General features: G+C 33.3%; 14 protein-coding genes and 2 long non-coding RNA genes across 21 annotated transcripts; 7 read left to right on the top strand and 9 right to left on the bottom strand.

The window, feature by feature from the left end:
* Positions 1-2,028: 2,028 nt before the first annotated feature.
* Positions 2,029-3,090, bottom strand: LOC146902082 (Oleosin family protein). Its single transcript, XM_085738149.1, has one exon. The coding sequence runs from the start codon at positions 2,778-2,780 to the stop codon at positions 2,325-2,327; it is 456 nt and encodes a 151-aa protein (XP_085594275.1). The 5' UTR covers positions 2,781-3,090; the 3' UTR covers positions 2,029-2,324.
* Positions 3,091-5,267: 2,177 nt separating this feature from the next.
* Positions 5,268-8,910, bottom strand: LOC146902081 (BED zinc finger and hAT dimerization domain-containing protein). Of its 3 annotated transcripts, none has more exons than XM_085738146.1 (4): positions 8,682-8,910; positions 8,376-8,609; positions 6,847-7,718; positions 5,268-6,442 (listed from the first exon to the last, which is right to left on the bottom strand). In XM_085738146.1, the coding sequence occupies exons 1-4, from the start codon at positions 8,728-8,730 to the stop codon at positions 5,528-5,530; spliced, it is 2,070 nt and encodes a 689-aa protein (XP_085594272.1). In that variant the 5' UTR covers positions 8,731-8,910; the 3' UTR covers positions 5,268-5,527. The 3 variants fall into 3 exon arrangements, with proteins under 3 accessions (XP_085594272.1, XP_085594273.1, XP_085594274.1); XM_085738147.1 differs by having other exon boundaries at positions 8,376-8,606; XM_085738148.1 differs by having other exon boundaries at positions 8,376-8,525.
* A 1,701-nt stretch (positions 8,911-10,611) lies between these two features.
* LOC146902080 (Nucleic acid-binding, OB-fold-like protein) lies at positions 10,612-14,631 on the bottom strand. The gene is made up of 3 exons (XM_085738145.1): positions 14,323-14,631; positions 13,916-14,243; positions 10,612-10,931 (listed from the first exon to the last, which is right to left on the bottom strand). The coding sequence occupies exons 1-3, from the start codon at positions 14,575-14,577 to the stop codon at positions 10,849-10,851; spliced, it is 666 nt and encodes a 221-aa protein (XP_085594271.1). The 5' UTR covers positions 14,578-14,631; the 3' UTR covers positions 10,612-10,848.
* A 2,639-nt stretch (positions 14,632-17,270) lies between these two features.
* On the top strand, positions 17,271-20,995 carry LOC146902079 (phosphopantothenate--cysteine ligase 2-like). 2 transcript variants are annotated; one of them, XM_085738144.1, is made up of 10 exons: positions 17,271-17,344; positions 17,734-17,891; positions 17,984-18,107; positions 18,201-18,245; positions 18,344-18,429; positions 18,890-18,942; positions 19,093-19,152; positions 19,431-19,532; positions 19,916-20,035; positions 20,494-20,995. In XM_085738144.1, exons 2-10 carry the CDS (start codon positions 17,744-17,746, stop codon positions 20,731-20,733), a joined length of 978 nt encoding a protein of 325 aa, XP_085594270.1. In that variant the 5' UTR covers positions 17,271-17,344; positions 17,734-17,743; the 3' UTR covers positions 20,734-20,995. The 2 variants fall into 2 exon arrangements, with proteins under 2 accessions (XP_085594270.1, XP_085594269.1); XM_085738143.1 differs by having other exon boundaries at positions 17,271-17,521.
* Positions 20,996-22,021: 1,026 nt separating this feature from the next.
* LOC146902078 (peptidyl-prolyl cis-trans isomerase CYP26-2, chloroplastic-like) lies at positions 22,022-23,380 on the top strand. Its single transcript, XM_085738142.1, has 2 exons — positions 22,022-23,015; positions 23,186-23,380. Exons 1-2 carry the CDS (start codon positions 22,150-22,152, stop codon positions 23,286-23,288), a joined length of 969 nt encoding a protein of 322 aa, XP_085594268.1. The 5' UTR covers positions 22,022-22,149; the 3' UTR covers positions 23,289-23,380.
* An 84-nt stretch (positions 23,381-23,464) lies between these two features.
* LOC146902077 (C3HC zinc finger-like protein) lies at positions 23,465-28,553 on the bottom strand. The gene is made up of 8 exons (XM_085738141.1): positions 28,385-28,553; positions 28,101-28,302; positions 27,321-27,444; positions 26,910-27,241; positions 25,146-25,994; positions 24,712-24,835; positions 24,332-24,531; positions 23,465-23,760 (listed from the first exon to the last, which is right to left on the bottom strand). The coding sequence occupies exons 1-8, from the start codon at positions 28,471-28,473 to the stop codon at positions 23,659-23,661; spliced, it is 2,022 nt and encodes a 673-aa protein (XP_085594267.1). The 5' UTR covers positions 28,474-28,553; the 3' UTR covers positions 23,465-23,658.
* A 20,851-nt stretch (positions 28,554-49,404) lies between these two features.
* Positions 49,405-52,851, bottom strand: LOC146902076 (uncharacterized). 2 transcript variants are annotated; one of them, XR_015023292.1, is made up of 4 exons: positions 52,569-52,851; positions 51,140-52,314; positions 49,923-51,030; positions 49,405-49,810 (listed from the first exon to the last, which is right to left on the bottom strand). It is a non-coding gene; the product is annotated as an uncharacterized LOC146902076 (long non-coding RNA). The 2 variants fall into 2 exon arrangements; XR_015023291.1 differs by having other exon boundaries at positions 49,923-52,314.
* A 7,148-nt stretch (positions 52,852-59,999) lies between these two features.
* LOC146902075 (early nodulin-like protein 6) lies at positions 60,000-61,315 on the top strand. The gene is made up of 2 exons (XM_085733810.1): positions 60,000-60,296; positions 60,715-61,315. The coding sequence occupies exons 1-2, from the start codon at positions 60,095-60,097 to the stop codon at positions 61,056-61,058; spliced, it is 546 nt and encodes a 181-aa protein (XP_085589936.1). The 5' UTR covers positions 60,000-60,094; the 3' UTR covers positions 61,059-61,315.
* Positions 61,316-71,371: 10,056 nt separating this feature from the next.
* On the bottom strand, positions 71,372-78,642 carry LOC146902074 (DEAD-box ATP-dependent RNA helicase 27-like). 2 transcript variants are annotated; one of them, XR_015021142.1, is made up of 12 exons: positions 78,228-78,642; positions 77,566-77,751; positions 76,688-76,879; positions 75,921-76,004; positions 75,426-75,467; positions 75,127-75,198; positions 74,740-75,039; positions 73,817-73,855; positions 73,618-73,722; positions 72,956-73,024; positions 72,737-72,881; positions 71,372-71,806 (listed from the first exon to the last, which is right to left on the bottom strand). XR_015021142.1 is itself a non-coding variant. In XM_085731559.1 (12 exons), exons 1-12 carry the CDS (start codon positions 78,591-78,593, stop codon positions 71,636-71,638), a joined length of 1,752 nt encoding a protein of 583 aa, XP_085587685.1. In that variant the 5' UTR covers positions 78,594-78,642; the 3' UTR covers positions 71,372-71,635. The 2 variants fall into 2 exon arrangements, 1 of the variants encoding a protein (XP_085587685.1); XM_085731559.1 differs by having other exon boundaries at positions 72,737-72,862.
* Positions 78,643-85,071: 6,429 nt separating this feature from the next.
* LOC146902073 (kinesin-like protein KIN-8A) lies at positions 85,072-89,188 on the top strand. The gene is made up of 7 exons (XM_085732825.1): positions 85,072-85,823; positions 86,425-86,698; positions 86,906-86,956; positions 87,063-87,155; positions 87,265-87,633; positions 87,752-88,438; positions 88,528-89,188. Exons 1-7 carry the CDS (start codon positions 85,219-85,221, stop codon positions 88,558-88,560), a joined length of 2,112 nt encoding a protein of 703 aa, XP_085588951.1. The 5' UTR covers positions 85,072-85,218; the 3' UTR covers positions 88,561-89,188.
* A 4,599-nt stretch (positions 89,189-93,787) lies between these two features.
* Positions 93,788-95,361, bottom strand: LOC146902072 (MIZU-KUSSEI-like protein (Protein of unknown function, DUF617)). Its single transcript, XM_085731557.1, has one exon. It carries the CDS (start codon positions 95,148-95,150, stop codon positions 94,353-94,355), a length of 798 nt encoding a protein of 265 aa, XP_085587683.1. The 5' UTR covers positions 95,151-95,361; the 3' UTR covers positions 93,788-94,352.
* Positions 95,362-97,802: 2,441 nt separating this feature from the next.
* On the bottom strand, positions 97,803-102,011 carry NF-YB13 (nuclear factor Y, subunit B13). Its single transcript, XM_085731558.1, has 6 exons — positions 101,864-102,011; positions 101,715-101,777; positions 100,666-100,755; positions 99,885-99,979; positions 99,067-99,135; positions 97,803-98,306 (listed from the first exon to the last, which is right to left on the bottom strand). The coding sequence occupies exons 2-6, from the start codon at positions 101,767-101,769 to the stop codon at positions 98,154-98,156; spliced, it is 462 nt and encodes a 153-aa protein (XP_085587684.1). The 5' UTR covers positions 101,770-101,777; positions 101,864-102,011; the 3' UTR covers positions 97,803-98,153.
* Positions 102,012-107,687: 5,676 nt separating this feature from the next.
* Positions 107,688-118,856, top strand: TGH (SWAP (Suppressor-of-White-APricot)/surp domain-containing protein). Its single transcript, XM_085731556.1, has 16 exons — positions 107,688-107,978; positions 108,575-108,665; positions 108,760-108,854; positions 109,758-109,861; positions 110,752-110,813; positions 110,894-110,968; positions 112,623-112,774; positions 112,889-112,964; positions 113,053-113,139; positions 113,273-113,350; positions 114,702-114,849; positions 115,088-115,574; positions 116,024-116,308; positions 116,403-116,531; positions 116,642-116,857; positions 117,227-118,856. Exons 1-16 carry the CDS (start codon positions 107,844-107,846, stop codon positions 118,106-118,108), a joined length of 3,102 nt encoding a protein of 1,033 aa, XP_085587682.1. The 5' UTR covers positions 107,688-107,843; the 3' UTR covers positions 118,109-118,856.
* Positions 118,857-129,964: 11,108 nt separating this feature from the next.
* On the top strand, positions 129,965-135,413 carry LOC146902069 (putative phospholipid-transporting ATPase 9). The gene is made up of 9 exons (XM_085731555.1): positions 129,965-130,725; positions 131,143-132,494; positions 132,621-132,731; positions 132,858-133,134; positions 133,256-133,344; positions 133,434-133,542; positions 133,677-134,111; positions 134,224-134,415; positions 134,546-135,413. Exons 1-9 carry the CDS (start codon positions 130,330-130,332, stop codon positions 135,212-135,214), a joined length of 3,630 nt encoding a protein of 1,209 aa, XP_085587681.1. The 5' UTR covers positions 129,965-130,329; the 3' UTR covers positions 135,215-135,413.
* Positions 135,414-136,340: 927 nt separating this feature from the next.
* Positions 136,341-137,215, top strand: LOC146902068 (uncharacterized). The gene is made up of 2 exons (XR_015023533.1): positions 136,341-136,524; positions 136,744-137,215. It is a non-coding gene; the product is annotated as an uncharacterized LOC146902068 (long non-coding RNA).
* A 2,768-nt stretch (positions 137,216-139,983) lies between these two features.
* Positions 139,984-141,285, bottom strand: LOC146902067 (uncharacterized). Its single transcript, XM_085735188.1, has one exon. It carries the CDS (start codon positions 141,283-141,285, stop codon positions 140,293-140,295), a length of 993 nt encoding a protein of 330 aa, XP_085591314.1. The 3' UTR covers positions 139,984-140,292.
* Positions 141,286-142,303: the final 1,018 nt, after the last annotated feature.

Here is a 142,303-nt window from a genome sequence, read left to right as displayed (position 1 = left end):
TTCTCATTCTTCAGGTTTGACAAATATCACTTCTATAAAAAAAATTCACACACTTTTTCATATACTTTTTCATATACTATTGATTTTTTTTTGCACAAACTTTATTAAAATTATTCACACTCTAAATATAAAATGGAGACTCAGGATTAGGATCATTAAAATGTAAATAATGCTGAATTTTAAAGAGATCACATATATTTAATCGATGTGATTTTTATGGATGATAGAGCGTGCATACATTTTTTTTCTTCTTGAACTTTTACTAACATGGTTTTTCATTAACTTAATTTTTTTTCTATGATAATATTTATTTAATTTTGTTGGTGATATTCAAGGGGATCAAAATTCAATGCATTGTGTGTAGTGGCAATGTTACGAAATATCAATCTATGTTATTATAAAAAAAATAATATCAACCTACGTTGATTGATGTAATATGTTACGAGATAAAAAGTATTTTAATTTTTAATAACAACCATAAATTTAAACCAACTTCCTATGAATATAGAATATTTCATAAACTATAACTATTGTGAAGCCGTATAATTTTTTTAAGAAGTTAATATATATTTCTTTTGTCTATTTATTATACTTTTCTTTCTTGGTACCATGATATAAGTTCACAAATTCTTCCATAGTTAGAGATGATTAATCTCCGTGAAGAATCGGTGGGGCACAAAAGACGAGTTCTTCTCTTTCAATCGATTTTTTCCTCATACGCATGAGCCGTGAAACAAACTCATGGCCACATGTTAAAAGGGACCCAAACCTCTTACCACTTGGACTAATTCATTATTGATTTTGTTACACCTTTTATTCTTGCATTGGATATTCATGTCACCATTTATATTTATTTTTAAGATATTATTATAATTGTAAATTTAAATAAATTCAATTTAATATATTCGTACGCACAAACTTATTTCATATCTAACCCGGGCAACGCCCGGCTCTAAACTAGTTTGATATATGATACCGTCGGGATACTTTATTAAAATATTAAATTTAAAATTAAATATCTAAATGCACAATATATAAATAAGTAATTTTGATAATAAAGAAAGTGACATTTAGTTAATTATTTATATTTGAGAAAAAAAACATCATTATTTAGTCAATTACATACTCCAAAATGAAATATAAGGAAAAAAGACAGGTGAAGAGTTGATGTATGTGGACTAACTTTTTAACCACATAAATTGACTTTTCTACTTTCACTTTTGTTTATATTTCATTATGGATGGAGTATATCCTACAAAGAGAACAACATTGCCGTTAAACTATATCCCGAAAAGAACATACTCTGGAGGCTAGAGTTCGCACATTTTAAATGTGGAGAAGTGAGGTGTTTGGGGTTCAAACCTCAACCCCTACATATAATATGTAATATCCCTACCAACTGAATTAAGCTCACGGAGATACCATCAGTGTTTTTTTATATGACTATAATCTTATTCGGATGTTGTTTCACAATTTTAATAAAAAAAATATTATTTTTCAATAAAATGAAAGTCAACAAAGGATATATCATAAAATTACACACTATTTTTCAAAAAAATCTTGTATTGGATGGAATTACATTTATTTTAAATTTATGTGTCAAGAGACAAGACCCAAATGGTACATGTGTTGGGAGTCTGCGAGCATCAGACAAGTACAAGATGATGCTCTATTGTACAAAGAAAAAGACATCACATTCACACCATAAGACATGAATTAAGCATATGATTTATCTCTATTGTGAATCAAATATTAACCATAAGATGCGAGACGAATCGATCACAATTGAATCCACGTTGGTTCTAGCTATAAATGTGTGTAGAAAAAAGACAATTGAGCGAGTTCGGGTTGAGTTTTAAAGTGGTTTGCCATAGGGATTTAGACGATCATGGTTTTAACATTTGAATTGCTCTATTAATTAATAGCACAATAACATCATATTACAAACTCTACTAGAGTTTTTCTTATAATTTCTCATTTCCTTGCAATTTTAATTAACATAACTAATTATAACGAAGACAACTAGGATAGAATAACAAACCGAATATGCTAGACATTATTCGTGATTCTTCTCGTGCCCATATCAAACAGTAAGACATAGACAGACACGATTGCATCACACACCAAAGTGAAAAAAAGTAACAAAATAATATAAAGATGACATCACTTAATTCCACTAACAATTATGATTACTACGTACACACACCTTAACTTAATATTGAAGTAACATTTAATAAACAAAACAAAACAAAAAAACCCGGTTCAATATAAATATATATGATAGTAGTATAAGCTAGTGAACCAACCGAACCGGTTTGGTTGAATCAAGCACCAGGAGCTGCATCCTTAACCTTACTCTGCAAATAACCACCATATTCTCTTGCATAATCTTTAACATGAGAAGCAGTGTCATAAAGCCGGTTCCTTGCATAATCAACCCGGTCCGAACCGGGAGGATGAAGACCTCTAAAGTAACGGTAGAACCAAGAGGAAGCAGCTACAGCAACAACACCAAATCCACACATGGACAAGAATCCAGCTGCAAGGAGGAAGAGAAAGGTACCAGCTGGGACCCATATTGGGCTTGAAACGATGATCAATGGGGAGAAGAAGATGAGGGAGACGACGGTGGCGGCGACGGTTAGACCGGTAAGGAGGAGGAAAATGGATCCAGTGACGAGTAGGGTTAAGAGACCTGCAAGCTGGGTTGAGTTTGGGGAGTGGAGGTTGTCTTGAAGCTTTCTTAGAAATGTGGGTGAGGTTTGGTTATGATCAGCCATTGGAAATGTGATTTGTTTGAGAGAGAATGAAGAAGGAAAGTAAATAAAAACCAAAGTGAAAATGAAGAGTGAAGTTTGTGAGCGAAATTAATAATAAAGGGACAGGTGTGGGGTTGTTTTGGTGACATGCAAGTTGTGTACGTGGAAGGAATAGAGGTGGGAAATGGGGTTTTGTTTTTGGCTTTGTGTAGGTTCCCTCATATCAGGTGGATCAATGCTATCACACTCTGACTTTTTCTTTTTCATCTATTGTGTAGACTAGTACTACTAATTTGGCATCATAGGAACCGTGAAAAAAGAAGCATCATCATTTATTAATAGTTTTACATCTGTAGGATCATCCACATTGGAGACACTCAATTGTGAGTCTTAAACGGGTCTCACATGGACACATCACTTTTTTATTATTTTTTAATAATAGTACCTAATAGGTACTCAACCACTTCATTGGAGACCCTCTAACAAAAGGTATAAAAGGATCCCACCAATAGCTATTTATTTAAAATACTATTATCTATTTTATAATATTAAATTGATTAAAATGTAAAGTTATAAAATTTATATCAAACGTAGTTTGATATATATGGAGGTCTACAAAATGGAAAGTTGCCGATATTTGGGTTGTTTTGGATTAGGAGGAGATTGATAATTAGACATGAAATTGTAAAATTATTTTGGTTTGGATCCATTGTTCAAAATAATATAACAATAGAGTGATTTAATTATGAGTAAATAGGATGAGAAGGGATGAGTAATTATGAGTACTGAGACTTTGAGAAAATGAAAGAAATTGTATGAACAAAGCAATGAAAAGCCAACCGTAAAAAAAGCAACGGTCATAATTAAATAACATTAAAAAAAGTCAAGGTAAATTACAATTGAAAAACAATAGTACAATAAAAATGATTATATTAAGAAAAAGTAATGTGAAGTCCACTTAAGTATTGAGGTCTTAAGTGAGACCATGTGTTTTAAAAGACCCCTAAAAATATTTTCCACATTGGAGGTACCCAGGCCCGGCCTTGAGGGAGTGCAAGGTGCTCTACCATGCCGGGCCTCCAAATGTTACGGGCCTCAAACAAAAAATTATGTCTAATATCCACCCCCCATTTAAATAAAAAAATATATGTTACTTCTTTTTCTTTCTTCAGTACACATTTGAGTTTTGTTTAGACTCTAGTTCTCCTTCCTGTACATAAATCTGATACTATCAGACCATCCTAATTTGTAAAATCACTTAATCAGTCAAATTGGAAAGTTATTTCATTGAAAGAATCACAACAATCATTTTTTCCGCATAAACCATTCGTTTTCCCTTCCCACAACGAATGAGTGACAAATCCAAACGACACTGTTAGGTAAATTTCATCTCTCTTTCACTTAATTTTTTTTTTATTTCTTTTCATGTTTAGAAGTTCTTATTCTGATTTTTTAATGAAGTTTAGCTACACAAAAGAATTATGTTTTTATTTTACTAGAGGCCTATTTTAAAAAGAGAGCCGAGCCTCCTATTTCATAGGGACGGCCCTGCAGGTACCTATTAGGTACCGGGTCTTAAATGATTAATCAACTTCAATAAGGAACCAAAATATTACAACGAGACATTTCTGGCGGGACCAGTTTGTGTTATAGCATGTCATTCGGTTCATTGTTTTTTTCTAAGCGAAATCAAGCTCCGTTTTACTCAAACCAATTTAAATTCAATTATTAAAAAATATAAATTTTGTAGGTTAATGTCTGTGAACTGTATGTAGAGTCCATATATGAGATGGCTGTGTAATGACAACCAATAATATTTTATTGTGAAAGCAATATATTCTTATAATGCAACAAAACCTAATGTAAAATCACAGTAAATACTTCTTACCTGTAATAATATAATAGCATGAAACTAGTTTGGAGGGAATTGGGAAAAGTGAACCTTGTACATGTGTGTTAATAAGTTCACCAACAGAGATTAATCATCGATAATCGACGATAAATACTTCGCTTTTATTAACATGGTTATAAAAAAATATAATACAATGAAATTATGAGTGTGTTATTTAACATATTGTGGCATGAAATGTTGACAAGTTTACACTAAAGTTTTAACTAATAATAGATTGTCTTTCAATTCTCTACTTTTGATAACTTTCACTATATATCTCTTGACCTACTTATGTTTCATGTAAACAATTTATATTAATCATTATCATTTTTCCTAAATGCGCTAACGTTACCAAATCACAAAGTTAGAGAATCCATTTCCAAGTTTTGAGTCATCAATTATCACTTGTTACACAATATTTCGTTTAATTCTCTATTTTTTCCTACTTATAATTGTCTTTTGAATAGTGAAATATCGAGTTAAGCTTGTTTTAAGCAACCTTGGTGGTTGAAATATCTCAACAAACATCTAAATAATGATGTGATTGTATGACAGTATTAAACTCAGTATATGTTTATATTGGTGTTCACACAAATATCATACAGGCGCACAAAGAGTTCCATCATCAAGGAGCATATATTTGATATTTCTCTAGGTTAGTAATTTGCAGAATTCAGAACTGTACAGCATAATGCATTATATTAATATAATACATCAATAAGTTTTTTTTATGTTAAGAAAAAAACAGTTTACTTATCTAAGTTGTGAAAATGAGCCAAAGTCAAGATATAACTAGAAATGGTATAACTAGAAATGACAAGTAATGTTGCATGTTAGTTAAGTACTGTCACCCTTCAGTGCTGACATCTTCTATCATTTATTTTTGCTTCTTCTCAGAACTTGAAGGGCTATTATCTGTTGCAGAAGCAGATGCTAGTTCCATCAACCTCTCGTAGTCTATCTCAGTCGACTTAAACTTGAACTTGATGCCAACCTGAATCCACGACTTGATACAAAGAATAGCTTGTGTGCTATCATGCTGCATACAGAATCTTTGCTTGTCAATTTCATCCCCCTTGCCACAGAAAAGTTCTTCAGGCACAACTGAAGTTGCCTGCACAGCCAAGAAATCTCTAGCCATCACAGACAGTCGAGGGTAGCGCGCACTGTTTACTTTCCACCACTCTAGAACATCGGTTGCTATAGGAGCTGGAGCCTCTGATAAGTACTGTGTAAGCTCATCAGTGGCAGAACTCATGTTTGTCCTACGTTTTTTGCGAGCAATTTCCTCGGCAAAGGAAACATTTCCCCCATCTTCAATTTCTTGTGCATTGTAACCAGAACTCATGGAGGAGAAATGGTTCACAGAATAATTTCTTATAAAATGTGTCCTTGCTTCGTCCAGAAAACTTTGCAAGTTTAAACTATCAGGGATCAGCTCTGCCTTTATTCGAGGATCTAGAATAGCTGTCATATATGTAAATATGTTGCAAACCTGATTGAAATAATTTCTAGCCTTTTTAGCCATTTCTTCTGCAGAACTTTTTAGCCATTCTGGGCTGGGACATGACTCTCTGCAGGTAGCAATTGTTTCTGAAATGTGATCCATGAAGAAAAGGACAAGCCCAACTGTTGGCACATTGCTCGTGCAGAGGTCGTTTGTCGTCTTGTAGAATGGCTCAAGATATTGATGCATGATGTTAACCACACTTTTTTCAGAAGGGCACAGCAGTATCCTACTGCCTAGTGTCTCCTCATATTTATGAATAACCGAATCCACTGATTTACCAGCCTGCATCACCAAAAATATGCAATGATTTACCCTATTCATTGCTTCTAATTTTGAATTTGAGTGCATGTGAGAGTGTGAAGCGTGATGCATCATAAGATATCTTAATATACAAGACTCCTGTCACATGCTACATGAATGTAATACATAACACGGTTTAAATCAAGTGCTCCAATCAGACAAACATCAACACACAGGCTGAATCCATTAGAAAACACACACAAAATTACAGTACTTTTCAGACAAGTGTTGATTGAAAAACTTCAGGCATTCAAATCATTACAATTCCAAGCTTTGTCTTGTAAAATATTGGCACTGCAATGCTAACAGTGATTTGGGAAAAATGTTGCCATAGTTAATTTTTCAGATGATTCTTATGTTCAATATAAAGCTAATTAAAGAGATACCTTGCGAACAAGATCAAGCATTTGGTAGTTTCCACTCCACCTTGTTGAAACATCAAGAGGAAACTTCCAAGTCCCTTCTTGATAGGCTGTAGATATTTGACCAAAATCCTCAAAGATTATTGGTGAGGCATTTAACTCTATTACAAATTCACGGATCTTTGAAATTACTTGTTTTGCAGATCTCAATCCATCAACTATTATCAGGTTCAAGGTTCGAGCAGCGCAGGGAATGTAACAGAATGGTCCTATTTTCTGACTATCCAAGTCCTCTTTCAGAGTATGGCAGGCATGCATGGCACTTGAACTATTATCATGGGTACATGACAGGACCCTGCTTTCAATATTGTAAAATTTAAGAACTTTCACGAGGCAACGATAGATTTCTGCACCCCCACATGGATAGGGTACGCGACAGATATCAAGAAGCAACTTCTGGAAGCACCAGTTTTCGTCAATCCACTGACATGTTACACTCATATAGAAAATCTGTTCAAAGGAAGTCCAGAAATCAAGTGTGATGGAGAACTTAAAAGAAACCTGTTCTAACAATGCTCTTACATCTTCCCTCATGCTTTGGAAGACTTCATCAAGTACAGTTCTGTACTTGTCACTAGGCCAGATTTGTATAGACGGGTTTAGAAACTTGTAGGAATTTACGAGCCACTTCTCCTCTAGAGTTGAAGGAGGGAGAGAAGCTAAAATAAGCCACCTAATGAGTAACCAATTTAAATGATCATAATCCACCTGATTTACTTTTCCTCGAGCTTGATCTTTCTTGACCACGGCATTGGGCCGAGTTGCTGAATTGCTGACAGCTTCCCCTGTCTTATCGTATCCCGGATGGCGATTAGCAAGATGCCTCCCTAAATTGCCTACATAAATAAAGGAACTTTAGTGAATGCATGTACAAAAAGCACAATTGTTAGGTAAACATCTTCATAACCAAGGATGCTACAATGTAAAACTGATCTAGCATCAAATGTCTTTAATTGATTTTTATACTTTTATATATAAGGATTAATTACACATGAATAAAAGGCAAACGATAACTATTGAAAAAAGAAAACCAACTATTAATATAGTATGAATCACAGACTCAAACACGGACACGGACACGGACACAGGCACGTTGACACCAACAATAATTTGAGAAAATAACATAATTCAATGTAATCATATGTGTTGGACCAATACATGTACGACACCGGAACACGCTTAATCTAAGAAGTATTTGTGCTTCATAGTATAATGGATATTATAGACAATCCTGTAGCATCAAGTATACTATAGACACTTCAGTCAGATTGAAGTTGTGTTTGGTGTCTGACACCGACAAATGTAGTTGCGTTACATATGTACATTAAATTACTTGGTAATTTTCAAATCATTACAAGTGTCCATGTGTCAGTGTCATGTTTGATGTCTGTGTTGTTAGTGACCTACGCGACTAACACAGAATGAATACGACAACAATGAAAAAGATGCATACACTCATACAAACAGCGAATTGGATGAGAAAGGTAATGCACCTGTGGCAGTTGCAATAGAATAGGTCTGTCCACAAAACTTGCATCTCCTAGTCTTTCCATCAGCAGCAGTCTCAAAGAACTTCAAATAAACAGAAGTCATAGTTTTCTTTCTTGGTTTGAGTGGTGAAGTAACAGGAATTGGTTGGTTTTCTGAAGAAGCAAGGCCATGGCCATCCATGTTTGAAATGAGTTCCAAATTCATCATGGATTTATTATTAATATTACTATGATCTTCTGTTCAAACAAAAAAATACACGATTATTGATTGAATAGAATTTACAGATAGATATAATTAAGGTATAGTACCTTTGTAAGTTCTGTAGTGATTGTTGTTACTATTAACACCCCAGTCCATGTAAAAATTAAACGCAGTTTTGGTGATGAATGAGAGGGAAGAAAATGGAGGGAGATGAAATTGAGCGATCTGAGCCGAGAGAGCCGCGTCGCTGCAGATCTCGTTTTTTGGTACCACGGCTTCGCTCGAACTTTAGAAAGAGAAGAAGAGAGAGAGAGAGAGCAATAAATGTGTATGAGTGAGTGAGTCGAAGTCGACCCACTTGAGTTTTTAGCCAGCTTTCTTCTACTAAGCCCAATGTTGCTTTGCTTTACTAAGTCGGCTTCATTTTCATTTTTTATACCCCCATTTCTCCTTTCTCCACTTCCCCAATCTTAGGTCCATTTTTTTTTATCTTGTAATATATATGTATATTTTAACTTGCTAATAAGAAGATGTAATGAAGACAAAATGAAATGTAAGTTTGAGATGATGCATTTTTCGAAATAATGAAATGCTGATTATTAGTGTTTTCATATTTATTTAGAAAAAAAGCACAATTTGTTTACATCAAGAGTCTAGTCTCTAGTGCCTCATCGAAAGCAATTAAAGTTAACGCAATTTAAAAAAGAAATATATAAAATAGTTTCACAATATAATCAGAATGTTTACTTTAAAGTTACACTGCAGTGCTGTTATTTTCTTTCTCTAAATGTTGTTATCTCAGTTTTAATTTCAAGAGTTGATGTGCTAATTTGCTAAACGGATGGAAACTTCGGAATAGAGTATTTTACAACGTTCAATTTAGTCCTTTTATAAATTTACTAACACTATTTTGAAGGCTTTATAGAAGATATTATTTAAGGCAAATTGTAAATCTTTTATTTATTGTTTTATAGATAAGGCATTGAATTAACACACTAGACAAACAAAAGAAGAGGTATTACAATCACTCTTTAAAAAATATGTCAAATAAAGCACCACTGGCATAACAATAAATGGATCTTGATGCCCTTGGAGAGTTAAAAGTAATCCACATAACAATTAGATTCATGGAAGCAAAGGAAACTCGAGATAATTCAATTTGTAAATCTTTTAAGTTGAAAGATTAAATTACAAGACATTTTTTTATTAAATAAATCGTTTTATCGAAAAAAGTAAATAAATTGCTATTACAATTTGAAAAGAATTAAATTACTAAACTCATAATTTCGAGAGCCCCGTACACTGATTTACTCTAACTTCATTGGAAGGACATTCTTCTCATTCAGCTAGAATGCAACTCCTGCAAAGAGTAACATCAATCCAACATCATCTGACATACGCAAGATGTTACAAAAATAATTATCTTGCACAAATTGATTGATGACACAACAATATGAAAGGTAACTTCATCTCAATTCCCAGAAAAGGAAGAGAGAGAAAAAAAAAAATTCTCAAAAAATGGAGGTGAGCTTCTATTTTGAACTTCAAAATTTCAAATGTACATGCATTTTAAGGGCAAAAAAGCTAGACAAGATTGTTTGCATGTTATTGTAGACCAACTCTGTCGTGGTACTACCTCCGTCCCGGTATAATTGACCTACTTTGGTTTTTCACACAGATTAAGAAAAGTGTATAAATAAAGGGGAAAGTGAAATATATTGTATTGGGAATGATAAAAGTAGTATTATTTATTTAGTGTTATATTGTATTGGGAATGATGAAAGTTGTATTGAAAATTGAAATGGGTCAGTTTTTTTGGGACACTTTTTTTTAGAAAATGGGTCAGTTATTCCGGGACGGAGGGAGTATATAGAAAGAATTGTTACAATCCTATTCAGTTCAATTACATAGCAACAATTTGTTCAGAAAAATGTTTAAGAAGCTCTTGGGACAAAGCAGCATCCCATAGCCATAACTTTCAAGACTGGCATCCAGAGTTTTGAACAGAATGAAAGGTTAGTCCCAGAGCAAAAGTCCTTTTCGTAAACTGAAATACTTGCACTGACACAAGCTTGCCACCATAACACGCAAGAAAGTTGATTTATATAGTCCTTGTGTTACAAAGCACAAAAGCAAGATCACTTAGATCAAGAGTTTGTAACATGACAAACGTCTCTAACAATTCCAAATTTCTTGTAAAACTCCAGAATATAATTACAGAATAAAAAATTCTCCATTGCCAACTGAATCCATGTTCCTATTTGAAGCATAAAATTAATAATAGCCAACTGCTCTCAGGTCATTTTGTTGTGTCTGTTGCTTAGGATCATCACCCGGACCTAAAAATACAACACGACCTGGGGAAAACAGGAACTTATATTGCATTAGGTCAAACGCATCTTATTCTAAAACAATATTTTCTCATATGCCAAATATTATTTTAAACATAAGCAACAAAAAATCTTCAACCATAGAATATCCATACATGAATACTACAAATACTATGCCGATGAAAGTACCAACAATACTTACTCTAACATTCTCTTTCTATCTCTCTCTTATTGGATGAAAGTCATGTGGGTTCTACTACATTACTTGGGACCCGTTTTCAAAGTGATGAGACTTACATGAATTTCACTCAATAATAGTGTTGGAAAAAATGTTAAGAGTGAGAGAGAGATGCTAGAACTCCTTTTATGCCAACATGAATTTCACTCAATAATAAGAGTGTAGGAAAAAATGTCAAGAGTGAAAGAAATCCATGTTTCAATTTTGGAAAACTAGGAAAAACAGAAATGACAAGTACAGATCAGTAATGGTTACAAAGTTTAACAAGTTTGCTAAATGTGCCAAGCTTGAGCTTTCTTAGTTCAACTCAATGGTATGTGAACCAAACAAGCAGTAGAACACACACGACATGCACAAGAGATCATTTTCTATAAGTAAAAACATTCTTACATTTCTAAACTTTATATAAAATGTTATTTGTATTGATTCAGCATTTAAATAGTAACTATATAGTACATTGATTGTTTATGTCAAGCATTTTTATATTTTTTAATTTCAAAGGTACATATCATGTACATCAACGATATATTGGAAGTCGGGAGTTGTGTATTTTATGAATAATTGAGTAATAATAGTTTATTTTAAATATAAACCTGATCATAACTCGCTGAATATAAAATATTCAATGAACACAAGGTTCCATATTGACTTATTTAGATAAGTCAATAAGATGAGGTTGATTTCTTTGTGAGTTGAGCATGAGCCACATTACTCACCAAACAATTCTAAACAGTTCGAATGATCAAGATTTGTAACCACAATTATCAAGGAAAATATAGTTTGCAAATCAAGTCATCAGATAAGGCTTTTGGGCCTCTGGCAAATATAAAGGGACTGCTCTGTTAGACATATAAACAGAAGAATTGTGTATTCTATTTTCCTTCCCTTATCAGTTTCTAAGGCTTTGTTTGTGAGTTTGGAGGGAACGGGAGGGGAGGGTTTTGGAAAAAAAGAAGGAACAAGTGGAAGAAATAGAGTACATTGGGAGGGGAGGGTTTTTTGGGGGGTTAATTTTTCTTAATAATACAAAACCCTCCTCATTAACTAAAAAGTTGTATTGGAGGAGGGTTTTGGGGGGTTTATATGAATTTTTCAAATTTAATCTATTTGGTTATAATATTTTTAATATTAAAAATATATGAATCATAAGCATTAGTTTATGGGCGTTGCTATTTATTACGAAGAAAAGCATGCAAGAAAAGCAAGAATTGCCACGTGTCAAGTGTTTATAGGCAAGGAAACATAACAATCACGATTTTGGTGGAAAACACGGAGGTGTGGGTGGAAATCAAAGGTCAAAAACAATTCTTGCATTTCTTCACTGCCAACTTCCGTACAAATAAGCATTTTCCTTAGGTTATCATTCTCTAAAAAAATACTCTTTCAAAAAATGTGAAGATTTCTCTATTTCCCTCTTTATTTTCCACCCCCAAAGTCTTCCCTTCCCCTCCCCTCCAAACAAAGCCCTAAAAGGCTCTGTTTGGGAGTTTGGAGGGGAGGGTTTTGGAGGGATGAGTTTAGAGGAAAAAATAGAGAAGCTTTCAAAAATTGAGAGAATAGTTTTGTAGAGAATGATAAATACGTACTTATGATTAATGTATTTTTAACTTTGAAAGTATTATAACAATATAGATTAGATTTGAAAAACTCACCCAAACCCCCCAAAACCCTCCAAACTCCTCCTCCAATACAATTTTTTCGTTCCTCCAAATTAAGGGGATTTTGTATTATGAAGAAAACTAAACCTCCCAAAACCCTCCACTCTCATATCTCTCCATTCTTTCCACTTCTTCCTTCCTTTTTTTAAAAACCCTCCCCTCATAACTCCCAAACAGAGCCTAAGGAGGATTTTTTTTTTTTTTATGGATTTTTCAATATTAAATATCCAGTATATAATAGCATACAATTGAGCTGTAGATGTGTGTAGGGAGAGGAGCTAAACATCTTAATTCCTCTCTTACTATATAAGTGCTTATACATAAGCTATTTCTATAACAAGATAAAATATAGTCAAACTATGTTTAATAGCATACGATTGAGCAGTAGGTGTGCGTAGGGAGGGGGACTAAACAGCTTAAGTCATCTCTTACTCTATAAGTGCTTATACATAAGCTATTTCTATAACAAAAGATAAAGGGCCCATTTGGATTAGCTTATTTTAGAGCTTATATAAAACAGCTTATGCAAATAAATAAGTTTTTATGTATTATTTATAAATTTTTAAGGTAGTTTATGAAAAAATAGTTTATGAAGATACAATTTTCGCTAGTAAGAGCTTATAAATTAAAATAAATGCTTATTTATTTACATAAGTTATTTTTCATGAGCTCAAAATAAGCTCAATCCAAACGGAGCCAAAATATAGTCAAACTGTTTTTATATAAGCTAAAAGTTGTTTCCATAGTGGTTGTTTGTTTCTGCGTCAAAATGGAAGCAAGGAAATGTAGCTTCCTAAAATCACAGCCAAACGTGCATTGGGATGCAATTTTGGTTTTAGAGAAGCTAAACCAAACATAGGCAGCTATTACAGAAAACTTATGAAAATTAACTAAAAACGGCTTATGGAGATGTCATAAGTTGTTTCCATAAGCTAGCTCTCTAGAATAGTCTAACACGTTTTTATGCTATTAGATATACTCAAATAAGTCAATCCAAACATACCCTAAATGAAATACCATAGCAAAAACTATATAGTGGAAGATTGAGCTCTCATTAACTAGTTCAACACATTAAAAGAAACCCTATTAAGCATTTGAAGAGTTAGCTAAGTTACCATTTCGACGAACAGCAACTTCTCGAACTCGACGAACAAGACCAGTAACAGGATCAGAAAACACCTTAGTTTCAAGATTTCCCTCAACATACAAAGTTGAACCAGGAAGAACATTTTTCATCAAAAGATTTCCCAATCTCTCTGGATAAACAGTAACCCTATGCCACTGAACAGCACATCGATTAGCATATTCCCTAGGGTTTTCATGATCCAAAGGTCTTCGATTATTGCGAATTCCTCCGGTTCCAATTGAAAGCAGAGTAACCACAGTTCCACTTTTGAGTTTCTTCTGCAACGGTTTTTGTCCAGCTTTACCTACCAAAATCGCCTATACAAACAAAAAACACAATTTCAATCTCAACAATAATCACAAATCAAAATGAAATCATGATTGGAAATTGGATTACCCTGTAAACGCCGGGATCGAGGCCGTTTTCAAGGGGTCGATCAAAGAATGTTCTTTCGGTTTGTTCGGGTGAGGGAGAAGGAGCTGCTGAGTCAGCATCGTCGGAATCGGAAAGGGAGGTGGTGGTGGTGGTGCAGAAGCGGAGAGGAATGTGGCGGTGGTGGTGTAGAGGCGGAGGGGGTGTGAAAAGCAAAGAGCGATAGAGGGTGGATGTTCTTGAGATTGAGAATTTTGCCATTCCAATTGAGTTCTGCATTCTGCGCTTAAACCCTACACACTTGACTAAACCCTTTTGGTATACATGAAATGAAAAAGTCTGAGGAGAAAATGATAAATAATTACAAGAGTTTTTACTATTTTTATTTTATTCAAATGGAATACATTTTTCTTTTGAGAAATAAAAAACGACAAAAGTTATTAACAATGAAATAATTCAAATGATAAGGAATTTAAATTTGGATTTGATGTTTGATTCTTATGTATGAAGAAATTAAACACCATTAAACAAATTTGAAGATTTCACATTTGTAATTTGAGTGAATTTTGATTTATACACTCATTTTTTATTTAGGGGGATTTCAACCTTCTAATTTAAAGATTCTTTGTTTTTAGACCTTTTAAGTATCTAATTGTACGATACATGATAGTCAGTATCCAAATAAAAGGTATAAGATCCTATAAGATGGTTGAGCCTCGGAGGCAAAGTGGCTATTGGAATGGATACAATGACCAACCCAACACCTAGTTCGTAGAGCTAGGTTGCTGACTTAAAATTCATATATCTTGGGGAGGGTCGGTCAGCCATCACACGTCACTCTCTGCTTGCAATATAGTATCGTTCACACCACCACCAGATCATTGTTAGTTAAGTGCAAAACATTTATTATGATATGCGGCTCATATGAATTGGGGTGTGACAATAGTTGTAGGTTAGAATTGTATTCATTGTATTTAAAAAATAAAAATAGGGTTGCTCCGCCGACTGGAACAAATAAAAACACTTAATGAAAGTGTTCATATCAGAGTATTTTTATGGTTCCTTAATCTTAATAAACATGTTATTGTTACTTGGGTCTTTGAAGATAGTTTACATGCTGCTAAAAGTAAGTGTACATCGATTTGAAACCTTTACCTCAGGTGGGAAATATAGAGTGATTTTAGCCAAAAATTTGGATAAAATAGAAGAGACAATGAAATTTAAAATGGAGGGATACTGCGAGAGAAAACAAACCAATAAAGAAGGGTCTTGTTAACTTGTGCCATAAGGGCACAAAATAAGAAACTAATTAAAGAAATTTAACCTTGAAAACTGTGCATTCATAATCTTAAAATCTTGAAAACTTATCTTTTCAATACAATATTTAATTTTATTTTAAGATCCTTATATTGTGCCCTAACGGCACAAGATATCATTTTCCATAAAAGTGAGAGTATCCTATGTCCAAAATTTGATCATCTACCTTTTAGGTATGAATTATAGAGTGACTTTAGACAAAATTTGGTTAAAATAAGAGAGATGATGATGTTTAAAATGTAGAGAAAAAATGTGAGATTTTTGGCTAAAATAGATCAACATCAGCTCAAATAGATCATAGCCACAACTCACAAGCAAGGCCAACATTAAAATTTAGATTTTGAAAGATCATGAAGGGGTGTTGTTTTCTGTTAAAATGGTCTTTAAGAAACATATCAACATGTCATTTGGTCATTCTCAATACCCATGCCAATGTTTTAGGACTGAATTAACTTCTTCTCTTTTATTAACGTAAACAATAAATTGATCAACAATGCCAATGCTTGCTTGTTAGCAGAAAAAATCAATGAATATGAATTTGGAACTAATAATGAGGTGTTAAATGTTAATGGAAGCTAATGGTATAGACTGTATAGTCTAAGTCAAGTTAGATGAATTTATTAGCCCAAAAGGAAGATTTAGACAGCCAAACGGCCTAACAGTAGGTTTTGAAAAAGTGAATATGGTGTAAAAAAACCAAATACTGTAAAAGAGTTAAATATGGAAAATTACCCCTTTTGGTTCATAAAATTTAATTTCACCTAACAATTTTTTTATTTATATCTTTTTCATGTCACTTTTGTTGTTACGAGCAATTTGTGCATGACTTTAAAATTTAAATCTATAATTGTACAAAAAAAATCTATAATTTTATTTTGAGATGAACTCTTCTAAGATTTTTTCTCATGTTTTCATATGAATTTCAAATATGATGCTTGAAAATTCATATGCAAACCAATTAAAAATGACATAAAAAATAAAGGACGGAATCCCGGTTGAAAATTAGATAAATGTTAAAAACATTACTTTCCAACACTCTTTTTAGCACTCATTTTATTTTTCCTCAAAAGAAAAAACACTCATTTTATTATTAGATGAAATCCATGAGTTTCATTGGTGGAATATATTTTCATAGTGTGAGTCTGTGAGAACTACACGAGTTTCATTCAATCTGAGAGTAAGTGTTAAAAATAGAATGATCATATCACTCATCCATAAATTAAGTTAAGAAGCGACAACAAATGTAAATTTATCACTTTTTTTAATTAATATGCACTATCAACATACAATTATTTTTTATATTATTTTAACTAAGAAATCGAGCTCAAGTAGTTAATAAAATTGTTTTAGGATGAATCGTCCGAGAGAATTTGATATCGATTTTTCGTAGACGAAACTTTACTTATCTTTGAGTCGAACTCTAGATACAAAATAAATACATAACTTTTATGTATTGGTTTTATGATATAATTAAACTTTATTTTTTTTAGGAAATGTGTTGGTGTTAAATTAAAGTAAAAATAAATAAAATAGTGGTGAATATGGAATATGGATTCTTTTTAGCCGTTGGATTAAATAATAATTAAGAGTGGAATTAGATGAGATATACTCTTTCTTCTTCACTACCTACCCAGGGACAGGGACTCTCCCTTTTCATACTCTACTAGTTGTGATACAATACATTACAACTTACACCTCCTCATTAGAATTCTAATTACCGAAACTCAAGGTTTTCCTTTTCTTTTCAATATCATTCATGTTAATTGGGTTATGCGCTTCAAATCAAAATTAGCTAGATTCTTCTTCAGCTTTACAATCAAGTAATGCAATTACCTATATTCTTTATATTAAATCTCACTTTGGTTGCCTCCGATTTCAAAGCTCACATTTTCGCATCTAATTCTAGGTAACTAACATATTTCAAATTCTTTATTACAAAGTTTAGTGGCTTCATCGTATATTTCTCAGCAGTCTAAATCTTTTGTGTATGCAATCTTCTCAAGTTACGACAGATTGGGAGTATTTTCCTGAGTTTTGGAATATTTTTTTGGTTAACTGAGTTTTTGTTGCTGTTCAATTTATGATGATGGTTGGTGTTTATGGCGAATAAATGTGCAGGTAGATTTTGATGGATGCTGAAAACAGAATGGAAGATATGGGCCAAACCCTTGAAGCACAAGTTAAAGCCTTTTTTGATTCTGCTCCTCCTTTGCACAACAGTCATGAAATAACTCAAAAATTGAATCAATTCATTCAACGTAACTCTTCATCATCAGGTAATTTAGCTTCCGATACATCTTTCAAATCTGCATATTTCTTTTCGTGTTGCTTCCATTCTAAATGATTTGTGTGGTTTTTGGGACCTCAGAAAATGGGGAAGCTAGGAGAATTGTTTGTGTAACTTCTGGCGGTACCACTGCTCCATTGGAGCAACGGTGCGTCCGCTATGTTGACAACTTCAGTTCAGGTCATAGAGGGGCCACATCCACCGAGTATGATGAACTTGCCTTGTTCTTTTTGAAATAAACCAAGTAAATTTTCAATTCTACTATCTTGAGAGTAACAGGTCGGTGGTTATTTTGCAGGTACTTTCTGAAGGCTGGATATGCTGTTATCTTTCTGTACCGGAGGTAAATTTCTGGTCCTGCGATTAGCCTTTTCTTTAGTTTGATTTGTTAATTTTTTTAAAAGCATTTGATGTGTTAATTACCAATGAATATTTATGCAGGGGAAGTTTCCAGCCATTTTGCAGATCCCTTCCTGAGGATCCCTTACTTGAATGCTTCGAGCCCACCAACGACTTAAACATTCAAGGTTTTCAGTTTCTGCTTTCTCCCGTTTCACGCAATAAAAAGATAAAGAGGCCAATGCCTAAAATCATACAAACTATTGTACATATTAGAACAGTATTTACATTAACATTGCACTTGATATCTTGATAGATAATATTTGACAATGCATGTTATTCATGTTGTATGGTATGATGATATTAAGTGTCTCATGAGCAAATATTCTTCTAGAAGAGTCTTACACTTTATGATGTTCCTCAAAGGCTAACCAATATGTGTCTATATACTTTCTTCATACAGTATTATTTTTGTCCTAATCTGATGAAAGACTAGCCAAAGATTTATACTTCATTTGCTATTTTGTGACTTAATTAATATGTCTACTTATTTTTTTTCTTCCCTTTTTATTTCTATTTATATTTTACAAAATCAACCAGAGTTATCTTGAATTTGCTGAATTGTGTTTTTTTTCTTCTTTATTTTAGTTCGGAAGGATTATTCTGAAGCAGTGAAGAGTGCTATCGTGGAACATCATACTGTATGATTTGTAGATTGAATTTTGTGCTTTACATATTTATCTTCTTTTTTGTTTATCTAATTTTATTTTGTCTCCTTTTTATAATTGAACATTAGCTTTAGCTTATTCAAATGTAATTATAGCCTCATTGTGGTTTTCATTCCACTGCAGGCAGTAGCAGGCGGTCACTTGTTAAAACTTTCTTTCAGCACCATATTTGAATATCTTCAGGTTAGCTTAGCCTACGCTTGTAAATTGTAAGCCTTGTTTGATGCAACAGATATGGACATTTGAATCTCCTATATGGTATTTAATATTTTTTCCCTGTTTATCCGAGTGATTACTGCAATCAACCATGGGGTGGATTAAATTATTGTGCTTTTTATTTCATGTGTTTGTCATATTACAAAATAGAGCTACTTGTTTTATGTAAGTTATAATTGTAGGTATTTAAAATAGTAGATTTTCCTGCACTAATTGGTCAGTGCTAATTGCCTTCTGTTTTGCAGATGTTGCAGATAATTGGAATGTCAACGAGGTGTATTGGCCCACGTGCAATGTTTTATCTTGCTGCTGCAGTATCTGACTACTATGTTCCTTGGAAGGATATGGTATATATATGATATGTTGATTCTTAATTCCATGAAAGTTTTGATGCCATATGACTTTAATCTTGGCTAAAATGAATATTTATCGGTCAAGAGATAAGAGATATATCATTTGAAGAAATTTTTAGTATTATTTATGTCAGAAATGAAATTAGTGTTTAGACAATATGGCCTTAGTTTCTTGTGTAAATACAGATAATGTCACATAAGTTTATAAGTCTTGCTTCTACTTCAGTAAACATGAAATGAAATGTAAGAATGGTGACTTGTGTTCTGTCTAGTAGTAATACTTGTAATGCAATAGCTTTTTCTTTTCTGTTGATGAAATGTAATGCAATAGCTTTTATAACTTGCCTCTATTTTCTTGTCGCATGTTAATCTTGCAGGTGGAGCACAAAATTCAGTCAGGAACTCACCTCTTGGACGTAAAGCTTGTTCAAGTGCCAAAAATGTTGTTAGTGCTTAGGAAAGATTGGGCTCCTCTGGCATTCTGCGTATCTTTCAAGGTATTAATGGTATTTGTTAGACACTGAATTCTATATGGACCTTTACCTTTTTGATAGACACTGAATTGCACTTATTAACATAGTAATAATATTTTGATACGGAAATTTGAGAGTTTTGATCAAAGAACATGGCTGAAAATTAGTTCAGTCTGAATCTACTGATGATGACCCACACTTAAAGAAGAATAAACTAAAATACATAGTACTAACTTTCTAAAGGAACTGCATTATCTATGTTTTCCACCAAGGATATTTAGAAATTAACATGAACTATTTGAGATCTAAAATAGCATTCCACACGAGAGGATCAAAATACCTCTCGGTGGTGATCTCTGACAGGTATTCAATTAAGGAGGCTAGTTTTTGTTTTGTTTCAATAGCAATCGTTGAAAAATATGAATTCCTGAGTAATATATCCCGACACATAGATAAGAATTGCTTTCCTCCTTTGGTGACAGTTGGAGACAGATTCAAGCATTCTTCTAAATAAGGCTAATGCAGCTCTTGAAAAGTACAACATGCATGCCGTTGTTGCAAATGAACTCTCAACTCGGAAGGAGCAAGTGGTGGTCACCACTGGTGTTGAGAAGATTACTGTTCGGCGAGACAATAGTGAGTCTGCTAATGATGTCGAAAAACCCTTGATTAAACTTCTTTCAGAGAGACATGCCATTTATATTGAGGATTCCAGTAGGTGACTCTATGGACTGACTTTGGCTCCAACCTTTGGTTTCTTCTCCTTGTTGCAATTTTCAAGGCATTACAATTTTGGTTGTATGCCCTCTTGCCATTCATTTTTAAGTGGCATTTAAAGTTATAGAATAAGAAATACAATAATGTCTTCATTTGTGTTAAAGCCATAGTTTAATTTCTTAATACTATCACTTGTTATATCTTTACAATTGTGTCAAAATAAGGGCATTATTGTTAAAGTAATAATGATATTTGATTTTTTTTAAATGGTTGAAACATGAATAAAAAATTTCTTTTCTTAATGGCATTCAGAAATAGAACCGAAGTTATAAAAATCTCTTCCAAATGACGGTGGAAAAAGAGCACACAAACAAGAGGAAATTGTTTGATACTTCAAATTACTAATTTGGTAGAGTTTGGTTTTTACTATTCCCGTTGGTTTGGCATTTATCGTACTTTTGTATATACCTGGAGTTATAAAAATCTTTTAGATATTAAAATTGGATTGCTCACAAGGTGGGAATTTTTGACATGGGTACTTTTTTTTTAAGGAGAAAAATTAAACATTATGCACACGTCATATTCTGCGCTACAAAATTGTGTACAATATAATTAAAAAATATTTATATAATATTTGGTGGAGAAAATGAAATGGAAGGAAACTGAGAGACCTATAGTTTTTCAGTTTTGTTTCAAACACCTGAGAAGGATTGGAATTGGAAGGGATATAGAGATGTCGAAGTTCCTCCTAAAGTTACAAAACTCGAACCATTTATGAACTCCGTCACGGTTAACTTTGACGCCAAACAAACATTAATGACTTCAATTTGTGATTATTATGTATGGAGAAAATTCTATGATTATGTTAAACGACAATGAATACTTTCTACTATGTTTATTAAAAAGTTTGCAATTTTTCACTTTCACTTGTGAACCAAGTACAGATATATCTTCCTTCACACTCTTAATAAATCAGGATATCTAACTAAAATGTCTTCCTTTTCCTCTATTAATTTGTACACCTTTTTCTCTTTATTTCCAACCAAACGTTTCTAGCACAGTGAAGTTTTTTTTTTTTTTTTGAGGGATGCACAGTGAAGTTTTAACAGGTCTATCTAAGCCCAAATGCCACATTGGTGCAAATTTTGTTCTCAATATCTAAAGGGACCCACATAGAGAGTACATAAAATTTTGGTATGTAACAAACAATTGTCTGCCATAGAACATAGCTATTTCCATCTTTCTTATCCACGAAATCTCTAAAGTATCCTTTACTCTATCTATTGTTATTCTGTCTTACATTTCTTTTTCTAAATCCCATAATCAGCTACCTAAAAAAAAGGAACAGCTTAATCAGAGAAATTGGAGCAGAAACACTAACATAAACCAATTCCTAAGCAGTGCCAACAATAAGCAGAGAAATGCTACAACACCCAAGAGTACTGCGAAGTTCCCTTCAACCATTCAACCCTTCATCTCATACAACAGCACCATCACATTCATCATTCCAACTGTTACCAACTACACCACATTTTCCGAACCTCAAACAGCAATGCAGATTGTCGCGTAGAGAGCTCGCAATCTACAGCAATACTTGCTTGCTGCTCCTTTTGGGTAATGGATCCAGAGCAAGAGCAGAAGAAGACGTTACCAACAGTGACAAACTAGGAGAGGATTTGACTAAAACTCCCAGCTGCACTGAAAGAAAACCAACAAAACAAGTTTTCTTTGACGTATCCATTGATCGGGAACCAGTTGGTCGCGTTACTATAGAGCTTTATGGAGATGATGTCCCTGCAGGAGTTGAGAGGTTTAGCAAGATTGTCAGTGGAGCTGCTGGTATAAGCTACAGAAGGAAAGAGTTTGTCAAAATCATGCCGAATTACGTCCAACATGGCGGCCTTAGATCCTATGGGGTGGATGCGGAGCTTGCTAACAAAACAGGAAGCAATTTGGCTGCTGAAAAACTTGTTGAGGAATGGGAGAGAATGTATGAGAAATGTCCTGGGACTAAAAATGTGGCTGGTAGTGTAGGAATCATTGTGAGAGACCCATCAAAGCCACCTCCTAAGTTTAAACTGGTTGCAAGACTAGGGAAGCTAGAGATTGATCAAGAAGAAGTTGGAACCGATCCTAATGGGACAGAATTTGTCATTGCAACAAAGGATTCGCCGGAACTAGATGCTTCGTCTCTGGTAATTGGAAGGGTGGTAGGAGGAATGGAGGTTGTACAGAAGATTAGTCAGGTAAAAACTGTACAAGAGAACACGAGCTCTCCATATTTTAGGTGAGTATAACACAAGTATTTTCTGCCATTTTAGTCAGTGACGATATCTTTATGTCCAACATGACAAGTTTGAAACAGTTTTTGAGATCTTTCTTTGTTTTCTGTTTCTGCTGCTATCTGCAGTTGAACCCTGTTTATTAATCATTTGTATTTATATTGTTATATAACAGGGTGGCGAAGCTTATAGGAGACAAGAGGGCTGTTGTTGCAGAAAGAGGATTCAACCGCCCTTATTCCAAAGTTGTCATTACAAACTGTGGTGTAATACAGTAGCACAAAATTGTATTTCACTCTCTTCTCTAGTTGAATTTAAGTGTAAGAGAACGTATCAAACACATTCTATGACAATATCTATCGTTATCCAACTCTATTTGCCGTCTGCCACATGATTGTAAATGGGGAAAAACATATTACAGCTACCCAGAAGCAAAGTAATCATGAATAACATCTAGGTGCAACAAATTACTTTCTTTTTGTTAGGAAGGGGATCCGTCCAACATCATCTTAAAAAATACCTATTGAACTATAAGTACAAAAATTACTGCTTACATGGTTTTCAAATGGAATAACATGCCAAGAAAAATGGCAGTATACAATGGTTTAGGGTTCTTCAATTAAAATTTGTCTTACACCTGGATCTAAGCTACCTATGCTCTGCACTTTGGCTCGAAATGTGAGTGAGCTTCCTTCTGCTTGTAGGTGGAGACATGAAAAGCTTTCTGATTGAACCAACAGGGTCATCTACCTGCATACACATGGTATAATAGTAAGATGGTGAAACTTCTATGACAACCGATACACAAACAATTGGACATTAGCCCGTGCTCAAAAACACGTCACAATAAAGTTGAGACAACGTGAAATATTAACATAACCAGATTATCATTCTCTTCTGTGGTTTTATGACTCGTATATAATTTAAATTCCCTTTGCATGAAACACAATGTGTTTGGTTCACGTAACACGTTGGGAAAATGAAACCCGATGAACCCCCAAACCAACCTGAATGTTGGGAGGAATTAAAGCTTTTATTATGAGCTTAATGGAAATCATGATTGTACAAGAGGCTACTAAAGCAAAGGGTTAACCATTTGCAGCAAAAAAGAAAAAAGCAAAGGTTAACCTTGACTTCTTGTTAAACAATTTAAACCTAATATATTTAGCTTTAAGGTTTTTCTTCAAGTATCAATTTGTCAAAGTATAGACTCCTAGCACTCTCGTCCACGATGTTACAATCCACCATCAATTAACTGCATGTATAATAAATAGCACATTCAACGATAAAACTTAAAAGTAATAAGACATGCAAAAAATACCTTCATAATGGCCATAGATGATGGAGATGTATTTGGAGAATGTGGCAAATGTTCTTTTGGACGATACAGAGCAGATAATGTTTGTTTCCAACCAGGCTCTCCATCGTCTTCTGATGCAATCCAGGGGCAGAAGTGTCTGTGCTGTCTGATTGGATCAAATTCCATTGCTTTACTGGGCAGGGATGGATTCTTAAACTTACCTGGAAAGCAAAGAGAAGAGGATTCTTAAATTTTCCACTCATCATATAAATTCTCAAAACTAGAAACTACCATTCATGCTAAACATGCAACTACCAATCAGAATGCATGCACACTCTAATTTCATGTTCAAATATTCCACGGCAATTATTTACCAAGGAACTATCAAATATAGTACTTACCTAAACTATTATGTACATCTTCGCGGTTAATGGGATTCTTTGCTCTTTCTTTGACCCCAGAAGTTTCAACATGACTGCCTTCTTTGTTCTTATGTGAAAGTGCTTCATCCTCTGCCATGTCTTTCTGCAAAGCAGTGTTACAGTTAAAAATGGACTTCCAATTCCAAACAATAACTCCTAGCAAGACTACTTATGATCAAGCAAAGGAACATCTGTCTTGTAACACACTAGTGTAAAATCCCATGCTATGCATGGGAATAATGTTTTCTTTCTATATTTTTTAAATCAAATTTTGAATGATATTAAAAAAAACGAAGGTTGTAACATACTAGTTTTACATTTTGTTCAGTGTTATTGCAATAACTACTTGGCAATAATGTTTTTCTACTAACATCATAATCTAGTGACCCCTTGACAAGTAAAAAAACACCAACCTGAGAGCTACTAGGATCTCCTGCACATGAACTCTTCAATCCATCAGTTTCTGCTTGTACTGGCATCTTATCCTTAAAACCAGAAGGTTGTCCTGCAGAACTGGTGCCCTCTAAAACGTTGTCTAACACCGAGTCATGAATGCTTGCTTGAGAACCAGTTTCACAATTTGAAATTTCTCTTATTTCAGATGACACAGGAACAAGTTGTCCAATAGAAGCATTAACCGTGGTATCCGTTTTCTCCCGAATCCTGATCTCCTGTGAATCTGACTGACTACCGCCCCGATCAACAAAAAAATGATCTCTAATATCATAATCATAAGAAAGACGAGCTCTTAAGTTCTGACCAATAATAGGCAGAGATATTATTGCTTTGAAGTTTTGCTTTGTTGGGGGAGGACCCCCTGCAATTGTCATATTTAAACCCGAAGACGTGTCCTTTGATGAATTAGCAATGTCAGACAAGGCATTATTTACCCCCTGCCTGTTTTCAAGATCATTATCACCATTCACTTCTGCATATCCCACTAATCTGATTGATTCCACAGGTCGGGGAACTGTACAGAATGCCCACAATCCAACAGTGGCTCCACATAGGGAACAATCCAAAACTGCAGAATTGGGATCCATTTGCTCCCCAATAGAATGCTTGGAATTTTCATCCATTTTCGAACTTTCATTGTTGTCAGCAGAATAGACAGTGAGATTGTTATTCCTCGCATCAGAAACTACTCGAGGAGAGTATACAATAGTTGAATTTTTATGAGACTGATCTGATACATCCCTGCAATCGACTGCATAAGGTAAATAACGAAGTTCCCAACCGCATAAACTTATTAGCCTTTGAGCCTGCATAGTTAAACATACATTACCATCATTCAAAATGGGAGGAAAAAAAGAAATGCTAAGATATATTAAGAGGACTTGATGAGAATAAATGAAATGACGGAAATTTGTAATTATTAATAAAAAAAAAAAGAAGCAAATGCTAACCAACCAGTGACCAACATTATTTAAAGAATCAACATCATAATATTTTATTGGAAATTGCAGTTTCTGAAAATCACCGATGCATTCAATGTTGTGACTTCCACTATAAAACTTCTATACGTAGATTGATCAATCATTGCTCTTGCTAACAATATTTAAAGAATCCAAATCATAAAGAGTTTATTGGAACTTGCAGTTTTTTAAAAACACTGATGCACTCAATGTTGTGACTTCCAATATAAAACTTCTATACATAGACTGATTAACCAGTGCTCTTAGCAAGACCCATATATGGAAAACACATTCATCAAATGCATTAAGCAATTTTATGAAAAAACCCAAAGTAAACCATTATTTAACCAATTCGAACATCAGCCAAGTATCCACTTCTTTTATGATCATGTAAGGCAACTATGATTTATTTGCAAAAGAGTGGCGGTCCAAGCCAGGTTTGTTTTGGAAAGCATCTGCCAGCCAAAAAGACATGTAATGTCTCCTAAGAATGTCAATGAAATACAATAATCTGGCAGCCAACATAGAAAGGTAAAATGGAAAAATTCTACATGGTAAGAAAGTTCCGTGTTCAATTCAACAACAACAACAACCAAGCCTTATCCCACTAAGTGGGGTGGGCTACATGAATCAAAAAAAAAAAAAAAAACACCAGTAGTTGAATTCACAGAAAAAAAAGATGCTAAACAAAATCAACGTCCAAATCCCAGACCAAATACCAGTAGTAGAAGAAATTTTCTCCATTGGAAAACCTGTTATTACCTGGTAATACAACTTCAGCTCCTCTTGACTACTGACATCTTCTATTCCAAATTTTTCGGCAGAACCATTTCCACACTCCTGCATCAATGATTGTCCAAGAAATTCATCCATATACGGGCTTTGCATGTGGTCTAGTGCAGAAGATGCAATACGTGGAAGAGTTGACAATTCCAACAGAGCAGAGCAACGTTCTCTGAAATTATCAACCAATACTGGAGGAGATGTGGGAGGAAATCGTGCCAGTGTTTCACTGCAGGCATTGTCAATCCATGGACAAAGTAATTTATGTCCATTATCCAATTTTAAGCTGAAGACCAAGGCTGCCTTCTCCACTGTGTAAAACCATTCTGGTTAGAAAATTCATATAATTGAGCATTTTTGTGAATTGTTTTGAAAAGAACAATGCCATACCCTGGTGGTGATTCCAAGAAGCCGGTGTAGAGAACAAAAGACGTGCTCCACATTCTTCACAGGCTATGGTGTCAACATCCACATTGATCCAACCTCTTCTAGCACAATTGACCGCACTTACTTTCTGTAAATATAAAAAGTAAAAAATGACCCTTAAAATGTGAGGAAAACAGAATGAAGGAGGGCAACACAACGAGGCTTTTGTATGCAAAATCTTAATAGCTATACAGCCGATTCACGTCAACAAAAAGAATAAAGGAGTAAGAGTTTTCTTTAATGAAGGAGATGATATGGTGTGATTAAAGTGACATAAAAAATATTAATCTTCACCAAATATAGTCAGAGAAGGATAAAATTTTACTACAACAGAACCCTCTCCGTTAAAATCCCATCACTCTTCGTGAACCAAACAAAAAAACGGTTATACAATACCCCCACCCTTCACTCATATCATCAAACAAAATATCTACCTCTCCTGTTTGGATTGGATTATTTGAGGTTATCTACTGACTACTGTCATATGTTATGAGAATGTTTGGGAGAGCTTATGGAATTTGGAAGCCCACAAGTTGTTATCAGCTTATTTCCATAAACCCTCCATGATAGCTAATGAAAACAGCTTACAAGTTACAACTTGATTTCATCTTTTGTTATTCAAATAATGTATACACAAACACTTATATGAAAAGTGATTATGCAATAAGTGCTTAATTAAGCTGTTGTTTGAGTTGAGCCAAATTAATAGAACTGATTCTGTGAAGATGGAGAGTGAGGAATAACCTTAGGTTTAGCAAACCAAGATATAGATTTAAATGTAGCTAATCTCCTCATAAAATCAGCACGATCCCAGGGTCTACACAAATGTCCTTGTGGTTCTGATACTGCTGTAGCTGATGAATACTGTTCATCCCCTCTCCTATCGACAATTGACTGAAAACCACGTTTCTTACCCCTTGAACTTGATAATTGAACCCCCGATGAACTGTACAAACAACACACATTATTAGGAGCACACACACACACATATATGAAAATGAATATGAATGTGAGGATGATTAATGAACCTTTTATCAGGATTGTTGGATGAAGATTTGGAAGAATGAAAGAGCTTATCCATGATGGAACGAAACCTCTTCTCAGAATCTTGACTCATCTTTGTTTCTTCAATTCAGATTGGTTTTGAGAGAAAAACAGAAACGATACACCTTCAGTTTCAGTTTCAGTTTCAGTTTCCACGGAGAGAAGAGAAGAGAAGTAGTTTGGATTCAGTTTATACTGGGTTGGGCTTTTACCTTATTTTAAATTAGGGCAACATTATTTACACCACCACTATTTACACTCGGATTCCGTGTTGCACTGAGATTTTACGCGGTTGTTGATTTGAGATTAATCGGTTCAAATTTTAAACGTAGTTTTACCTAGTAAAATGATTTAAGATCAGATGGCCTAGATTTGTTACAATGTTTTGCTATAACAATAAAAAATCCAATTCGATACATTTCTACTATCTCAATTCATTTCTTTTCCTCAAGTCATATATGTGTGTGTGTGTGTACACACACACACATCTATTTACTACATACTATTCTTTGGCTAATGGTCATATATTTTTTGTCAAATAATCTATTAGTTGAAATCACACACTTTAAGTGTGAAGAAGTGAAGAATTCAGAGTTTAAACCTCACCCACTACATACTATTGTATTTTTTTGACAAGACATACTATTGTATTTGAAACTAACAACTAAATTGTACTCACATCTTCTAAAAAAAAGATGTACTTACATGATTGACTAATGGTCGTTTATCATCAACTAGTCTCACACACCATGTTTTGGTCTCACAATATTTATTTATTACTTTTTTTTGTTTGCAACCTCTAAAAACAAACTCCAAATCTTTTAGAGAGAAAAAAAAACAACTTCAACTCAAAATCATCTTAAACGGCAGGTAGCCAATCTATTGGTTTGGATATAACTTTCTCTCCCAATGTATGTAAATTGTGTATATATACGATATATGTACGATTTCACAAGAATTTATGGGGAGTACGAGTCTGCGAGAGGTGTTCATGTACAATTCAAATGGTTGCATAACTTCTACATGCGTGAGTGTGCACATGAAAATGGACATTGAGCATTTGTTGCAAAACCACATTTTTTTTCTTTGGCACCGTGTAAAAGCAAACAAGAATGCCACACATGTCGACTTGGCCTACTTTGAAGCACTTCAACGATCTTGCGCAAATAAAGAAAGAATTTGAAGTTCGAATGACGACCCTTATTTGACACAATATTTTTGTCAATTGAGCTATGCTGGTTAAACAAACTATTGTTGCTTTTACATAAATGTTCATAAACAAGGTATCTATATATCATATGTTTTTTTAGTTGGATAATTCTTTCTTTCTTTTTTGGTGAAGTAGGATAATTCTAATTGAGAAAATTTAGAAATGGCTTCCCCATATTCATTCCAATTCCCTCCAATCTTCTCTTTTTTTTTTTACTTTCTACTTTAGAAAATTTAGAAATGGCTTCCCCATATTCATTCCAATATCTTTTTGTTTTTGGTTTAAGTTGGAATAATTGACAAGCACGTCGTGGTCAATTGTCATCAACCTTGTTGGTATATATCTCATGCAACGTGAATGTTTCGAGAGTGTCTCGCGAGTGTTATTTGTGTTTTGTTGGGGGTGGACTGGAGATTATACCATGTTTAGATTCATTGATTTTGTCAAAAAAATGTTTAGATGCATTAATTATTTTCAGCGGCCAAATCAAAGTACCACATGTTGATTAATGCAAATACAATAAAGTATAGTTGCGTCAAAATATCCCAATGAATAGAAATAAAAAATTACATATAAACTTTAAACTGAGAAGAGAATAAATATTCATCCATGCTTCAGTCAGATTTTCTTCTCTCTTTTCAATAGCAAATTTTAACCAAATATATCTATAGTTTTGATGTGACACTTTTGTTGTAAGCTCAAGCTTACTAATTTATTTAACAACAAAAATAAATGATATAAACAGATTGAGATTATGATATTAGCTCGTAGGAATTAATAACTTGTCAAGTAATCACTCATATCACTATTATAAAATAAATCCTATCTGGTTTATATATAAATCAAATACATCAATTAATTAATGAATTTAAAAAGTAGTTTTTAACTTATAATAGTGATCAGAAAAAGTAATTAACATATCATGACGTGTCATAAATTTATACTGCAAAATGGCTCGTGCAAGAAACTCAAACTTAGCATGTGTTGGATTCAACTTTTTTTATCCGTTGCCGCATGTTTGGACTTGTTTTTACCGTGATTTTAATAAGCTAATATTTCTAGCTTCACTACAAATTGTGGGTTGTTGCCGCAATTTTGGTTGAACGTGGAATTCTCACGGCCAAAGCAAACACTTACTTGGTGAATATGTTTTATTAATCTCAACATAATCTCATGATGGTAAGATGTGGTCTTTGCCCTTTTATCTTCCCTAGTTGGAGTTTATGTTCAAGGGCAACAATGTAGTCATAAATATTCCATCCGTTTTAAAATGCATGTCGCATTTTTGTATTGTGTATTATTCGTATGACTTATTTTGACCATACTTTTTACTCCCTCCGTTTCAAAATGAGTGTCGTTTTAGGTGTTTACACACATATTAAGAAATGCAATGATTAAGAGAAAGAGAATGGTTATTTTACCAAATTATCCTTATTAACTATTGGTTAGTTTTAAAAGTTATACTTTGGAAGTAGTGTGCAGAGTATTAATTGGAGGGTACAATTGAAAAAAAAAAGTTATTATTGCATTGGAAATTGAAAGCGACACTCATTTTGAAACAATTTTTTTTGGCTAAAGCGACACTCATTTTGAAACGGAGGGAGTAACTAATAAATAAATAAATGCAAATATTAACAGTCAAAGTTGTTCATTGACACATGTGACTTGGTTAACTACGACATATATTTTGAACTCGAGTTTGGTTACCTTTAGAGTGAACTCCAAAGGCTTATCTCACATACACATATATGTATGTATGTATGTATATGGTTTTAAACTTAATTTTGAATTTAAAAAAGATGTTTTCATTTTTTATTTTTGAATTCAAAATATAATAAAATACTTTAAATTTCATCCATTTTAAAAAGTCTATCAATCTTCTTTCTGGAAAAAAAGTTATCAATCTTTAGCTATTTTTTTTAAGAAATCCTTTTTAATTTACAAGAAACAAATAGTACTAACTACTACTAATGCTTAATATGGTGAGTAAATGGATATATAACAAATATCTCACAAAGGTTTCCTACTAGCAGTAGCTAGAGTCAAACCATAACCTCCGAAGGGTAGCCTTCTCTCTTGTTTAAAAATTAAACACGTAGAAGGATCACAAATCCAAATCTTTTTTTTTTTCGGTGAACGGGTCCCAAATCCCTTTATTTACTCTTTTGAACTGTTATTTCTAAACAAACTTTATCATTTCATGAAACCCTAATTTTGTAGAGACAAGGCACTGAACTGCGATGGCATCGAAGAAAGGAAAGAATATCATACTAGAAGTTGGCAGCAGCAGTGGCACAAAGAGAAGAACTGTAGAATTTGAAAAGCACATATATAGAGTTGCGAAGAAGGTGCATCCTGATTTAGATATGCCGGTTGAAAGCATAGAGATGATAAACAATATTATAAACGACATGTTGCATAAGATTGTTAAAGAAGCTGCGAAGAATGTTGCTGCTTTAAATCAAAAACTGTTGGTCGAAAGGGATTTATGGATAGGGGTTAAAGAACCCTATCCCAAATATTTGGCCAGGTATGCTAATTTGCATGCTTATTTTCATCGTAACTTTTATGAAACCCACCGAGTGGGTGATTTAATGGCTAGACATGCTAAGCTACCTGATTCAGAAGCTATTGACGAGCGTGAATCTCGACGATTGGCTAAATACTTCGGTGATGTATTGTAATTGATGGATGCTACATGACCTCAGCTCTCTTTGTTATCACAAATTGTTGTTAAGTTATTTGTTAGGGGAATGATGTCCGGTTACTAAAAGTAGAAAGTTTGCATTAAAAAAATTGTGCAATCATTGCATTGACTAAAGAAGAGAAATGATAATTTGACAACTAAAAAGTTGTCCCACACCATATATTGCTACTGTTTTGAATACAAACTAAATTTTTTAATATTTCTTACCATCTTGAAATTCGTGAATGTTTAGAATTGCTTGATGGATGGATACGGTGTAAGCAAAGTTGTAAATTTTTGGTTGTCAATATATTATTGCTCACTAAAGAAACAATTTGTTCTTCCATGATAAAATTTCTTTTAGAGAAATGATAGTTGTACAACTTTTTTGACAACGTTTAGACAACTTTTTCTCTCATACTCACATAATATTCTTACGATAAATGATATTCTAGCAACCATTTTGTGACAACCTATGTGACAACTTTATCTCTCATACTCACATTATCTTTTTACTTTATCTCTCTATTGCTTTGGTTTCCGTGTCACTATCTACTTTTCCTTTGAAAATTGGTGGTTGTCACAAAAGTTGTTGATTTTTGGTTGTTAGAATATCAATGCTCTATTCTTACTCTCTCTCTTTCTTTTTCTCTCTCCATTGTGAAAGAGGAAAAATAGAAAAATAGGTTGTCATACAAGTTGTTAGCAAATGGTTGTTCAAATATCATTGTTCTTTCTTTTAATATGGAATCTTTAAACATGCCCTTTTAGGGCACTTGTTAACAAGACGCTAACTAGATTACACAACTTATTAAAATAATACATTAATGAGCTAAGCTATAGTGAACGAACTGCCCGTCACGAAATTCGAAGACGGTTGAATAAAGCTTACCTTACAAGGGTGTTATACTAACATTTGTCATTAAAAAAAAAAAAAGTATTGGGTAGGACCAATGTAATCATTGACTATGGTCGTTGCCTAACATCAACATTAAAATTTGATGTTCGTTCAAAAAAAAAAAACATTAAAATTTGATGTTACACGTTGTAGTCATGTGTACTTAAGTCTTGTGGCTAGGGGGAATGCACAAATTTAGAACCCTTAGTGCCAATAAACTAGCTTGTAATCCTTGCATTTCTCATCGCTTTACCAGTGTATTCACACAACAAACTCTTGTATTTTGTTCTTGCAATTTCGAGAAAATTTAGTTTCTTCACTTTTGTTTTCTTTATATTTTTGTTTTAGCTCGTCACTATGATGAGTGAATAGTTTCTTTCTTGTGTTAGAATTATGGAAAGTAATCTAATGATAAATTTTCCATAATTTCAAATCTTATTTTGTTATGGAGTTTCAAGGTTCTAATTTAATCTTATTATTTTTTTTAAGAAATATCTAGGAAAACAACCTTTGTTGAGAGACAAAGGATGATGTTGGACCTATAAGATTAGACAAGGGCTTTGAAACATAAAAATATATAAATGTCCTTGAGGTGATATAGGCTAACAAAATTGAATGAATTATAAAATATAGCAACTATGAGAATAAGGGGCTATATTGAATTAGAATACGCTTTTGCATATTTGAAAGAAGACATTAGTTACCTTAGAATTATCCCACCTTTAAATCTTGATTTTTCATAATATTAAGGAGATTGTGATTTTGTTTTTTTATCATTGTGATGAAATTCAATAATCCTAAGGCTCTTTAATAAATTGCACATTTTGCAAAAACAATCAAACCATTAACCTCACAATCATTCAAACTATTATTGCTAAACATATAAGAGAAACTCTTTGGATACACACAAGTCCCTTTGAATCAATTAAATAATTTCTAGTTTAAAAACATCAAATAATGTGACATTATTAGATATTTACATAATTATATTACAAGTGAAGATCATTTTATTATATTACAAGTGAAGATCCTGTTATAGAGGTGATTTCTAAGTTTAAGGAAAAATAATATGCAAGAAAATTTTTCCTTCAAAATAATATTATGCTCTTTATCCTTCAAAAAATAAATAAATAAATACACGCTCTTTAAAAAAAACACGGTTAAGGAAAAAAAAATGTCATGAACTTGGACACAAGTATATATGAATGTAAATTTGTCCTTATGAGCATAATATTACACCATTTTAGACCACACAGGTGAAAATTTTCTCTCTGAGTACGATGATACGAGAGAAAATCACCTTGATAAAATTGCGGGAAAGGGATGTAGAGCAGGCTCCCTCCCTCAGGGCCGGTCTTGAGATCTAGTGTCATAAGCCAACTGATATGATAGGGCCGTGACCCTCTCTTAATATTATTATGAAAAAAAATCCGCATGTACATAGTGGTGGAGCTTGAAAATGAGGTGTTAAAGTAAAGATAAAAATTTAAGTTGCAAACTAAAAAAAAAACACATATTCATTCATATATAAAATAATTAATATGGCTACATATACAACAAGTCAAAATAAAGATAGATATCTCAATGCGAACATACAAATAAATTTAAGAAACATCACAACAAACAACACTGAATAACATACCAACTATTTTATCAAAACTGAAAAAAGCCTTATTCAATATAAGCTACTATATTTTTTTTTGTTGATATGGAATGACTTAAAAATAAAACAACTTAAATCCTACTAAGAAAACATCCATTACAACATTTAATATTGTTTTATAATTTTTTAATTAATGTTGTGAATTAATTCAAATCTTGCTTGAATTAATTTTCAAAGTGAATCATTTTAGAAATCTAACGAACCTTGGAGATTGCTTGCTTTGTTAATTAAATAAAAAATATATATAATTAGTTGTGAATTAAAAAAAATTAATATATAATTAACTTTAGATTTAAAAAATTAATTTTGAATATTAGATGAATCCCACACAATTGATTTTCTCTCATGCTCACGAACTAAACATGACATTGGAGTAATGTATTTCAATCATAAACTGCATGCACATGATTCATTAATATATCTTGTAAAAAATACACATTTGTCATGTTCCCCATGTATTAAATATAACTTTTGAAGTCGTGTATTTCAATCACAAACAACACCAACTACTTGCATGAACGACTATTATATATTTCAAAGAACACATATCTTCCTCATTCTTTATTATTAAATAAGTCTCTTACATGTCATGTGAGAATAAATTTATATGTTAGAAATACAAGGATATTATCAACTTTAAACTTCATTATATTTGTGTATTATGTCTATATTTTTTGTCAAGTAACTGAATTACTTTTCTATAAATAATCACAATGTAACATTTTATTATTTTATGAAAAATTATAAGTTACATTGTTTACCACTTCAAAACTAGATAAGGAATATGAACAAAGTTAATTATGTATTTGTTCTATCTTTTGTTTTTATTCATTCTTTTATATTTATATTTTTCTTCTTTTTCACAAATGTGTAAAATAAAATATACTTTTATGAACACACGAGCACAAAAAATTGTTACCCACATTCTTAGAAAAAAATTGTTACCCACTAATTATTTGACATATACAATTAAAAAAATTGTGAACATCTAATAATTTATACTGTATTTATGTATTATTAAAAATAAAAAAAAATTGGTGCCTCTATGAACGGGTCTGAACGATCTCCCATCCTACCGTACTCAAGGCCACCACTAGTTACATTTATGGATATTTTACTTAAAAAAACTCAGCATAATTAGACATTAAATTGCTCTTATTCATCACTAGCAAAAAGACGGGCACTCACGTGCACGTCTTTCCGCTCTTTTTATTGCGCTAACTTTTGAAAATTATTAACAGTGTTTTTTTTATGAAATTTTGATTTGAATTAAAATTAAAAATATAAATGTTTGTTAAGGGTATAATTAGGATATTGAAAAAGTAAGTATAAATATACTCATCTAGTTTGTTACATTTTTTAAATGATAAAGGAAAAAAACAAATATATATATATATATATATATATATATATATAATATTCATATCGTGTTTGTTACATTTTTATAATATTTAATATTATTCTTATCTATTTGTTACATGAGTTATTTGTATTTAAAATTGATTGCATTTTTGGAAGGAAAAATTCAGACCAAAAGAGCTGAAAGATATTGTTTTCTTTATATATAGTATAGATATAGAAGTATAGATATTTATTCTTCAACAAAAAAAAAAGTATAGATATTTGTTACATGTGTTATTTGTATTGAAAATTAAGGTCATTTTTGGAAGAAGAAAAATTCAACTCAAAAGAGCTTAAAGGGGTAGTTTTCTTTATATATAGTATAAAAGTATAGATAAAAATAATATAAAATATATATTTTTATGTTGATAGATTTCTCTAAAGACCTATAAGGATATAAAAATGGATTAAAAGGACAAAATTGAATCATTTTTCTTCACGAACTCATGATACTAACAATTCCACCTTTATGATTTCTATGTAATCATTGAAAAACATCAACCCTCAAACAATCCATCACATTTTTTTTCTTAAATTCTTCCTTACACCTTCCATCTCTATTTTTTTACAAACACCCTCCACCACAGTGAGACAAAAAGCAGCGATCATAAATATTAGAGTTTTAGCCTATAAAACCCTCCAGCATCGATGCATCATCTTCCTAAAGTTTCACCCTAATTTTTTTGAATGTTTGTGTTTAAGAAAAATATAGTTTTTTGAGGGAAAGAAAAATATAGTTATAGGTTGATTTTTGATAAGCATACCAACGGGGTTCACGTTCCAATAAATCTAGGAAGGTAAGAGTAAGAAGTTTCATAAAATAAATCTAGTATAAAATCTAGTGAACCTATTAATTCAACCTACTTTCCAATATGTTGAAAAAAGAAAAATCTGAAAATTCACTAACAAACGAGGTAATCCCAAATATTATTCTTCATATACACCCTCAGAAAATTACAAAATGGAACTGTATAACCAGTGGCGGAGCTAGAAAAAATATTGGGGGTGGGCCAGCAAAACATACTCTAATATATAAATATAAATTTTTCTTTTGTAATAAACGCTAAGCACAAAGTTTCATCAAAGAAGTAAACTACATACCTTAGAAAATTAAAATAAGTCGTTACGCGATCCAACTAAAAGAGAGAAGGGAGTGCCGGAGTCGGCGGTTAAGATGGAGGTGACGCGGCCGGAATGAGTGACAACTGACAATCAGCCGCTGGAAATGAAAGGTTATGACTTATGGGTTTGTAGGTCGCGTAACAGAGGAAGAGGAAAGAAGTGAGTATCAAAGAAGTTTTGTTTTGTGTACGTGTAACAGAGGAAGCGTTAAAGTCTGGTGAGCCACTTGAGAAAAATAAAATATGATAAGGGTATTTTTGTAATTTCCCTATAGGGAAAAAATTATTTTTTTTGGGGTGGGCCGTGGCCCACCTCAGCCCATATAAGTCTCTGCCACTGTGTATAACGGAATGAAAAATAGAAAACAGAAAATGTCACTAAAAGCTTATTGACATTGCAACCCTATGCATGCATATTTATTTACCATAGAAGAAGAGTTATGCTAAGTTTATGCTAGACAAACTCAAATAGAAATGGAAGAAACAAAATAGTGAATCTTGGAAAGAACAACAAAAAAAAAACGTCACTTATCGACGTTGTCGAAACGGTCGTCGCCATACTTAGCAGTCTTCCTTCTTCCTCGTTCTCGAACCGATTCTTTCCTAGGCCTCCGCCTGTTCAAGGTAGTAATCAACCGCATACTCTTCTTCTTCTTCTGTCTGTCCTAGTTGTTACTTTGATTCAGGAACTGCAACATTCATCTGTTACTGATATATAGGAACAACACCAAATTATTCCTCATTCATAGGAGCCTTTCACTCATTCTATTCAGCAAAGGAGCGTACCTCAACTGTACTTAATTGTAGCATTTTTCTGTAATCGATGGCACTATATATACATCTGTTATAACCTCATTAAAATCAATGCAAACCATTTACATTCAATTACTTTATATGGTATAAGCAACTTTTCTGCTTAACAACATTCAATCCAATTATACACCATGTCTTCCTCCACCAGAAACAAACAATCACCTTATTGCTGACAACAATCAAACAATTGTCGCCCTCAACACCCATCACGCTATCAAATTGACTGCCAACAACTATCCTGCTTGGCAGGTTCTGATGAATGCCCTCCTTGTAGGACATGACCTCATTGGTTATGTCAATGGTACAAAACTCTGTCCAACAAAAAGTCACAGATTTTTCACACTTGAAACATTAGGATCAATTCATCATTCATGTTATCATTTCCTCTGTTGACCAAAGTGTGGTCACATTACTAGGAAATGTCAAGAATTCCAAGTAAGCTTGGGAAATTCTGAACAAAACCTTTGCAAGCAAGACAAGGTCCATAATTATTCACTTGAAAGAGAAGCTGTCAAGGTCCAAAAAGGGATCACAATCTGTCACTCAGTACCTTCATGGTATCAAGGCAGCGGTGGATGAACTTGCTATAATCAATTCTCCTCTTGATGATGATGACCTAGTCATTCACACATTGAATGGATTATGATCTGAATAGAAGGAAGTTGCAGCATCAATTCGTACCAAAGAAAAATCAGTTTCTTTTGAAGAACTGCATGATCTTCTGACTGATTTTGAAAGTTATCTTTAAAGGGAAGAAAATCAAGATGTCGCTCCCATCATTGCTGCAAATAATGCTCAAAGAACCAAAGGGAACTATCAAAACAAAGGTCAGCACTCAGGTTCACACAACAATTATGCCTCTAATCAAAGGTCGACATCTCCTGGCTCAGGTAAAAAAGTCATATGTCAGTACTGTGAGAAATTTGGACATACAACAAAATCATGTTACAAATTGCATGGATATCCTTCCAAACCTAAGTTTGCACCAGCTGCACGTCATGCCAGGAATACAACCTCCAATGTTGGAAACTCATGGATCATGGATTATGGGGCTACTGATAAGTGCTAGGAAGTGATACTTTCATGTTATATTTTAAGCACTTTTGTTACTTGTTTTGCAAGTAATTTAGGGAAAAGCCGAGATAAAAGTGATAATTGCCTTATTACGCTTTAATTGCCTTACTTTACCCAATTGTGCAGGATTTGACTTCAAGACACTAAGCAAGTATGAAAAAGCCAAGAAAAGTGCAAAAGGGCCGTAGGTACCCCATTGCTCGCGAGGCGAGCACAGCAGCTCCTAGTGGCGAGCATCAAAACAAAGCCAAAAATCCGTGAGCACCCTCTTGCTCGCGAGGCGAGCAGAGCTACTCGCCGTTGCGAGTAAGGGCGGTTTGACCCTCCCAGGGTGACGTGGCAGAATCTTAATGGTGAAGGAAACAGAACTCGCCATGGCGAGTAAGGCTGCTCGCGAGGCGAGCTCAAGCATAGTGGGAATTCTATAAATAGCCCACTTGCTATTCCTTGTAAATATCTGAGGAAATATCTACGGTTTTTAGTTTTTCTTAGTTCTTCACTTGTAAGATATTTTATAGAGAGAAATAGGGTAGTTCTTCATAGAGTGAGAGTGATTTTGGAAGTTGGATCTTTCTCTTTTGTTGAGACATCACAAGGTGTAATGAATCTTTCCTTTTCAATCCATCCTTGCAAGGCTCCCATGATGATGCGTAGCTAAAAACTCTTTGTTGGGATGAGAGGTACTCGATCCTTGCTAAACATGTAATCTTTTGATCTTGCAATATATGGTTCTAGCAATTTATATTCAATATTGTTGTTATTCTTGTGTTAATGCTTTCAATGAGATTCAAGATGCTTTGGACACAAACTCTTGAATCTAGAGCTAGAGTAGCAATATATCTTAGGTTAACTTACTTGACATCTTTGTTAATCTTGTGATAATCACCATAATCAAGAGTTAAATGCTTTCGGATACCTAATCAGGCTGGACACGGTCGATTAGGTTATTTGATCGACTTTGTTATCGTTTAAGGGATTTGGACACGAATGTTTAAACGATACCTTAGAGTTAATTATATCACTTTGGACATGAAGAATAGTTTAGAATTGATTGTGATAATGTTGTTTACAAAGCTAGAATTCGTATGGATCATTAGGTTACGTGTGACGCTTGGTTAAGGAACTCTACTCCTAACAAGTTTCAATCCTTATTTATCTCAACTTTTACTTTTTGCAATTAGTTTAGCTATTTACATTTCAATTCAAACAAACAAGTACTCTTAATACTTGGAATGATAATTGATGTTAAACTGTCCTTGATAACGCACTATTCCCTGTGGAGACGATACACAAATACTTATCTTGTTTGATGCTAAAAACAACTTACATCAAAATGGCGCCGTTGCCGGGGAATGGTGTTTAGTTATCATAGATAGAACGATTGATTTATCATTTTAAGCATTCGTACATAATCCGTAAATAGTTTTCATTTCTTGATAGTTGTTTGTACTAACCCCTTGTTGATAAACAAAGAAAAGTTTCTTGTTAGTTGTTTCCGTTCTAGGATCATCACCTAGCCACAATCATGGCTGATCATGGTTATAGCAACTTCTATACTCCACCCGAGTATGAATCCTATCAACAATATCCTCAACTTTCTTATGAAGATGAAAGATATTCGGTGATAGAAAATACTTTGAATATCTTCATGCAACAATCCATGATAAACATGCAAGATACCAACCAAAGATTGAAGACTTTATCACTTCAAATTGGGTTGATTCAAGCACAAATCATGGATAACCAAGCCAACAATCAATCCACTCTTAGAGAACAAGAAAATAATCCAAACATGTTTAAGAGAGTCGGAGAGATTGTTGAAGAAGTTGTTGTTCAAAATGAGGAAGTTACAACTGTTGATATTGAAGAAGTAATGGTGGTTGAGAAAAATGAATGGTTACTAATCAAGGAAGATTTAATGGAAGCAAGAGGGAAGAAAGTAAACAAGGTAGAAATCGATCGGGTAATTGATGAAATTTGCACCTTGTTCAATAAACCAAAGCTAGGGAGGTCATGGACTCCAAATCATTTGTTCCTAAAGTTCATGGAATTTCTCCCAAAGCGAAGGAGTACAAAAGATGATGTGCTTTCTGTTTCATTTTGGCCGCCCTAACCAAAAAGGCGTCGAGCTAACGACGTAAAACAAGCGCTTGTTGGGAGGCAACCCAACTTTGTAAGTTTACTTTTTGTTTTAAGGCATATTAGGTATTAGAGTCATGTGCATGCATCAAAACATCCAAAGCAGGAGCAAAAATTCAAAATTTTCATTGCTCGCGAGGCGCGTAAAACTGCTCGCCACTGCGAGCAAACTGGTAGTCAACATAGTCAACGACCAATTCACTCGCTGCTGCGAGTAAAATTGCTCGCGAGGCGAGTAAGTGCAGTTTTGGTCAGTTACGTTTTTCGAGGCCACTAATTCACATTTATTTTCCTTAACCACCCATTACCACCTTTTTCCTTATCATTTTCGTTTTAACTCTCTCTCTCTCTCTTCAAAAACTTCTCCATTCTCTTCTCTCAAAAACAACAACTCTAACCCTAAAACAAATCACTCTCAATAACAAAAATCAATTGCCATCCAAGTCAAGCTTCAAGTTAGTAATTCATCTCTGTACATTTCTGCATTTCTAATTAACAGGTTTGTGTTGTGATCCCAGGGCTTTGTCTTCATTTTTTTTAAAACAAATTCATGAAACCCTAGGATAGTGGATTAGGTAATTTCTGATTATTGTTCTAATCTGATGCCCAAATGATTGAGATGAGACCAAATCATGCAGAGATTCATTTTCTTTTCCATTTGCATCCACAATTTTGGGATTACCCTTTTGTTTAAAAAAATTTCATAAAATTAGGGTTTGTGGATCAAATTCGAATTTCAAGCTTAGCACATGATTTAACTCATCTCTTTGGCACTACAAGGGGCGCAATTGCTTTATTCAGGGTTAGGATACCTTTTAAACTACATCACTGTTGTAAAAATTCGATTTTGGCCAATTTCTGAGTCACTCGCCGTGGCGAGCTTCATCACTCGCGAGGCGAGTGTTCTTTCTGAACCCAGAATTTCATCTGGTTGCTCGCCATTGCGAGTAGAGCTGCTCGCGAGGCGAGTAGCTTCAGAACCTGAATTTTTTTTGTTCTGGTTTGAAGTTTTAGTGATGCCAATTGTGCTGATTTGTTTCCATACAGATTTTTAACTGTTATATTGTATTGTGTATGGATTTCCTGGCTGTTTTGCAGGTATGGCTCCTAAGAATACTCACAAGAGAAAGAAGGGGGAAGCCTCTGCACCCCAATCCTCCCGAAACCAAAATTTTGAGGCCCGTAGATTTAAATCCCTCTATCATCAGGAGAGGTATGTCGAGTTGCTCGACCAAAACATGTGGGCTGAGAGAGTGTTTAACATAAGCCCTAACGGACCTTATGGAGAAATTGCGAAACTTTTGAAAGATCAAGGGTGGGATAGGCTATGTAACCCCATCACCAACCTAAATGCTGAGCTTGTGCGTGAGTTTTACGCCAATGCTCTTCCTGAAAACCCCCTCACTGATGCCTTTCCATATGAGACTGTTGTTCGGGGTCACACCATTAAATTTGATAGGGCAGCCATCAACAAATACCTTGGCAATCCCTTCCAATTATCCCGTGACCACGAGTATGATGAATTCCACACTAAGAGAAACTTGGGGCACTTTAAGGTTGATGAAACTCATGAAGAAATCAAACGATTTCTTTTGCTTGAGGGTTTCAACTATGGCAAGAGTGAAGCCGGGAGAGAGCATCGCTGCCAATACAAATTCATGACTAACCCAGCCAAAATCATCCAGAAATTTATCCTCTATAATGTCATGCCTAGTAGCCACATGTCTGATTGTGTTGTGGAAGTGTGCCCCCTCATTTACTATATCCTTAATGGCAAACCAGTGGACATAGCTCGAACCATTGCTTGGGAGTTGAGGAAAGTCACTTTACAAGGGAAGGGTGAGCCACCAGCCCGCCTATTCTTCCCCGGTCTCATCATGGGACTCATTAAGGATATCGGTATGAAGCTTCCTTCAGCCGTTCATGAGAAAATTCGCAACCCCATCAATGATATTTTCATCACCCGTTTCATCATGGGTGAATCTAAGAAAGATAAAGGTAAGGGTAAGCAAGCTTCATCTTCTCAGGCACCTTCTCCACAGGAAGAACCCATGCTATTCCAACCCACAGCTGCCTTTGATTTTGCTAGCTACGTTCAGTGGCAGCATCAAAGCAATATGCACACTTGGAATATGCTGACAGCTCAAAACCGTGCAAACACCTACTTCCAACAATCTCAGTATGTCATGCAGCAGCAAGTAGGCTACCCACAGGAGGTGATGGATCAGTTCATGACACCACAGACTTTTCAGACCTATGTTAATTGGCCTGAGGGCATGCCAGGTCCATATGGAGGGGTTGGAGACTTTGCAAGTCATGAGGATACAAACTTGGGAGAAGATGTAGGTGATGATGATGATGATCGAGATGATCCGGCAAATGTACCGAGTGCTACATCAACTCACGATGGCTCGGATGATGACATGCAATCTTGAGGAGGAGGAAAAGATTTGAAAGCTAGTTCTTCATAAAGTGATTTTATCAAGCTTTCAGTCATTTCTTGCTGTCTTCCTTATATTTCATTTGCTTTCTCTTATGATACTTTTTGAACAATGTTACTTCTTTTTGTGTTTTGACTTGGCACTATTGACTCAGTTTATTTTTGTATTGGTACAATCGTATTGTGTTATGTTGAATTGTGTTTCGTTGGTACAATTAATTTAATTAGTATTGTGATGTTTGTATTTATATTAGTATTATTTATTTTCGTATTATGTTAGTTAAATTCATGTTTGGCACCTTTTGTATGATCAAGTACCCTTTGTGGTTTTAATAGCCAAAGTTTAAATTTTAAATTCTCAGATGATTGATTTTGATTCATAGTTGTGATTAAAGCGCAAAGCCAAGGTACAAGTTTCCAGTTTTTCTAGGTTTTTACTCGAATATGAAACGAGTCCTTAGTACAAATTTCATTTCATTTAGTTCTTTACAATAATATATTTGTTTGTGAACCACTTAGTTCTAGCTAAAAGTGAGGAAACCTCAAATGTTTGTACATATGCAAGGAGACCGGAATTTATTGTTTAACTCGATTGTGTTATTTTAAATCCAATAATTGTTTTAAATTGTGTGAAGACATGGAAGTGATCAAGGCACATTTTTGTTAATGAGTGAAACTTACTTGACCACAAATAGCCTACCTTGTGAGAAGAGCGAGTACTTGCTAACCCACTTGAGCCAAATGAATCGGAGTCATCAATTATGAACTGTCAATTCATAAGCACAATGCTTGATGAAGTTGCCTTTAAATTTTTCAAAATTCAGTTCATTCTTGACGCACTTTAGGACTCTGATATGTTTTTAATTGTTGAACCCTAAAATTTCATTGTTTATTTGTCCCTTTTGCCTTAGAGTAGAGGAACATTCAAATAAGGTATTTTGATTCAAGTTGGGGAGAGAAGGTAGATGTAAATCTTATGTCAAGTATAATGGTGTAATTTTATCTTTGATCAAGACAACATGTTGTTGTAAATACAAAAAGAAAAGAAAAACAATGTGTACATGAAAAGAAAAAGAAAAAGAGAAAAATAAAGAAAAATCCAAAAATAGAATAAGTTGTCAAGATCAAAGTGATTCATGTTTTAAGCACCAAGGGTTTGTAATGATTGGTAGGAAAGATTGTGAATTTTAATGGTTGATACAAGGAATGTTCCTCTTTGATAGGCTTTTTGATTTCAATTGCCCCACATATGACATTTCTTTTGTAGCCAAGCCAAGTTATAACCCTCAAAGACCTTTTGATCCATGTTTTTGTGCCTTTTGAAACGTTATTTGGACGGACACATAACTTGATTAGAATGTTAACTTGATTGCCGGATGTGTGTTCATAACCCTCATTTATATGTTTTCAATTGTTTATCTACTTTCAAAGAAGTGTGTTAGGTGTGGTTCGTAAATAAATGTATTATTGTTTTGAAATATTTGACATGAACTTTGTACTTAGGACTCATCCCATGTTGGTAGTAGAATTTTAGATTAGTTGGAAACTTAGACTTGCCAGCGCATTCACTTTTAAATCATTCATCTGAAGATGTTTTCAAAACCTTTTGTACTTGTGTCTTGTTCTATTAACTTGTTTGATTTTCAATCTTTTGTTTGAGGACAAACAAAGAGTTAAGTTGGGGAGAGTTTGATAAGTGCTAGGAAGTGATACTTTCATGTTATATTTTAAGCACTTTTGTTACTTGTTTTGCAAGTAATTTAGGGAAAAGCCGAGATAAAAGTGATAATTGCCTTATTACGCTTTAATTGCCTTACTTTACCCAATTGTGCAGGATTTGACTTCAAGACACTAAGCAAGTATGAAAAAGCCAAGAAAAGTGCAAAAGGGCCGCAGGTACCCCATTGCTCGCGAGGCGAGCACAGCAGCTCGCAGTGGCGAGCATCAAAACAAAGCCAAAAAGCCGTGAGCACCCTCTTGCTTGCGAGGCGAGCAGAGCTACTTGCCGTTGCGAGTAAGGGCGGTTTGACCCTCCCAGGGTGACGTGGCAGAATCTTAATGGTGAAGGAAACAGAACTCGCCATGGCGAGTAAGGCTGCTCGCGAGGCGAGCTCAAGCATAGTGGGAATTCTATAAATAGCCCACTTGCTATTCCTTGTAAATATCTGAGGAAATATCTAGGGTTTTTAGTTTTTCTTAGTTCTTCACTTGTAAGATATTTTATAGAGAGAAATAGGGTAGTTCTTCATAGAGTGATAGTGATTTTGGAAGTTGGATCTTTCTCCTTTGTTGAGACATCACAAGGTGTAATGAATCTTTCCTTTTCAATCCATCCTTGCAAGGCTCCCATGATGATGTGTAGCTAAAAACTCTTTGTTGGGATGAGAGGTACTTGATCCTTGCTAAACATGTAATCTTTTGATCTTGCAATATATGGTTCTAGCAATTTATATTCAATATTGTTGTTATTCTTGTGTTAATGCTTTCAATGAGATTCAAGATGCTTTGGACACAAACTCTTGAATCTAAAGCTAGAGTAGCAATATATCTTAGGTTAACTTACTTGACATCTTTGTTAATCTTGTGATAATCACCATAATCAAGAGTTAAATGCTTTCGGATACCTAATCAGGCTGGACACGGTCGATTAGGTTATTTGATCGACTTTGTTATCGTTTAAGGGATTTGGACACGAATGTTTAAACGATACCTTAGAGTTAATTATATCACTTTGGACACGAAGGATAGTTTAGAATTGATTGTGATAATGTTGTTTACAAAGCTAGAATTCGTATGGATCATTAGGTTACGTGTGACGCTTGGTTAAGGAACTCTACTCCTAACAAGTTTCAATCCTTATTTATCTCAACTTTTACTTTTTGCAATTAGTTTAGCTATTTACATTTCAATTCAAACAAACAAGTACTCTTAATACTTGGAATGATAATTGATGTTAAACTGTCCTTGATAATGCACTATTCCCTGTGGAGACGATACACAAATACTTATCTTGTTTGATGCTAAAAACAACTTACATCAGCTACTCATCATTTAACTCATGATCTTGACAACTTGCATCTCACCAATCCTTATCAACGCTCAGACCAAATTATCATAGGAGATGGTAATGCTTTACCTATTACTCACACTGGAACATTAAAATTTCAAACACCTTCTTGCACACTTCACTTACCAAAAGTACTTCATGTTTCTTCCATTACTCAAAATTGATTATCAATTTCCTCATTATGCAAAACTAATCTTATTTCTGTTGAATTTTTTTATGATTATTTTCTTGTGAAGGATCTGAAGACCAAGGTAACTCTGCTCAAAGGACAACATATGAACGACCTATACAGCATGCCATCACCATCTCCATCTCCATCTTCATTCCATATAGCACTTCACTCCACTTCCAAACCTTCCCCACAATGGCACCATGTCCTAGGTCATCCAGCTGAGAGAATCCTAAGACATCTGACTTCTTCTTCTAAATAAAGTTGAGTTCTTCAACTCTTTGTATCTCGTGTGAAAGCTCAAAGAGTCACAAGCTGCCCTTCTCAGAGTCCAGCTTAAAAAACTCAAAACCACTTGAACTTATCTACACAGATGTATGGGGACCAGCACCCATTAGGTCTTTAGATGATTTTTCTTATTATTTAGTATTCACCAATCATTTCTCTAAGTATGTTTGGTTGTATCCATTGAAAAATAAATCAGATGTCTCAGTTATATTTCCAAAATTCAAAAGTGTAGTAGAAAAGTTTTTTTAATTTACCTATTGTTTCTTTATATTCTGATAATGGAGGTGAATTCATTAAATTAAGATCTTTTCTAGCTCAACAAGGAATCTCTCATTTCACAACACCACCTCACACACCTGAATTAAATGCTACAGTTGAAAGAAGGCATCGACACATAGTTGAAACTGGTCGCACCCTTCTTCATCATGCTAAGCTACCCTAAAAATTCTGGTCTTTTGCTTTTGTCACTGCTGCATATTTGATTAAACGATTACCTACACCTGTTCTAAATATGCAATCACCTTATGAAGTCCTCCACAAAACTAAATCAAACATTAATAACTTACATTCAGTCGGGTGCTTTTGTTTCCCTTGGCTAAGACCTTACACAAAAAACAAACTACAACCAAGATCCACACCATGCATATTCATAGGTTACTCTTCTTCTCAATATGCATACCATTGTCTTGACCCTATAACAGAAAAAAATATATACTTCAAGACATGTAAAAATAATTTGATCATCAATTTCCCTATCATACCATCACTTATAAATCTGTCCCACCTGAGTCACCTAGCCAACACACTACCTTGCCTCCCTACGAGATCATACATTCAAAAACTCTTCCAACTGAAGGACTTGTCAACTCACCAGATGTTCCTATTGTTGCTCTTGGGCCGGAGGTTCCCTTCAATCCTTCACCAGGTAACTCTCAGTTAAATTCTCTAACAGATTTAGCTATTTCAAACTCTGATGCACCCACACACAAACCAACCAGGGACATGATTATTACTAGATCCAAACATAATATCTTTAAAAGAAAGCGTATGTTTGCGGCATCGAAACACCCTTTACCTGAAAATCTTGAACCATCTAGTGTGAGGGAAGCAATGAAGCACAAAAATTGGAGAGAAGCCATTTCATCAGAATTAGATGCACTAATTGGTAATGGTACATGGACTCTAGTTCCACCTACAAATGATCAAAATGTTGTAGGCTGCAAATGGTTGTTTAGAATTAAAAGGAACTCAGATGGAAGAGGTTTAGCAAAGGTTGTCATGTTGAACATTTTCTATGGTTTGCACCCACCGGAAGACCCAAGAATATTAATCTTTAACGAATATTAATTTATGATTCCTTGTTACAATTTCGCTCAAAATTTTGTACTTATTGCATGTAATGTTATTTATGCACTCTGAAACCAACGATTCATTCGGTGCTCGTGATTTTATCTTGAATTCATCCTCTTACCTTTGTTTTTTTTTTTGTTTCATGTTTTCTTTCTTTAATATTCAAAAATCTTCTTTAGTCTTGTGTTACTAAAGCAAGCCTCAAAGAACAATACATCTTTCTTATATGTTTGAAATTTCTTATAATTTTAGATACATGTTAACTTTGGATATATCATATGATTTTTTAAATTTCTTAAATATATTATACATATAAAAAAATCTTTATTAAGTTATCCCTTACTCCTTAATGTTATTAGGTTTGCAAACACTTAACCCTAATAATTTCCCTTTAAATCTAACTAGACTTTTCACCCGTGCTGCCGCACGGGTCATATAAATAGCAAATTTCACATTCAAAAACAAATTGACATATTACATAACTCATTAACCAAAACATTCACATTAAGATAATAAAGACAATTGTATTTCACGGAATTCATTTTGATACATTAGTAAAACTTCTTTGTAAACCACGTTTGAAGTACTGATAATGCAAACAATGTCCTCGCTGTTAGGAGAATTTTCAGACCACTTTTAAATTATAATAGTAACAATTTTCAGACCATGATGAACTCTTAATCAATTAATTAATCATAACACAAAATTGTGCGCCAGTACCATAGATATTATACCACAGGTTCGCAACATACCACCAAAATACAAAGCATTAATTAAAAAAATAAAAATCCAAACAGAAATGATTTAACTATTACATCAATTTTCAATCAATCCAATCCATAATATTTCAATGTGATAAAGAAAACTTCATTGTATTCAAGGGACGGAGCACCAATCTTTATCACCATTCCTTCACACAGTCCTAAACTTATGCAATAATGCTTCCAATCTCCACCAATTTTACATTGCCTCAAAGGTGACCGTTCAAAATTATTCGTACAGTTCCAAGCATGTCCGGTATCATCAATCAGCTTAAATGTCTTGCAATCCTTTGAAAGCATCGAATCCATAAACTTATCATAAGACAATGTCTGCAAAATAAAAAAAAAATTAATTTGAAAGATACACTATTAAAATAATAGCAATGTAATAATTTTTTTTTAAATATTTGATGTAAATGAATGTAACTTTAAAGACAAATACCAGGAGACAGGAGGTTATGTCCTTCTTCTTCAACCACTCGACAACAAAGTACTTAAAGTTGCTGCTTTTATATGATCCGGGTAAAGAACACGACTCAATCTTAAACTTAAACAGGAACATGGGTTGGGTAGGAAATTTCATCTCCATAACTATCTTGCACCTGGATAATGAACCGATCAGGTTGAACACGTATTAAAGTGATTTAACCATCATACTTCAGGTTATAAATGCGATGATGCTCAATCCATCCATGGGCGAAACAATATCTATTGTCTTTGACTTCAATCATTACTTCAAACTAATTATAATTAGGATCACTTAGTTCAACAAATCGTTTCAGGTGACTCTTAAATATATCAATCAACAGATTTGGAACAACAGCAACAGCACGTGAGAAATGCAAATGTATAATTATATAGTCACATAAGTTTTATAAAACATCATATTAATAATATTATATAGATACACTGAATGAAAAGGCATAAAACGGTTTCCCTCATTTTGATTGAAGTGAACACATAAATTACGGTACTTCAATCGAGATCAAGGACATCCAATCAGTTGCGCTGCACATTAACAAATATGAATTGAAAAAAACACTTAATTCCATGAATCCTTTTATTCTTCTATCATGGTAGCATAAAAAATAAAAGAACTATAAAAAAACGATAGAATGTGCGGTTTTTATAGATCTTTTTTAAAAAAAAAAACTCAGCCGAATTGAAAGAGCACACAAACTTAAAGGAAATATGATGATAGTTTTAGCAGATGTATTTGAATGATAGCATTATAATGAATTTTAAAAAAAAAGTTGCAGAAGAAGAATAAGATTAACAGAAATAGAGAAAAATAAATAACCGCAGAAGCTCGTAAAAGCATATTAGCAAATACGCCGAAGAAAAAGAATTATAAAAGCACTACACTATAACAGGAAGATCATGAAGGCATGTTCAGTATAGAATTTCTGTTTGCAAAAAATGATATTAGTATACATTAGCAGATTAGCAAACACAAAATTACATACCATCCTGCACAATCAAACACAAAATTACATACCATCCTGCACAATCAAAATTAGACCAGACAATCTCTTTATAAATAATTTGTCCTGCAATGTTCCGAATCACATTCACTATCACAATGCCTAACCTGCTCATAATCACTAAAATTAGAAACTATAATGGGGGACAATGTTGGGTTTTGTTTTAATGTCTCACCTGATATTTGCTTAAATGGGAGAGAAAGAATTAACAATCTGTCTTGCAATGTTCCGAATCACATTCACTATCACAATGCCTAACCTGCTCATAATCACTAAAATTTGCAACTATAATGGGGGACAATGTTCGGTTTTGTTTTAATGTCTCACCTGATATTTGCTTGAATGGGAGAGAAAGAAATAGCTGAGAATACACTGCAGAAAAAGATGTTAATGTGAGAACAGAGTTGAGAATGCAACAAAAAGTTGCTTAAGAACCCCAACCGCAACAAAATTTGCCAACTGCCACAAATCAAACATTACAAACTTAAACATGAACTTATCTTGGTAATTGATCAATCCTGACATTGCAGACTTGAAATTTGTCTAACACACATGGTCATGGTTTTTCTTTTTATTGTATGAGTGTAAGAGACAAAAAGAGAACTTTAGCTCTAATTGTGCATTTATACTACAAAATGAAGCCATGACATATTGTTAAAGCTTAGTTCAACTTAATACTACCAGTAAGCAGAATAATAAAATAAAATTAAAAAGCTCAATGTATCTCAGTTCCATAAAAAAAACCTACAGCAATGGTCTTCAATGAAAGAAAAAAAACAAAATGAAAAAACAACTAAAGAAAGATTAATTTACCAATAACAGTTGGAGATAAACCGTCAATTTGAAGATCCCTTATCTGCAAAATGTTTGATTTCTTACTTGCAAGAATTGCCCCTTAAAGAGTCATTCTACTTAATCATATGTTCATCACAAACATAAACATACAAAAAAATAAAAAAAATAGTTCCAAAAATAGGTTTGTGAATACTTTCTTATGATGCATATGTCAGTTTCTTCTGTACACTGTCACTGAAGCCGACAGTGGATGTGTTTGTGTCTAACTTTAATTAAAATCGAAGCTTATGATGGCTACAAACACTGAATCAGCCTATAAATTATAACGATATAAAAAGACTGTAACAATTGTGATAGACTAACTTTGGGGATGATTCTATATACACCTACATAATTTCAATTTTAAATGCCTAAGATTTATAACAAAATAATCAAGTAACAATAACAGCCACGAAGGTATAAAATAAAGGAAGAAAAGCAAACTAATGTATCAGGACCCTGCCATTCTCATTTCAGGTTTAACCTTCCTTTATCACACAATCCAGGGAAAATAGACTGCGAAAAAACACAAATAAGTGTTAGAGAGAGTAATAAAAAGGAAAGATATAAATAATTTTAAGATAATGTGAATCAAAATAAAACAAACGGTCCCTATTTATACATGAGAAGTCCTAAAGAAGAGGGTAATGAATTCAATTGGGAAAACAGTAAAACTGAATGAACAAACACTATCCTACAAAACGGCTAAACAATAACACCAAAGGCAAACTTGAAACTGAAGTAGCAGAAGAAAAAAAAAAATTAAATACCTAAAACACATGGCGCAGCATAACACACACTAACAGAGCATCACCTTCTCATCAAAGTGCCACTCTCCATCATCTTCAACATATGAACTCAAATCGAGCCACACCACCATCCTTCACATCAAAGTTATATACCTGCCACATTCTCAGTCCCCTCCACTCTTTTTTCACCCTAATAATATTGAAGTAATCAAGAACTACATCCAAAAACAGCCAATAAAGCATGAAAAACATAATAGAGTCCAAACGCAATTTTACTCTAAAAACTCAGCAAAATAAAAGCACAAACAAAAATAGGTACAAAATTAAAATCAATACAAAACATTTGTCATGAGATAACTACCACACAACCAAAATTGATTAAGAGTGAAATATTGGTTATGCATAAATTGCACGGAAACAAAAATAATATAAACATCAGCAAAAAATAGTTACATAAAATAGCAAAAATAATACCAGTTAGGCAGTGATAGGAGAGGAGAGTTTCCATGTTTCTTCCAGCCATAGGTTAAGAAAAGGAGAACGAATTTTTGTTAGGGTTGGAAATAATATAGGAAGCAAGTCTTTTGTTTGATTTGCGGCTTTATGTGTGATAGGAAACAACTTTGAGCCAAAACAACAATTTGAGATATTTCTGTGGTTTATTTCTCATGTTTATCTGTTTATTTGTTTGCTATTTGCGTGGTTTATCTGTTTGTGGTTTTGGAAGAAATGTGCGGCATATTGGTAGGGGAAACAGATGAAAACAACTCTTTTTCGTTTTGTTTTTCATAATTAAAATTTGGATTAGGGTAAAACAGTTAGGGTTTAGCGGAAACAACCATGTTTGTAGCGCAAAAAGATGAAAAGCCAAATTTTTCTTTATTAAATACCTAAAACACATGGCGCAGCATAACACACACTAACAGAGCATCACCTTCTCATCAAAGTGCCACTCTCCATCATCTTCAACATATGAACTCAAATCGAGCCACACCACCATCCTTCACATCAAAGTTATATACCTGCCACATTCTCAGTCCCCTCCACTCTTTTTTCACCCTAATAATATTGAAGTAATCAAGAACTACTTCCAAAAACAGCCAATAAAGCATGAAAAACATAATAGAGTCCAAACGCAATTTTACTCTAAAAACTCAGCAAAATAAAAGCACAAACAAAAATAGGTACAAAATTAAAATCAATACAAAACATTTGTCATGAGATAACTACCACACAACCAAAATTGATTAAGAGTGAAATATTGGTTATGCATAAATTGCACGGAAACAAAAATAATATAAACATCAGCAAAAAATAGTTACATAAAATAGCAAAAATAATACCAGTTAGGCAGTGATAGGAGAGGAGAGTTTCCATGTTTCTTCCAGCCATAGGTTAAGAAAAGGAGAACGAATTTTTGTTAGGGTTGGAAACAATATAGGAAGCAAGTCTTTTGTTTGATTTGCGGCTTTATGTGTGATAGGAAACAACTTTGAGCCAAAACAACAATTTGAGATATTTCCGTGGTTTATTTCTCATGTTTATCTGTTTATTTGTTTGCTATTTGCGTGGTTTATCTGTTTGTGGTTTTGGAAGAAATGTGCGGCATATTGGTAGGGGAAACAGATGAAAACAACTCTTTTTCGTTTTGTTTTTCATAATTAAAATTTGGATTAGGGTAAAACAGTTAGGGTTTAGCGGAAACAACCATGTTTGTAGCGCAAAAAGATGAAAAGCCAAATTTTTCTTTTTATTTTTCATAATTAAAGTTTGGAATAGGGTAAAACAGTAATTATAAACATTAGGGCTTCTGAAAAATTAGGGCGAAATTGTTTGCTTGGGGCAACTTTTATATATAGATTGATGCATTAAATGTTGTTAGTGATAACCCTAGAAAATTCCCTCTAAAGCCAAATATTTGAATTTCAAAATGAATCCCAATAATTGAGGGAAAAAAAATCTGATGATAGGAATCAGAGAAAAATTCTCCTTATTTTCCTCCATTTTTTTAATGTGCCATCTTGATACAATAAACTGCATTAATTTCCATCTATTGCTATCCCACATTGAAAACACAAAGCTCTCCACTCATCATATCTGTTTGTTTTCCCACACATGTTATCCCACCCACTTTGTTTCCTATATATATATACATGTATTTCATATCCCTTGCTCATAACATCCTGGTTTTTGATTTCACTTGAAATTTGCTAAGCTATCAGAAAAATGTCACGACCAAAAGCTGAAACCATGTTGTCCTATCATTGCCTGACTGGTAAAATCGCTTTTTCTTTCATATCATTTCCTAAATCATTTTAAAACGCCAAAACCTGATTACCCCACTCTAACACTAAATTTTCGTGTTTCTTCAGTAGGACCTTTGGTGAGTAATCCAGCTACTGAGTTGGACAGAGCGGTGAACAAGCTGCGGACAAAATACCGGTCCTATATTGTTGAATATGATGTTGAGGACGTGGGTTGCTAGATATTACGTTTTATATTACCTGTTATGCGTTGTTTGTGCTGCTGTGTGAGTTTTGACGCTTTTTTGTTTGGTTAGGGTGCTGTTAAGATATTTGTACTGGGTGATGTTGTTCGTTTGCTTTAAGATATTATCGCATCACATGGTCTTTTTTGTTGTGCGCTTTGTTCTGATTTACAACTCAATTCTTTCCTTTAGGTGATTGCTTATTAATGTACTTCTTTCATTTATCATTTGGAATTCTGCTAAGAATGTGTATCCAATCAACCAAATTCATTATTTATATTGACTTGATCTGTTAACATGCTGTATTATACTCCATCCGTTTCAAAATGAGTGTCGCTTTAGCAAAAAAAAAAATTTCAAAATGAATGCCGTTTTCAGTTTCTAATGCAATAATAACTTTTTCTTTTCAATTGTACCCTCCAATTAATACTCTGCACACTACTTCCAAAGTATTACTTTTAAAACTAACCAATAGTTAATAAGGATAATTTGATAAAATAACCATTCTCTTTCTTTTAATCATTGCATTTCTTAATATGTGTGTAAACACCTAAAACGACACTCATTTTGAAACGGATGGAGTATTACTTATTTTTTACATAAGATAAAGCCATTAATAACATATTTGTGAGGTTGATTTTGGTGAGAACTGCATAAGTATTAAAAACACCTAAGTTATTTGTGCTATAACTTGATTTTGGTGAAGCAATGAAAGCATGGATATTAATTAAGCTAAGATTTGTTTGGCTATACAATTAAGCATTGAGAACATAACTATTATTGTTACACATACCATCCTATTGGTGATGTTTCGTTCTTTTTGGTTGTATGGTATCAGCATGGTTTAAAGATAAGCAAGTTCTTAGTATTTTAGTAAAATTATCATTGGGCAGCCCTGCCCTAACCAGCTGCTTACATAGTAAACTGTGTTTAAGCTCTTTCATAACTGTGTCTTTGCATGCTTAACTGTGTGTACGCAGACCAACCCTAACCATGACCATGCTTGGTATATTGTTTTTTTAAAGCAACCCTTGCAGTGTTATTGCAGACTTAACCACTACTATGTCATTAACTAATTGGTTTAATCAATGAACTCATGAACATCATGCTAAGATTTGATTGAGTAAAAAAGTAGCATCAAGAACATAGCTATTAGCTGCTACACATAGAAGCCTTTTTATGAGATATCCCTCAGTATTTGGTGATGACTTAGTAACCTTATGATATTGTACACGTGATAATTCTTTATTAAAAGCTTTATAGAATCCATTGTGATTTGCTGCACCACTTAAGCTTTATTAGAAGCTGATGCACGTGATTTGCTATTGCTAATAGCTTTATTTGAAGTTATAAAGCTAAGCTTTCCTATAAATACCAACATCTAGATTTCTGCATTCATTCTAAGAAGTTCTATTCTCTCCATTGTGTAATTGAACCCGGTTGATAATTACAAAAATGAGAACATATGTTCTAAAAGCAAAGGTGATAATATCATGAAACAATGTTGGTCATAAGGTGTTTATCCAAGACTGTCATTGACTCCATCATATAAGAAGATTTCTTTCAGTTTTAAACGACGACAATTTCCGTTGGCTGTTTCATTTGTTATGACCATCAATAAAAGTCAACGACAATCACTTAAACAAGTTGAAATATATCTTCCACAATCGGTCTTCTCTTATGGTCATTTATATCTTGCCATGTCTGGAGTTACTTCAAGAAAAGGGGTTAAATATATTGTTGTCTAATTAGGAAGGCGAAGATGCAAATATTATATCTAATATAGTTTATAAAGAAGTGTTTCGGAATAATCTTTAATTACTGTTATTACTACGGTTATATTTCAATGAAGTTCAATTATATTATATCTCTTCGATCTAATTTAATTAATTGTCTTTCATGTGATTTTAAACTCTTACATTGCAAATATATTGTGTGCTCATCATTGACCCGTGCGATAGCATGGATCGGCGATCTAGTCTACTCTTAAACTCACTTCTCCCTAAACTAAATTTCCCCCTGAATCACACACACACCTAGGGGATAAAAAACGAAAGCTACACAAAATTTAATGACCCATCCATATTAAATCATAAAAGGAGGTGAAGGGCTAAAATATTCTCCGTTATGGATAATTAAATTAATTTTTTTTGTCTCTTAAATACTACTCCCTCCATTTCTTTTCTCTTGATATTTTAGAACTTCAACTATACTCCAAAACTTTTGATGTTTTAGTGAATTTATTATTGTTTTCTCAAGTTTACCCTTGTTGGAAAACACCATAAACTATTAAAGTAGTTGTGACAATTGATTTATCACATGTGAATTTAATGATAAATAAGGACATTTTAGTCAAAAACACACAAATATTTATATACTTTAATTACATCTTAAAACTTGTGTCAAGAGCTAAAACATCAAAACAAAATAAATGGAGGGAGTACAATTGATAAAAGGTGAGACATTGGATATGTTAGTGTGGAATCATTCCGACAATTCTCCACCAATCAATCTTTAATATGTGTGATTTTCATGGCTAAACCTTTTAGGTATAAAATACTCCCTCCGTTCCTTTTTAATTGTCACTTTTAGAGAAATTTTTTGTTCTTATTTAACTGTCACTTTCAAAGTTCAATGCAACATTAAATGTTGTTTTACCAATATTACCCATAGATATTTATTGGGGAGAGAGAAACATGAAATGAAATATTAAATTAATAAGGCTATTATAGTAAAAGTAAAAACAATTGTATCAAAAGTAGTAACATTTATTGATTGTCTTGGTTTGTGTAAAATATCAAAAATTGACAATTAAAAAGGAACGGAGATATTATTTATTTTCTGGTGCAGGTATCAATAACATTGTTTATTCATTTCCAATTTGTATACGACATGCCATTATGAAAAAAACATGGCCTACCAATGTTAAGAAAATCCACATCATATTCAAGTCAGTTGGGAAAACACAATGAGAAAAATATAGAAGCAGATAAATTGAAAATCATAGAAACAAGAGTTTTTCTAACCAATGCAACATTGCATAGGAAGCAAATAAATTGAAAATCATAGAAACAAGAGTTTTTCTAACCTATGCAACATTGCATAGGATTTGCATAGGATAAGGTGCAATAAATGTTCTATTATCTTCAATAAAAACTATCATTATTAATGATATCATTTGCAATATGTTGCATATATTTTTCTTTTTGGCTCTCTATAATGCAAATCCATGATTGTAAAAAAATGGCAAATGCATTTCAACGTGGACATTAAACTATATTAGAATAGAAAAAATGGAAATAAAATTCTTACGTTTAATTGCATTTGTATATTAAAAAAAATGTGGTTTATTGAATTAATATATATCATTTTTATGTAAGGACAGGAATGTCATTCACTAAACATAACTCTTTCTTTCCCTTCACTTTCTATTCACTTTCACTCATACCAAACACTCAAAGAAAACTACTGTTGACACATCACGTTTGGCTGAGAAACACCAGTAAATTACTCAAATGCCCCATCGACAGTTAACTGCCGCATAAATTAACCGGCGGCAGTTAACTGCCGAAATCCAATTTAATCCATCGGCACTTAAGTACCGTGGAAATTGGAAGTGTTTGTCCTCTTAGTTTGGTACTCTTTCTGAACAAAAACATGAGTGACTCTCTTCTCTGTTTTTTCCTTTCTTTCAAATTCAAATCGAAAAGGTTCACTCTTTCAACAAAATCATCTCAAGATCCTTTCTTTTTTCAAGATTCATCATCCTTCGCCCCTTTCTCCAATTGGGTTCCCTCCAATTTCGAGTAATGGTTCTTCAACTTCGCTAGATTGTTATTCAAATCCCAATTGGTATTCTTTTTTTGAAAATTAAAATAAAAATTATTATTTGAAGAGTTCTGGAAGTTATGATTTAGCGATGATTTCTATGCCTTATATGCCTTCAATTGGATTTCCATGCCTTCAATTGGATTTTCAATTTGGAGGTTAAAAATAAAAATTATGTTTAGCGATGATTTCTATGCCTTCAATTGAATTGAATTTTATCCATGAAGTATTAGCTGGATTCTGGATAATTGGGAAGTGTTCTACGCTAGAAGAAGTATTGAAGCCGGTTTTGTTTTCCTCGGCAGTTAACTACCGAGATTTTCCTCGGCAGTTAACTGCAGCCGGTTTTGTTTTCCTCGACAATTAACTATCGAGGGGGCAATTTCGTCTTTTACATGTGTTTCTCATCCTTATGATATGTGTGAACAACAATTTTCACACTCAAATAATCACATCACTTTCTATTCATTCTCTTCTTACTTTCTTTCCTTTAATAATTTTTCATCTTACAATCTTTCCTCTCACTTTGTTTTGTGATCCAAACAAAGCATGAGAGTGTACCGTCTAATCATTTTATTTGTATAAAAACTCTCAAATGTTTATATTATTTTAGATATAGAAATATAGAGATACTTGATGATTTTGTGAACTTAACTCGATTGATAGGAACGTTGTATAATATATGCAGGGTTTGGAGTTCAAACTCTGAAAACCTTATTTATTCACCTTAAAATATCGGAGTTCGAATCAGACACCCTTTCTAGTATACGACCAAAAAAAATATAGATAGAGAGAGTATTTAATTAATAACGTGTGATAACTTAAATATTTGATAAATTGAAACATTTATTTCAGTGAGTGTCTTATTTTTCTGCGGGGCCTTAATTAATTTTTTTTTTGAATAAGCGGGACCTTAATTTTTGTAAACGGTTTATTCAAAGTGGAACATATTTACTGGTACAAAGTCAAATCAAATGAGCCAAAAGCACATGGATAATAATAGAATTAATTTGAGAGAAAATTAGAAAAATTCCAAATTCCACATATCAACACTTAGACAAAGTCAGAGGCCACTTTGTGAAGCCATTACTCACAACAAAACCCACTTCCTCTAAAACGTGTACCTCAATGCTCTCCCTCTTTTTCGCTAACAAACTCTCATTTTCAACTTTACTTCTCTTTTTAAGTCCAAAGTTAACCATTTCTATACCTACCTATAGAAAATCCAAATATGGCTGCCATCTTCAAAGCTTCCTCGTACCCACTTTTCCTTTGCTTGATTATTTTGTTTGCCTCCCAATTTTTGGTCATCAATTGTACTGAATTTGAAGTTGGTGGTAAAATTGGTTGGGTGGTCCCTAACTCAAAGGACGGTGATGAAATGTACAACAAATGGGCTTCCCAAAACAGATTCAAAATTGATGATATTATTCGTAAGTACCACTTCTTACCGATTTAATTTTAAGATACATATTATGTATGTTATGTTTGAGTAGAGATCATCTTCATTTCTAAAAAGAAAGGAAGATGTTTACTACAAAAGTCTAGGTATAAATGCATGATATATTTTATTTTTAAGGGTAATGCATGATATATATGTCACCATTTATGTTACCATTTTTAAATATGTGTGTATTTATATCCCAATGCTTTGGTAATTGATATCTTTATTGTTCGATCCATTTTCTAAAAAATTTGTGATCACAATTCTCGACAATTTTTCATACTATAGAGAATTACAATCACAAAACACATAAATTTGATGTGTATAGATTGCAAAAAAAAAAAAAAAAATTAATCTTTGTCGTGGACCTTTTTGTTATATAACTTTTGTTTTGAACTTTTGGTTAGATTTCAAGTACGAGAAAGATTCAGTGATGGTGGTTAGTGAAGAAGAATATGAGAATTGCAAATCGACTCGTCCACTCTTCTTCGGAAACAATGGCAACACGGTTTTCAAATTTGAACGACCAGGATTGTTCTACTTCATTAGTGGTGTTAGTGGTCATTGTACAAGAGGACAAAAAATGATCATCAAGGTTTTGGATGTTGAACCTGAACCAACAGCACCCTCACCACAATCTGCAAATGAGAATGCACCAATAGCACATTCTAAAGCTGCTCAAATAACTCCTATTACTATCACAGCATTCACACTATTTGCTTTGTCATTCCTTGGCATGATTTATGCTTGAAGCACTAATTCGTGATCTTTTAATTTAGGTTTAATTCACGAGTGTGGTCTAATTCTAGAGCTTTTTATTTTATTGTGTTTTTAGTTGTTTAGTTTATTTTGTTGCTCTGGTCATAATAGGATTAGAAGGTCCTTATTGTCATCATGATGGTATTGTTTCCTTTTTAGTTAGTTTATATTGACTTTTTATTTCACCCAAAAAAAAGTTTGTATTAACTTTTCCAATGTTTAATTAACGTGATTTACATTCTTACTTTATGTGAATTTTGTATACAGTATGAAATTTTTTCATAATGAATGGATGATATTATGAAATGCCTATCTACTGAGAGGTCATTTGGTTGAGAGTGTCTCTCATCAGCATTGAGAAACTTGGTTCGAGACTGGGCACCGTGAGATGCTATATATTATGAAATATTGATTCTGATTTTAATTAAAGAAACCAATACTTTTTTAGGGAATGAAGAAACCAATATGTAAGTGATGGTTTTTTTTAGTGTGTTATAGAAATCACGAGATATATTTTTATATGATGGAGAAGACTCTTTCTAAATTTTTATTTTTTTGTCAAATAGCCTAGTGGTTAGAATTCACTTTTTAACTTGGATAAGTGGGGTGTACGGTGTTTGAAGCCCGACCCCTGCATATAATAATGTGTTGGTTGCACATCCCCAACCCAAAACTCACGTTAGTTCATACTAATATTTTAAGAAGGGTTAAATATGTTTTTGTTTCCTATAAATATGTCAATTTTTCGTTTTAGTCCCTCTAATTTTTTTTTCCAGCTTTTGGTCCCTACAAAATTTTCCATCTTCACTTTTGGTCCCTCTTTTTAAAGTAAACTCATATGTAGAATTCATATTTTTGACTAAAATTTTGTAGAAAAATTCATAATTATGAGAATCTCTCCCAAAAACAATTAGAATTTTTTAGTAAAACATGAATTTAATATGAATTTTTATATTATTTATGGTTAAAAATTCATATTTAATTTGTGTTTTGTTAAAAAATTCTAATTTTTTTGGGAATTTGTTTTTACAATATTCTACACATTTCTGCACAATCTATTCTCTAATTATGAAACTTAATGTCCACCAAAAATACAATCTTACCCATTCTTAATTTTTTGACATGCCATCAAAATTATACCCTTTTGTGTCTTTTGCTTCAACCTCCTCCTATTTTTTTCTCTTTTAAAAACAAATTAAAACAAACTCATTCGATAAAACAGACTAACTTAATCTTTTCCTTAAATAACAAACAAACTTAATCTTTTATTTTCTAATTATCTTTCTCTAATTATTAAACTTAATGTGTACCGAAAATACAATCTTACCCCTTAATTTTTTGACATGTCATCAAAATTATATCATTTTGTGTCATTTGCTTCAACTTCCCTCTATTTTTTCTCTTTTAAAAACAAATTAAAACAAACTCATTCGATAAAACACATTAACCTAATCTTTTTTTTAAATAACAAACAAACTTAATCTTTTATTTTCTAATTATATATTCTCTAATTGTTAAACTTAATGTGTACCAAATTAAAAATACAATATTACCCCTTCTAAATATTTTGAGTCGTCATCAAAATTATATCCTTTTGTGTCTTTTGCTTCAACCTCCCTCTATATTATCTCTCTTAAAAATAAATTAAAACAAAATCACTTGATAAATCACTTGAACATTATAGTGGGAAGAGTAGCCTTGCGATTACGGTTTGACTTAAGATGCGATTGAAAACCTTTCTGCCATGCGATTGAAAACTCTTCCCGGCTAGGTTTCAGAGTCGCCTCCTTTCATCCAGTTTTCATTCCTTCTTGCTTCTGTTCACTTCGTTTCACCGCCGATTCAACCCTCTTTCACGCTGGTTTCTTTTTGTTGATTCTCTCCCATCTTTGGTGAGAAGTAGTTATTGTTATTCTCTCCCATATTTGGTGAGAAGTAGTTATTGTTATTCTCTCCTTGTGAGAAGTTTTTTCTTCTGATTCCATGGCTTCCAATTTAGTGTAGTCAAATAAGTTATCGAACACCTTTTTTTCTCTCCCATGGTTACTCTCCTTGTCGCCGCCCTTGTGAGTGTTGTTGCGTTCGTTCAGTGAGATACTTATCCTGAACGTTAGTTTTCTGGTGTTTATGTCTTCCCCTTTTTGATTTTTGTATAATCAATCTCTCTACCATTCCTAGTTTGTTGTTTCAATTTAATTACACCCTTTTTCCATTTGTTTTGATCTCCTATCATTATCATCATTACATCACCGTTTTGACTTTTACAATATTGCATCAATTGTTACCTTTAGGCACTTTGATACATTTATTTGCTTCCTTTGGGTTATCAACTTTGTGATAACGGTTGTTGATTACGGCATTCCTTCCTTTGCTTGTTTGTTTCATCCATTGTGTTAACGGTTGCTGTTAAGTTTTGCCTTGGGGAAAAAGGGTGATTTCTATTTTTTGGGGTGAATTATGAGTGTCATTAGTTGGAACTGCCGGGGATTGGGTAACCCGAACGCAGTTCCTAACATAAAATATCTTGTTCGGTACTACAATCCGACTATCCTCTTCTTAAGTGAGACACTAGTACACCGAAATAAAATTGAAGAATTTCGCTACCTTCTTGGTTTTGATGCTTGTTTTTCTGTTGATCGTATTGGTAGAGGTGGTGGTTTGGCTCTTTATTGGCGATCTTCTGTTAATTGTCAAGTCATTGATTATTCGAACAATCATATTACTGTTGAAATTTTAGATGATGAAAAAGGCAGTTGGCAACTGACAGGTTACTATGGTTATCCTAATGGGGGTAGGAGACGGGCTGCTTGGGATTTTCTTCGGCAGTTGTCTCAACAGTCCTCTCGTCCTTGGTGCATTTTTGGTGATTTCAACGATATCATGGATGCGAGTGAGAAACGTGGTAGGACGAATCGTTCTAACTGGTTGATTAATGGCTTTCGTCAGGCTGTTATGGATTCTGGCTTATCTGATGTTCCGGTTGAGGGTTATCCGTTTACTTGGTTTAAGAGTTTAGGCACCCCTCGTGCGGTTGAAGAAAGACTTGATAGAGCACTAGCTAATAATGCTTGGTTTGACCTCTTCCCTAGTGCCAAACTAGAAAATCTTGCTGCTCCAGCATCGGATCACTACCCAATCCTACTTGATCGTTCTCCTGTTGTTCTGCCTCCTCGTGGTCACCGTAGTTTTCGGTTTGAAAATTCTTGGAAGCTTGAACCAGGATTTGATGATATGTTGAAAGACAGTTGGTTGTTGCATAATGACCATACGGTCATTACCCGTCTCAACAGGTGTGCAGAGGATATTCATTCTTGGAGTCGGGAGCATTGTAACAAATTGAAGAAAGATATTGATGATTGTCGCAAAAAGCTATGCCTTTCTCGTATTAATAACACAGGTGCAGATCAAGTTCAGTTGTTGTCCTTGCGTAAACAGATGGCCAAGTTACTAATGCAAGAGGATGCATATTGGCGTCAACGGGCAAAAACTCATTGGTATAAGGAAGGAGACCGAAATACAAAATTTTTTCATGCCTCTGCTACTGCTAGAAAAAAGGTAAATCACATTCTCTCTCTAGAAAATGATCAAGGTGTCAAAGTTACTGATAATCCTGGAATGAGTAATTTAGCAAAGAACTACTTTGTGGATTTATTTCAAAAAAAGATCAGTAATACCACACCTGTGGTGGATGTCATTCGACACTCTATTACTGACACTGATAATGCTTTACTTACTGCACCTTTCTCAAAGGAAGAATTTAGAGATGCAATTTTTTCGATGCACCCAGACAAATGTCCTGGTCCTGATGGTTATAACTCAGGGTTCTATCAACATTTCTGGTCCAATTGTAGTGAAGACATATTTAAGGATTGTTGTGAGTGGTTAGAAACAGGTCAGTTTCCGGCTTCTTTGAATGCAACAAATATAGCTCTCATTCCAAAGGGTAACATTCAGACTACTATGAAGGATTGGCGCCCTATAGCTTTGTGTAACGTACTGTATAAACTTATCTCCAAAGTGCTTGCTAATAGACTGAAAGTCGTGTTACCTAAGTGCATTTGTGATAACCAATCTGCTTTTGTTCCGGGTAGGTCAATCCTGGACAATGCCATGGTAGCTATTGAGGTTATTCACTATATGAAGACGAAGACGAGGGGAACAAATGGTTGTGTTGCACTTAAACTTGATATTAGTAAGGCTTATGACATGATGGATTGGGATTATTTAAAGGAGGTCATGCTTAAGATGGGGTTCAATAATAAGTGGATTCATTGGATGACTATGTGTGTTGAGACGGCTGATTATTCGGTTCTTGTTAATAATGAAGTGGTGGGGCCTGTTATTCCAGGTCGTGGTTTGAGACAAGGGGATCCTCTTTCTCCTTATCTTTTTATTATTTGTGCGGAGGGCCTTTCCTCTCTTATCAGAACTGCTGAGTCTAGAGGAGACATTAGGGGTACAACCATTTGTGGAGGTGCGCCACCAGTGTCTCATTTACTTTTTGCTGATGATTGTTTTCTTTGCTTTAAAGCAGAAGAGCGTCAGGCTCAGGTGATGCAGAATATTCTCACAATGTATGAAGCAGCATCTGGTCAAGCTATTAGTTTGCCTAAATCTGAGATATATTATAGTAGAAATGTTCCTGTTGCTTTAAAAAATTCAATCACTGATATTTTGGGAGTTCAGGCTGTACTTGGTACAGGAAAGTACTTAGGTCTTCCTTCGATGATCGGGAGGAACCGTACGGCAGTATTTTCATATATTAAGGACCGTGTCTGGCATAAGATAAATTCTTGGAGCAGTAAATGTTTATCTAAAGCAGGTCGTGAGGTCATGATCAAATCTGTGTTGCAGGCTATACCGTCGTATGTTATGAGTATCTTTCTATTACCGTCTTCTATTATTTCTACTATTGAGAAGATGATGAACTCATTTTGGTGGGGTCATGGGGGGCCCAATAATCGGGGTATCCATTGGATGTCTTGGGAGAAGCTGTCAATGCATAAAAACCATGGCGGTATGGGATTCAAAGATTTGACTGCTTTTAATCTGGCTATGTTAGGAAAACAAGGTTGGAAATTTCAGACAGAACCTGATTCTCTTGTCTCTCGTATTTACAAGGCTCGGTATTTTCCTTCATGTAGTTACTTGACAGCAAATTTGGGTCACAATCCTAGCTATGTATGGAGAAGTATTTTGAAGGCGCGCTTCATAGTACGCGGTGGGGCGCGTTGGTGTGTTGGTACTGGTCACAGTATATCTATACTTGATGAACCATGGTTGCTGAATGGGGATCGTATAGACAGACATATTGTCGGGGCAAATTTTGTGAGAAATTTTTCTGTGAGTAGTCTAATGAATACCTCGTCGAAAGGCTGGAACCAGGAGGTAATTCAACAAGTTTTTAGTTCTGATATAGCCGACTCTATTCTTCGAACACCGTTACTTGATCAGGTGGTGGATGACAGGTTAATATGGAAAGCTGAAAAGAATGGTTTATATTCCGTCAAGAGTGCTTACAGATTGTGTATGGAAGAATTGGTGGATGTTTCTCACCTTCGGAGGCCGGGATATTGGTCTGGTATTTGGAGACTAAAAGTGCCGCCAAAAATAAAGAATTTACTTTGGCGAATGTGTCGTGGGTGCTTACCTACCAGAGTTCGACTTCAAGATAAAGGAGTGCAATGTCCCACAAGTTGTGTGAGTTGTGATGGCCCACATGAGGATCTTGCTCATATTTGTTTCGAATGTCCTTTTACTGTGCAGGTTTGGCGTACAACCGGTCTTTGGAATACAGTTCATAAGGTGTTTCTTGAAAAGAATTCAGCAGCTGATGCCATCTTCGAATTGCTACATCAACTTTCACGAGAATTTAGTCAACGATTTGCAGCTGTCCTATGGAGCCTTTGGAAGCATAGAAATATCAAGCTTTGGCAAGATGTCACAGAAACTTGTGCTAATGTAGTCGATCGAGCTTGTCATATTATGGAGGATTGGTATGCAGCTAACGCCACTATTCCAGCAGCTAGTCGTAACAACACTTCAACAAATTCAGTTCGTAATGATCAGATGACGACAACAATCCCGGTAAGACAAAGTGGTTCAGGTACAACACGAAATTCTTCTGCTACAACGAGTGATATGGCTTCGGTCAGGTGGCAGCGGCCACAACGAGGTCGTCTGAAATGTAATGTTGATGCTTCGTTTTCGGATCAGTTAAACAGAACAGGTATTGGCATATGTGTCCGTGATGACGAAGGAACATTTGTGCTGGCTAAAACTGTATCTATCTCTCCCATGTGTTCTGTTGCCGTAGGAGAAGCTCTAGGCTTATTCCATGCCTTACAATGGCTAAGTGACATGCAATTTGACAACGTCGATTTCGTCTTGGATTCAAAGATTACAACAGATGCCTTTCACCATCGTTGGATTGATGTTACAGAATTTGGCCAAGTGATTTCAGCATGTCAGAGTCTCTTTAACACAAACTTCTCAAACTCTAAGGTCGAGTTTAACAGGAGACAAGCAAATGAGGTAGCTCACACCCTTGCTGGGGTTGCCACATTATCAGCTAGTCCCAATATTTATTATCGTGTACCTCGTTGTATAAACTCTCTTATTATTAATGAAATGCTATAAGCATGCTCTTTTCCTTTCAAAAAAAAAAAATCACTCTAACTTAATCTTCTTTTAAAGAACTAATAAACTTAATCTTAATCACAACCAAAATAAATTTTTCTATAATTCAACATCTAAATGTCTAAAGAGTTCAAAACAATTTACAATCTATTATCTTTCTCTAATCATTAAAGTTAATCTTTCTTTAATTATTAAAGTTAATATTTCTATAATTATTAAAGTTGATGTAATTTTGTAACAAAAAACCCATTTTTCTATAGTTGTGATTTTAAATTAAATTATTTAAAACATGTGATTTTAATTACAATAACCAAACAAAATAAATCGGGATTTGTTTTATAAATTCTCTTAACTAATAGATATCAAAATCACTTTTATTTAAATTTGTAACAAAACGGGTCCTGAATTGTTTTTTTTAGTGGTTTTTATCATGATAAAAAAATCTATAAATTGTTGAATGTCGTTTTTTCTTAATTCGTAACAAAGTTGTCATATACTTAATTTACATTTACTAAAAATATACTTTATGACGTACATGTGATTTTATCTCATCATGTGTTTCTAATAAAAAATATTAATAAATACATTTCACTTATGAATAATATAAAAAATATAGGAGAAACATTTTATACCAATACTTAAAGAAACACGGAAAAAAAAGAGTAAATAAAAAGAAAAAAGCATAGGACTATTTCTCACTGATACATATTTTTACATCTAAATTTATTCAATTATATCTAATTGAATGATCACAAATGATATAACTATGGGAGAGTTACAAAATCTTTCTCATTTATAAATTATACACGGGGTTAGTATTTATTATGAGAAATACAACTACTTTACATAAAATTACATATCTTCAAGATTACTTCTTTTGTATAAATGATTTTCATACGTTTTTTGGTTTATCTTAATGTCATATTATAAAATTATTATGTTCAATCGTTATTCATTATTCATCATTATATCCTTTCAAAGAATGACTATAAAAAAATACAAGACAACGTTACTCTCTAATTAATTAAACACCAACTAATATTGTTGTACAAATCATATATGGGACAACAATCAATCACATATTAATTAGTTAAATTGATTTTTTTTTTATTTATTGTATCTAGGCATGACAACCAAACTCATAACTGCGAGTACCCATTCAAACCAAAATCAATTTGACGGGTTTTTCCCCGCTTTGATTCAATTTGGGTTTTCTCCGGTTTCAAAATACGGGCACGGGATGAGTAACGGAGATATAAGTATACCCACCCCGAACCCATACTCAAACTCGTCCCGAATGTAGAAATTCATTTTATTGCCCCCTTTTATATAAAAAGAAACTCAACCCATAAATCATTTCAGTCACATAATTAGAGTCTCAGTCTATCAGATGACACTCATTTCTCAGAGTTCTCTCTATTTTCCATCATCATAGCCATGATCTATCGTCGTCATTTTTTTGCAAGATAATGCATTGCAACATTGGGTCTGAGGGAGAAAAATACTTCTATTTTATTAAAAAAAATTATCCATTGCTGGGATGGGGCGGGGATACCCTAACCCGTCGGAGACGGGGATAAGATTCAATTTCTTATCCCCGTTGGGTATGAGTAGGGTAGCGGGTTTGTATATGGTAGTAGGGTATGGGGACGGGGAAGGTAAAATTTGTCCCCACCCGCCCCATTGTCATGTCTAATTGTATCTTCTAAATAATAGTGGGAGTAATTATAATTTGATATAAGAATCTTGCACGATATACATATTTATTGTTTATAAATTCACATAAAAATAAAAAAATGCTAACAAAAATTACAAATATTTTTCAATGATAGGGGCTTATTAATGTCCCCGTTATTATTATTGTGATTTAATTATTTATAATATTTTCACATAATTTAAGTCTATCACTTTATAATATTTTTATTATTATCTTCATCTTTATCATTAATTTTTTTCTTATTTTTTAATGTAAATAATATTGTAAACGCGTTTTGACGCATAAATAGCGATGTAAGGATCAGCCCGTGCTTAGGAACAGGGCCCGTGTAAGGATCCACGTTTTGACGCGTTTTAATATTGTTAAAAAATTCTAATTTTTTTGGGAATTTGTTTTTACAATATTCTACATATTTCTGCACAATTTCATTAAAGATTACAAAAATTAACTTAAAAATAGGGATCAAAAGTAGTGATTGAAAATTTTATAGGGACTAAAAATTGAAGGAAAATTTTAGAGGGACTAAAATGAAAAGTTTGTATATTTATAGGGACTAAAAATATATTTAACCCTTTAAAAGAAAAATTGATTCTACGCTCTAGCAACCAAGCAAAAAAGGCAAGTACATCATCAGGAGGATTTCACTTGTGTACCATCAGGATGACAAAATAATCCAGAAGCAACGTGTTCCAATTTCCCATCTTTCCTCACGTGCATAGGGAAACAGTGAGTTGACCATATGTAAACACACTCTCTCTCAACCACATGTATTCATAAGCATTTGACGGTAGCGGTGCTCTCTGTCTTTTGTGTGTGCTGTTTTGGCTATGGCTTTTTCTGCCTTGTTTGCGAGTTTGGAAGGGCCGGGAAGGGAAGGTTTTGAGGGGTGGAAAATATGAGGGAAAATAGAGAAATCTTTCAATTTTTTTAAAAAAGTAGTTTTTTAGAGAATTATAAATTAATGCATATGATTACTATATTTTTAATTTTAAAAATAATATAACAACATAGATTAAATTTGAAGAATTCAAATAAACCCTCCAAAACCCCCCAAAATCCTCCTCCAATACAATTTTTTAGTTCCCCCAAATGATGAGGGTTTAGTATTATCAAGAAAAATTAACCCTCCAAAACCCTCCCCTCCTATTTTCCTCTATTTCTTTCACTTACTCATTCATTTTTTCCCAAGTCTTCCCCTCCCTTCCCCTCCAAATTCGCAAACAAAGCCTTAATAAACTAGCGTGAGACTCACGCGGAATATGACATTTGCGTGAGTTAATTCACGTAAGGGTAATTTGATCATTTCAGTTAGGGGGAGCGTGTTTCTTTTGGGAAAAGAGCAGGATTCGAACCAAATTTGCAATAGTGTTTTAAATTATACTACATAAATTTGAAATGTGTGTAAACATATGCAACTAAAAGATATACTATATGACTCTAAGCATAGATGCAATGTAAGGGATAAGAACCTAGATAGAAATCTTTCAACAATTTAAACTCTTTAATAAGCATATTGTCATGGAGAATTGAACATCTTACAAATACACACAGTACAACACAGTATCCTTGCTTCACTCATGAATCTGAACCGCCTCAAATCCTCTTAAATTGAAACTTTTACAGCATAAAAAACAGTTGTTTTTTTCCTATCAGTCATTAACCACTTCTTCTCAGCTTTTGAGTTTGTAAATTTAATTAAGGGTTTCCTTTAATTAATTACTCCCACCAAACGAGCAAATTGTGTAACCAAACTACATAACCACTAATCCTTCCAGACTAGAGTGTGGACGTTGAACACCAGCTCATATTCTTCCTCAAGAGGAGGATGATATTGCATCTAAACCAAATTGAAACAACAAGAACTGAAAATAATGTGCAATCGATGAAGTAGATGAAGATGAAGATGAGATTAGATGAAGCAAAATTGAGATCAAATTAAGAAGAAACTATTCAGAAATTCAAAATCAAACTGCATTTAAACCTAATTGAATAAAAGTTAATGATAGAACTTACAATAAAAAAATAATTACAAACTAAAATCATAAGAATGGAGGGCTATTATTCAGGTACAAGAATGTGGAAACATGTCCAATGGTACAAAATTTTGATCTCTTGAATAATCATATGTTGACTAATTTGACTAGGTTACAAAACCTGGTTGTATAAAATTCTACCAAAACTTTTTGGGTATAATGGTCATGACATGCTTGCTTTTAATGTCTCACAAACTGCCTATCATCGGCATTTCGCTTTCCATAAGGATTGTTAGGATTGAAACCATGTCTGCTTCCATCAACTCTACGAGTTTTCTTCCTTTGCTTGTTGACGTTTATGTTTAGACTCACATTTGGAGGGTTCGAAAAACAGAATGAAGCAGCAACAGCCTGCTCAAAGTATAGAAACAAACTGGTATTATGACATTGTATACATGTTTTAGAATCGAAATAATTTAAGTTCAACAAATATGATACTTCTCTCTGGTCAAGCTATCATGATTATGAGTATATACCATAGTACTTGATGCATGTTTGGAATATAGCATATTTGAAGGCAAAAAAAGCTATACAGCTTTCACTGAGAATTTATGGAAAATGAAAAGATGATTTCTCCGGCCTACCAATCAATACACAGGGGCGTTTATAACATTTTTCTATTATAAAAATCCTGAAATAAATGAATATCCTGAAATAATTCATTCTTTTCCGTGTTTCTTCCACTATTAAAATAAAACAAGGAAAAAAAAAAAAAACAACTCTGAATGAAATCAATTTTCTGGGTTGGGATTGTGTACCTCTGGTGACTTCGTCCCTATCTCCCGCTTAACTTAACTTTCTCACTCATCTAAATAATTTATTTTAACCATCGATCTATCTACAAAATACACTAAAGTCACCAAATAGTAAAGGTAGAGAATCCTTTCCCCAATTTTTTCAGATCTAACTCAATCAGAACCCTTTCCAGTCTCTATCTAGATCTACAATTGATGAACTTATCTTAAAAAATGGTTTTGTAACATGATGTTATCTTTTAACTAGGAATTCAAACATAAAAAAGCTTCCTTTAATCTATGTGTTGCCGCTCTGATTAATTGTGTTCAATAATTTATTCTTACCAATCAACCATTCATTTTACCCCTTATCCTTGAAGCTTTTAATCAAAATTAAAAGAACATATAAGAGTTCCCAGTAACAGGTGATTTAAATTATCAAGTAGAGGAATAAGGGCTTAACTGCATAAGATATATTTAGACTATATATATTAACATGCATATTCATGAAATAATTATAAAATATAATATACTCTAAGAGTTGTACCTGCATATCAAGGCGTTGAACACTGAATATATCCTTCGAAGAATGTGAATTGTACGCTAATATGTATGATCTATAAGCTTCTTTAGCCATTTTGTTCAAAAAATAATTTTCAGCAACCAAATTCTCCTACACAATGCAGAAGTTCCTTTGTAACATAAGCTGCAGTTGGTTCCTATAATAAATAAAATTCTATTAAAACACAAGGAAGAAAGAATATACCAGGTGAGACTGTATGTTTGCCACCTTCTTTTCATCATAAGCATATTCTTTCACAGGGACCTTAGCTTCCTGAAATAAGCATAAAATATAAAAAAAATTAAGATTTGGGATGATTCAAGAATAATTTTTTACAAAAATAGGGACAGAGTCCTGGGGCTTAGGGGAAATAGCAATCGCTGCATATCCCATTTATCATGTACTCTAGGCATGAAACTCTCGAGGTTTCCTCAAATAATGCTACACCTCTGATTTTAGGAGTGACACCAAATTATACCTTCCTCATGTCCGACACACATTGGACACCAACACCCGTACAACACTTATACCTCGTGTGTGTGTGAGTGAGTGTGTGTGTGTGTGTGGGTGTGTCATTGTCGATGTTTCACATTTTAGACAATAGTGGTGTGTATGTGTCCATGTTTCATACATAAGTCACAATACTTAGGACTTAATGTTCTGTAAGGTAAGGCCGGCTAGTCTTAACATTAAACCAACAACAGATTAGACTCTTTTCTGGACCCGACCATGACAGGTCTTCATAGCATTTCCCTTTTTATTTAGATACTTTCTCAGATGAAGTAAATATATACACTATCAACTTAATAAATTTGGGTTCAGCGTCAGCTAGCTTACTATCCCCTACTTTAATGAGAGAAACTGACCTTCAAATATCGAAGAAATTGCAATTCTTCAGGAATCAGGAAAAGTAAAGCATTGCCTTTTCCATCTTCCCCACGAGCTGTTCTACCGACCCTGTGGATATATTCCTGGTAGCAGAATAAAATGCATTATAGTGTGAGTCAATATATAAAACTGCTAAGAAAAAGGATTACGGCTCATTAATAGAAGAACAGGTAATACCTTTGGTTCATCAGGCGGGTCGTACTGCAAAATCCAGTCCTACAACATAAATAAGAGAGAAAACTATAAAAACTTTTACCTTTAACGATTTTCAATCAACAGAATATATAGCTGCATAAGCACAATAGTTCATTTAAATTTGGTTAAATGTTAAACCATGGATATACAAATCTAGATAAATACACACACATGGAAAACTAATCTACGCAAGAATCCCAACTTTGGAAATCCTGGTCGCCTTATTACATCAAATTTTTAAGTTGAACTACAGTACTGTTTACTTAATATATTTATGAAGTAGTTTATCGAAACTTTGCAAGCAGCAACAAGTTTGTGTTCCCACATTCCGAGACTGGTAGCCACTTACCTTCCATCTCCCAGCAGCTAGGTATTTCTGGTGTAATGCTTTTGTGAATAATGGATTTGTCTTGAAAGTTGTGCACACTTTCTCAAACGTCATTCAGAGCGTGCACATTGTATTGTGAAATTTGGTTATGATTGAAAAATAAAGCTAAATGATAAAATTTTCCACTATAGCTTTGACATTGCATCTTTTTTGCAGGAAAAATTTATCTTCTTAGGCTCATTTAACTGCGCAGTTAATGGTTGCAGGTTTCGTCATTAAATATGCAAAGAATAGAGCAACCTTTACTGAATATTCTAATTTTTATATTGTTTTATGTGGGAAGATTTTCTATTCTTTGCTCCAATGTTTCTTTTTCTGGAGGTGTCGTAGGTTAGGTTACCCCGATATTGTATCCTTTGTTAATATTTACTCACTTTCTCTTATACTTATTTTCTTTAGGTAGTACTTAGATTAGATTAGCTGACTTTATACTCGATACTAGGGGAGACTAGTAGAAATCGGTCATATTTTACTATTTAAAAATTTTCACGTAAGTAGATATGAAAGATGAATATACCACAGAAGGTATGTCCAGTCCACGAGCAGCAACGTCAGTACAGAGCAAGATCCCCTTTTCTGCTTGGCAGAAGTCAACGAAAGTAGTTGTCCGGGTCTGCTGCTTTTGTTTTCCGTAAATACTTGAACAATGCAAATGAATGTGATTAAAAATGTCTGCATGGAATTTGACACTGTTGCATGAAGAGAAAAAGACCATCACTTTTTTCGATTGATGCCTCTTCAAGAAGGAATAGAGAACCATAAATCGCTTGGCACACGGAACAACAACATAACCCTGAAGCAACCCTTCATTTGTAACCTGCATTTATGAGTTTCTTCTCAGGTAAGATAATAATGTTGATGAAAAAAGTTTGAAGACTATGATAAATTTAAGTGGACACGTCACCTTCTTTCTCCCATCATCTACATCAATATAGATAGGAGTCGTCTGAAATGACAGGCGAGCAAGATCTTCAACCTAGAATTTGAGGGAAAATATGATTCAGAACCAGAAACTGCAAGCACACCGCTCTCACTATCGAGTATCAAATTCTAATAGATTGAGCCAAAAATTACTGATGTATTTCAAGTACACAAATTCCAAATTAAACAAAGAAACTTGTATGCAAATTCTTATAATTTGAAATTAGATTAAATAACTTTTGGCGAAAGAACTAGACAGAAGATAGAAAATGAAGAACAAACCTTCTTTGTTTGTGTAGCTGAAAACAAAGCCGTCTGTCTGTTCTGTTGAATGAGAAGTAGATCAATTAGCCAAGCCCACATACATCAGTTAAGAACACTAAATTTTCACTTATAGTAAGTGTAAATTATTGAAGCAAAATCAAACAGGAAATATAGCAGCACATCTCAGCCTAAAATCGTTGGCCGTAATTTAAAAATACGAGCTCCAAGACCAGGCATTTTTAAGCCAACTGCAAGAAGCATCTTACATTCAAAGCCAACAGACTTTTAGGTAGAATATACAGTTGTACTAACTCTATGGTAAGAAATAGATAATATTTGCAAATTTTAAATTATTTAAGTCCTTTTTGCTAGGTGTTTTCCGGTTCAGTCATCCAACCCTTGTAAGGAAAATGGGTTGGACAAAGCAATTTGAAGACACCACCGCTATAATTTCACAGGCTCGTGCATGACAGAAAGGGAGGGGAAGGGAGGGGGGGGCATCATTATAGATACCTTTGGGAGGAGCTTGATAATCTGCTTCAATTCATCCTCAAAGTTTGCTTCCAATATCCTGTCAGCTTCATCAATAATGAGGCACTGTCAAAGAAATCAGGAATGTAAGGGTAAGAGCATAGCTCAAATCTACACTAATATATGCATCCATGCATCTACTATTTTCAAGAGCCACTGAAGGACAAATGAAGAATGTTACAATACAACGTATGCAAACAGAAAATAAAATCAGCAAATATACATGATGAATGAACTTCTGATTAAAATCACAGAGATATTTTCAGCCAAAGATGTCCGTGTGAGAGGACCTCGATGAGCATCAAACATTAATGTGGACAATCTACGAGAAATGCTGGCAATACTGAGAAGTGATAAGCATCAAACACTCACAAAACATTCTGATGATAAAAAATACATCATTAATAAGTACTAGATGTAAGATCGCAGGAAAATAATGTATGGTATCTTGACCTTAAAATGTTTCAGATTATCTCTTAGGATTGTTTTTATGAGTTTATATTATCTTTCTTGGATTTTATATTTAATTAAGGATTAAGAGCCTAGAACTACTACTATAAATATGGATCAGTGTTTAGTCTTGTGTACTATCAAACCACGATTACAAGTCAAAGTTTTTATTCTTCCTCTTCTCTCCCTCCTTATCTAAAACACTAAAACTCAACACCAGCATCAGCAATGAAATATATTCATATTTTAGTGGAGCAAAATAGAGAAACAATTATATGAATGAACAACTCATAATCTACCTTCAGGTTATTATATATGAATCTCTTGGTATTTTGTAGATGATCCAGAAGACGACCAGGAGTAGCTACCACTATATTTATCCCTTTAGCAAGGTTTTCGGCTTCGGTTCTTCGAGCTGAACCTCCTATAACCAATCCAAGAGTTTGTGAATGACGATGATGCTTTAGAAGCTTCTGAGCAACCTCGTGTGTCTTAAAGAAATAGACAATCAGCAAATAAGGAGAATTAGATGATAAAATTCAAATACTTTAAACATGATAAAAACACCTAAAAGAATAGAAAGAATAACGAAATCTGAGGAACATCAAGCAAAGAAAAGAAACAGTTTGGATAAACAGCAAAACAAGCAATTTTGAAAATAGAAAAAAAAAAATATCTTGCAATAATGAGTTTTTCAAAAACAGTTTCCTGTATAAGTTGAAATTATCTTCCAAATCACAATATTTTCAGAAACTCTGAGTCAGCTTCATTACTTCACAACAAGACTAGTGAAAATTTAAATATTAAAAGAATCTTGTTGAAAAAATTGTGAGGCTTTAATTTTGTAGTTTCTCATGTAAGTCAAAAAGATCTTCTGTATCTCTATTATTTTTCAAAAGCTCTTTGATTAAACTTCTACGTATATACTTACAAACTGTAAACTTCTCCGTATGGAATTTTCATAAATGAAGAACAGTAAATTATTTTAACTGAGAAGCTTCCAGCCTATAAACTAGTCCAAATTGGACATCTAAAACTTAACTTGTCCACGCACACCCACAAACATATTTTAATTTTAATTGAGAAGCTCTCAAATAATAAGCTAGAAACTAATTCAAATTGCACAATAATTCCAACAGCAAAGTTCACGATAAGTCTAGTGCACGAAATATAATACCTGAATAGCAAGCTCTCTAGTAGGGCATATGACAACAACACCGGTTCCACTTCGCTGATTAAACTTAAGCTTGTGCAAAAGCTCCACAGCAGGAATTAAAAAGGCAAGAGTTTTTCCAGAACCTGTCCTTGCAGCACCAAGAACATCTTTTCCACTTAAAAGTGGTGGAATCGCTCTTGCTTGAATCTACATCAATAACAAATCAAGCACAAACTGGTCAATTCCATTTCTAATGTACCACACATATAACCCATAGTCTACTCTACTTAAGAACTCTTTGAATTGACTTGTTTGAGTTTATCTACTAGCATAAGCACTTACGAAAACAACTTATGATATACCCATAAGATGTTTTCGGCTTGTTTATATAAGGTCTTCATAATAGCTTATGAAAAAGAGTTTATAGCTTGTATAAAAGTGGTTTGACTTTATTTCATCTCAAATTATAAAAATACTAAAATAGCTTTTACAATTTACATATACATTGATATGATAAGTGATTATGCTATAATGACTTCAATTAAGCTGTATACCAAAACAAGGTCTAATTTATCTTCAAACACAATTAATTTACAATAAAAAAAAAATCGATTAATACATTATCATTAGAAAAGGGTTATCTTATAGTAAGAAATTAAGAGAAAAACGTTGATTTACTTTACCTGAGTTAAGTGTTGAAATCCCATATCCATAATAGCTTTAGAAGTATTTTCAGATAATTCAAGAGAAGAAAATAATTCAGAACTCATAATTCCAGAACCTTTGTTATTTTTCACTTTTTTCTCTTCCAATTCAGTTTCTACTTCAACAACATCTTTTTCCTCTTTATTCTTCTTCTTCTTTTTCTTTTTTGAGGATTCTTCGTTGCTATGAGTATCATTCACAATCTCTTCGGCGTGTTCCTCTTCTTCAACGATATCACGGGTTCGCTTCTTATCGTGCTTCTTCTTCTTCTTCTTGCTTTTGTTCATGTCATTGGTTTCATTCATTGGTGAAGAAGCTTGAAGATTGATTTCTGGTTCTGCCATGAATGAATTGATACGATTTTGCAGAAACTTTGAGACTTTCTTCTTCGTTGTTTCAACTCTGTTTGCTTTGTCGTTAAACCCTAACTACGAAATGTTTCGTACGTGTGCGTGCACGTGCGTTGTAGAAGGACGAATTTGGGCCTGTTATTTTAATCAGCACCGTTATTAACAGGTGGTCATTATTTCAACCCCCGATTTACTTTTTCGTACAAAACTGAAAACTCCCTTTCCTAACTTAACTTTGAAATGTAGCATTGTCTTGACCGATAGACTTTGATACCATATTAGATTTATATATTAAGTTTAATCGCTTCTGACAGAATTGGCTTGTAACGAGAGGGTGTCACGATCTATAAATGTCTTATCATGTGAGACTGGGTTTTTTCTCCTTTGGATAATTGTGATGGCAATTTATTACTACCTCCGTCCCAATTTAATTGACACAATTTTGTTTTTCACACATATTAAGAAAAATGTATAAATAAAGAGGAAAGTGGAATATATTGTATTGGGAATGATAAAAGTAGTATTATTTAGTGTTATATTGTATTGGGAATGATGAAAGTTGTATTGAAAATTGAAATGGGTCAGTTATTTTGGGACACTTTTTTTTAGAAAATGGGTCAGTTATTCCGGGACAGATGGAGTAGTATGGAAAACGTTTGTCGTCATGACAAACTTTTTACGAAATGAGGTGGTAATATGTAGTTGGCTCATTATCACTCAATTCTCTATGATTTCCATCAAGCCTTAAATTCCACGCATTTTCTTCGTTGAAGAACATGACATTATTGACTCTCGTGTGTTTGTTTCAAGTTATATTTGTTGATTCCTGGGAATAAAATGATAGGAATATATGTGCCTATTTTGTTACGAGTTTACTAAATTTTATTCCCGGATATAAAATGTTCGTGGGAATAGAAAAGTTTTCCCGAGGAAAAGGGTGGGAGTAAAGTTCCCATGGAGATGGGAATAAATTTATAAATAGTTACCTATTATAATCCCTATTTTTATGGTTCCTAAGAATATTATAAAGTTAACCAAACATATATTTCCTAAATACCTTAGAATAAAATTCTCATATTTATATTCCAAGGAATGTTATTCCTAATAATAAATTTGGTAAACTTGAAACAAACACACCTTAGTGATGAGATTTGTTTGCATGGAATAGCATTGATGTATTAATATTACAAAACTGTTAAAGTGCCTTTAAACAAGGAAACAAATATAAGTTGAAAAAAAAATCTATTTAAAAAGGATTTAACATTTGATTTCATCCCTAAACTATCACTTTTTCGTCAATTTAGTCCCAAAACTATGGAAAATACATCAATTTAGTTCTTAAGCTATTATAAATTATAAAAAAGAAAAAAAATCAATCATGTAAAACTAAGAGACTACTAGTTTATGGATCTTTTAGTTGATTAATAATTTAAAAACAAACGGTGAGAGAGTAATGATTTAAGAACTAAGTTTACTGTTTATTTTTTATTAAAAAAAATGAAAATAGTCCATAATATCTAGTTCATCTCAGTACTTGGGTCACAATCTTCATCATGATCACTGTGCTTCATTGTATATTGAATTTTGCTATTCACCCTGCACATTTTGCTCGCGCCCTACAACCATGCCAAAAATACCCTTGCGCAAGTTAACTAGCGCAAGTATTAATCACTGCGCCACTTAACTAACGCTGCGTTAGTTAACTCACACTACGAGTTGTCTTAAACATGCAGACCACCTCTTTTCCTCATTTCTCATCTAAAATCTCAAAAAATCTCAAAAATCTCTCTCAAATCACTCAAATCCAAAATTCCTTCAAGTTCAAATCAAACAACACTCCAATAACAAGTAAGTTTTCAGGATCAAACACCATTGTAAATACTGTTTGGACCTGGCTGTTTCCAACTGCAACAATTGTCTTACGCTGGATGGGGCAATTCAAACTTGTTAATCGGCATGACTCCAGCATTCAATGAGCATCTTGAACGATGGTATTCAAGTGTCAAGGAATGGACCTCATTTCATTGGCACTTGAATACCATCATTCAAGATGCTGATCGTATGCTGGAGTCCTGCTGCTTAGCAGGTTTGAATTTGCCCCATTCAGTGGTAAGATAATTGTTGCAGTTGGAAGGTACATTCCGAAATGTAATGTAATTGTTGACATACATGGCGTTTATGTAATGTAACAAAACCTTAATTCGAATTTTTATTTGAATTCACGCTATCGCAATTTTTATTCGAATTCATGTTATCGCAGTATTTAATCAAATTCACGGTATCGCAATATTTATTCGAATTCACGCTATCGCATTTTTATTTTATTGACTTTATTCTAAAATTTGATTTATTCTAATTTATTTTATGCTAATTTAATTTATTTACTTTATTCTAATTTATTTTATTTACTTTAGTATAAAAAATTTATTGCGTTTGTTAAGTCACGTTGCGTGACTTAACTAACGCACCATATAAGTTATGCGTGACTTAAGTCACGCGCCTTATAAGTTGTGCGCGAGTTAACTTGCGCAAGGTGGCCGGCGCTAAAAACTGAAGCACAAACGTTTCTTGGACGGTAGTCAATGGTCTTGACTTGTTTTTGCACGTTTTCCTTCAATTTTGACCACGTTTTTGGACCACATTAAGTGCTACATACCTTATACCACCTATAAAAACCCTCACATACTTCCAATTTTCCTCACATTTTCTCCTCCCACTCTCTCCCCCTCTTTCTCTTCTTCTTCTTTGTTTCTATAGTTTCTAGGGTGTTTATACCCCTTTAGGTAAATACCGGTGGCTTTTGGGGGAAATAGTGGTCTATTAGGTTGGGGAAAAGGGCATCATCCCTTGAGGTGAATTTCGATTTGCTTCCTTTTACTCCCAAAATCTTTTTACCGTGGGTAAGAAGAATCATCATGGGGGTATAAAAGGAACCAAATATAAATTTACCTCAAGGGGTCTTGATGTCGTTTTCCCCAACACGATGGATCATTATTTTCCCCAAGAGCTATTGGCATATACTGAAGAGGGTAACAATAAATATTAAGTAGATTAGTTAATTGGAATAAAAGATATGTATTGCTTATTGTAATCTTTGAATATTATTAATAAAATGAGAGTTCTATGTTCTATTTACTATTTGTATCTATTTTTGCATTTATTTTATAATTTCGAATTTATTTATTTTTGCATTTATTTTATAATTTCGAATAAAAATAAATTAGTATAGAATAAAATTTATTTTATAATTTTGAATAAAATTGAATTAGTATAAAATCGGATTTATTTTTTAATTTCGAATAAAAATGAATTAGTATAGAATAAAATCGGTTTTTACACAAGTTGCGCAAGTTAACTTGCGCATAGACCATGGGTGCGTGGCTTAAGTCACGCATAGGTTATAACGTGCGTTAGTTAAGTCACGCTGCGTGACTTAACTAACGCAAGGGCATATTTGGAAGGCTTGCAGGGCGCGAGCAAAATGTGCAGGGTGAAGAGCAAAATTCTTGTATATTACTACCAATTTCCTACCCACAATGCACAGTAACCAAAATACGATTAAATATGGAAAAGGACATAAATAAAATAAATAAGAAAAGGATAACTGGACAATTTTATTTCACAAATACATCACCAACAGACAACAACAACAACGAGTCTGGAAAAAAATGAAAGGAAAAAAATGAAAATGATATCAACTGCATAGCAATGCTGACTGCTGAGTACTGGTATTAAGTAATGAATGCCTGCCATAGAGATAGTCAATCCATGGATGTTCACATAATTCATTCAATTCAATTCAAACCAATAAAAAGTTCATTTCACTCATTCTTAAGTTTAGTGGATCAACCCCTCTCATTTCAAGACAAATTTTCTATTTATAGTTTCCTTAATCATTGTCCTAAGGGCACCGGTTAGCAAGACCCTAAAAATAATCGTTGGATCAACAAAATTTAGCATGTCCCACTAGCTTAGCGTACCTTAAGGGTGTGTTTGGTTTGGAAGAGAAGTTGTGAAGAAAGAAATAGGTAAGAGAGAGTATGAAAAGAGAGAAAAAGGTGAGAAATAGAGTAGATTTGATGTATGGTTTGGAATAAGAGAAAGATGAAAGAGATAGAGAAGAAAGAAGTGTTAATTATTTATGATAGTACCAAAATACCCTTTCTTTTCAAAATTGATCCACCATCAGGATTACAACCAATTCAATCCCTGATTTTTTTTATTTTTTATTTCTAAGAAATTCAAGTATTCAGCAAATTAGGTTCAACACATATTTTTTTTTAAAAGGTCCAACACGTAATTATCATTATTATTGTCTTTCAAAAAATGAAAAAACCACAATTGTATCTATCACATTCGATGCACTATCTGATCTTTCATTCCCCCACATATTGTTTTTCCTTTTATTTTTTGAGTTCATGTGTTTTTTGTTCTCTTATTAAGATCCTGATAAAAAAAAAATTCAACTCCTAGTTATCCATCTTCCTTCTCCACCTCCAAATATATAATTAAAAAAAAAAATGAATGATAGAGGCCTCAACATGCCCAGCTTGGGTGTCTTTCTTCGTTTGCAGTTTTAATGGTGTTTTTTCCACTGATCTTTGTTGATTTAGAAAGCAGAGGGGCAAAAACGGGAAAACAATTGAAAGCACCATTTCTCTTGTCTTTCTTCGCAGGTTTGTGGAGAAGAGAGAAAAGGTGGGACCCACACCAAAATTGGTTTCTCTCCCCTATTTCTTCTGTCTCCCAAACAGGAGAAGTGTGGCATCTCTTTCCTCTTTCTCTCTTCAATACTTTTATCGCCTCTATTTCTTGCCAACCAAACACAGTGTAAAAGAAGAATATTTATGGGAAAAACATTATAGGACTAATAATTGCACTATTATGTGCATAATTATTCTAGGGGGCATGATTGTTATCGGTATACCTCGCTTTGAAGATTCGTTGATAACACTCATTCAATTGTTAACTCAATCTTGACTCTTGAGATATAAAGAGGGTTGGTGGTTGGAGTGGGGGATTATAGGAGGTCGAAAATTCTAACCTCGCTTCTTTTTTTTTAGTATATAATATTAGTTGTTTTAAAAAATTTATAGGACTCTCTCTTATAATATAAATATCGAAAAATGTTAACGAGTGTCTTTAGATACTTCATTTGGTCCTAATTATAAGAAATAATTGAAGTTTTAGGTTCGTTATGTAAGTGATGTATCTAGTTTACAAATGTCCTTATTATAAGAAATAATTGAATTTTTAGGTTTCGTTATGTAAGTGATGACATTTAAATATGTTATATGCTAATAAACACATTTGAAAGTAGACACACGAGCTTGAATTTTCGTGTAAATTTAGTCTTTCAGATAAATCAACGAGTATATAATTTGGAGCAAGTTTAAGATTTTTAATGTAATTTTCATTTTCTTAGTTTGGTTAAAATTTTGATATAAGTGTTCATATATACCTTTGTTATTTTAATATTTGTTGTCAACATTTTGGCCTTTGATGCAATGATAATATTCAAAAAAATATATGTATTGATAAACTGGTTGCCTCGTGTTGATTATGACATGGATCGTGACGTGGTAGCAACATGGCTTTGATATAGCAACTGTGTAATTGTGACGTGTGTTGTTATTAGTAGCATAAACACCATTTTGCTCCCTATAAAATTTAGACAAAACATAGGTCTTTTTAATTCAGATTTTTTAAAGGGAATTTGCACTTAATTACACTTTTGAACATCCAATCAAAGTATTATAATTATAATTGTCCGGTGTTTAAAGTTTTAAGCAATTTTTGGGCGGTGAGTCTCTCCAGTCTTTTTGGTTTGGTTATCTCATCTTTTTCAATTCAACAGTTAAATGATACGCATAGAGAAAAAAATAGTAATAAAACAGTTAAATGATACGTATATAGAAAAAAAATAGTAATAAAGAAGAGAGGAAAAAAAAAGTAAACGAATCGCTGAAATTAGGGCAGAATGTATAACATGAGATGAGATGATCCAAATACTAATTTCTCTTCAACATAGTAGTTGCCTTAAAAAAAAAATTAAAATAGAAGGATCAAGATTATAATTAAATCTTTTTTTTTTAATATTTTTGAAAATAAAAAAAAGTCTAGAAACACTTGAATGAGATTACACATGATTAATAGATAGTATCTTTGAGCTTAATCAAATGTTATGAGTTTTAACATAACTTTTAAAATGCAATTATGTTAAATCATTTGGGTGAAATTTTTGTAACACAACAAACAACAATTGAATATTGGAAAAGTTCTTTAGTGAAAAAATATTGGAATATTTGTTGGCGAGTACTATTCCCTATTACATTGATTGCAATTAAATTCATCATTTAAGTGAAACAGATGATTCTCGTGCGTTGAGTTGAGATATTCTGGAAATACATGTAGGACCACACTACACAGTCAGTATAGCTGAAATATTATGTAACCGTTTCAAAGCTCGCTCAGATTTGACCGTTGCATCCAAAGTCCAAACACTCCACACTCATTCATTCAGTGTATCATCTTCGTCATTCAAATCTTACACCTCTTTCTTCTTCTTCCTCTTCTCTTCCAAGGCCATGTTTGGTTAACAATAATCGATTCTCAAAAAATGCCGGTTTCAACTCGATCTAAAATCACTTCCGAAAACGACTTAAATCCACACCATGGACTCAAAGAAAAACTCAAAACCCTCACTCTCTTATACGAACAACAAAAACAACAATCTTCTAAATCTCTCACCGCCATGCGTGATAGAAACTCTTCAATCCCTACCACAACAACCGTTACAAAAACCTTCGTCTTACCTCAACCACCTAATCAAGATTCCAAAGAAAATCATAATTTCACCGTTGGATCTGATCGCATTGTAGGCTTTTCCTATCCAAAAAAAGTTACATCAACGACAACAAAAAATGCAGTTCCGGTGGTTGCTCGGAGATTGTCAATGCCGGCGCCGGCGAAGGTGAAAGAGGAAGAGATGGGGAAATGTGGGAGCAGGATAATGGTGTTTGTGAGAGTTAGACCGATGAATAAGAAGGAGAAGGAATTGAATTCACGGTGTTGTGTGAGAATTGTGAATCAACGTGATGTTTATTTAACGGAGTTTGCGAATGAAAATGATTATCTTAGACTCAATAGAGTTAAGGGAAGACATTTTACTTTTGATGCTTCTTTTACTGATTCAGCTTCTCAGCTACAAGTTTATGCTGCTACGTTAGTTTCTCTAATTCTCTCATTTTATTTCTAAATTTAGAGTTTAATTCATAATTTACTTTCTATAATTGTAGCTATTTGCATTATTATTTTAGTCATGAGAGTGATCAATGTGGTAGAGAAAGTTCAATTTTAAGACAGAAATTCGTTAATTTAGTTGTATTGTTTTTAATTGCTTGCAGTTTCTGTTTATGATGATTTGTCCTTAAAATTGAGGATAAGAGTATCGTTAATGTTGATCCTATAGTTTCTATTTATGATGCTAATCAATATGAACCATTGATAGAGACACATACACATGACACTGACACAGACACAAACAAATCGACACCGGTAATAGTTTGAAAATGTGAAATATATTTGAATATAATCACGTTTGTCGATGTATCTGTGTTAGACACTAAACATTTGTTGGACACCGCCGGACACACCTTCAATCCGAAGTGCCGGTGCTACATAAGCCGATCACATGGTTGCCATCTATGATACTGATCATATAGTTGATTAGGGTATCCTATATGTTGGTTTTGTATTCATAGTTTATGATGCTGTGTCTTTAGAGGTTTGTTGTATATAGGTTTAATTTCAGCTTATTTTTCAGAACGTCGGAGCTTGTGGAAGCTGTTTTGCAGGGGAGGAATGGATCGGTTTTCTGTTATGGTGCTACGGGAGCTGGAAAAACCTACACAATGCTTGGTACTGTGGAGAATCCAGGGGTGATGGTTTTGGCTATTAAGGATCTTTTTGGTAAAATCAGGCAAAGAAGCTGTGATGGAAGCCATGTGGTTCATCTTTCGTATCTTGAGGTTTACAATGAAACTGTCAGAGATTTGTTGTGCCCCGGAAGACCTTTAGTCCTTCGAGAAGATAAACAGGTTCACTTTCTTTCCTTAATAAAATGAAAGCTTAACATTTCTCAATTTTTCCTTTTAAGAAATAGTATTTACAAGTATTCTATAAAGGCATCTGAAGATCATGTAAATCTTTACTAATTTAATCCGGTAATATGTGACAAATCTGCATTATATTTTAAGCTGTAATTTTGAAAGATATATCTAATGAATGGCTCGGTTTTATTACAGGGGATTGTGGCGGCGGGTCTTACACAATATAGAGCTTCTTCCGCAGATGAGGTAATTAATATTCTGATCCTTTTTAGAAGAGTATAACTTTAGAGGGTGTTTCAAATCTGAACCTTGATTTAGCATGTTTTCCTTTTCTTTTCTCTGGTTGCTTCAGGTGATGACATTGCTTCAACAAGGAAATCGGAACCGTACCACAGAACCAACTCGTGTAAACGAAACATCTTCGCGTTCTCATGCAATTTTGCAGGTGAATCATTTAGGATTTTGAGAGGAAAAAAGATCCATTTAATGTTGTGATTGTGAGTTGTGACAGGCTCTTGTTACTAACCAAATGCACATTGTTTTGTTACATCTAGGTTGTGGTTGAATACCGAGTTAGAGATGCTACAACAATGAGCATTGTTAACCGAGTGGGCAAACTCTCGTTAATTGATCTTGCAGGGTCAGAGAGAGCTCTTGCCACAGATCAAAGAACACTTAGATCTCTTGAGGGTGCCAATATAAACCGGTCTCTTCTTGCACTCAGCAGCTGCATCAATGCTCTTGTAGAAGGCAAGAAACACATACCGTATCGAAATTCAAAACTCACTCAACTTCTGAAGGATTCACTTGGAGGAATTTGCAATACTGTCATGATTGCAAACATAAGCCCAAGTAGCCTCTCATTTGGTGAAACCCAGAACACCGTTCACTGGGCTGATAGAGCCAAAGAGATTCGGCTGAAGGTTGAATCCCCGTACCATGTCAAGTTAATATTTATTTTGTCAAGGGCCTTAAGGCATAAGCTTGAGATGCTTTTATGATGAAATTGAATGATGTAATTTGTTCTTTGTCTGGATACAGGTAAGCGACACCAATGAGGATCAATTGCCGATGCCCGAGACAGAAACTGACCAGACCAAGCTAGTACTTGAGCTGCAAAAGGAGAACCGTGAATTAAGAACGCAACTAGCACGACAACAACAAAAGCTCTTGAGTCTAGAAGCACAGTCCTTAGCTTCACAATCCTCTTTAACTCCGCAACCTTCTGCTGCAACTCTTTCCACTCCAACTTCTTCCCAACCTAGTGAAAAACGAAGGACTAGACCCTCTTTCTTGGCTGGAACTTGTTTCACTCCAGAAATCAAGAAGAAAGGAGCCGAGGTAACTGTGAGGACACTACAACAAACGGTGAAAGCACTGGAGGCTGAGATAGAGAGAATGAAGAAAGATCATAGCTTACAGCTAAAGCAGAAAGATGATCTCCTTCGCGAGGTTTCTCAAAAGTGTGGAAAACAGGCATTAACAAACGGTGAAGTTGGAAAGAAAGTGGCAACCAGGGCTACTAGCGTACAGGAAAAGGAGCCAAACAATGGTGAATTAAAGAGCCACCGGCTTCGATCACCAGCTCCAACTGCAAAGAAACGAAGCTTTTGGGACATAACCACCAATCATAGTCCATCAGTTACTACATTAAATGGGAGAAAAACTAGAAGTCATGTACTTTCAGAGCCTACAGCTACAGCACCTGCTCCATCCATGCTTCTTCAGGTAAATTGATATTTAATTCCTTCCTTATTCCTTACTTACCAAGTAACCGAAACATCTAGTTGACCATATTTTTCATTTTCATTGTTCAGCCTGGTTTTGCTCGGCAACAAGCCAATAGTTAGTGTTTTATGAAGGAGTGGAAGAGGAAGTTGCCAGAATACAGGGAAGCTCTGTGTATAAAAGCTCCTCCTTTGTGGCTATCTTTTATGCAACTGCTCAAAGGATAATAGTGCAGTCATCTGCAAACCCGAGTGTGCTTTGCATGCTTCTTCATTCACCACCACTTTCATATCGGGTCAAAATCCTAGCCTTTTCTCAGAGAAATGGAGGGCTCCATTTATCCGAGAGGTAGACACAGATGAGATTGGTGAAAAAACTCCAAAAAAATAAAATAAAATCATTGACATTGTAGATGTACATTCATTGATTTTTATGACATAGGTAGATTTATTATGAGTGATGCTATATATCCCGAGAGGATTTATAGCGAACTGTTCACGAAATAGCAATTAACCTATTCAATTTGCTGATTTCCGGAATACACGGGGTCATGGGTAAGTTTTTTTTTTTTGTTTGACTGTAGCTTGCAGATCGGGATACTTTCGCGAGATTTTACTCGCGGTAAGTAGCAATTTCCATTTATTATTACAGAAAACCAGATGCCTTGAGTATGTAAATTCGCGATTGCCTTGATATATATTATCATGCACTTGCGTTATAAATTTATAATAACAAATTACTGCCCTCCAATGCTCTCCAAAAATGAACTAGGAATTGGCTTGATATTATCACCATGCACTTTGTAGTTGGAATTCTTGCTCAACTCTATCATTTTTCATGTTTATCATAAAATATAATGGTCATTTTATATGAATTAAATGTAACTACGCCCTAAGTTCATTATTCAAGTTTCACTTACTATAATTTTATGTCCATATTATTGAACCGTGAATAAATTTTCACTGTTTCAAACACTAATTTAATTTAGGGGAAATTGCACTCACCTCCCTTGAGGTTTCATTGAATATCACAAACACACCCTCTAGTTTTAAACTCGACACTCACCTCCCTTAATTAATTTTCCAATTGACATAAACCCCCCTCTTTTGTTAACGTCGTTTGACTCTGTTAAAAAACACGTTACTCACCTTGGCTCTCTACATATAAGACATGTTACTCTTTTCCTGCAATTTTCATTATGACGAGGTGTTTTCCATGGTTTCATTACTTAATTAATTGATTTGATGCTTGTCTAAAGCCTAACATATAAGTATTAATATCACCGAAGCAATTGGAATTTTGGAAAGAAGCATGCATGGTGGAAACTTGCTGATGTAAGAAAAAGCCTCAAATCAAATTTGTATCCATAACAGAGTTTAACATTGGAAACTTGCTATATCGATGAGTTAAATATGCTGAATTCATTAAAAATGGAAGTTGAGGGAATAAGGTTGGAAATTGGCACCGAGTGGTTTCTTCGCTCTTCTCTGCAAATCAATTTGGGAGTTTCTTGATTTTTCAATCCCTAATTCTCATCATTAATCCTAGAGGGAAAATCACATAACCTGGAAATATTTAACGTTACTAACTGTGTTAACCCCGAAGGGAGGTGAGTGTTGAGTTTAAAACTAGAGGGGGTGTTTGTGATATTCAATGAAACTTGAAGGGAGGTTAGTGCAATTTCCCCTTTAATTTATTTTGAAGAAAAACTGTTGTCAAGTGATAGACCTATCAACATACTCTCGATATTTTGCAGTCTCTTGATTGTGATTGTGTAATCAAACTTAAAACTACAAGTGACTGTTGTGACCTACATCCATGATGGAGAGTTGGAGACTTAAACATCTAACCATCTTTGAAAATAAAGTAAAAGAAAACACAAGTTGATAGAATTACATAGTACATTTGTGGCAGATATACATCTTGCAAGTAGCTGTTGGGTTAGTGATTATCGTAAGTAATCAGTTACGAAAAGACAATATAATGGATAAGTTGTCATGTCGTTCACAACCCAAAAATGCCATCAATTTCATCTATCTAATACTAGATTTATTATGATAAATGTATTCTGTCTGCATACCCTCAATTTACCCAGTTATCACATCGGTGACTATTGATCAAGATGTATATTAAGCATGGTGTTTAAAATTTTCAAACAAATATTAACATCAAAATCTGCATGTTTTGTAAACTGTCCTGCCTAAATCCAACATTCACCATGCCATGTAAACGCAGATATATTCCAACTATAGATATTTTTTACTTACTGTACGATGTAAGGATGAATCTAAAGTAGTGAGTAGTGACGTAATCGTTGAGTAAACATTTTCCACTCTCTTATAGACATTTTATTATTATTTTGGCTTGTGTTTTATACAAAAAAAAAAATCTATATATTTGTAGGTGTAAAGGAAATAAAAGAATAGACTTTCAATTTGATCATTAATTTATTGGTCTCTCAATTATTTGGTCACGAACTATTGAAATACAATATATAGTCGTGAACTATTAAAAATCAATCAAATTAGTCCATTAACTACTTCCAAAATAGGAGAGTGTGAAATTCTAAGGACTAGATTGATGGATTGAGAATAGTTCACATTCTTATAGTTTACAAATCAAATTTGTATGAGAATAGTAGTTTAAGAATGAAATTGGTGGTTTATTTCGAACCAAAATGAAAGAAGAACTCTCAATTTTGTATGAGAATGGTAGTTTAAGAATGAAATTGGTGGTTTATTTCGAACCAAAATTTATTTCGAACCAAAATGAAAGAAGAACTCTCAATTATGCACTTTACATGCACAAGAGATATGATTTGAAACTTTTACCATTTTCTTAAGGGACAAGAATTTTCACCATTCAGCCTGAACTTATTATTTTATTTGGTAATACTTGATTTTGTAAAATTGATTTGGTTTCGAATATATTTCAAGTAAATGACCTATGTTTGAATTTCATCCACTCAAACCAAAAGTTATATGTAATGGAGTTGCTTTGCTTCTATCAAAACCACCTTTCAACCCCTAAACTTTGTTTGAAAAAATAATGTAACTGTGCATGTAAACATTTTCAAAAATCACAAAAGAACATTGAGTCTTGAAGATGTGATTTGGGTCCAACCATATTGTTAGTCACTCAAGTTCAAACTGGTTAGGAGAAAAGTCCACCCTGCCCTACCAAACATACAAAAACTAACTCCTTGAACAACATCAACCTGAGATGACTCACTCTTCAATTATAGTTTAGCATAATTGACAGGGAACCTCACACTCACATAAGGGGCATATCACACATAAATAAAATAGTTATCCATTAAGCCTATATTGGTTGAAATGAGAATGAAGGACCACACAATCCAATTATTAAAAATGCAAAAGATGTAACCAGTTGACCTGTGGAGATGTACCTTAGACAACCTTAATGCACTCTTCTAAATTCTATATTTCTGTATCTTTTCTTATTGGTGGTGGGTTAATGGAGTTCTTGGTGCATTTTCAAGAACAATAGTGATATAAACCAGTGACCAAACTTTATGTGAAGCAATTAGCTTTTACTCATTTAGGAAGAACGATGACTATATGATTTTATTTTTATTAAAAAAAAATAAGAAATCTTTGGTTTTGGTGAAAGATATATGCTCACAACTAATAGTCCTAGCTGTAAGCAATATATCCTCAACTTTTCTCTAGTAGGTTGTAGGGAATGGCAGGAAGCTTTTGAAAGCCTGAAAACTAGGAAAAGGAAAGGGAAGGTAAAGGACTGCCACTGATATGATCAAATTATCCAGGAAAAAGATTTGTTTTCCTTTGGGTTAAATCAACGTTTTCAAATTGAAAAGAATATCGACCCGATAAGATCTCTGAATAATGATTCAACCATTTTAAATTGCTCGAATCAGTATAAAGCAAGACGAAAACTCAATTTAAGTGTAGTTAAAACCAATACAATGTTTAACCAGATGAAATTCCTGATTTGGTTTTTAAAGTATTAGGTTAATTAGTTGTCATATATGTTGACGATTATGGTTTTCTTGGATGAAACTGCATGTCACCGACTCACAATCTTCTTTGAAATGTAATCGGACACTAAATGTATGAGTATCTCTCAACACAAGAGATTTGAACTGCAATTCATCTCATCAGTGTGAATAATCTTTTGTGCAAGACTCAACCACTATTGGTATGGTGGTGGGCTAAAGTTTACACTTTGAGACTCATGCTGCACAAGTTACTATGAGTCACAAATTGGTGAGAATATAACATATTTGAATCAGGCCAACAAAAGTAAAGCAGTCAACAAAAGGAAAAGCAAATGGTAGAGTGTAGTATATAAACAAAGAAAAAGTGAGGAAAAGATGAGGCGCCTGCTGTCACATTGTAAGTAACTGGATATAGATTTTCTTTTTCTTTTCCCATACTATTGCTTTTTGATTGCTTCCATGATTAGGTACTAACAAACAAAAAATTCTTGGGATCCTTCACAAACAAAATCATGCATAAAAAGCAATGATTGGAACAATCTTAACTTAACCTTTAGATTGAATATTGAAATTTTGTTGAATTGAAATAGCATGTTGATGAAGGATCCTAACCAACTGAAAACAGGGGGAAAAGAACATCAGAATTCTGAAAGAAACAAGTAATAATGAAGTTATCATCAAACACACACAAAAAAAGAGGGAAGGGTAGAGATTCTCATATGGCAATCTTCTTCTACACAAAAGCAAAGAAAGTATCATTTGTAGAATCTGTAAGAGTAGAACTTGCAGCACAGAATCCAAATGAAATAAAGTCCAATACATGAATATCATGAAAAAGTTGATAACAACTTAATTAAACGTTTATAGCATAAACATAAACGCTTGTATATAAGTTATTTTTGTAACAAAAACATACATTAAGTGAAACTGTTTTCATAAAATCTACAAGTTATTTTCACAAGCTATCATGGAGAGCTATGAAAATAGGCTGAAAACAACTTATGAACATGTCATAAGCTGTTTTCATAAGCTATCTTATACGGTCTCACAAATGTTTATGTCAGGTAGATAAGTTCAAATAAGTCAATTTAAAGCGATTTTTTCCATGAGAGCAATGGTGATGGAATTAACAAATACAACCCACAATAATATCAAAAAAAAATACAACCCACAATAGTAGCATCATACTTTTTAATATTCAGTAGTTCAAGAAGCACTTCAATTGTGGGAAATGAGTTGAATCATCATTCATCAAGCCAATAGGCACATAAGGGAAATGAAAAAAGAAAGCATAATTGACAACCATTTTGGAATTAAATAAGATGGCATAATGAAATAGCTAAAGTTAATCAAACAAAATAAAAATGTGAACACAATCATGATTTGCATTAACATCCATTTCATATCACTAATCAAAAGGATTAAAAAGAAAACTATACATATACACCTTTCATCACCCACCCCACCACCAAGCTGTAAAGTATTGATTACCCACAATTTTCCCCCTTTCTCCCTAGCCTAAAATAAAGAACAGAACCCCACATCTTCTACCTCTTGGAAGAAGAGGAGGAAAGAAATAAAAACCTAAAGACAACACTAGGTCTCCATTTTCTTGATTGAAGAACTAAACAAGTTGAATAGGATTAACCTAGTGTTCCATTCCAAGTGCATGTTTAGATGGCAATGAGCTTCCCAGGATCATCGTATACCACATCGGAGTTTCAACAAAATCACGGTATACTATCGTACTTTTGACAAAAGCTACACCTCAGAGCTTCAACAAAATCACGGTGCTACTATGATTTTGTTAAATTTACCGTGATTCCAAACATGCATCAAGTCTACAAACAAAAACTAAAAAGAGAAAATTAAAGTATTAACTAAACAGTAATTAGCAAAGCTTTTCAAGAGGCTAATACTGCTATTAAGAGATTAAACTCTAAGCAAATAAACACTAAGCTCAGGAGCACCATTGCTATCAGGATTCATCATATAGAAAGCTTCAGAATCTCTAGACCCAACAATTCTCTCAAACCTAGCTCTCATATACATAACTTCACCATCAGAACAACCAGCTTCACCACCTGGCAAAACACCAGCACCCATTGAAATAGGCTCAACAGCTTTCAAAATCTCCCAATCTTTTTCACCACATTCTCTTCTATTACCAAATCCACACTTTTTTCCATTACAATAAGTCCTCCAAAGTGGCTCTTGCAACAATCTCAAACTCTTCTTCTCACCTTCTTTATCCTTAACTTTATCACATTCAAGAGCAATTCGTACCAACCCAGAAGCCATTTCACGAACCAAACCACTAATTGGTGTTGCAAGCTCAATGAGAAAAGCTGGTTGTGAAGTAGGATCTTTCTGAAAAGCGAAATGAACATGGCCACGACGGTAACCAAAAAGGGTTCCAACAACACGTGAACCAAGACCAGAGGGTAGATTTGAACGGTTTTTGCTGAAAACTGTTAAAACAGAACGTATTCTTGAAATTGCTACGGTTTGTAGCTTCTTCCTTGTAGCTGCATGTCCTCCTCCTGAAACAGGTTTTTCTTCATGTTTTTTGGTGTTTTGTTCTTCTATGATTTTGGACATGGTGGGTGATGGTTCTTCTGGGTCTTCATTTCCAACTTTGTTTGTCCAATGAAAGTGTCTTTTGGAAGATGGGTCTTGAGGAGTTGAGGTTGTGCTTGTGTTTGTGTCTTCCATGATTAGTGTTTTCATTTTCAGATAGAAAGAGAAAAAACCAAAGCTTTAAAAACAGATAGTGAAGAGAGACAGAGAGACAAAGCGAGTATATGTATCTGATTTTTTATTTTTTGTTCCCTTTTTTTTTTTTTTTGGGTCTTGCTTTTTCTACTGTATTATGGATTTTTTGTCTGAACCAAATATGCATAGTTGGATTATTAAATTAAATTAAAAGAGATATTTTATCATTTTATTTAAGTTTTTTTATTATTAAGGAGTTTTGTATGTTGGAATTTTTTTTTAAGAAGTCAAAACTAATTCATCGAAATTCACATAAAAAATCGAATATAAGATTTTAAGAGATATTTTGAGGTTTTAATTATGATTTAATTAATCTTTCAAAACAAAATTATGATTTAATCAGTAATTTAAAAAAAAAATTAATCCATCTAAATCGACTAGGAGAAAATCAAACATGAAATCTTAAGAGAGGAGTACACTCTCCGATCACATGTCATAATTGGGTCTATCCTAATTCTAGGTGGATATCTTGATTCTATTGTATCACTTTTGATTAATATAGTGAGTGCAAGAGAATCCTGACAAAAGAAACATAGGGCAGTCCCACAGGCTGATATAGGAAATCAGAAAGAGAAAAACTTGGATAGAGTGCAATTTTTTATAGAAAAGAAAGGAATCTGAGGAGACAATGTGTTTTGTTATTTCACTTTCTTGTGGGGTAGGGCATAGAGAGTATTGTGAGAGAGAGTGAGTGAGTGAGAAGGGTTTTTGGGATGTTGTTCTTGACTAAACTCTTTTGACTTGGTGCTCAAAAACAGTAAAAAAGATATTAAAAAATGTTAAGGCAAAAAAAACAAAACACAAAGCCGTCACTGTTCCACTTAGCGCACACTCCTGCTGCAAACATGTCCTGTAGTTCAATGGCGCACAATGGTCACATCAGGTTAAGGTTTCCTGAATTTTCATACTGAATTTCCATGCCTTATGTTGGCTACTGAGACTACATTACAAGTATCTACGAACTGACATTTCATTGTAGGGCAGGGTTAGCCACACAAGCACTCAACCCTATTACGCTTATAACAGCATTATTGGCCTTATACCCGGTATAAATTGTGAGGGCTTATTTAGATTTAGGTTAATAGAGACAAGTGCTTTATTAGGATAACTTGAAAGGGATGTGGGTACATTGATAATTACCATGAGTTAATTCATTACTATACTGCAAATTGATGGATGGTGAAGGAATTTTAAGTTATCATCATTCATCTCAAGCTGGTCGACATTGGGGAGGCTCTCAGCTTGCTGATGGCAATGGAATGGGTAAAGGGATCTCCTATTGTGGAACAAAGATTTTGAAGTAGATTCTGAAACAATAGTTGATATCATCTATGGAAAACATGAAGGCGTCTCAGAATTTAGCAAAATAACCAATAATCGTTCGCGCCTACCCTGCACTGATCTTATGAACTTTCGACTGTGTTTGGATCTAAAGAAAGATAAAGGAAAGAATGAAGAAGGAAAGAAAGATTGTGGAAAGATAGGTTTTCCGCTGTTTGGCAGCACTTTAAAAAGTAGAGGAAAGAAAGTTTGAGGTGGGACCCACGCTCAAAACCTTTCCTCGATGTTTTGGACAAAAACAGGAAGGAGCACTAACTTTTTGGGAAAATGTCAAAAATACCCTTGCTATAATTATTACTCCCTCCGTTTCAAAATGAGTGTCGCTTTAGCCAAAAAAATAACTTTTTCTTTTCAATTGTACCCTCCAATTAATACTATGCACACTACTTCCAAAGTATTACTTTTAAAACTAACCAATACTCCCTCCATCCCGGAATAACTGACCCATTTTCTAAAAAAAAGTGTCCCAAAATAACTGACCCATTTCAAATTTCAATACAACTTTCATCATTCCCAATACAATATAACACTAAATAATACTACTTTTATCATTCCCAATACAATATATTCCACTTTCCCCTTCATTTATACACTTTTCTTAATCTGTGTGAAAAACCAAAGTAGGTCAATTATACCGGGACGGAGGGAGTAGTTAATAAGGATAATTTGGTAAAATAACCATTCTCTTTCTTTTAATCATTGCATTTCTTAATATGTGTGTAAACACCTAAAACGACACTCATTTTAAAAAGGATGGAGTAATATAAATGTGTTGAACCAAGCAATGGTATGCTTTTGAATCAAGCCAACAATTTTTTTTATCGGTTTGATGTTTTTAATAAGAAAGACATTAACAACACATTTAACAAATGTTATATAAATTAAAAATTATTAATAAAATATATTCAAATGTGTATAATTATTTTGAAATAAACACATTTAACTAAAAGTGTTTAAGGTTATAATTGTTATTTTACAAATATACATATCTTTCTTTCCTCTCACAATCTATTCACTATCTTTTATACCAAACAACTAAACAAATCATCTTACTTTCTTCTACCTTTCTTTCCTTCTACTATCTATCCTTTCACTTTCTTTCCTTTAACTTTCATGTTAAGTTCGTTGGGAGACAAGCAAATCAAGTTGATTATAGTTTAGCTAGGGCAGCTCCGTTGGAAGCTAATTTCTGCATTCACTACAAACATATATTGAACACATTATTATAAATGAAATGCATTAAGTTTGTTTTGCTCAAAAAAATCATTCATCTCGAGCTATAACCACATTAATATTTCTGATATTGATGAATGTAACAGAAATAAACGGAACGATGGCTTCTACATGTTTAATTACTTGTTACAATCTAAATAGCTGTTAGTGTGTAGAAGATCCAAAAGGCAAATAAAATAATTACATGTGATTCTAAACAGAAGAGGGTCTTCGTGAACTCTCACAAATTCATCGATAAAATACAATGGAGAGCACATCCACATTGGCCAGCAAACTAGTGAATAATTTTTGTACACAATTGAGCTCACAGGAAGCACGGACAGGAGTAAGAGGTGCTCCTCCTATGTGCTCCAATATAGCAGAGGTCGGTCCTTCCTAGCTAATCTAATTTTGGTCACCATCTGGCTGTTTTGGAGCAATGGCCCCACCATTCATCCTAGCGCGGGCCTCTGCAAACATCCTTTGTTGTTCTGCTAATGCTTGTTCCTCAGTCATCTCAGCTCCATTGCTCCATTTACCAGCTTTTAAAGTATCTTGCTGAAATAATAATTATAAAATCTATCAAAAACTAGTTTCTCATTTAAAAAGTAAAATCATATGCAATGGTGGTAATTTATTTGATCCAAGATCAATAAACACTACATAGTAACAGACCCTATTGTCTCTCAATAGCCACACAATGTCAATGAGAGTTCATGTAATGAAATCCAGAACACTCGTGAACTCAAATAAATCCCAGATGGGTTATCTTTGTGCAAGCACAAAATCCTCATTCCTCATAACTACAGAACACCAAGCTATTTATTGGGGAGTTTAACAGAAAGTCTAAGAATTCAACAAGCATAGACAATAATAACTACTAAGAAATATGTAGGAGATATTAATTTTAACAGACAGCAGAGGTCATTCTCTTGAATGCCACGCCGAAAACACCCCATTAAAATCTTTACGGTGTGCATATCTATACGACACCAATTCCTAAGGTCTCCACGTCGTTTGGGTTAGGCGGGAAAAGTGACGGATTTTGAGGCTTCTTTATTAGAGAATCATCAATAAGCTCTGCAGGAGCCCCTCAACGCGGTCTGTTTATCATCTGCCCCGATTTAAAAACACAAACTAAAATGGTTCATCTTAGAGAGCACTCTACACTAACTTTTATTTGGGATGCATTTTACACTATTTTTTGTTTTGGTAGCAAGTATTCATACATTTTAAAGGAAAGATGACTGATATGCTAATTTGTTTGATACTACTCAAGTATTCAGCATAAATACGGGGCATTCATAATCAAAATTACCATGGTCTCCAGCTTGTGTTGTTCGTATGCTGCATAAACTTCTTCAATGTACTCGCCAAATCCAAGCACCTGGGAAAATGTGAAAATCAATAAACGAAATCATATCAGGCATGTTTAAAAGCATCAGATGAGCATACGATTGACAATATCATGCATGTTATATGTTGTGTTTGTAACACTCCGATTTTAGAATTGAAATAAATTTGTTTTGAATGAAATGGATTTTTTTAATTGAGACATTCTACAGAGATAAATATGTATGTAAGGCAGGTAAGATGCATTTCAATATGATTAATTACAACCAGTTTGCAGGAAAAGTTGAATAACAGGGTATAACCTTAACTAAAAAAAAAACTATGGGCCAGCTGCTATTGTGCTTCAGGACGAGGTAATATCTCGTGGCTCGTGAGTGCACACATTTTATGGTCTGGGAAACAGGGCACTATACTTAGTAAGATCAAGTAATAGATCTTTAATCAATAAAGGATGGTCTGATCAAGTATTGAGTAGTTAAATTTTAGGTGTTGGAATGTTTGGCTCAAGTCTCTTTCAGATAAAAGTGAAATGAAATAAATGTGGTTTCAATTTTGACTATGAAGGCAAAAATGCCTTCTTTCACATCAGTTACGGTAGAGAGAGAAATTAAACTAAAGTAAATCCTAAAGCATAGCTTGTTTACATTGTATCATTAAGAACCTTGGCCAAACATAACAGTGCCCAAGATGTATGGTCCCATTTGAATAGTCAAATTTAATATGAATAACAGATAAGAACCAGATGGCTGTGCAGAACTTTGGATTTATAGAGAGAACAAATACCTGTAGAGCCTTCAATACGTGCTCAGGCGCAATAGTCCTTTTGTCCTCTCTGCTACATACTTCATTGGACTCCGATGAGATGAGATTTATAAACTCTAACAAAAAAATAAACCAACAAAATCTTATTCAGTAACAGTCGTAAGCTAAGATTATCAAAAATAAATGGTCACCGTAATCTAGTAAGCCTAAACAGCCTAAAAAAAATTTAGACAGACATAAAATAAAAATGGCATGCTGTTATCGCCAAAGATATTACTATGGCCGGCGTAATCAATCTAAAAACAAGACGGCAAATTTATATAATCTTATGGGTTATCGCCAAAGATACTATATGACTGTATATTATGGTGATTTATGGATCATATGGTATGTTATGGTTGGGTTATTATTCCTCAGATTTGAATCTAAATTAACCCTGAAAAGATATACTGATCGTGTATCATTAATAAACTGTGCAGAAAATAATAACCAAATATCACTAGGCCACAGCAACCATTTTAATTCCCCTCAAAAAAAATAAAAAAACATTTTAATTACAAAATAAAATAAAAACATTTTAATTATAATCCATGGAAAAAATTTGTCGACATAACAGAATAGCACTATCATGTTTCAAGCAACTAGGATAGGATACACACTAGAATCTAGATAAATAAAACCCTAAAATAAAAGAAGAAACTCAATAAATTTACATAAATAAAACCCTGAAATAAAATAATAAACTCAATAAACAGACACAGTATAGTGAGAATAAAATAGTCGTAGAGTGTGAAATTCTGACCTACACAGCACTCGATCAATAGATCTTGGGTGTCTCTCGCCACGCGGACATCTTGCGGTAACATCTCCTTAATTATTTTTGTCATTGTTGCTGTCAAGAAATCAGAGTTTTAGTAAGTGATACAAAAACCATGCCCTAGAAACAAATAAAATAGAGCGCTTGGTGCCACCAAAACTTGAGGAAAATCATATACCACTATTAATTATCATTATAAACTTCAATTAAACCCATTTAAAAAATTGTCCATTGGTTCCTTTCGACAACTGTTATATAAAAAAAGACCAATTTTCACAAAACAGTAGTACAATAGAGTTATAACATAACATTCATTTCCTTGCAAACAGAAAAACATTAAACTGGGAAAACAAAATCCATGCAGTTAACTAAGACATGTTGGCGGATGTTTAGGTCACAAATTGAGTTTCAGTGAATATTGAAGAGACCTGAAGCTAAGTAAAACATCTATCTATGATTTTACAAATATTATATACTCTGATGGATAGCTTAAGTCGTTAGGTATGTTGAAAACACATGATTTCACAAAGAGTGCAATTTAAAAACGGCTTTATCAACCTGTTCAAAAAAAAAAAAAAAACGGTTTTATCAAAAGTCATAGTCATTGTGTTTGTTAAAAACTCATATTCAGAATCTTAGGGCAGCCTGGTGCACCAAGGCTCCTGCATTCGCAGGGTTCGAGAAGGGGTAATTATGTTTGGTAAAAACTTATCCTATCTTTTATAAGAGTCATTATGTTTGTTAAAAACTTATCCTATTTTTTATACATGAGGCGGGGACAACAACTTTACCGTCGCGTCAAGGCTCCCCTCTCATATACAGAATCTTAAAATGAGAAAATGCATCATGCAAAAGTAGTGTTATGATTTCACGAAAACCTAAAGACATTGCATATTTAAATTTTCCAATTATATCCTCATCCAATTTAACAACGCCGACAACGAATTGATTCCAATTTTCCAAGCAACACGATACAAACTATTCAATGAAATTCACCGATAAAACAAATATTAGTAATCGAGAGAGAAGCGTACCTTTGGGAAGCGAAGCATCTTCCTTCGATTTGCCAACGATATCCATGGGATCCATAATTTAACCTAAAAAAAATAATAAAAAATTAATAAATAGAGAAAAGAAGACAAAAATTGCAGATCTGAAAAGAAGGAAGGGAAAGAGAAATTACCGATTGAACTGAAGAAGAATTGAGATGCGTGAAGACGAAGACGGTGAAGGAGGAGGCGCAGAGGGTGAAGACATGGTTGGGTTGGGTTGATATATAAATTTATGGAGAAGAGAATGGTTTGGTTTATTCACTTACTTACAGGATGGATAAGAGAACCAATTCTTGTTGCGAGCGAGCGAGCATACGCTTAGGGCAACACACATTACCCAAAACGCGTTTTCCACTTACTCCTTGACACGCGCACCTATTTTTGAGGGTCCACATAATGTCCGATTCATATTGCAAACTTTCTTTAGAGCATCCACAATGGTAGTTCCTTAACAAGGACTCCTTAAATGGACCATACGTGACACATCACTTATTTATAATTTTTTAATAAAAGTATCTATTAAGGACTCAAGGACTCCAATGGCAATACACTAATAAGGACTCCAATGAAAAGTACTTAAATATGTCCCACTATCTTTACATATTAAACAAAAATAATTTATCTATTACTCATTTTTACAAGTGGGACCAAGTACTACACATTTTATTACTTCTTTATGCAAGTGGGACCAAATAGTACACATTTTATTACTTCTTTATGCAAGTGGGGCCAAATAGTACACATTTTATTACTTTTTTAAATGTGGGACCCGTTAGTTACCCAGGAGAGAGAGGGTCCTTATATAGTTGCCCGTTCCTTAACGGGGACTCAATTTTTCTTCCTCCAATGAGGGGTCCTTAACGGGGAGTGGTCCTTGTTAAGTAAGGACTCCCCATTGGAGATGTTCTTAGTCTAGTTAAAATTGTCCAAATTAGTCTCTAAAATTATGAGACTAATATGGATTGTCACCGTTGTGAAAATGATTAATATGTTTTTTTTTAAATTAACTGCTTATCTCATGTGTCAATTTAGATTTTAAAGTGTGTTTTCTTTAGAGTGTGTTTGGACGAGGAGTTTTGAGATAACTTAATGTTCTGAGAAAATTCAAATATTTTGAGGTGAATGTTATTAGATGGGTAATAATTTGAAAAATTTTCAAAATGATGGAATTTATAAAGTATTTTGTTCAAGTTAAATTTAGAGAATTTCAAATAACACCTAAAAGCTAAGAATTTCGAATTTCCTCGTCGTTATAATTTTTCATTTTGGTCCTCAAATTTTCAAATTTACCCCAATAAATTTCCAAAAAATTGCAAATTACCCCTTAAAATTTTTAAAATTTACAAATTGACCACTAATTTCAATTTTCAAATTTGGCCCAAAAAAATTAAAATTTATAAAAGTTGCCTAAAAATAATGACAATGAAATATTTTATTACTCCATCCAAACAAAAGTAATTTAATTGAATCATTTGAATTGTCTAGAATTTTAAATTTTTTAAAATTTATTGATTACCTCGTCCAAACACACTCTTAAAGTTTTATGTTCAATTCGTTCGGATGTAGATTTTTATGGACTTTGACCTCTTAAAAAATATATATTTCTATTAATTTATGATTTTTGTTGTATGTTGTGGTTTCTAATTTTCATGAATGTCAGTGTTTGTGTTTCTATTTCTTATATTTGATTTTGTAGTTTGGGTTTGTATTTTAGTTTTTATTTATAATATTGCATGTTTGTGTTAATGGTGGTTGTGTGGTACTTTTTCAATTTTCATGTTTGTTTAGTATTTTAATTTTAAGGGTGGTCATGTTGTCCCTTTTTTTATTTTATTTTTGTGGTAGTTGGGGTTTGAACCTCGGACCTTGCATTTTTATTAATAAGTGTTGTGTTGTCCCTTTTAGTATAACACTGTTATGTACTCTTATAACGATAGCGAGAGAGACTTAAATAATAATACCAAATACCTTTTCCGTCGATGATTCACACACCGACACACAAATAAATTAGATAAAGTTAAAATTATTAAGATACCATCTTTAAAAAAAAAGATATTAAAGATACCAAAAATTTACAAGGCTGTATTTTATTTGAAAAATTCGATATAAGTTTTCGTTGATTTATTTGAATACTTTTAATTTTTTGTTGCTGTTTTTTCTTCATAAAAATATTTATATTTAATTTTTTTCAAACTTCTATTATTATGTGGAATAATATGTTGAAAGTTTCTTTGAAAGTTATGTGGACTAATATGTTAAAAGTTAGATATAAATTTAAGGTTTGGTTATTGTCAAAATAAAAAATTAGGTTTGATTTTATCCCTCACGGTCTCAAGAGAAAAAAATTCTTATAAATTATGATTCAATTCTGTGGTAAGTAAAATATATCAAATATTCTTTAAAAGAAAATATCAAATATTATTTTTTTTTTTTGATCAAGCTAAAATGATATATATATATATATATATATATATATATATAGATCAAAAGTGGATCAAATATTATTTTAATTAGATATCAAACAAGGATATTCTCAACCGATAATTAATTTTGAACTTAATATAAAATTTTGAATTTTACTTTTGATTTTGAAATTTAAGTGTTCAGAATTTTAATTAAAGAAACAACGAAGACACAAATAGTATATAGTTAAATTTATTTTTTTAATACTATATAAATTATTATTTTTTTGACCAAAATACTAGATAAATTATTCAAAATTGCTTTTCCTTTATTCTCATGTATATGACGTTTGAAGTCATGCATGTCAATTATATGACGTTTGAAGTCATGCATATCAATTATCAAAATATCAACCACCAAGAACACTTCTAACCAACGACATAGGTGAATTTTAAATTTACTCTTTGTATATCTTCGTGTATTTGTATATGAATTTTAAAGCCATGCAAGTCACGTGATAGTGAATACTATATATGTTAGTTAGAAACAAAAAAATTATTGTAAAACGTAACAATTATTACATGTATGTATTGCGTATATATTGTCTATCAAATAATTAGTTTTTTTTTTACATGAACACTTTTTTTTATATAAACAACCGTTAAAATTTTGTAGTATTTGTTTGAAAAATTATAATTTTTACAACGACTATGTTGAAGAGAGTTTGAGTTCGATTCTTGGATAAAACATTTTCTTAAGAAAAAAATTGATTGAGCTACCTTGATTTCTTGATTATCAATAAAATATATTTTTCTTCTTGGATGAAACAATTGTTGATCCATGCTCTACTTACCTCGCGCTCGAACTCTGTATTATCAACGCTCCTTTCTTCTGGGAGCTTGATTAACAAAAACAAAAATAAGAAAACAAAAATTATTTATTTGATCTCTTATATCTATCCACCTAGTCTTTTATATTTTGATTTGTATTTTTTTAAATACTTTTACACATATGTAAATGTTGAACACATTTGTGCAAACTCGTGGTTACCATGTTTGTTACTAAACAAAAAAGAATGGTAAAAAAAAATTACGACCCTCTAACCGGCTTGTTTAAGGCCACTACTAGGTTTATTCTAACCTCAACAAACAAACAATATAGTTATTTTAACACTATATGATTGAGGGGCGCACTACAACTGAAGAGTGTTTTGGGACTCACCGCCATGTGTGCAAATGTTATAAGAATAAGATAATTCAAAACCTATATGAGGTGGCACTTCTTGAGACAACAATTTAATTTAATGTGTACCCAATATCGTACGTAGATTAGAGGGATTAACTGTTTTTGCTGCATTGTAGTTATAGTTTATATTATATTTCGCATGTAGACTAAATGGATTAAAAATACTCCCTCCGTCCCTTAATGTAACCCCCTTTGCTTTTTTCACATTTCTTAAGAAAAGTTGTCAGTGTAATTAATGTGTCTGTTTTGTGTATTGATATTACCAAACTGTCCTTTGTTTGTTTGTGTAATAAATTTGACTATTCATATTTCAAGACAAATTAGTAGTATTAATTAGGGGTATGTTTAGGAAAAAAGTAATAAATGCATCTAGTAATTTGAAAAGGGGGTTACATTTAGGGACAAAAATAAAATCAAATGGGTGGTTACATTAAGGGACGGAGGGAGTAGTAAATAAAGATGTGCATATGCCTACTAAGAAAGGAAGCTTGTGTATGCACGCTTAAGGAAAAAAAATAAAAAAATAAACAGAAAGAAATGATATACACATTTAATTTGTTAAATGATGGCTTAAATAAGTGTCTGTTCAAATACGCGTCATTTGACTTTTCGTTAAGGAACTTACTAATCCTTTCAAACAAGCGTCGCAAATTTTAATCATTTCACTTTTGGTCCTATGTCATTTTATTATTGATGTGGATTAAGATAAGATCACGATGCCTCAACAAGTTATTGTGTAAATGACCGTTTTGCCCTTAATGTCTTCAGAAACTCGTGGAAATGACCAATTTGCCCTTGTTTTCTTCGAAACCATCATTCTTTCTTCTCCCGTACGCTTGAATCTTCTACTCCCATATCATACCGTCATCTCTTTCACTTTTTCCACACCAGTTTAAGCCCGTCAAAAATTGAAATGTACGTAACATAAAGAAAGAAAACATTTAAAAAATGATATGGATTGGAATTTGAGAGAGTAATTGATTAGGATCCACACAAAGTTCAATCTTGATCTTCTTAGTCGTAAATTTAACAATCTCCAAGCGTACTTGAGGCATGATACAATTGAAACCCAGTACTAACAATCTTTAATCTTGGAAACGCAAAAAAATCTTCAACCGTATGTAAAAAATTAAAACAATCTTAATTTTCAACACTACCAAACACAATCTTATCAATTTCAATCGTTTCTTTCAATCTTCAAATTTGCCTTAAAACTGAACAGGGGAAATTGACGAAAACAACGAGTGAGAGTGATGAAGAGCGGTTATGTTAATCGAAAACTGGAAAATGAGGGAGAAGGGAAGTGGGTACGGAGGGAATCAAGTGACTCATGACGAAGAGCAAATTGATTTTGACGAAGAAATAGAAGGAACCGGAACTTATGTCTCTCTCTGTTTCTTTTATCAAACAAACATTGGTTTTGGTTTTGAATCTGAAGTGTTAAACTTTTGTTCACGAGTCATTGTGGTTTTGAAGCAATTTGATCTTGACGAAGTTTAGGAGAAGGAAGAAAAATGTTTTGAAGGATAGAAGGGTAAATTGGTTATTTTGTGAGTTTCTAGAGGCATTGCCACGTCACTGTTCCCAGTCCACGTGAGTAATAAAACGAGATTACGACAAAATTTATATGATTAGTATTTACGGTGACCGTTTGAAAAAATGAGTAAGTTCAAGAACGAATGTTCAAATGACACATGTTTACAGGGAGTGACTACATATCCTTAATACTCCCTCCGTTTCAAAATAAATGTCGTTTTAGGTGTTTACACACATACTAAGAAATGTAATGATTAAAAGAAATAGAATGGTTATTTTACCAAATTATCCTTATTATCTATTGGTTAGTTTTAAAAGTAATACTTTGAAAGTAGTGTGCAGAGTATTAATTGGAGGGTACAATTGAAAAGAAAAAGTTATTATTGCATTGAAAACTGAAAGCGACATTCATTTTGAAACAATTTTTTTTGGCTAAAGCGACACTCATTTTGAAACGGAAGAAGTATTTGTTTGAAGGACTAACAATTAATATTGACACAAAAAATAAAGTAAATTGTTGGTTTTATTTTTTGGTGGTTGCCATATATCATGCACTGTTGCTATCAACCGAACTAAGCTTACGAGAATAAACTGTTGATTTTATAGGAGTAGGATTCAAAATTTAAAATAGAGGTTTGCTGTCTTGTAAAATACATAAAAAAGAGTTTTCCTCTTGATCGATCTCAGCCATTGATTTTTTAACTAACAGATCGAACGATTGTAAATCGAGGTTGACGATGAACTTGAATCATCACACCCTAGTCCCTAGCCATTGTCTTGTTCTCTATTCTCAAATTAGAGCCATGATGATCAATAATCGCGTTTGGCAAATATAGATTCTGCACCGAATTATAGCTTCTGATAACCCTAATTATTCATACCTTCACTATTCAACACCAATTTTTCCGTTTCGATTGGAGCAAATAAATGGATTCGGACGAAGAAGATTTTGTTTTCTTCGGAACGCCGATTGAACGTGAGGAAGATTCAATCAGCCGCAAAAAGAAAGCCATTGCCGAATCCTCCGGTCAACTCCGAACTCTCCCTGCGTGGAAGCAAGAGGTAATTGTTAACTCTTTCAACCTTTTTTTTTTGCAGAAATTTTGTTATAGTTATGTTAATTGATAGGTTGAGAGTGTAATATAGAAGCTTGAACACTGAAGTATATATTGATGTTATGATATGTTATTGTATTTTTCTGCATCACAGTGGTTACATTGTGAATGTTAGTTTTATTTGTGTATTGAGCTTAATAGGTATGCACTGACTGTGTAAAATTGTTTTGCACTGTCTTTCATTCAACAAGAAACCATCAGTTTGTCATGTCATGCAGCTAACTTCAAAATATCTTTGTGATTTGACAAAATACAAGATGCTCATCGGATGTTTCTGTGTAAAACTATTTTACACTGACAGCGCATTTTCTATTTTCTCCTGTGTATTGATGTTATCTTTTAGATTAGAATTTTAATTTCTTTTGATTTCTGTTTAGTGGATATATACGAGGTTTGTAATCTATATTGGTACATGGCCATGATGTTGAAACTTTGACATTCATCGTTAATTTCCCTTTTATAAAGTAAGGAATATTCTGGCACTCTTTAACTAATGCTGCATGTATCGCGACTTCAATGGAATTTTTATGTCACTGTCTCCAGGTTAGAGATGATGAAGGGAGGCGAAGATTCCACGGCGCATTTACAGGAGGTTTTTCTGCTGGTTACTATAATTCGGTGGGCTCAAAGGAAGGTATAAGTTCATTTGGGAATTATAATGCCCTCGTTATGGATTTGAATTTGAATTTCAGCAGGCCGTGAGTGTTGACCTTAAATTGAATGTGCAGGGTGGGAACCACAAACTTTTAAATCGTCCAGGAAGAACAGAGCTGAATTCAAAGAGCAGAACATATTGAATTTTCTAGACGACGACGAGAAAGCTGTAAGTGGATTAATACTGTTCATGTTTAAGTTTGTGTGTGATTTTTATATTATATGCATGTATTTCAAAGCCCTTATGTTAAGGAAGTTTAGATGTAGGTAAATATTGATATATCTGTTATTCATTAACAATTTTTATTACACTTAATACTTAATTTAATACTGTTCATGTTTAAGTTTGTGTGTGATTTTTATATTATATGCATGTATTTCAAAGCCCTTATGTTAAGGAAGTTTAGATGTAGGTAAATATTGATATATCTGTTATTCATTAACAATTTTTATTACACTTAATACTTAATTTTGGATTTACCAGTGCCCTTTTACATTCTTCTGCATTGTTTCCTATTTTGATACGGAACAGTCTTTATTAACATTAACATTATTAGAATAAGATATTTATATTTACACTTCTTTGAGATTTTTAAATATTGTACAACTACCCACTTAAAATGGGAAAAGTTAGAAGCACATTATCTGAATAGAACATAAAGGGATATTTGTTATATTGAAGTTCTCAAATACGGGAAAGTCTGTTCTATTACCAATTACAGTATAAAGTAGGAAGTTTATTGTAATTGTTTTTGTTTGGGGCGGGGGAGAGGGGATATTATTCGAGTAGTTCAAAATGTCTAAGGAGGGTTATGTATTTCACAGCTAACATTAGGCTAGGGGGTATATTTTTCTATGCTTTTCTAAAGGAATCTTAATCAGAAACTATGTAGTTTAGATGGTGACACTATCAGTCTATCATTAACCCAACCACAACATTTCTGTGATGTGGCTAAAGTCAAGTAAGTAGGCAAGGTTACTGACTCAATTGGTTTCTGGGGCTTCAACATCTGTCGTTTTTTTCTTCTTTTTTATTCCCTGTGTTCTAACCTACCCTTTGGACGTGTTTTAGGATCTGGAAGGTCAGTTTTTGGGGACATCTTCACAGTTTGACACATTTGGTTCCACAGCTGCTGAAATTGCTCACAAACAAGCTGAGAAGGAGCAGAAACAGAGGTGCATTTTGTTTCTGTCTGAATATTTGGTTTTTGATTCCTTGTTCTATGATTTATTGTTGTATAGAGAACACATGTACTTGAAAATTTATGCTTCTCCCAAAATAGAAATAATAGCATAAAACTGTCATCAAGCAAATTATACACTATAATCGGGAAAACTCCTCCAAGAGAAAGAAGCAAGATAGTATCCTACAGATCTGAGCACCAACTAATATTACGTCAAAGCATTAGAATTTCAATTTTTTTTGAAGGTTAAACAAAACAATCGGTAATAAGGAATTTAAAACAAAAATCCCTAAATTTACACTCAAAGCCCCCAAAAAATTTCCGCCCAAAGTGAATATATGCTAAAATTCCATTCATCAATTTTTTTGAGTGGTGTACCTCAGAGTCCAAACTGGCAAGTTTCAGAAAGTGGTATCCTCTACTCTCTTTGATTACCTCCCGTAGCTCCAGGGGACGGGGAGATGAAGGCTTTGGACCGAGAGGAAATAGGACGTTTCTCATGTTGAAGCTAAAAGCTATTGTTTATTACACTTGATGGTATTTTGTATGCCATTAGGTTCTCTTTAACATGAAATAATGTATGAGTCGTGGATCGCCATTCCGTAACTATTTTGATGTTTTGACCCTTGGTAATTTTGTCTGGGGAATTCTTCTCGTAAGTGTTCAGGTGGACGGAGAGCTTTGCCTTATTCATTTATGTTTTCCTCTTATAATTTTCTTATTCACTTCCTTCATTTAATCTAAATAATATTTGTGTCTTTATCCCCATTTTTTATCAATGGACTATGTGCATGTGTGCTTAAAATAATAACCAAGCTTTAATTCTTCTTTGGGTAATTACTGATCTTATTCACAGTTTGTTTTTTTTTGGTCTAATTGCAGGCCATCCATAATTCCTGGACCTGCTCCCGATGAATTAGTTATTCCAGCCACAGAGTCTGTAGGTCTGTTCCACTTAATTCAAATAGCATATTCTTTTAATGTACTGTTATCCCTCCCTTACCACTTTCATGGTGCTTTTAAGGGGTGAAACTGCTGTTGAAGATGGGATGGAGCCGCGGTCGCTCAATTAAGGATTCACACGCTGATGCACTCTATGGTATGGTCTCCCGTTGCCATTTTCGTCATTTCTATCTTTGCATTCCATTTTGTTTTTATTCAGCCTTCTGATACAAAACTCATCAAATATAAACTGGATAGTAAGGAAGGGTATTCTTAAGTTTTAGTTTTGCCGCATTTTTAATTATCAACTGGGATTGTAGTAATCGTGTTGCTTTTCTTCCTTTTGAGTAAAATTACTGGATCACATAGTAGTTATATATCCTTCTGTCGCTGTCCTCGTGAGCTTAGCTCAGTTGGTAAGGACAATGCATAATATATGCAAGGTTCGGGGTTCAAACCCCGGTCACCACCAAAAAAAAAAAATATCCTTCTGTCGCTGGACTCGGATAAGGCTTCCTTTTACCTCCCCCAATTTTTAATTGCAATGATATGCATTTTTATGTTTATAATTTTCTAGGATTAAACGCACTTTCATATTTTCAGCACATATGCAAAAGGAAAGTAGTTTAGGTGAAATTTATTCAGCACATATGCAAAAGGAAAGTAGTTTAGGTGAAATTTATAACGATTTTATGTAATATCATATCTGTGAATGTTTATATTACACTAATTGTTCCATTTTTTCCATTGGGTTGTTCATCTGTCTTTTACTATAATACTGTTGGAAGGGCAGATTGATCTAATCTAATCCAAAATAATACTTGCACTGGTTTTCTATCGGATGGGAGTGCACCTGCCTGGCATTGGTGCTCTTTCAATTTATGATAATTGATGATAAATCTGTGCTTTTATAAAAATATTTTATTTCATGAAATAACTTGTTAGCTTAATTTTTATTTTTTTTCAAAACTCGGTATCCGACCCAAGGATCGAATAATCCGAGGTATCCCCAAGTTGTTTGCTTAAAAATTGTTTTTAATCTAGAAAAAATGACATTTACAACTTTAACTCGTTTTCTTAAGCTCTTAATTTTAGCTTTAGTTTTAATCGGATGGGAGGGCACCTAGCATTGGTGCTCTTTCAATTTATGATAATTGATGATAAATCCGTGCTTTTATTAAAAGTATTTTATTTCATGAAGTAACTGTTGGCTTAATTTTTTAATTTTTTTCAAAATTCGGTATCCGACCCAAGGATCGACTAATCCGAGGTATCCCCAAGTTGGTTGCTTAAAAATTATTTTTAATCTAGAAAAAATGACATCTACAACTTTAACTCGTTTTCTTATGCTCTTCATTTTAGCTTTAGTTTTAAAGTAATTCTTAAACCCCAAAAAATGCCAGGCCAAACACACCCTACGATAAAGATTGTGTGCTCCTCGTTACAAGCCAGTTTTGGGGGATGATTTGGCCCTAAGCCCAAATTCGAAGATATTTTATACCTCTAAGTTACATCTCGTAATCGTAATAATCATTATAACCTATCATTTTGTCTATTTTTATTTTTTTAGGAACATCTGTAAACTGATATCAACTGTTTTCAGTTTATTTTAATAAGCTCCCAAAACTAACTTATTATGAATAAGTGCTTAATTAAATTCCCTAGATTAGCTTATTTAACAAGCTTTTAGTTATGCTGTTTACCCAAATGCATCCATTTTCTCCATTTATATGTTACATTTAGGTCATTGTCAGATTATTATCTAAATTACCAGGCTTTCATGCAATATTCTTATAAGATTGTCTGTGTAGATGCTAGAAGACAGGCTCGGAGAGCTTTCATCGCATTTTCTTCAGACGATACAAAAGTGAAGGTTACGGACTCTGAGCCTACCAAGGGTGATATTGACAACTTCCTTGACCAGCCTGTGAACGATGATGCTCAGTCTTCTAAGAGCACACCGGTGAGAATTTTCTCTTCAAATTGTTTCAGAGATGAAATAGTTGTTGTGTGAAATTAATTATAGCTGGTTGTAAGTATATCTATCAATGATGGCAATATGTTTTTTTTTCTTCAGGTTTACGTACTCAACCCAAAGCAAGACCTCTATGGATTAGGTTTTGATCCTTATAAGCATGCTCCTGAGTTTAGAGGTATGTTTTTAATTGATCTACATGTGGATTTTGGTGATGTTGTTGCTGGTGATTGGCATTAAACCATATTCTCTTCAATTTGTTTCAGAGATGAAAAGGTCACGCCCATCCAGCAAAACGGGATCGGGGCACAGCAAAAAAATTTCCGCAAGAGACAGTCTTTTTGGTTTTAAGTGTAAGAAACTTAAAAATTAAAACTGAATATACGATGATAATCCGTGATCTTATTTTCCGTTTGCCAATATCTGTAATTTGTTCTCACAATATCTTGCCCTAAGTTGATTTAACTCCCTGCTTCAATTCATCAGCAGGAAAGGCTGCCCCTGGTTTTGGCATTGGTGCACTTGAGGAACTTGATGCCGAGGATGAGGATGTCTATGCCACTGGTTAGTAGCTCTACTCTTTCAATGTTAAGATTGAAAATGATGTAGTTTAGGACCTACTTTGGCGTGCTTGATTGGGTAAGACATGATAATATCAAACTTGAGGATATGATGCATGATAAAATTTTAAAACTATACCGTGTGTAGTGTGACATTGTATGAATGATATTGTATAAATAAGATACTATATTTATAAGATACTATGTTGCATAATATACTACTATTTATTTATGTTTGGTGGTGATGTACTGTATGGGATAAAAACATCCTTTACTTAAATATTATGATATCTGTTATGATATACTAGTATTAAGAGAAGCAAAAGCTCCCGAGGTTGAAGGAATAAACTCATGCCCACTATCATTCAATATAAAAACAAATCAAGTCTGAACCCGGTATAAAATCCCATTATCTGAGCAGACTAACTATTCTCAATTAAGACAACAGTATAAAGGATATCTTAAACAAGGCATTTCGGAAGAAATGGAGGGAGAGGAACAATCATCCTTGAAGATATATGCTCGAAGAGTATCTAGACGGAATTAAGAAGGCCTTATACTTACCTTTTTTCTTTCTATGAATTGCCTTTGGTTGTCCACTCATTATAATATAGTAGTATAAAAATACAACTAAGCGGTATGGTTCTCATTGATATGCAAACTTACCTCAGTTCCTTCACAAATTTTAAATTAATCAGCTGTGTACGTTCTTGAGCTACTTCGTCCCACTACTCATTGCTTTATCATAGCAAAGTTACAAATATTTGGAAGAAGAGCCAGGAAAGACTGCAAAAACACAAAAGATAACATGTATTGCAAACTAGGAAACTACAATTCTCATTCCTAAATCAGGTTACTTGTCCAAATCCTAAATGCTAAATATTAAGGACGTATAAGAATACGGACATTACATGCACTTAACAGAACACCTCACACCTTTTCCACCTTAAATTATCATAACCCACATTACATACAGGTTCACAACTATCAGGTTTTAAATGCTTGTAAAGTATCACTTCATATATTTTCAATCTCAATATTCACTGAATCAGCAAATCTTACCAGCTACTCTTATTGCATAAATTTTATAAGTAAAGCAGTCCATATAATTTTTTGAGATTCCAATATATATATATATATATATATATATATATATATAATATTAAATTCATTATAGATTCCTCTGCACAACTAACCAAAGTAGCAATAAGTCCTGTGCTTTCCATATTTTTATCAAGAGAGTAAGTTTATTTTAGGTAAGCTTGAGAATTGTGAATTTCCTCCTATGGAAATGTGAAAAAGGTCATAAGGTCAGCTTGTTGTAACTTTTTTTTTTTTTTTTTTTTATATTTCAGGTTATGAAATTGAAGATGCTTATGTTCAAGAAGAGATTGAGGAGCCTTCAATGTTGACCCTTGAAAAACCGAAAAAGGAAGATCAGAAGGACCAGGGTAATCTTCCTGGTTTCAGAGCGGCATCCAATTCTGACTATAAAATGGAAAGGTAAGTGAAACAGTTTAAGAATCTTTATTTTGTTAATTGTGTAGAATTTCTAATTTCTAATAGCACTGATTTGAGTTAACGTTAATGCTTGGGGTCTACGGATCTGAAATCGGGATAATATTTTGGCACTTTTTGGGGTTTGAGGTCTACATAATATATGCTATCTTTGTTAATTCTTGTCTATTTTGTATTTATATATGTTCTACTTTTAATGACTATTGTATAAATTGCTTTTCAGATTTGAGGCTCCTCTGGTTCCCAAGGATTTCGTGCCCCATCATGCATTTTCTGGACCTCGTGATATTAACCACCAGAACTACGAGGTCCCTCCACCAGATGTTCCTCCTCCTGAGGATAACACTTTAAAATTATTAATGGAGGGGGTTGCAAATCTGGTTGCTAAATGTGGCAAATTATATGAGGATTTATCTAGAGAAAAAAACCGATCAAATCCATTGTTTAACTTCCTCTCTGGAGGAACTGGCCACGATTATTATGCAAGGAAACTGTGGGAAGCACAGCAGAAATGCAATGATCAAACTAGGGTGCTGTTGGATGGAAAAATGCCTCCTGGTGTGCAAAGGCTGACAGCTAAGAGTCGAGGTCAGATCTTAGGGGAAAAACCTCTAGAGAAAACCTCCGAAGATCCATCCTCATCTATTTCTTCTACAGATATTCAGCTCCAATATAATCTTATAGATACATTTACCAAGTCTGCATCATTTGTAAGTAGCGCAATCTTTCTGCTTCTAAACTCCTATTTCGATTATTAGGGAATATTTCTATTTTTCTTCTGGTAATTTGGTAAATAAGCTCTGTAACCACAAAAAAAAAAAACTAATAAAGCTATATAGCCGAAAAATACTAATCAAGCTGTGGCTTTAACTCAAAGAACTCATTTTACGTGATTTTTAATTTCCTTTTCATGAATCTTTACGTCATTTAGGGTACAATCTGAATCATTATTGGTCAGACTTTTGACACGATGCGCTTTATGTATGACATTAGACTTGGGGTTATGCTGGTCGTTGCATGAATCCCACTAGAAACTATAATGTGGTGTTGTCCTCCTTGTGGAGATACCCCTATTCCTTCGCAAGACTTTAAACATTCTATTATAACTTCTAAAAAAGTTGGTTTTTTACTCATTTTTATTTCCTTAATTTTGATCCAGAGTGAGTTATCAGAATTTGAAAAGCCTTTCAAGGATGATCCTGCAAAGCAAAAAAGATTTGAGCAGTTTATCAAGGAGAAGTATAAAGGTGGATTACGCTCTGGAAGTTCGAGTTTAGCTGGGAATATGTCAGAAGCTGCCCGTGCTCAAGAGAGACTATCTTTTGAGGCTGCAGCTGATGCAATAGAAAAGCGAAAACAGAGCAGAGGAAGCAAGCTTTCAATTCCATCTTCGATGGATTTCATCACAGGTGGTGTGATGGAGTTCACATCTGGTGCAATAGAGGTATGATTGTGGCGATGTTCCTATTTTTTTTTTTTTCCTTCTTTCTTTCATTGTATCTTTGGCCTAAGTTATTTGATATGTTCTGTGCAAACAGCCAACAAAAGACCAGCCAGCTGTAGATTTTAAGGAGAAAAAAATGTACCCAAAGAGGGAGGAGTTTCAATGGCGTCCTTCACCTCTTCTCTGCAAGCGTTTCGATCTTGTTGATCCTTACATGGGAAAGGTACTTCAAGTAGCTTGCTATATTATATTTTTATTCTTATACTAGTTTTATTGTTTGATTTGGTTTCACTCTTTACGCTCAGTATTTTAACAATTTTTTGCTCTATATAGCCTGCACCTGCTCCACGGATTAGGAGTAAGATGGATTCATTGATTTTTACATCAGATTCAGTGAAGGGTAAAGTGGAAGAGCCCGTGACTGCAAAGAAAGACATCTCAACCTTGCAACAATCTGCTAATAAAGGCATAAACAAAAGTATAGCTGAAAATGAAACTGAAGAGGAAGTGGAAGTTGAAAATATTGAAAGGCCAGTTGACCTATACAAGGTAACAAACAATTTCTAATCCTCTATGATCGCTTCTTATGGTTAATTCTTCCATGTGAAACGATTTCTTTCTTTAGTCCTTGCTAAATCTTATTGCATAAATTTTTGTGATGATGTTTTTTTTTTTTTTAATTTTATTATTATTTTTCTATTTTATTTTAAAAAGAGAATGTTTGTGATGCCTTGTTTGTTGGTGAACATAAAAACTTGGGGTAGCTTTTGATGACACTAACATTTTTGTTTGATTCTCAGAACTGAGCGTGTGTCTGTACCTGTAAACATGTATTCTTATGCTCATTTATCTAATGCATATCTTATATGATATTTCATTGCCAAGCCACGTGTACCCATAAAAAGTTTGTTTTTGCAGGCTATTTTTTCTGATGATTCAGATGATGAAGGGGAAGATAATAATATTGTCAAAGTGGAGAATCAAGAAAAGAAAGCTGAAGTAGCTAACACAGCATTGAGCCGTCTGATTGCTGGTGACTTTCTGGAATCTTTGGGCAAGGAACTAGGGATTGAGGTTCCTCCCGATACACCTTACCCTACACAAAAGTCTGGCAAAGATGCTCCCCTGAAAGAAAATGTTAATGAGCATGCAAAATCTGAATTCGTGAACGGTGAAAACAATAGTGTGGTGTCATTGAAACATGATTTGCCACAGGATCAGTACATTGCCCATGAGGGTGGACCCTCAAGAGGTGACAACAGTTATGGAAATATGCCCAATAATCATAGCATTAGAACCAAGGGAACTAGTATCTCCGATAGTAAATCAAGGAAGTCTAATGGGGAGAAGCGTGAAGATGATAGGAAAGTTAAATCACCTTTAGTCAGAAACCAAGATTATAGCAGCAGTTCAGAGGAGGAAAGGAGCAGAAAACGGTCTAGTAAGTTAAATAGAGAAAAATATGACGAGCACCGGAAAACTAAATCCCCATCAACACACCGCCTAGATTATAGAAGCAGTTCGTCGTCAGAAGAGGAAAGGAGCAGAAAACGCTCTAGGCATCATCGACACAGGAGGCATGATGTAGGAAGTGATTCATCCAGTGATGATGAAAAAGATCGACGCAGTTCAAGGTCAAAAGGGAGACGGGAAAAGTCTTCTCGAGAAAAAAGCAGTGGAAGTAAGAAACACTCGAAACATAAAAAACACAGAAAACATGACTCTCCAAGTAGATCCTCCCATTATAGCATGGATAGGGATGATGCATATTCCAGAAAAGAGAAAAGGCGAAGGAAATGAGTGAGGTATCTGTTTCCTTTACTCTCAATAACTTTTGAGTTTTGCTGGAGGATAGTTGCTGTACTGGAATATGTTGTGGGTTTTGGGGTTATGATGCTGAGGTGCAGCTTATGCATTTCGTTTGCTCTGAGCTTAACTCAAGCTTCCTATTGTGACTAGGTTTCGTGATTCACCGCTTTGAAGGAATGCTGTTTATTTCAATTTTCCTACCCAATCCTTTATAAATTGTAGGGAAATGGAATGTTTACCTGATAATGGTCTTTAGACATAATCAGGGAGTACTATGCCCAAAAAAATATTAGGGGAACTCAGACCTCTGTCCTCAGGAACCTGAGTAGCAATGTATGTGATAAATATAATCAGGATATCCTTTTTTTGGTCATTATGAAACTGGGATAAATCTAAACTTGGATACCTTAACGTATTGTGATAGATTAGACGGATGTCGAATTATCCTAGTCAACGCAGTGCATAATTGAAGGGGTTCAACACCTTGCCAGAGGATTGTGAAGTGGCACAGCCCCAAATTAAAAATCATAAATGTCACTTATTATTTTATAACATTACCGGTGATTCTGGGAACCTCTTTTCACTTCAAACTTAAGGCTTCTTGCGAGGTTAGCAAATTTTGTGACTTGTAAAAGATTAGTACACCTTACCAATGTAGATATTTAGATGCTGCTGCTAATAGTTGTAGTTTATACAGTACTTTCTAGTATACATCTTTATGTCTTGATTTATTGATCAATTCTTTGTCTTGATAAAGTTCTAAAAAAAAAAAGTAAAAGTAATTAATTTTACATTTACTAAGAAATATAGTTAACCGCAGTTAGTTTACTTAATAAAAAAAATAATTCTCAAGTGTCTGGTGTAAAATTTGTTATAGTAGAAAAGTTAAAAGACTAAAACAGTCGTTTCCTTCCTTAAAAAAAACATAGCGAAATAGTTTTTATTTAATAAGTAGTGAAAATAGATAAAATTTCTTATATTTTTTTTTGACCAAAGTTAAATTTCTTATATTTAAAACCGCTGTGTATGAGTATTGATATTCAACTATCCACAATCGAGTGATACCCTACGACGGTTCGTTTGAGAGAATCCAAGTTTGATTTATGGTCGAAACAACTTCCAATCGGATTTTACTTATTAAGACTCGTTTCCTCTAGAAATCGGAGGGTTAACATAAAAAAATTAACTATGCACATTTTTTCGATAGGTGGCCAGTACTAATAGAGAAACAGAGAAATTATCGAACATATAGGAAACATTTGGAGATGAAATAGTTCATAGTTTTTTAAGTACGTATTTTGCATGACTCAAAAAATAATTGTTTAAATAATTTTCTTACGTCTAATTTTTTTTCTCCAGTCATGGCTGTAATTGTAATGTTATAAAAATTAAAATGAGATAAATTCTTATTTATCCATCCGTCAACAAAGTGTGAAGAGGGATTTGTGTTAAATTCACATTAATTAAAATTATTTATTCGACTTTCACTATAAATGATTTTGTAACTTTACCACTTTTCTTTTTTAGGAACTATACCCCTATTTATGCGAGGCATTTTTATCTCCCTACATTATAATTTGAATGTGAGTAACAATCAAAAGAGCTTTTTATTGAGTATTACGAAGGATTGAATGTGAAATCATACGTGATAAGAATGATTGATTGGTTATTTATATTCTGAAGTGAGAATGAAGTTTTATTGAAATCGAGAATGAAAAAATCATTCAATGTTACTAAAATATAAAACCCAAATAATGTAGATTTATGCTTTCAAAAATAATATATATATATATATATATATATATATATATATATATATATATATACTGTCTGGTTTAAAAAAGATGTATTTGTTAAATGCATTATTTAATTTTTTTTGATCGTAATCACTTAACTCATAATGCAATTTTGGATCGTTGACCTTCAAATTAAAGTCTAATATTGTCTGGTTTAAAAAATATGTATTTGTTAAATACATTGTTTAAAATTTCTTGATCCGTCGCTCGTAATCACTTAACTCATAATGCGATTTTGGATTGTTGACCTTCAAATTAAAGTCTAATATTGTCTGGATTAAAAAAGATGTATTTGTTAAATACATTACTTAAAATTTCTTAATCCGTCACTCGTAATCACGTAACTCATAATGCAATTGTAAATTGTTGACCATCAAATTAAAGTCTAACAATCCTTCCTTAAAAAATAAAATAAAGTGTAACAACTCGCATTGTAATTGTACAATTCAACTTAAAATATATGATCAAAATGAGAGTCATTGGATTTTGATCGGATGACCCGTGATCCACGATTACGGTAAACGTGTGAAAGAATCAAGATCCTTATGAAAGCAATAACCCGTTCGCTGCATTTTCAGAATCTTTAAATGCACCAAAGTTGCACAAATTTCATCTGTGTTCTTTTTGAGGATATGTGACTGACAATGACATCTAGAAGGTTCATAAAGACCAGTCATGTGTACAAACCAGGTATATGAATATGAGCATCCTAATAAGTATTGGCATTGAATAGCCATCCCAATCTAACACGTGAAATGGAACTTGACCTGATTCCAATATTTCTAATTATCTCTGACGTCATTTTGGGGAATTAGTCACTTTAGTCCCTGAATGGGGAACGATTCGTCAATTTAGTCCCTGAATGCAGATAATATGCAAAACAGTCCCTGCATGGTCAATTTCAGGGACTAAAGTGACTAACGAAGTCTACATTCAGGGACTAAATTGACTAACGGAGTCTGCATTCAGGGACTAAATTGACTAACAAAGTCTACATTCAGGGACTATTTTGCAATTTATCTACATTCAGGGACTAAATTGACGAATCGTTCCCCATTCAGGGACTAAAGTGACTAATTCCCCCGTCATTTTTGGAATGTGAGGTTGTAACTATTAAGTGGAGTATTTCATTCATGCATTATATACACACGGTACGATTTTGAGAAATAATAACATGTTGAATTGAAAGAGAAATTACTCTATTAGGTATTCCAAAGGCTTGGACATTATTGGAATATGACCAACTTTCATTTCATTTTCAATTAGTACTAACACGTACATTTGAAATACTTTATTAGTATTTCATTGTTGAAGGTTGGCCCTTGGAACATTTTAACATGGTCTTACCTTTGAAATACTTTCGGAATACACGGTTATGCCTTTGGAATTCAAAGATTTGACCATCAAAAGTATAGAAAAATAACAAGTAATTTAATGAGAGTTCTATCGTCCAAATTTAAAACACTATTAAACGATGTGGTTTAAAGGTACGGTCAAGGGTGCTCAAGAAAAGGAATCTAAATATTTTTTTGACAAAAGACCTGTCAACTTGGATTAAAAAAACGTATATTAAGCTGCATGATATTGAGGCTCAATAAAAAGTACAGTAAATAGAATGTATCAGAACCTAATTGAAACAAATTCATTGTCACCCTCCATTTTCTTCTCAATTTGGAAGGACATATATATTTTTTGTGTGGGTCTAATTTCTTTTCCATTCCTTTCGTTTTGGTTGGTACTTCGTGCCAAACACAAGCATATAAGCCCCATAACTTTCCTCATGTGGCCAGTTTTAATTTGTAGAGACTTTTTTTATTTAGTTGATCTGTGATTTTTTTCACATTTGCTAGTTAATTTAGTATATACTAATTCATTCACGTATCTTAAAATACAAATAAAGGTATGCATGTTATATACCCTGACTGCGAGAGAGAAAAAATCGATACTAGATCCGTCTAAGTGCTAATATCTATAAGAGATTCTACCAGTTAAAAACCAAGTAAACGAACCTTCAAATGAAGGCAAAAATCTCATATCGATAATAGCACAACACTACAAAATAACCAAACTGACAAAGAATAAGTGAGCCTTGGAAGCATAGGCTCCTCTATCTCTATGTATGAATTTGTCAAAATTAAATAGTCTCTCTTTCCGCGTAAAATGGATCTAATTAATATGTGTGGTTTTTTCTACTCCTTATTATACATATACATGGGTTCAAACGACATATATTACTTTTTTTTTTTGGAGAGGACTCGTATACCTATTTCTTTGGGTAACTATATATTTTTAGTACTGAATAATTTATTTATTTTTACTTTTACTCTATGTAACTATTTTAAATTCTTATTATAAAAATTTACATACAATGTTTGTATAAAGAGACACTAAAATCATGCAATGTAGTCGTATTGTCGTAAGGACCAAGTCATGGAGCGGACGGAGACGGCACTTGATATTTGACTTGGTATTTTATTTTCTGTTAAATTTCAAAGCATTGCTAAAACATACTAAAACGTTTTTGGGAAAGGAACATATAAGGGTCCTAGGAAGGACCGTCAAAATTATTTAAATAGAATTCTTTCGCAAAATTTTAACAAGTGAGTACATAATATAATAATTTTTTTTTAAAAGAACATATAGTAGAATAACTTATAGTTTCATTCATTACACTGAGAGTTATTTTCAATCATCTATCAATTTTTTTTTTGCTAAAAAGAAAATATCAATCATTTTATTTTATTTTATTTTAGTCGGGATTTAAACCTAGATCTTTTAACTCATTAAATATTTAAACCCTTAGCTCAAATCTTTTAATTTAGCGTTGTTAGGGAAGTGGTGTTGGCGGGTGTTGGTGGATAGGGAGAGTTTGTGGTTTAGGGTGTTGGCGGCATGGAATGGGGTGGAGGGCGGTCAGTTGTGTGCTGGTGGTCGTAATGTTTCCGCATGGTGGTGGAGTATTTCGGCATTGCGATCGGAGGGGTGGTTTTGTAGTAATGTTAGTCGTTCTTTGGGTAATGGAGCTAATACGTTGTTTTGGACAGATGTCTGGGAGGGCTGTATGACGTTACGGGATAAATTTCATAGGTTGTATGAGTTGTCGTTACGGAAGGGGGAGACAGTGGCAGCGAAGAGAGCTCTAGGTTGGGGTGATGAGGGTGAAGCGTGGAGTTGGAGGCGTCAGTTGCTTGTGTGGGAGGAGGAGTCGGTAGGGGAGCTTAGGCTTTTACTTCATAATATTTCTTTTCAGGTTCATACGGAGGATAAATGGATGTGGAAGGCGGACTCGAGTGCAACTTATACAGTTCGAAGCGCATACAATTCTCTTATTGTTCAGGTTCATGTTGAAAATAGGGTGCCAACCCTTCCTATTTGGCACAAGGACGTTCCATTAAAGGTGGTGTTGTTTGTGTGGCGTTTGTTTCTTGATCGCCTTCCTACAAAAGATAATTTACATAGGCGACACGTAATAGATTTTGATGCTCAAATTTGTGTAGGAGGTTGTGGTCTGATGGAAACATCCACTCTTTTATTTTTACATTGCATTTTTTTTAGTTCGGTTTGAAATCACATCTTTCAGTGGCTTGGTGTGGTGACAGTTGTGCCTCATGATGTAACAGGGCATTTTAATCAATTCAGTTCTTTAGGCTGTGTTACTAAGTCGGGGCAATCAATTATCCAGGTTATTTGGTTCGCGACAGTGTGGGAAATTTGGAAGGAAATGAACAACATAATTTTCAATGCCAAAGATAGCTCAATTATGCATGTGGTGGACGGGATTAAGTTATTAACATTCAAATGGTTGAAGGTGAAGTTTGCAACTCTTCCTTTTAACTATCATGGTTGGTGGCTTAGTCTGTTTACTTTACTAGGCATGGGCTAATTTCTTCAGTGTTTTATGAGTTGTTTGGTGATGCTTGGCTGTTGCCATGTACATATTTGTTGTTCTTTCTCTTTGTATTGACTCTGGTGTTTCTTCCTTGGCACGTCTTGTGCTAGGAAGCCTTTTGTTGTGGTAATATAATTCATTTTAGCCTCTTCAAAAAAAAAAACTATCCTTACACATTAAAGGATAATGAACTTTTATTGTAGTAATTTTGCTTCTAATTTTATTTATTTAAACTATCTTATTTATAATTTTTGTCATTTTCAACCAAGATAAATAATCAAATTTTCTATACTTAAAAGAAATACAAACTTTTGCACACTAGTTGCAATAATTTTTTTGAAATATTGACTACATAATTTATTCTGATTTCATTGACTACATAATTTATTGATGATTAAAAACGAGTCATTTCATGTACTAACTTTCAGTATCCACGAATTTTATTTTATTTTTAACTTTTCAATAATCAAGATATCCATGATTTGTCAACGTAATTTCTTAAAAAAAAAATGTTTTGTCAACGTAATGATATAAGTTTAGTCTTATATAATCTCAACAGGTGAAATTTAAATTTCCTCTATAAGAGACGATTGCAATGATGTTACTTTAATAAATAATACTCCCTCCGTCCCTTAATACATGACACAGTTGACCCTATTACGTATGTCAATGCATAATTTTGAGCTTAAATATCTTGAATAATATATTAGAAAAAATTATGAAAATTTGATATTTTAAAAATACTCATCGAGACGAATCTAAAAACATCTTATATGATATTTAACCAGTGAAAGTTAGCATTATATATTAACCAGGAACACTATTTAGTTAGACTATAGTTTTTTACCTAACTTACTTTGGTTTGACCTGTATCATATTAGTAACTTAGGTCAATTTTGACTCCATCTTATTTTGGTAGACGAGGAACACTATTTAGTTAGACTATAGTTTTTTACTAATATTTATCTTTGTATATTAGTAAAAAAATATGCTCAAAGTAAGTTAGGTCAAAATTGCACATTTTCAAATGAGTCATCTATTGTAGGACGGAGGGAGTATATCCCTTCGCTAATAGATATATACACTATGTATGTATATAGAGTAGTATTATTTAATTCCAGATAAATTTAGTCCTGAATTTTTATGCTAATATACTAATGTCTACTTCCTCCGGTCTCAAATATAAGAAAAGATTCCTTTTTTAGGTTCATTGAGTAGTTAATGTATCTAGTCTACATTGTAAAGCAAATACATTAATTATTCAATGAACCTAAAAAAGGAATCTTTTCTTATATTTGAGACCGGAGGGAGTATGGTTTTAAAATTTGAAACTTTAGCGTGTTTATGATTTAGTTTTTACCAAATTATTCTTAATAATTTAATTTTAATCCTTTTTATCAAGAATATGTGATCAAGATTTTCTAAAATTTCTATTATCTTGTAAAATAATAATTATAATATCTTCATTTTTGTTTTAATTAAAGATATAAAACTATAGTTTATTTTATTCCTATTATCTTGTAATTTTCTGATGTTATTCTTATTCTTTTTATCTTTTATATATTTTGTAATATTGATTTTGGAAAGTTTATGTAGCAGCAGTTTAATCGTATTGTGTTTATAAAATACTTGCAATTAGAATTTTGTAAGGTTTAAGAGTTATAAAATAGATAAGGGAAATGTTAACTTGTGCTCTTGGGGCATAAGTTAAGGAACCAAAAGTAGAAGTTTTTTCTCGAAAATTGAGCATTCAATGTCTTGAAAGTTTCAAAAGTTATTTTTTCAACATAAAATTTATTACTTAATTTTATTTTAAGTTCCTTAACTTGTGCCCTTAGAGCACAAATTAACATGACCCAATAAATAAATAAAAAGATAAAATAAGTTTTGTCTAAGATTTGTTACAAAATCCATGGGGTTCTTTTATTAAATTCATACAAAACAAAATTCTGTAACTAATAACATTTTGAGTAAATTAAAAAATCTTACCATACACGTAGATGCTCTGACGTGCGAGGCAAGTAATTAGTGAAGAAGTCACAGCTTACGTCAGCTTAATACTCATATTTTTTTTTCCCAAAAAAAAAATATGAATTTGATCATTTTTTACATAGACTAAGACTGATATTTTGTGTCCGTGTCCATCTTTTTATTGCGTTAATAAATATAAATTACGAGCATTCATTTTTATGAAATTTTGAATAATCCTTTCAGAAAAATGAAATTTTGAATAAAATTACATTGATTTTTATTAAAATTATAGAGGTAAATATTTTACACTTTCATATTTTAACAAACTGTACTTGTTTTTTCAATAAGTTAAATAACAAAACAAATATAATATAAATTCTTATCTTTTTGAATGACACCAATAATGTACTATTCTTATATGTAAATTTGTTTAAGGGTACAACTAGAAGTCACAAAACCAACCCGAAACCATATAATTCCGTTATATACTCGCATATAGGCATGACAACAAAACCCGTACTCACAATTATCCATCTGAACCAACCCCCGACTTGACAGATCTTCTCTGCTTTGACTGAGTTTGAGTTTTCCATGTTCTCAATACACGAGTATGAGACAGGTAACGAGGATATTGATACCCACCCAAAACCCAAACTCGTCCCAAATGTAGAAAATTAATTTATTACCACTTTATTGCTCTTTTTTATATAAAAATAGAAACTCAAACTCTAAACCATGCACTCACGCAATCATAGTGTATCTATCATACAATACTCACTCGAGTTCTCTCTCTTCTCCTTCATTATATTCATAGCCATCAATCTCCATCATCTCACACCCTCGGTCAACAAAATGTTAAAGTGATCATATTGCTGGAAATATTAAAGTGAACATATTACTGTATAATGTTTACAACATTTTCTTAGAGGTTAGATTTTTTTTTAATTTAAAAAATTATTCATTGCAGAAACGAAAATGAGGCAAGATACCCAAACCCAATAGAAACGGAGATAAGATTCAAATTTTCATTCTCGTTCGAGTTGTGTGTGACCCGTCCCATCACCCTATTGCCATGCGTATCTGCAAACACATACTAAATGCTAAGGTGAAAATTTGGCACCCTTAAAATCGGGTCATGCGTGACCGCATCTTCGCACACCTTGAGAGCCATCCCAGTTTCATTGAAAAAACAAACATTGTTTGCATTGAGAAAATGCCATCCAACTAAGTTATCTAGAAGATTTGTAGTTTTCTTTTGGTTATAAATACTGTATAATGTACATATTGACCACTAACATTCTTGATTAATGACGATTAATTAATGAAATTGAGAACTTGTTTGAACTTTAAATTTTAGCTCCCCTTTCGTGGGGTAAACTCATAATATCTCCCCATTATTACACCTATATTTTTTCGGTCTACAACAGTGAATCCTACAACTTCGACTATGAAATTTAAGCTCATTTTCAATAGGACCAATATAATGTTTTTTTTAGAGGAGGACCAACATAATGTTACTTATTTATTTTTAATTTAATTAGCCATCGTTGTTAATTTGAATAATAATAAGAGCATGTGAAAGAGGCTCTTTGACCCATCCCCCACGCAACCTTAAACTACTTGATCGCAGCCAGCATCACATCTTAGACTTTTGTTATCTTTGGATCTACATTTTCCTCTTCTTCTCTCTCAGCATCTTAATTACCAAGTTGATCGATCATTTTCTTTAATTATTTTTTTTGCATCTGTCACCAAGAAAAATAAATTTAATTTTTTTTTCTACTTCTCCCTTCCATTTAGTTAGGTTAGGTTTGTCACTAACTCACTATGTTGGACTTTGAAACTAATCTTCATAAAAGTAAATTAATGGATATCTCAAATATACCGTACGTACGTTGAAAGATACCAAATGACAATTTATTCACAAAAAATAATATCAAATGATGTGTTGAGAAAGGAAGTGTATATTCCATATTTTCCATTAAGAATTGAGATAAAAATTAACAAAGGTAAGTATGTTTATTATGTGAGTTTACTGTAATATGTCAATGTATAAATTATTCTACACATTCCGTAAAATAAAATATATTCTACACATACAACCAATGATGTGTTGCCACGTCATTTAATAAATATAACAATTTATATGTTTTCATATACATTAATTGACGTGGCAACACATCATTAAATGCATGTATAAAATAAATATACAAATTCTCCTATATATTTTTATTATTGAATTATGCTTTTAAATATCTTTGAAAAGATTGTGTTACAATATTTACCCATGATTTTTTCTTAGAGATTCTAATTTTGATGAGAGTAAAAGAACGTAACATTTGTGTTGTCAGCTATGATTTTATAGTCACACACACTTAAGTAAGAATATCACTTGCTAGTTGTAAACTTATGAATTCATTCTTGTAATTTTTTTTATTATTTCGATAAATTTACTCAGTTTATATGTTTGAATGATGGATTAGCTAACTAACTCGGTTTATAATGGTTTATGATTTAATTTTAAAAATCTTTGGGTGATCGATTTTTTAATTTAGTTACAGTGATATTTTGTTATTGATTTATTATAATTGAAGTGAGTTTCAAGTTCGGGTACATGTATCCTTTAAATAAAAATAATAATAAATTCGGGTACATGTACTAATGTATTTAGAGAGTATGAGTATTGTCCTCGTGAGTTTAGCTCAGTTGGTATGGACAATGCATAATATATGCAAGGTCCGAGGTTCAAACCCCGACTATTCAAACCCCGACTACCAACAAAAAAAAAAGAGTATGAGTATTGAAGTTTTTGCCCATCCAAATACGGATTGGAAGCAATCTATTTTTTTTTTTAAGCTACACACACGAAAGCAAATATTGTAGGGTCCTACCCTAAACGATACTCACTATCATCCTACACATCATATACAATTTTAATGTTGTGATTCAGTGACTTATTAAGCATGGTGATCATGAGTGAACTTGAAGACGATCAAATTTGATTGGATGTAACGGAGATTGACGACTTCTTCTTATGAGGTGGTGCACATACAAGGACTTCAACACTTACGCTTGTGAGGGTTTTATGAGACCCTAAAAGTTTAACTAAAGTAGAGAGTGTCTATTTTCTTCAAGGGTTAGAGATCTTTTACATATATAACATATAATAAAAGATGGAATCTAACATAGTTAATCTCTTGCAATCAATCCAAGATAATTCACATATTATAGTCTGATTGTTATAAGAGAGTCGTGATTTTATCTAGTATAGTGATGAACACGGTGATGTCCACTTAATTAGATTGTAGACCCTTTGGAGACTGAACCTTAGTCAGACACCAATCCGATCAAATACTTATGTAAACAACTGTATTTAAGTGAACTATGTTTCCATCTATGCATATCTAAAATAAATAAATTTTAAAATCAAATAAATTTCGATTGTCAATTAAGTTTATTCTTGAAACTTTGCCCATAAAAACTTTGTCTATAAAAAGCTTTATTCTTAAACATCTTATTCCAAATCTAACTACTATTCAATTTAAATCATGTCTTATTATAAAAAGATGGAAAAAAATCAATCATTTCTTGCTTTCTAGAAGCCTTGAATTATTTAGACGTATATTTATCTCACATGTGGCAATTTAACGTTGTTTATAATTGTCATCAATAAATTTTGAGACAAGCAAGGAAGCAGACACAGCTCATAAAAAGTGTAGCTTTAATTTATTTATTTTTGACAAAAAAACTTTTTTTTACATTACCAAAAAAAACTTTTATTACTAGGAAAAATATCTTTGAAATAAATTTTTTAACAAATTATTTATAAGTCTTTATTTAATTTTTGAAGAACCTGGTAATATTTTTAAGCATAATAAATCAAGGATCAATAATTGATCAAAACAAACATTGAATTGACACATTCTTACAAATGAATGGATGTGTTGCATATTCATTCCAAAAGAAAACAAAATGTCATTTTTATCAAAAAAAGAAAAAATGTCATGAATGACCAATCATATGATAAAAATATTACTAGTTTGTTGAACTTTATATATAAAAAAAATAATGCCATTACTTTGTTGAAATATGGTGCATTCTCAACCAAGTCATGAACAAAGAAAAAGAGAGAGAAAGTTCCATTTCCATGTTGAAAAGTCTAATATTGGTAGCCACCATATTGGTCAAACTGGGATGGCATAATATTTTTTCAACCTGTAACTCAATCAAACATTAACAAGTCTTAAGTTGCCTTGTTTCAAACTCACTTTCATTTATAAGCACATATCTTTCATCTTTTCATGAGAAAATCAATCTCTTTATTCATTTAAAACATCATTCTTGTACAGCTAAGAAAACAGAAACAAAACACACAACACAATTCTTTTGTTGTTTGTATAAAGCAAAAGTTAGTTTTTAGTTGGTTGGTTTGTTTTTTTATTTATTCTTATTCCTTTCCATTTCATTGGTTTGCTTCAATCTCAGCACTTTCATTGTGAGCAAGTTTTGTCCACAACTTTTAGATTTGGTTGAAAATTCAGTTAAATTTTGAAGATATGACTGGTGGAAGAAGAAGGAGGCATCACTTCAGTAAGATCCATGCATTTTCATGTGGTAAAGCATCAATGAAACAAGATGAACATTCACTTATAGGAGGACCTGGATTTTCAAGAAAAGTTTATTGCAATGATGCAGAACGTGCCATGTCTAGTCTTCATACATATGGTGATAATTATGTTAGAACTACTAAGTATACAATTGCTACTTTTCTACCTAAGTCTTTGTTTGAACAATTCAGAAGGGTTGCCAACTTTTACTTCTTAGTTGTTGCAATTTTGTCTTTCTTCCCTATTGCTCCTTATTCTGCTGTTAGCAATGTTATTCCTCTTCTTGTTGTGGTTGCTGCTACTATGGCTAAAGAATTCATTGAAGATTTTCAAAGAAAAAAACAGGTATGTTTGTTTTCTAATCATTATTTCAGATTCAAAACTGTTTGGATTCTCTTATTTGAGTTTATCAACTGACATAAGCACTTGTGAGGTTGTTTAGGAGAAGTTATGGAAACAACTTATGATGTATCTGTAAGTTGTTTTCAGTATATTTCTCTAAGCTCTCCATGATAGCTTATGAAAGCAGCTGATAGCTGTTATAAAAACAGTTTGACTTTTTTTTTTTTTTTTTTAAATATAGAGATAGCTTATGCATAAGTACTTATATGATAAGCACTCATGCTATAAGCGCTTAATTAAGCTGTTTATCCAAAAAGGGTCAAAGATCTATTCAGATTTGGTGTGTTAGTGAAATAGTGAATGTTTTTTCTGATTGCTATAATTTAGGTGAATGATGATATTGTTTTATGATTTTATCAGGATATAGAGATGAATAACAGAAAAGTGAAAGTACATAGTGGAGATGGTGTTTTTAACCAGTCTAAATGGAGGGATTTGAAAGTTGGAGACATAGTGAAAGTGGAAAAAGATGAGTATTTTCCTGCTGATCTCATATTACTTTCATCAAACTATGAAGAAGCAATTTGCTATGTCGATACGATGAATCTCGACGGAGAAACAAATCTTAAACTAAAACAATCACTGGAAGGAACTTCAAATTTGCAAGAAGACTCAAGCTTTCAAAATTTCAAGGCTGTCATAAGATGCGAAGATCCAAACGCAAATTTGTATGCATTTGTAGGAAGTTTAGAGCTTGGAGATGATCAACAATATCCACTTGCACCTCAGCAGTTACTTCTTAGAGACTCTAAGCTGAAGAACACAGATTTTATCTATGGTGTTGTGATCTTTACCGGTCACGATACAAAGGTTATGCAGAATTCAACGGATCCTCCATCCAAGAGAAGCAAGATTGAGAAAAGAATGGATAGGATTATATACTGTTTGTTCTTTTTATTAATTTTGGTTTCATTCGTCGGTTCAATTTTCTTCGGTATTTGGACGAAGAAGGATATCAAAAATGGAAGAATGAAGAGATGGTACCTTATGCCTGAACATACTGAAGTTTACTATGATCCTGATAGAGCAGAACTTGCAGCCATTCTGCATTTCTTGACAGCATTGATGTTGTATGGTTACTTTATTCCGATTTCGTTGTATGTTTCCATTGAAGTTGTGAAGGTTCTTCAAAGCATTTTCATCAACCAAGATTTGAACATGTATCACGAGGAAACAGATAAGCCAGCGCATGCTCGTACGTCTAATTTGAACGAAGAACTCGGTCAAGTTGATACCATACTTTCTGATAAAACAGGAACATTGACTTGCAATTCTATGGAATTTATCAAGTGTTCTATTGGTGGTGTTGCTTATGGAAGAGGTTTTACAGAAGTTGAGAGAGCTATATCAAAGAGAAAAGATTCATATTTCAGTCGGAAAATGAAAAATGACCAAAATGTTGCAAAGGCTGCTGAGACAAAATCAACCATTAAAGGATTTAACTTTATGGATGAAAGGATCATGAATGGAAACTGGGTGAGACAACCTAATGCAAATGTTATACAGAACTTTCTGAAGGTTTTGGCTGTATGTCATACTGCAATACCTGAAGTTGATGAAGCAACTGGTAAAATTTCATACGAAGCTGAATCACCGGATGAGGCTGCTTTTGTGGTTGCAGCCAGAGAATTTGGATTTGAATTTTATGAAAGGTCACATGCAGCTATTTCACTTCATGAATTGGACCTTCAATCAAACATGAAATTAGAAAGGTATGGTTATTAATTGTTCTTGTTTGTGAAAGACTGAAAGACCTAATTTTCTGATGTCTTGTACATATATCTGCAAAAGAAACTTGAGTTATGTATTAAAAGCATCATTTGATTTCACATTTTCAGGTCCTACAACGTTTTAAATGTATTAGAGTTTAGTAGTGCACGAAAGAGAATGTCCGTAATCGTAAGAGACCACAAGGGGAAACTACTACTACTTAGCAAAGGCGCTGACAGGTTTGTAATCTTGTGCCTAATGCAACGCTTTGTTTTCTTAAATATACTATGTGATCATTACCGTTTGATTTTGTTTCGAAAGTTCAAAACATTAACTTGTTTTTTCGTTCTTGTTTTCACTATCAGTGTCATGTTCGAACTACTTGGAAAAAATGGAAGGGAGTTTGAAGAGCAGACTAAGTATCACATTAATGAATATGCTGACTCTGGTTTGAGGACTTTGATACTCGCCTATCGTGAACTCGATGAGGAAGAGTACAAGCAATTTAATAAAGAGTTGACAGACGCTAAAAACTTAGTTAGTGCAGATCAAGAGCAGATTGTAGAGGACATATTGCAAAACATTGAGAAGGATTTGATTCTTCTTGGTGCTACCGCAGTTGAAGATAAACTACAAGACGGGGTATGTTATAAATACCGGTTTCAAATTTTTCAAGCAGTTATTTATTTATTATGAATTTTGATATTAGCATTGTTATATTATATTGTAAAAACTTGTGCTAATAGTTCTATGTGTTGTATAGGTTCCTGAATGCATTGACAAACTAGCACAGGCTGGGATTAAGTTATGGGTATTGACCGGGGATAAAATGGAGACAGCAATTAATATTGGGTAAGTTTAAAGATTATATACATAAATTTTGATATTGTATTTGCAAATAATAACATGTCACTGATTAGGTAATTTTCCTGTGACTGCAGATTTGCTTGTAGTTTGCTTAGACAAGGAATGAAACAAATTATCATTAATTCAGATACTCCTGAAATCAAAACATTGGAGAAAATGGAGGACAAGTCTGCTGCTGAAGCGGTAAGCTTTCACTTTCACTTAATATTTTTTGTCAAAATGTATTAGATTAGAATCTTAATTTTTGTGTTTTTAATAGTTTAACATGTGTTTCTTCCAATTAAATTGATTTTAGTTCAATCTTTCTGATTCTTCAGGCAATTAAGGCAAGTGTTGTTCAACAAATAACGGAGGCAAAGGCGTTACTTTCAAAATCAGATAACAACTCTGAGGCATTAGCTCTGATTATTGATGGGAAGTCTCTTGCTTATGCGCTAGAAGACGATGTAAAGAACGTGTTTCTTGAACTTGCGATTGGTTGCGCGTCTGTTATATGTTGTCGTTCGTCTCCAAAACAAAAAGCACTTGTTACTAGACTGGTTAAGATGAGACCTGGTAGTACAACTCTAGCTATTGGAGATGGTGCAAATGATGTTGGTATGCTCCAAGAAGCAGATATTGGAATCGGTATCAGTGGTGTCGAAGGAATGCAGGCAGTTATGTCAAGTGATATCGCCATTGCTCAATTTAGATATCTCGAACGCTTACTTCTTGTGCATGGACATTGGTGTTACAGAAGGATCTCATCAATGGTAACAATCTTGTCACCTCTTCACTTATGTTATATAATAATTTGATCTTCAAAATATTTTAGTTCATCAAACTATTATTTGTTTTTGACAAACTTCACTTTTTGTTTGACAGATCTGCTACTTTTTTTACAAGAATATCACCTTTGGCTTCACTTTGTTCTTCTATGAGATCTATACCGCATTCTCAGGCCAAGCTGCATACAATGACTGGTTCATGTCATTTTATAATGTATTTTTCACTTCACTTCCTGTTATTGCTTTGGGAGTTTTTGACCAAGATGTCTCCTCCAAATTATGTCTCAAGGTATGCAATAAAAATTAGTTGAAATTAAGGGTTTGTTTACTTAGTGTTTCATGTTTTTATTTCCTGCATTTGCAGACAAGGACTAAATTGTTTTTTTCTCTTCTCACGAAACGTTTCGTTTGTGTTTCAGTTTCCACTACTATATCAAGAAGGTGTACAAAACTTACTCTTCAGCTGGAAAAGAATAATTGGTTGGGCATTGAACGGAGTAGCAAGTTCCACAATTATCTTCTTCTTCTGCATTCGTGCGATGGAGCATCAAGCATTTCGCGAAGGCGGACAAGTTGTTGACTTTCAAGTTCTTGGTGCCACAGTGTACACATGTGTTGTGTGGGTGGTGAATTGCCAAATGGCATTATCAATCACTTACTTTACATACATACAACATTTATTCATATGGGGAAGCATTGTAATGTGGTACATTTTCCTTATGGCATACGGAGCCATAGATTCTTCTATATCAACAACTGCATATAAGGTCTTCACTGAAGCATGTGCACCATCACCATCTTATTGGATTGTTACTTTGCTTGTCCTTGTTGCTGCATTGCTTCCTTATTTCGCATATTCTACCATTCAAGTGCGGTTCTTCCCGGTGTATCATCAAATGGTACAATGGATAAGAAAGGATGGACAAGTAAATGATCCTGAATTTTGTGATATGGTGAGACAAAGATCGATTCGTCATACAACGGTTGGATTCACTGCTCGTTTGGAAGCTTCTAGACGTTTTGAAGCGTCTAGACGTTCGGAAATATCTTTAGTACCTATGGATGGGAAGCCTGCAGAGAATCAATAACCAAATACGAATTTTGTTTTGTTTTGTTTTTTTATTTGTTGGATGTCAAATCCATAGGTGTACATTCTTTTCATAGGTTACGAACGTTCTTTCATTTGTACATATGTAAGTGAGGATTATTCTTTGAAAGAAGCAAATTAAGGCAATCCCGTCTCTTGTATTGTTCAGAAGATTATAATAAATTTTTTGATATACGATATATTTTGATATACGATATATTTTGATCCATGGTACAATCTGTCCATTGCACTCTCTATCAATGAAGCAACAGTTGCTTGGTCACAAATTCAGTCTAAAAACTGTCCTTAACCTCGATTCTCAAGTGAGACTTTAAAGTGTACCGGAACAACCATCATCATGCTTATAATTGATTATCGAAGAGTCGAAATCTTGGAAAATAGTTCTGGCACAAAATGTGCAGAGCTATCCAACTCTTTGACCAAAACAAAAGTAAATTATCATTGTATCAAAGTTGTGATGACAAATTTCAAAATTTAAATTAAAGAAATTTGTAAATATTTTGTACAAGAGGCAATTGAGGCGTAATTTAAGGGAAATACAGTCCCATGAGTGGATAAGAAAAGGTCAAGTGATAGTGGAACTGGATGATGAGTGAATATAAAATGAAAAAAAACATGGAATCATTTAACGTGCTTACTAAAATTAATAGGATTCATGATGATTTTTAGCGTACTTAATATAAAGTTGGTCCATAAGACAAGAAATGATGCAGTCCGTATGCATAAAATATTAGAGGTGGTTGGTTTTTTCACATGGTATCTATCTTACATGTCCTCTATCGAGGAAAAATAATATACAATGAAACTGAGAATAGTTAATTGGTTAATCCAGCAGCCCGCCATTGAGTAAAACGTGACTTCAATAATTAATTGGTTAATCCATATTTAAAGAATATTTAATTGGTTAACTTGGTTGAAACTGAGAGAATAAAAGCCTATCCATTCTACCATTCAGCAACACCACCACCCTTCCCCAGAATCAAAACAATGGCAGAAGTTGCTCAACAGTTTGAGTCCATGGCCGATGCCGGAGCCTTCAAAACTTTCACTCAACAAGCTGGTACTATCCGCAAAAATGGTTACGTCCTCATCAAGGGACGCCCCTGAAGGTCCATCTATCCACCATCTAGCCGACAAGCATGGTAAAATTAGGCGTTGAACTAAGAGATAAATTGAAATATCTAGGAAAAGAGATAAATTGACATAATTAAAAAATATTTTTGATTGATATTTATTTATTTTAATTAAGATTATGAAAGTAAAACTGGGAGAAAAAATGACATGCAAGATGTAAGTTGAAAAACTATTTAACACACATTTGAAAAAACATTATAAGCTCACGAGAAAATGATTGTTACTTTTGCGACTCTATTTTAAGTTTGTGATTTGATCTTGTCAAATAGAATAATTGATTATATGAATTTATACACGGTAAGATGCAGTTTTTCTGATTCAAATTTATTCATTAATATTGGCTTGTTGGTTTATTTTTCCTTCTTACGTGATTAGGTTGTAGAAGTTCATACTTCAACATGGCCATGCTAAATGTCATTTTATTGGGATTGATATGGTTGGTCACTGCTTGAAGATATTGTGCCTTTTTCCCCACACCTGTGATTTATGCAATTTATTTCTATTTCTCTTTTGAACTCTTTTCGTTGTAATAATATTTTCATGTATTAATTATTTCAATTTCAATTATTGTTTCTTGTTAGGTTCCCCACGTGGTTGAGGATGTATTTGTGGTCTGAATAATATTGGGCCCAAGAACTAGCCTCAGTTGCTGCAAGTTTGTTGTTTCTACGATGGTGTTTTTGGATTTTTCTTATTTTTTCTTCCTATGTTGTCTTGTCCTGATGGTGTAGATATTGACTTTAGTTTTTTTGGAGAGAAGATATTGACTTTAGTTGTTTTATCTGTGATTGATCATTTGTATTGTGACCTTTATTTCAATAAATGAGGCTATGTACCAATTGTGCGACGACCGAGTATTAACACACGATTGTTTTGCGTTTTAGGAGACCCAAGATTAATTTCTAGAACCACTTTTTTTTTTTTTTTTCTATATAAGCTAGTAGTATGCTTGTAAGACCGGTTTATTTCTGAAAAAAAATTATTTTAGAACAATTTCTGTTTACAAATGCGATAATTATGATGGCACAAGAGTATTTTTTTTTCTAATAATATTATAATAAAAAATTGTACATAAGTCGAAGTTAAACAAAATCAGTAAAAAGAATACTTGTTCTTTGTACACTACTAGATTCATAGTAATTTTTTTCCTAGCAGATGCACACATAAACTACGGGTTTTTTTTTTTGGTAGTGACACATAAACTACGGGTTTAAAACAACATAAAATTGTCCTTAAAAAGAAAAATCCTCTAAAAAACTTTTTTCAAAATGAAGATTTGGACATAAGGTTACAAATAATATTTTGACAAGAAGGTGACTATTATGAACAACTTTTGGTGTTGTTCATTAATTGATGAGAATTACTAAAGGACTAAAAGCTATAACTAATCTAACAAACTAATTCTTCATTCATTCATTTGATAATGATTACAATCACCATTCACTTATTTATAGCATTTGTATTCTAACAATTTCACCTATGACGCATCCTAATAGATCCTTCTAAAATGTATGACTTATCACCTAATATAACTTGGACCTATCCTAATCTATTGGGCTTAGCTTAGATCATTTGCAGTGACAAAATATTTTTGATTGATAGATATAATAGTAACAATTAGAATAACATTTGCGTCTGTACAGGGCCGGACCTTGGGGTGTGCAAGGAGCTCAATGGAACCAGGCCTCCCCAAGGTATGGGCCTAAAAAAAAATTGATAACCCAGTAGTACTACTAAGTACTACCCCATTAAAAAAAAATTGCTTATTCTCTTTCTCTCTAATACCACGCGTTTCATCACCATCACTCTATCGGTCTTTCATTTTCTTCTTCCCTGATTTGATTTCCGTTTCCTCTTCTGTTGTCTTGTTTTAGGCCTATTAGAATTGGGTCCTCTTGCTTTTGGTGTTAGGCGAGTGTTTTTTTGGGACGGTGGTTTGAGGTTCCTCATGTATACGCTAGTGATTTTCACCTCTGGGTGTATCACATATATATGACACCTTGTATTTTTCTTTAAATTTTTTTAAATAGAACATTGTTCTTTTAAAAAAAATACGTTTTTATTTTATTACTGGTCTCTTTTCACTTACAGAACCGAACCTCCAGATTCGTAGGAACGGCCCTGCGTCTGTATATTTTGTTATGTTTTCTAACATGCTACGAGTTTGATGAATCAAAAGGAAAATTGATTCCCTTTTGTGGTGTGCTTCAAAGGACTCATCCATTTACGCAAATCATGTCAAAGACATATATATTGGCATCTGGGAAACTCACTGTTATAGATGAAATAAAGACCAAGGTTCTTGCTTCTTATGTGGCTCAAGGTGACTAGCATTTATGTTGAGTGACCAAGTATGGCTCATTCACTAGACTAGCTAGTGTCACTATACAATTCATTCATTTTGTATCTATAATTATATACTTGGAAATATATACATTATTTTTATTCCTACGTTTAATCGACATCCATCAAATAAACTGAACGCTAGAAGAAATGGTTCAGTTCTTTTCCAACTTAGAGTGATCTCGAATTTGAATTCATTTTAGAAATGCAACAAATCTTAAAACTCTTGAAGAAATCCTTGATGCTCATGTAAGCTTCGTTATAAACCGGTGTGAGCCTAAATTAGCACTAATGAATTGGTTTGTATTGGTTTATGTTGGAGTATATGCATAAGGTACTAAGAAGTATATACATAGTTGACCATATAAGAGGTAATACTAACAGAATTGGTTAGAGTTGGCTTCTAACAAAGTATTATTTGTTAGGTCAAATCCAACTGTGGTTACAATAGTTTAGTCTAGCTATCATTATAGCAGTTATTATACTTCATTAGTTTAAAGATTGAGATATAATGATAATATAACTAATTAGTGATACCAATGCGCATTGTTGAATAGACTTTTTCCTTCTTTTTTTTCCCTTCTGTGACAAATTTTATACAATATAGTCAATCTGAATTAAATTAGGTTATCTTAATGTTTCTATACTATGTGTTTTGTATAAAATAATAACCTGGAGTTGATTGGAATTTCCTTATTAGGGGGCTTCTATGGTGAAGTTACTTTTGTGACTTTTTTGGAAAAGTCGCTTATGTGGCTTAATGGGAGAGTGCCACGTGGATGTCTTTTTTAAATCGGTTATTTGGAAAAACGATTTTAAAAAGCTTTTGTTTTAAGAAAAAAGATATTTTTAATTTCTTTTTTATTATTGTTTTCATTTTTATTCCTTTAGGATTGTGTTCCTGGCTCTGATACCAGATTTGCAGTGGGGTTTTCAGCGGATTTTTCTCGAGCTTCTTTTAGAAGTTTCTCGATGTTATCTAAACCTTGAAAAGGTTGTAGAAGTATTTTTGCTCTTTTCCTTTGAATTTCTATTCTTTGGATAGAGTTGTTGACGGAATTTTCTTCAATTTCATTTTCTAGATCTTCAATTAGATCTATATGTGTTTTCATTAAAGATTGAGCTTTATACATTATTTGTTTGAATGTTATTAGATCATAATACCATTCTATATCACTTACTAAGTTTTGTAATCTAGTTTTAAATAACCTTAATTCTTCTTTTAATGTTAAACCAGACATATTTATTGGTGGATTCGCCAGCGAAGGTTTTCTTGTTCTAACATTTGTTCGGTTTTTATTTGTTTTAACTTTTCTTCGATTTTTGTTAAACCTTGAAAGGGTTCTAAAAGCATTTTTGCTTTCTCTTGCTGAATACTTGTAAGAGTATCCAAATCTTCTATTTCTTCTAATAACTTAGAAATAGAATCTGTATGGTAAAGTATTAGATCTTGTGCAGCAAAAAGAATTTGATTTAACATAATTCTTTCATTTTGAAAATTTATTTCAGAAACTATATCTTCTAATTTTTTCTTATAGAGTTGTAACTCCGTTTTTAGATTTAATCCAGACATTTTTACTTTTATAGTTTTTGATTAATTTTATTAACCTGTATCGATAAAGTTTTTATAGAGTCTTGTAGCTTTTTCAGCTCACTTTCTTCCTTAATCTCGAAATCCTTTCTAGGTGGTTCGAATGAGGATGAAGCATCATCTTCAAATATAGTTCGAGAACTTAATGATTTGCTAAAATCTTTTTGATCTCTGTTTGGTGATGTTATTCGAAGACTTTGGCTTCTAAACAACGGTTTTTCTGTTTCTTCAAACATATTCTTTTCTGCTTCTATCAAAGAAAAACTATTTCTTGTGATATTTTTAAATATTGGTGTTTCCAGAGTAATTAATGGTGTAAATAATTCATCAATATGAATTGTATCTTTTCCTATGAATTCTATGCTATGATGTGAATTACTCAAAGCATAATTAATTCTGTAGTAAATTGTAAAAGGATGATTACCTTCTTTCATAAATGTTGAGTCTTCTAATTTATAATGAAAAACTATAGATTTATTTAGATCTATATCTTTCAGGGATAATCCCATTTGTAAATTTATATCAAATTTTATCTTTCCGTATTTTAGATTACATTTTCCTTTTGCAATTACAGCTTGTTTCTGATTTTTAATTCTAGAATCTTCTAGAGCTATTTTTAAAGGTGAATCAATACCTTTCATGAAGGTACTTTTGATTAGAATTTGAATGGTTGATATATGAATATAACCAATCTTTCTTCTTTCATTTTCAGAAAATTTTTCAAGTCTTCTATCGATTTGTTGTTTATCTATAGTTGATATAACTATTTTCCCATTAGTTGTTTCAATTGGAATTGCTTCCTCTCCTACCATTATTCCAAATTTTAGAATATTTTTTCTTGATAAAAATTCTTTAAGTTTACTAAACTTTCTTTTAAAATTTTCTTCAGCAGTTAAAGATAAATTTGCTTCTTCAATTTTATTATCTATTATGCTATCAGCATAATAACTAGATGTTCCTTCAAAATATGAAACTTCAGACATATTTTATAATAAATTCATACCTGATTTCTTCAGAAATATGGGTTGGTTTTGCTTCAGCAATCTGATCTTCTTCAGCAGTTTTTTCTGCTTGTATTGAGTGTATCCCAACTCAGGGCGAATTCCTCCAGAGTATTACCTCAAGAATTCTCAGCTATAGTGTTTTACCACTATAGGACCACTAGTTCTTAAAACTAAGAGGCAAGCTCATATCAAACTGATATAACTTATATTGCTTCAATTCATGGTGAATACAAATGAGCTTCGAGGCCCTTATTTATAGGATGAGAGACTTACAAGTTGGCCTTCATAGTTGGCACAACGTCTCTTTCCTTTACAGCACACGGAAAAGAAATGACATGACAGAAAGAAGAAAACGACAAAGAAAATTATATTACATAATTGCCTTAGAGATAAGGCTTATCTCTAAATGGGTCCCATGCCCACTAATTTTCTACATTTTCTTCGTTGTTTGGTGAAACGTCACTATCATACAGCGATTCTTTGTCTGCCACGTTATTCATGTCTTTTGCACACCACTTGCATTGGTGTCCTTTGTATTTTTGAAAGTGTCGGCAGCACTCCTGTTGGATTGGGTCGGGTAGACGGCCCAAGTCTGTTTCAAGCCCACTAAAGTTTTCTCCGAACTTTAGAATTTGCTGAAGGTGATCTTCTCTTGCTTGTTTTCTTGAGTCGCTGTAGACTAGAAAACTTTCTTTTGAAGTGATTACCCTGAAGTTAGGTAATTTTGATCCAAATCTAATTAGAGTATCATAGAATTTTTCCATTTGATACAGAAAACATTCTGGTCTTGGATCTACATTTCTTCCATCATTTGTTGGATATGAATGATTTGAAATGCCAATCTTGATTAAGTGTCTGGCTTTAATAACTTCATTGTCTTCAAACCATGGATAAGTTGAAGCAAAAGATAAAAAGAACTCTTTACCTTTTGCGAAGCTATTGTTGAATTTATAAGCGATTTCGCCTATATCTTTTGGAAGAAGTTCTAGTTCATGAA

This window comes from Medicago sativa, chromosome 8 (assembly GCF_051527215.1).
Source record: "Medicago sativa cultivar Bolivia chromosome 8, Bolivia_mono, whole genome shotgun sequence".
Classification (NCBI taxonomy): Eukaryota; Viridiplantae; Streptophyta; class Magnoliopsida; order Fabales; family Fabaceae; genus Medicago; species Medicago sativa.
Note: the sequence above shows the minus strand (reverse complement) of the source record. Positions and strands in the feature narration are given on the sequence as shown.

What these genes read in the sequence shown, in the direction of transcription:
- LOC146902082 (XM_085738149.1), bottom strand. Translation starts at nt 2,780, where the DNA reads ATGGCTGATCATAACCAAACCTCACCCACATTTCTAAGAAAGCTTCAA.
- LOC146902081 (XM_085738146.1), bottom strand. Translation starts at nt 8,730, where the DNA reads ATGGACTGGGGTGTTAATAGTAACAACAATCACTACAGAACTTACAAA. An exon ending in TCACTACAGAACTTACAAAG is followed by an intron (nt 8,610 to 8,681) that starts GTACTATACCTT and finishes TTGTTTGAACAG; the next exon opens with AAGATCATAGTAATATTAAT. An exon ending in TGCTTGATCTTGTTCGCAAG is followed by an intron (nt 6,443 to 6,846) that starts GTATCTCTTTAA and finishes TTGGTGATGCAG; the next exon opens with GCTGGTAAATCAGTGGATTC.
- LOC146902080 (XM_085738145.1), bottom strand. Translation starts at nt 14,577, where the DNA reads ATGCAGAACTCAATTGGAATGGCAAAATTCTCAATCTCAAGAACATCC. An exon ending in TCGATCCCGGCGTTTACAGG is followed by an intron (nt 14,244 to 14,322) that starts GTAATCCAATTT and finishes TTGTTTGTATAG; the next exon opens with GCGATTTTGGTAGGTAAAGC. An exon ending in AGTTGCTGTTCGTCGAAATG is followed by an intron (nt 10,932 to 13,915) that starts GTAACTTAGCTA and finishes TGTTTTCCCCAG; the next exon opens with GTCGTGTTGTATTTTTAGGT.
- LOC146902079 (XM_085738144.1), top strand. Translation starts at nt 17,744, where the DNA reads ATGGATGCTGAAAACAGAATGGAAGATATGGGCCAAACCCTTGAAGCA. An exon ending in AGAGGGGCCACATCCACCGA is followed by an intron (nt 18,108 to 18,200) that starts GTATGATGAACT and finishes GTTATTTTGCAG; the next exon opens with GTACTTTCTGAAGGCTGGAT. An exon ending in CAACGACTTAAACATTCAAG is followed by an intron (nt 18,430 to 18,889) that starts GTTTTCAGTTTC and finishes TCTTTATTTTAG; the next exon opens with TTCGGAAGGATTATTCTGAA.
- LOC146902078 (XM_085738142.1), top strand. Translation starts at nt 22,150, where the DNA reads ATGCTACAACACCCAAGAGTACTGCGAAGTTCCCTTCAACCATTCAAC. An exon ending in ACGAGCTCTCCATATTTTAG is followed by an intron (nt 23,016 to 23,185) that starts GTGAGTATAACA and finishes GTTATATAACAG; the next exon opens with GGTGGCGAAGCTTATAGGAG.
- LOC146902077 (XM_085738141.1), bottom strand. Translation starts at nt 28,473, where the DNA reads ATGAGTCAAGATTCTGAGAAGAGGTTTCGTTCCATCATGGATAAGCTC. An exon ending in CTTGGTTTGCTAAACCTAAG is followed by an intron (nt 27,445 to 28,100) that starts GTTATTCCTCAC and finishes TTATATTTACAG; the next exon opens with AAAGTAAGTGCGGTCAATTG. An exon ending in AGATGTACATAATAGTTTAG is followed by an intron (nt 24,532 to 24,711) that starts GTAAGTACTATA and finishes TTTGCTTTCCAG; the next exon opens with GTAAGTTTAAGAATCCATCC.
- LOC146902075 (XM_085733810.1), top strand. Translation starts at nt 60,095, where the DNA reads ATGGCTGCCATCTTCAAAGCTTCCTCGTACCCACTTTTCCTTTGCTTG. An exon ending in CAAAATTGATGATATTATTC is followed by an intron (nt 60,297 to 60,714) that starts GTAAGTACCACT and finishes ACTTTTGGTTAG; the next exon opens with ATTTCAAGTACGAGAAAGAT.
- LOC146902074 (XM_085731559.1), bottom strand. Translation starts at nt 78,593, where the DNA reads ATGGCAGAACCAGAAATCAATCTTCAAGCTTCTTCACCAATGAATGAA. An exon ending in CAAACATACAGTCTCACCTG is followed by an intron (nt 72,863 to 72,955) that starts GTATATTCTTTC and finishes TGCATTGTGTAG; the next exon opens with GAGAATTTGGTTGCTGAAAA. An exon ending in TTCAACGCCTTGATATGCAG is followed by an intron (nt 71,807 to 72,736) that starts GTACAACTCTTA and finishes TACTTTGAGCAG; the next exon opens with GCTGTTGCTGCTTCATTCTG.
- LOC146902073 (XM_085732825.1), top strand. Translation starts at nt 85,219, where the DNA reads ATGCCGGTTTCAACTCGATCTAAAATCACTTCCGAAAACGACTTAAAT. An exon ending in GTTCTCATGCAATTTTGCAG is followed by an intron (nt 87,156 to 87,264) that starts GTGAATCATTTA and finishes TGTTACATCTAG; the next exon opens with GTTGTGGTTGAATACCGAGT. An exon ending in CCAAAGAGATTCGGCTGAAG is followed by an intron (nt 87,634 to 87,751) that starts GTTGAATCCCCG and finishes GTCTGGATACAG; the next exon opens with GTAAGCGACACCAATGAGGA.
- LOC146902072 (XM_085731557.1), bottom strand. Translation starts at nt 95,150, where the DNA reads ATGAAAACACTAATCATGGAAGACACAAACACAAGCACAACCTCAACT.
- NF-YB13 (XM_085731558.1), bottom strand. Translation starts at nt 101,769, where the DNA reads ATGGATCCCATGGATATCGTTGGCAAATCGAAGGAAGATGCTTCGCTT. An exon ending in AGATGCTTCGCTTCCCAAAG is followed by an intron (nt 100,756 to 101,714) that starts GTACGCTTCTCT and finishes ATTTCTTGACAG; the next exon opens with CAACAATGACAAAAATAATT. An exon ending in AACACAAGCTGGAGACCATG is followed by an intron (nt 98,307 to 99,066) that starts GTAATTTTGATT and finishes TTATTATTTCAG; the next exon opens with CAAGATACTTTAAAAGCTGG.
- TGH (XM_085731556.1), top strand. Translation starts at nt 107,844, where the DNA reads ATGGATTCGGACGAAGAAGATTTTGTTTTCTTCGGAACGCCGATTGAA. An exon ending in TTCGGTGGGCTCAAAGGAAG is followed by an intron (nt 108,666 to 108,759) that starts GTATAAGTTCAT and finishes TTGAATGTGCAG; the next exon opens with GGTGGGAACCACAAACTTTT. An exon ending in AGTCTTCTAAGAGCACACCG is followed by an intron (nt 112,775 to 112,888) that starts GTGAGAATTTTC and finishes TTTTTTCTTCAG; the next exon opens with GTTTACGTACTCAACCCAAA.
- LOC146902069 (XM_085731555.1), top strand. Translation starts at nt 130,330, where the DNA reads ATGACTGGTGGAAGAAGAAGGAGGCATCACTTCAGTAAGATCCATGCA. An exon ending in GAGACAGCAATTAATATTGG is followed by an intron (nt 133,345 to 133,433) that starts GTAAGTTTAAAG and finishes CTGTGACTGCAG; the next exon opens with ATTTGCTTGTAGTTTGCTTA. An exon ending in CCTCCAAATTATGTCTCAAG is followed by an intron (nt 134,416 to 134,545) that starts GTATGCAATAAA and finishes TTTGTGTTTCAG; the next exon opens with TTTCCACTACTATATCAAGA.
- LOC146902067 (XM_085735188.1), bottom strand. Translation starts at nt 141,285, where the DNA reads ATGTCTGAAGTTTCATATTTTGAAGGAACATCTAGTTATTATGCTGAT.